General features: G+C 32.4%; 1 protein-coding gene and 1 long non-coding RNA gene across 6 annotated transcripts; one reads left to right on the top strand and one right to left on the bottom strand.

The window, feature by feature from the left end:
- Positions 1-5,454: 5,454 nt before the first annotated feature.
- LOC127706598 (membrane-associated guanylate kinase, WW and PDZ domain-containing protein 2-like) lies at positions 5,455-111,897 on the bottom strand. Of its 5 annotated transcripts, XM_052211256.1 has the most exons (26): positions 111,227-111,897; positions 105,046-105,159; positions 90,066-90,185; positions 84,813-85,080; positions 83,487-83,569; positions 82,632-82,649; positions 55,374-55,431; positions 54,336-54,394; positions 53,139-53,246; positions 52,494-52,532; positions 47,014-47,202; positions 41,501-42,160; positions 38,279-38,316; positions 36,001-36,085; positions 31,485-31,526; positions 29,459-30,462; positions 26,844-27,036; positions 26,290-26,418; positions 25,311-25,358; positions 22,033-22,200; positions 18,009-18,043; positions 16,415-16,479; positions 13,267-13,339; positions 10,867-11,022; positions 10,144-10,282; positions 5,455-9,550 (listed from the first exon to the last, which is right to left on the bottom strand). In XM_052211256.1, the coding sequence occupies exons 1-26, from the start codon at positions 111,588-111,590 to the stop codon at positions 9,396-9,398; spliced, it is 4,410 nt and encodes a 1,469-aa protein (XP_052067216.1). In that variant the 5' UTR covers positions 111,591-111,897; the 3' UTR covers positions 5,455-9,395. The 5 variants fall into 5 exon arrangements, with proteins under 5 accessions (XP_052067216.1, XP_052067231.1, XP_052067238.1 ...); XM_052211271.1 differs by lacking the exon at positions 25,311-25,358; XM_052211278.1 differs by lacking the exon at positions 25,311-25,358 and having other exon boundaries at positions 26,302-26,418.
- On the top strand, positions 66,240-66,610 carry LOC127707360 (uncharacterized). The gene is made up of 3 exons (XR_007984817.1): positions 66,240-66,375; positions 66,414-66,455; positions 66,574-66,610. It is a non-coding gene; the product is annotated as an uncharacterized LOC127707360 (long non-coding RNA).
- Positions 111,898-114,378: the final 2,481 nt, after the last annotated feature.

Here is a 114,378-nt window from a genome sequence, read left to right as displayed (position 1 = left end):
CTGGAAAAAACTGAAAATAAATGACTTTGCATAAGACAGGATGATTTACATGAAATTTAGTCATTGCAGCTATGGTCTGAACATGATATTCCAGCGGTAAAGATGGAGATAAAAAACGTCTGTAATTCAAAAACTTATTAAATTTTCAAATAAACAGAAATCCTAAGTCTCAACAATCCAGACAGTTCATAAAACAATTTTTATCATTACATGTATTTAAAGACACAGTTCATAAAACAAGTTTTATCTTTACATGTATTTAAAGACACAGTTCATAACACAAGTTTTATCATTACATGTATTTAAAGACACATAGATGATGTCTTTGTCTTGAATATAGTGCAGTAAACATTTATTTGGATTTAAAAAGTACACATTTAAATGGTTTTGTGAAACTTAACATTGACCAATAAACCGAAAATATTTAATGCTGAACAATCGCCTCCGGGCACGAGCCGACCGTGCGAGGGCTGTATAGCAAGTCAAGGTCGTTAATAACCACCATCATCATCACACCGCCACCTCCGGATTGTAATCCTTATCATAAGGCTTATGTCTCTCATTCTGCGACTTTTGTCCGGAGCAGGCCGAGGCGAGACAAAAACAACATTAGGTTATGTAGAAGAATTTATTGTTGTTCCTTTCAAATTTCATAACGAAGTCAAGAGGTAAACAGAACGTGAATGTAATTAATACAAAAATGAAATTATGTCATATCTAGTTAACAACTGTTCTTGGTGAATATGGCGGGACCAAATAAAATACTAACAGATAATTCTACTTATCACATCAAAAGTCATCATAAATGTATTTGTCACAAGGACATAAAATGTTCAAATTCAGAATCCTATTGTGTGAGGACATTTTGAACCACCCTGTGTCTCGACTGTCAATGTAAACGTGTAAAAAAGAAGACTGCCAAACATTAAGTCCATTTATCAGTAAAAATATTGCAATGTTTTTTTAAATCTATTTTTTTTCTTTTGATGCTTTTCTTGATCTTGCTAAATGCTTCTGTCCAAGTTTCATAACATTTTATAAAGGTTTAACTAAGTTATTGATGTATAATTGATTAATTTTTGGTTGCTTAATGTCCAGTGACAAATATTTCATGCATGTTCAGGATGATGTTGATGTATAAAAAAATCATCCTAGACTGTACGTAAATCATCCTAGACTGTACGTAAATTATCCTAGACTAATCATCCTAGAGTAGACTGTACGTAAATCATCCTAGACTGTACGTAAATTATCCTAGACTGTACGTAAATCATCCTAGACTGTACGTAAATCATCCTAACTGTATGTAAATTTTCCTAGACTGGCGGTAATCATCCTAGACTGTACGTAAATCATCCTAGACTGTACGTAAATCATCCTAACTGTATGTAAATCATCCTAGACTGTACGTAAATCATCCTAGACTGTACGTAAATTTCAATTATAAAACACTTATTATCAAAATAAGGAGATGTGGTATATGATTGCCAATGAGACAACACCCCAAAGTGGATGTAAGCAATTATAATCAACCACACGTCCTTCAGCAATAGTTCGCTATAAAAGGCACCGACATGAAAAATATCAAAAAATTCAATTTAGAAAACTAACAGCCTAATTTATTACATAACAATTTACGCAAAAACAAATATGACAAACACGAACAAAATTGTTAATTTGTTCTGAACATACATGAAGTATTTGCCACTGGACGCTAAGCAACCAATAAACAACTGATATATATAGAATCATGACACCTGAACGGTAATAGTGAAAATCATCGAACATGACCCCCATTTTGTCATCAGTAACAACATATTAAAATTTTAAAAGAATTGGTTGAGTGGTTCATAAGTAATTGCACGGAAACAGCATAAAATGCAATTTTCCAATAGATCAAGGACAATAACACCTGAACAGTAAAGTGAAAATCATCAGTATCGAACTTGACCTACGTCTTGTCATCAGTAACAACGTATTAAATTAGAAAAGTATTGGTTGAACGGTTCAAAGTTATTGCACGGAAACTGTTGGCAGCAGCCCACCCGTCGTACTTAAATTAAGCAAGCATTCTGTGAGTATTGCCTGGCAATACATAGTCCCGTACCGGTTAAAAATTCATTGTATTGGAACAAAATGCTAACTTTATCTATAACTTGTCATGATAAAAACTATATACCAATTATCAAATCAATATCTTCAAGCATGACGAAAAAAAGTGAGGAAAACTGATTATTTGAGTGAATTTGCGAAGTCCAAGGACCATAACTCTGCACAAAATCATAAGAACGGAACAAAATTTGAACTTGATCTGTAACTTGTCATGATAAAACTATATACCAAATATCAAATCATGACCAAAAAAACGTGCGGAAAACTGATTATTTGAGTGAACTTTTCTATAGTTCAAGGACCATAACTCTGCACAAAATCGTCAGACCGTAACAAAATTCGAACTTGAACTGTAATGATAAAACAATACACCAAATATCAAATCAATATCTTCAAGCAGTTAGCACGTAGAAAAAAAGTGTGGAAAACTGATTTGCCGGACTGACGGATGGACAGACAGACAGACAGACAGACGGACGGAGTGCGAACCAAAAGTCCCTTCGAGTTCGTCGGTAGGGGACTAATAACTTAATTTTTCCTTCAGATAACCAGGTTGAAAATATAATTATGAAATATTTTCAAAATTTGCCCTGGATACTTTATTTTGGTCATTAAAAAAGCTTCTATCCAAGTTTTACTAAATTCCATGAATGGTTTCACAAGGTTATTCATGTTTAAAATACCTTTAACCACAAACAGAATTTAAATATTGACCATGCAAACCAAATGTAATGTAAGATTGCTGTTTCCCTTCATCGACAAAATGTTGCAGCTCAACAAAAATTATGACATTCAACATTCAGTTATTTGTGGAGAATTGAAAAAGTCAAAAGTGTGCACAACCATAGTATATTGTGTACAACCGTGGTATACTGTGTACAACCGTAGTATACTGTGTACAAACATTTGCTTAATATGAAGTTCAAACTTGTAACCAATAGCAGGTAAGCAGGCAAACCCTACAGGCATAAGTTCACAAAAGAAAATACTGCTCCGGGGCCGTGCTTGATACAACACCAGAGGTCGAACCCTGAACAGTTGGGGCAAGTATGGACACTACATTCAAGCTTGATACAGCTCTGAATTTGGATTGTGATTAAATATTTGACACAGCATATGTTTCTGACACAGAATGAATGTGGCCAAAGAACAGAAAAGTTTGAAATATGAAATTCGACATTTACCTATTATGGTCCAATATCCAAAATCTAAATACCATATCCAAGTACACCAAGTCTTTAATTTATTTATCTATTAATGGACAATATTAGCTAAGTTTTTTAAATGTTCCATAAAGAGATTTAGTTCAAGCTGTAATTGGTAGGAAACCTTTTATCAAATTAATTAATATTTTTGGGGTGTTTGATATTGCTATAAGATTCAGCATATTCAAGTATACCAAGAATTTATTTCATATATTTGTTAATGGACAATATTAGCTAAGTTTTTAAAGGGATTCGTGTCATAAAAAATATTTTATTTTTAGCATTCTGAAATTAGTTAATACAGAATAACAAACAAACCAACCATAAGTTCTTCAAACAAATTTACAAAAAAAATGAAAAAAAAAAAAAAAAACAATTTCCTATAATATCATTCATCATTGATACAAGGGATTTAATTATTTTTCAAATTATCTAATAATGAACAGTAAATTTCAAACTGTATTTATACATAATTCTTCTCTAAAACTAGAATTTGATGCTGTATCTATTTTCAAACTATGAATCTACTTACAATTTCTAGTAATTGTGTGTAACAGCTCTGAATTTGGATTGTGATTAAATATTTGACATATCATAGGTTCCTGACACAGAATGAATGTGGTCTAAGAACTTAAAAATTTTAATTGGACATTTACCTATTATGGCCAATATCTAAAATCTAAATATATGGTTAGATACAGCATATCAAAGAACCTCAAGAATTCATTTTTTTATGAAATCAAACAAAGTTCAATTTAAAACCCTTTGGACATCAATGTGGGCCAAATTGATAATGAGACCCAAAATCCATAATCTAAATATACGGTTAGATTCAGCATATAAAAGAACCTCAAAAATTCAAAACTTTGAGTTAAACTCCATTGAAATTGGTCAAGAAATAAGCAATTTATACAAAGTATTTGAAAGGTATTGTTTTTGGACTCTTTTTCCTGAACAGTCAGGGCCATAACCCCAAAAATCAATCCCAACCTTCCTTTTTTGGAATGAAATCTTGTAGAACAATTTCCTAGAGATCCATACACTTATACACAAGTTATTGTCCTGAAACTAGAATAAACTGTTAACACAGAAATATGTCTCACCTTTTTGTAATTTTGATAATGCAAAAGTTGAAATTAAAATAGCAATACTTTAACATGTAAGATTCAAAGTCAATAAACCACGACTGACAGTAGATGGCTAAACAATCTCCATGGGAATGAGATGTGCAAAAGCCAATACAACTGCATACCAAATACCATTGAATTATCACAAGTCATTCCCTGTAAACAAACCTAAACACAAACATTAACTTGTAAACTATTTAAAAATTTCTCAGTCAATGAACCATGATGAGGTGGTGGGGCCAAATAATCTCCATGGAAACGAGACTTGCAAATGCCAATAAATTTGCATACCAAATATCAATGACTTAAAATTAGCGGTTCATCTTAAACTGACCTAATCACAAACTAATACATGTAAACTAAGCAAAAGTTTCAAAGTCAATAGACCATGACTGAGGGGGCAGGGTCAAATAATCTCCATGAGATGTGCCAATACAACTGCATACCAAATATCATTGACCTACCACTAGTGGAACACCATAAACTAGACCTAATCACAAACTAATACATTGTTGATGCCGTCGCCGGAAACAGCATACCTTTGTCTTGCTTTTTGACGCCGTCAAGGCGAGACAAAAATGCTTGTTTCTGGCCCCTTATTCCTAAACAGTTGGAACAATAACCCATAAAATCAATCCCTACCTTCCTTTTGTGGTAAGGAACCGTATGGTGCAATTTCATAGAGATCCATACACTTATACTCAAGTTAGTGTCTAGAAACCAAATGTCTTCAGATGAGGACGACATTGCCATACCTGACAAAGTTTAACATCCTATTAATAATTATGCATAGTATATGTACTACAACCCTGAATAATATAAAAGTCCTAGCTTAGTAATTGAAAGTGGAAAAAGGTTGACAAACAACCCTATGTCAGAAGCACCTTATGTGGGAAGGACAGATGAAAGAATTGATGATGGGCAAGGATAATTATATATGCCTCCAAACTTAAGGTAATAAAAGGGGGAGCTAAAATATCAGCATTTCAGGGAAGGAAGAAGAACAAATATCATTTTAAAACTGTTTTAATATCTTTCTCTGTACAATGTACAAAATTGATACTATACATGTTAATCATATATACAATATAATACACAATATAATACACAACTTCTAAAAGCTACTGGTTAAAACAGCTTTACCAGCAAACAAACTGAAGCAGAAGACAGTGTTGTACATAATGCTATTATAGGTGTTTCAGATCAGATTGTTCAACTTTTATTTTAAATGTTGTTAGAAAAATGAATTTGTGACAGTTAAAACAGAATGACTCAGGGTTATTCCTATATTTATTTGTACATAATGATTATATAGAGGAAGTATTAAATGCTCAGTATACAGCAAATGTAAATGAAACAGTCTGACAGATTGTCTGAGTCTGAAAAATATCATTTAATCCTCTAAAGGACTGAAACTTGAAAATGATCTCACTCCATCTGTTTTGTTCTCTTCTAAATGCAAACAGACAAACTAAACTGCTCTTCTTTCATCTTTACTTTTTTGTAAAATGGAAGGATTTTTCTTACACAGTGAGGAAATAGGCACTTAAATGTTTAAAGGACGGCACTAAGGTTTCAAGGTCAGGATATGTAGCATGTTGGCTAATGAACTGATGATTATGTCAAGACAGAAGACATTGCACAAATAATTGCTGCCAAACCAATGAACTAATTATTGGTGATGAAGAAGATTTAAGGATGTATCTTAATTTGGTTATAAATATTTATATGCCATAATTTTCTCAAAAGTATGTATAAAAAAATAAGCTTAAAGGTTCCAAACAGAATCTCAAATTGCTTTGGAAATAAATCTCAAGTCTGTATAAATAAGATGTTTTAAATTAACAATAATTTCTAAATGTTGTACAAATTTAAGAAAATTAGGGTTACATGACAATGAGACAGCACCCAACAAAAAAAAAAACAGAAAGGGTGTCAACCAACTTACAAACCGAAGTAAAAGGCACCTGTATGTTAAAAGAACAGATTTGCAAGAGTTTACCTCCCTTTGTGTTAAAGGATTGACTTACTAGAGTTATCTCCCCAGAAAAAAGGACTAACTAACAAGAATTCTCTCCCCTATTATGTATCCAAATTATATATAATGCATATCTTTTACTGGAGTCATTGAACTTGAAACAAGCAACCATCAATCTTAACCTAGACCTTTGTTTGAAACATTTTCTTAGGTATGTTGTCTTTTATAAGAATTGTCAAAAACAGTTACGTTATATAAATTTTGCTCCATATGCAATCTGATTATAAATGGTCAAATATATATATGTCTATCCTTAGTTACACCTACACTAATATTTCCTTTGGTATGTGTTCTAAATAAAACACATAATATTGACAACTATACACATGCATATAATTATTTGTTTTTTTCTGAACACATGATATTCTCCAAATTTTGATACAGTATCATAAACTATGGATTACAAGTTTTGGTATTGATAACTTTGAATAATTGAAACATTTTCTTCACACAACAGATATGTGGATCTGCTGTATTGTGTAAGTAGCAATGAAAGAGAACTGACATAATTGAAAAGAATTTAAAAATCTATACATTTATATCTAGTGCAAGAACAACTTATTGTGATTTCTATTTGAAGCAGACTATATCTATTCATCACAGTCAGATTTTGGCAAGATAGTATTTATTGTGGTAAGTAGTCAGATCTACAAATCTATCTAAATACCACTATATACTAGTAAATAGCTGGACCAACAAGTCTTTATAATTACCAACATGTATTGGTAGGTAGTCAGATCTACACAGTTTTCTGGAGAACATATATTTATATATAGTAAGATTTACAGGTTTGTCGAAAAGTAGTACAAATGATGTGACAAATTAAGCTGTTTTATCATTTCTATCAATGTTCATTTTGCTTCTCTTCTGTATTTAAAAATAATTATTTTCCTCTGAAAAAAACATCTACCGAATGAATGATACAAAAACTTTATTTTTGGTATTATCCCAAATCCAGACAGCAGATTTAAAAGATACAAAAACAAGAATGTATCTATAGTACACGGATGCCCCACTCGCACTATCAGTGGTCCGTGAATCTGGGGTCAAAACTCTAATTTGGCATTAAAATTAGAACGATCATATCATAGGGAACATGTGTACTAAGTTTCAAGTTGATTGGACTTCAACTTCATCAAAAACTACCTTGACCAAAAACTTTAATCTGAAGCGGGACAGATGGACAGACGGACAAACGAACGGAAGCACAGACCGAAAAACATAATGCCCCTCTACCATCAACAACCATAAATAGCTCCTTCCAATAAGCACAAAAGTTTTAAAAGAAAAACATCATATATACTAATATTATTGTAAGGACTGTTTCAAAGTTTATATGGTGGAGGAATGTGGGGGGGGTACTCAAATTAATAAAATATGGGTGGTTGCATTTTCCTTAGAATTTTGTAAAAGTGACAAGTAAAATGATTTTTTTTTTTTTTATTTTATTGGTGGTCATGGTCTTAAAAAGTGCCTCCCATGTGTTTAATTCTGGAACAGTCCTAATTCCCTCCCTCATTTATTATTTTAAACCATCATTTTCTGCTAATATAACATATATAGTATAATTGCTTTACACTGTAAATCCAACTGATACATATAAACATACAGGAGACATCCAGGGACAGAAATCATATCTAATGAAACCAGTACTCAGAAGGAAATACTTCTATTGTACGCCATTATCAGACTGATATCCCTGTGTATCATGTAAGTTTAAATGAACATCACTCAGTTCTCCTGAAAAATCAATATTATTATAAAGATGTTTCATACTTCCTGGTATAAAAGTCTGCTACATAATCATTTCTGGATATTCATTTTAATTGCTTGAATGAATTAATGAAATATATCTTAGTACAGATATTTTTTATAAATTTTTAACTCCCCTGTTCATATTAGTAAATCCTAAACCTCATACAATTATTACAGTAAATAAAAAACAAATATATATAAATTAACATTTGTTTTAAGAATAATAATAATAGATATGTATTTTTTTTCATGCATAGATCTGCATTATAAATATGCATATATATATGAAACTTTACAATGAAAAAATAAAATTTGTAAATGCAAAATGGTAAATAAACATGTTTTGATTATAACTATTTACTATATATTACAATTGTAGGGAAGAGCAATTGTGTATTGAAGAACAAGAATTTAAACAACGACTGTTATTGACTAAGTTATTAACAAAGAAAAATAATGACTTATAAAGGAACATCAGGACAAAATTTGGAATGCTATAGTTAAATGGCACACTAAAAGAAATAACAAATTTCACAATTTATTTGAATGCATTGTTTGAAACACAATTATGCTTTTTTTTTTATTATTATTTTTCAAGTTTATTTGAAATAAGTCAGTCATATATGAGTATCCAAATAAAAATTATAAAATATTTTGAAATAATTTGATGTAAAAACTATATTTGTCAACCTTATAGTATTTTTATTAAAACACAACCACAAGCAAATCTAATACAAAATAATAATCACAACTTGCATAGTCATTTGCATAAAAATAGCACTAACAGTTTCATTTAAAACCCTAACATTACACTCCCCCCACAAAATGCCTTAAGCTAGTTGTAAATGAACTAGATTTAAAAATTACAACCAAATTCCAAACAAGACTAGTTAAAAAATAACAGCCATTTAAATGATTAAAAATACTATAACATGAATGATAATCACTAAACAAAACATTGTAATATCATGACAAAATCATGTGATCTTGTATTAGTTTATCACATGACCTTGTAAATTGATGCATTAGTTGTGTAGACAATATACATTTAATGACTAAATCACATGATTTGTGTACAAAATGTCACATGACTGAATCACATGATGCAAACATGATTTATCACAGATTGTTATAATGTCCCCGTACTGACCCAGAGTATTAATAGTTATACTGTCGATTATAATTGTAGAATTGCTGTTCATCACGAGGGTCAAAAGTTCTGCGACCTAGATAAGGTGAACTTTGACCTATTGGTCCATTTGACATTGGTGCTGTCACTGAAGGTCCATAACGATTGCTGACAGGATTATTTTCTGAAAAACAAAATAACAAAACAATGTGTCTACAACCTCTACTATTTTTTTTATATGCTAGCTCACATGGTGACAGTCCCATGGAAGACATATAACCCTAGACAAACAAATCATTTTGACTACAACCTACAACTTCCCACACTTTAATGATCATTGGAAAGCTAATTATTAGATAAATGCAATGTATAGACAGTCTATTATAAGAGCCTATCTTTAACGTTGGGGGTGTCTTCTGATGTTGCCACACCTGTCCAGATACAGTTTACGTGACAATAATTTTCCATAATTTTGATACCAGTGTACCTTATTTATTCTATACCATGGGTTAAATTAGAAACACTTTTGCTTTATGATCCATGACATTGATATGATGAGCAAACTCTTAAGTTTTTTTCGCACAAAAAAAAACTTTTGTTGAGCATATTTAAAAGTTGCAGATTTTTGAGAGGTCATTTCACATTAATAAAAACTGTCGATACTTGAGGTTTTTGTCTTTAATATCAGAGATACATTTGGTGGTGGAATCAAAATAGAGGGGTAATACTGTATCTAAGAAAGAATTCTTGTTCTGATGAAAATCTTCCCATACTTACCAAAACTTGGAGGCAGTTTTCCTGTACGTTTAATCAGTAACCTAACATTTGTTCCTCCATTCTGTATAACATCTATAGCATCAGAATGACTCATATTGTCTGTTCTGAACCCGTTTATTTCTAAAATCTGATCTCCCACCTGAAATATCAATTGGTATTATATTGCACATTTCTTAAACATAAAATATCAATCTCCTTTAGATAATTTGTTTGTGAGCATAAAGGAAAGAGGGAATGGGAGGGTTGAATAATCATAAAACTATTTAACCCCTCCACATGATCATGTGTTTGGTCCATGTCTTGACCCTCATTAGTGATTGTCATTGTTTCTCATTGGTTTTATCACTTTTACGGAATGTGGTGTTGTTTGTCAATTTTTTTTTACGAATTCCTAGTTTGTCTAAACTCTGGATTATTTTGGAGTTTAGATATGGCATTAATGCTTGTCATTTATTATAAACTATATATATAAAGTGTAGGTTGATGTTTTTCTTAGTTTTATTATTGTTGGGTTGCTGTCTTAATGACATTTATGTATAATAATTTTGTAAAAATTTAAATGTACACTTCCCTTAGTAAAGATAATTAACATTACAAGATATGACATATATATTGTATATTGTTTTCCCCTCAAATATGGGATAACAATTCAGTAAAGAGGGAAAAAGTATATGGATTTTTTTTTTACCCCTACTCAAATTCAGACCCTATATAGTTTCTTACCCTTAGTCTGCCATCCATATCAGCAGAGCCATCTTCTGCTATCCGTAATACAAAAAGAGGCATACTGTTGAATTCTGTCCCTCCACGTATTGAAAAACCAAACCCTCTGGAGCCCCTCTGAAGTTCAACAACTAAATATTCCTCCTCATCTGAATGCTATAATTATAAACAAAAAATCAATCAAAATCAATTTGTATAGATGTAGACTATTTACCTTTTCTTGATTACCTTTTTTTGTGGTTCAATCATTTGCCCCTAACAAAGTTACAAAAAGGTCTATTTCTTCAAGAATTCAAATTTGTGGTTTTCCCTTCCCATGACAGTCTTGAAAATTAGTATTCCATCAAAATTAATAAATCCTCCAATCATGAAATACTGTTTAATATCCTAAAGTCTTGACACACTTTGTTTGATTAATTAAGTAATAATTAATTATTTACCTAATGACTTAAAATACTTAGTACAAGAAATATTATTTGATTACCTAAGTATGAGAAATACTGTTTATTTACCTGATGACTTGTCACACTTGGTTTGATTACCTCAGTATGGGAAATACTGTTTGATTACCTGATGACTTGTCACACTTGGTTTGATTACCTCAGTATGAGAAATACTGTTTATTTACCTGATGACTTGTCACACTTGGTTTGATTACCTCAGTATGAGAAACAGTATGGGAAATACTGTTTATTTACCTGATGACTTGTCACACTTGGTTTGATTACCTCAGTATGAGAAATACTGTTTATTTACCTGATGACTTGTCACACTTGGTTTGATTACCTCAGTATGAGAAATACTGTTTATTTACCTGATGACTTGTCACACTTGGTTTGATTACCTCAGTATGAGAAATACTGTTTATTTACCTGATGACTTGTCACACTTGGTTTGATTACCTCAGTATGGGAAATACTGTTTGATTACCCAAGTAAGGGAAATAATGTTTGATTACCTAAGTATGTGAGAAAGTGTTTGATTACCTAAGTATGAGAAATACTATTTGATTACCTAAATATGGAACATACTATTTGATTGCAATAAGTATGGCAAATACTGTATGATAACTAAAGTATGGGACATCGTGTTTGATAAACAAAGTATTGAAAATAGTGTTTGATTAATACTGTTTGATTATCTTAGTAAAAGAAATACTGTTTGATTACCTAAGTATGGGAAATACTGTTTGATCACCTAAGTAGAGGAAAACTTTTTGTTTACCTAAGTATGTGAAAGTATGGGAAATACTGTTTGATCACCTAAGTATAGGAAAACTTTTTGTTTACCTAAGTATGTGAAAGTATGTGAAATACTGTATGATTACCTAAGAATGTGAAATAGTGTTCAATTTGTCCGAGTACAAAGTTATCGTCCTTTGATTTTCGTTGTCCACGAATATAGTCCCTAGTGTGGACAGTGTGTTACTTGCTAATTTTTTTTATACCCCTTCCAAATTTATTTCTCCATGTTTTATGACTCAAATAGCAAGAAGGGTGGGGGGGGGGAAATGACACTGTAAAAAAATTTGGGTCATGAATTTTAAAGTAAAGTAGTGATTTGGTCCAGCTGAAAAATGTTAAAAATTAGCACTTCGGAAGCTGTCAAAAGATTTGAAGACCCCCTTAACATAAAATTGTCCATATTTTGAGTTAGAGCCGATGAAGTTTTCTATAATTTTTATATAATTTGTCCCAAAAGTAGTACAACACACTGTAAAAATATAATTGAGAAAGCGCAGGTGGGATTTTTTTAATTTTCATTTATTGTCTAAAAGAAATGCACTACGAAATAACTGTGTACTCGGACCAATTACCTAAGTTTGTGAAATAGAATGTGAATACCTAAGTATGTGAAATAGTGTTTGCTTACCTTAGTATGTGAAAATATGGGAAATACTGTTTGATTACCTAAGTATGTGAAATAGTGTTTGCTTACCAAAGTATGTGAAATAGTGTTCAATTACCTAAGTATGTGAAATAGTGTTCAATAACCTAAGTTTGTGAAATAGTGTTTGAGTACCTAAGTATAGGAATAGCATTTTGATACCCAAGTATGTGAAATACTATTTGATTAACTTAATATGGGAAATATAGTGTTAATTACATAAGTATGTGAAATACTGTTTGATTACCTAAGTATGGGAAATAGTGTTCATTACCCAAGTATGTGAAATAGCATGTGAATACCTAAGTATGTAAAATAGCTTTTGATTACCTTAGTTTGGGTTATAGTCTTTGATTACCTAATTATGGGAAATAGTGTTTTTTTTTACCTACGTATATGAAATAGTGTGTGAATACCTGAGTATGTGAAAGAGCGTTTGATTAACTTAGTATGGGAAATAGTGTTTGATTACCTGATGACTTAACATCTTAGGTCAATATATTACTTGATTACCTGATGATTAGACACACTACGCTGTCTATTGATTTCTTTCATTCTATCCCCTGGTAATGGCGGTGGTGGATACCTACAATAAACAACCGTAACATAACAATGCAATCTAAAATTAATATACTTTAATGTAATGAAATTATCCTTTTGTTTGGTGATGTCAATATTTTGGATGTTAAACGGATAGTAGCTACGATTTTCATTAAAATTATTTTTCTAATCTATATGCCGGATTTTGTACAAAAGGTTTATTTAGAATGAATAAAACCATCACTGTTTACCCCAATTAGCGTTTCGAAGCTTTTTAACATTTTACACCTGAATTTAATTTTTGTCAATAGACAAAAATTCGATGTTAAGCCAACCCTTATTCATATGACCTATGTTGACCTTAACTCCGCAGTTCCCAATGCGCAATCGCAAGTTGTCCCTCGAAGGGAAAATGTCGAACAGAGGAATGTTATCGCGGAAATGGAACGTGTGTTTACAGTTTCTGCGAGAAAAAGAAACAGTAAAGAGGTGCAGACAAGTTATTGTAAATTGAAAATAAATAACGGCGATGAGATCGGTCATTAGAATCATTTACAAACACCTGACACGCAGATAAAGTCATTATATAAGCAGTCGACATTACGACGGTTTGTGAAATGTAAAAAAACATTTCTGAACTTTTCGAATCCAGATCACATGAAAATAAATCGTGACGTGTTCAAATCATTATTGTCCAAAATATCTTTATAAATTTAAGAGCAGTGATCTCACAACTTAGAAGACATTAAAAATCAACTTCTTACAATTTAATATTATTCTTCCAGTGTACCCTGCATGAAGGCCCCAATTCAATTCACAAACACGTGTATACGTTATCGGCATTGGATTGTCATACAAATATAAAACAAGTGTATAATAATGCCATTGTTGGAGAACCTTGGGTTCGAATAATTTGCAGGCATTTGGTATATTTTGTTGTTTACATAATTTGATAAATGGTTTCAATCTAAAGAAATTGTCAAATACGTAAGAAAACAAAAGCACATGTTCATATTTATTTATATCTTGGTCATCTCACTCGCTGTGTCAGCAAAGTTCGGGAAGTAAACCCGATGCATAATTAATGAGATGAAAAGGCACGCTACACGATATTAATTATCAATTATTAACACTTCTGTACTTTACATAAACATTCCACCGATCTTATTGTTAATTTAAAGTACATATCTTTGATTTTAGCAGCTTTAAAACTTGGTCATAATTTTGTCAAAATCGTAGCTTCTATCCCTTTAAAGAAATGTTTCCATAATACATGCATGTTTAATTTTACAATTAATTGATGTATGGGGTGTCACAGAAGTTATCTTCACTACATAGTGACATTATATAAATTATATTCTTTTGTTCAATGGATTATAAGTTTCATATTTCAATTGCTGAGATAAAAAAAGTTCGTAATGGTTCCGTGGAACCCAGTGTCTCGCCTACTTTTGCTGCTAGTCACAGGCTCAACAAAAATGGGGAAAAAATTATTCAAAATTTTCTTATAGATACTATCTTTTGATTGTAAGAAGCTTCTGTCCAAGTTTGGTAAAAATCCAGAATGGTTTATGAATCTAAAAAATGTTTTAAAAACTTTAACTACAGACTGTATGTAATGTTAACTGGAAGAAAAACTAAGTCCATTTATAAGTAATATACGGAAAAACAGGAAATATATTTTTACAAAATTTCCTCTGGATACTATCTTTTGATCATAAAAAAGCTTCTGTCCAAGTTTGGTACAAATCCAGGATAGTTTAAGAAAGTTATTAAAATTTGAAAAACTTTAACCACAGAGTGAATGTAATGTTAACTGGCAGAAAAACTAAGTCCATTTATTAGTAAAATAAGGAAAAACAGGATTTTTTTTTTACAAAATTTACCTCTGGATACTATCTTATAATCATAAACAAGCTTCTGTCCATGTTTGGTAGAAATCCAGGATAGTTTAAGAAAGTTATTAAGAAGTCCAACCCTGAACAGTTGGGGCAAAAATGGGCACAATATTCAAGCTTGATACAGGCCTGAATTTGGATTGTAATTAAATATTTGACATATTATAGGTATCTGTATAAATGTAGTCAAAGAACTTGAAATTGGTTATATGAATTGATTTTATATTCAATTAAAGATTTCTTCCTGTTGTGCAATACACTATGCTGTTGCGCAATACTTAGTAAATCTGTTGTCAGACTATAAACAAATAAAATTTATAAAATTCTAAAGGGCGCTTACATCAATAGATATAATCAATTCACCAAAGTTTCATAAGAATTGCTGGAGCATTTTCGAGTTATTGTCTGAAAACTGGAAAATCCCCCCTTTTTAATGAACAAAACACCATAACTCTGAAATGTAAAATCTAAAATTTACAAAATTCTAAAGGGAGCTTACATCAATAGATATCAACAATTCACCAAAGTTTCATAAGAACTGCTGAAAGCAATTTTGAGTTATTGTCCGAAAACTGGAAAATCCCCCTTTTTTTATGAATAAAACCCCTAACTTGAAAAAACGAAAGAGAGCTCACGTCAATAGATATAAACAATTCATCAAAGTTTTATGCAAATTGGTTAAAGCATTTTTGAGTTAATGTCCGACATGTTGATGACAGACGGACAACGGTATAACATAATACGTCCCGTAAACGGGCGTATAAAAACTTGAACCACAGAGTGAATATTTGTGGACGCCGACGACGGAATGTAGGATCACTATGTCTCGCTTTTGCGACAAAAGTCGCAGGCTCGACAAAAATCAATTAACAAATGTGTAACAGTTTTATGTGATATATTACCTTTATATCTTATGCAGCTATTATTGTTTTAAAATAGTGAAAAGTTGAAATATTCTATACACATCCTGTCACTTGAATTTTAAAATTCTATTCTGTAAAGTGTAGCTATCATATTGAGAGTATGAGTAACTGTAGACCAAGACTTGGCAAAAAATCACCAAGTTTGAAAATGTACAGCAAAATGGGTGTTTTTATATATTTTTTTTACCACAAGGGAAACAATTACTTTTTAATTCATTAGTTTCTTCTTTATCTTTGTCAACATTGAAATCCAAGGTGGTGTTCATAATTAAACCTTATCACAAGGAATGATCTCCTTACCTTCTCATATTAGTATCATTAGAAGTGGGATAAGCCATTGCATTTACCATTGAGCCCTGAGAACCCTGAAATAAACATAAATATCTATCAATTAACAATATATTTCAAACTTATATTTCACACTTTTCCTTAAATAGCACAGAATTCTATATTTTTTGTTCGGTAGTTTTCCTTAGCCATTATATATTCTGCAGTAATGTTGCTGTACACTTACAACACTTGTATAGGGTTGAAGTCTGTATGTTAACCTCTAGGGTTGTAGTATTCCATAGCCATTATATATTCCGCAGTAATTGTTGCTGTACACTTACAACACTTGTATAGGTACGAAGTCTGTATGTTAACCTCTAGGGTTGTAGTATTCCATAGCCATTATATATTCTGCAGTAATTGTTGCTGTACACTTACAACACTTGTATAGGTACGAAGTCTGTATGTTAACCTCTAGGGTTGTAGTATTCCATAGCCATTATATATTCTGCAGAAATTGTTGCTGTACACTTACAACACTTGTATAGGTACGAAGTCTGTATGTTAACCTTTAGGGTTGTAGTATTCCATAGCCATTATATATTCTGCAGTAATTGTTGCTGTACACATACAACACTTGTATAGGTACGAAGTCTGTATGTTAACCTCTAGTGTTGTAGTATTCCATAGCCATTATATATTCTGCAGTAATGTTGCTGTACACTTACAACACTTGTATAGGGTTGAAGTCTGTATGTTAACCTCTAAGGTTGCAGTATTCCTTAGCCATTATATATTCTGCAGTAATAGTTGCTGTACACTTACAACACTTGTATAGGGTTGAAGTCTGTATGTTAACCTCTAAGGTTTTGTTGCACAAACTTCATAAACATTAAACCTGTTCTATTTGTTAATGAATTGAATTAATTTAAAATTCAAACATTACATTAAACGAGTCCAGAAGCCTTTTTTGTGTTGTAGGATTTAAGCCCCATTGACTGATACCACATATCTCCTTTCATTGTACATGTAAACACAGTTTACTTTATTAATTAACTATTGAATTACCTCCCTTTAACAATGTTTTTTTAATAAAATCACCTTTTTTTCTGATAAAATAAATCATGGTTTTATTACCACCTTCACATTGTTTTCATATACTGGTACTATTTACAACTTAGCTTTTTTGTTGTGATGATCCAGCATTTATTGAGAGAAGAACATGATTGTTGAGGAGGTCTTCCTCTTCGCCACACAAGGGAAGCATTTTCTCTATGGCAAACCGTAAACTAACCCATTTTTCATAGATACTTTATTTTGCATATAGCCCTTTCTAGCTGAATTCACTGATTTATTTTCACGATTTAAAAATTTCTTGATGTATCTATATGAAGGGAGATCTAAATTTTAAATATTTTCCACAATTTATATTCAATTGTTATGTTATTTTTAAATTCTCAAAATTTGCAAAATTAGGTTGCTCACAAAAATTAGTTGGTTATCAGTATATTCAATTGAAGAAATGGTGCTCTTAATGTTTCATAAGAAGGCAGGAAAGTCCAAGATAAAGAAAACACAATCAAACTTTGACATGGATCAACTGCATTTCTGATAACTATCTTACCTTTTGAGAATTTGATGTAGTACTTGAAGCATCATCTGAAAATGAAGAAAAAATAATCAGATTTATAGTCTGGTTAACTGTTTTGTTATCAACTTTTACACTGAAGTTGAATTGTCTTTGGTCAAGGACCATCCCCTTTCTGAAGTAAAATACAATGTCATGTAACATGAACTTCCAAAGTAAAATATAATGTCATGGAACAGCAACTTCCAAAGTAAAATGCCATGTCATGGAACATCAACTTACAAAGTAAAATGTCATGTCATGGAACATCAACTTACAATGTTAAATACAATGTCATGGAACATCAACATCCAAAGTAAAATACAATGTCATGGAACAGCAACTTCCAAAGTAAAATGCCATGTCATGGAACATCAACTTACAAGTAAAATGCCATGTCATGGAATATCAACTTACAATGTTAAATACAATGTCATGCAACATCAACATCCAAAGTAAAATACAATGTCATGGTACATCAACTTCCAAATTAAAGTAAAATACCGTGTCATGGAACATCAACTTCCAAATTAAAGTAAAATACCATGTCATGGAACATCAACTTCTAAAGTAAAATACAATGTCATGGAACATCATCTTCCAAAGTTAAATACAATGTCATGGAACATCAACTTCCAAAGTATAATACAATGTCATGGAACATCATCTTCTAAAGTTAAATACAATGTCATGGAACATTAACATCCAAAGTAAAATACAATGTCATTGAACATCAACTTCCAGAGTAAAATATAATGTCATGGAACAGCAACTTCCAAAGTATAATACAAAGTCATGGAACATCAACTTACAAAGTAAAATTCAATGTCATGGAACATCAACATCCAAAGTAAAATACAATGTCATGGAACATCAACTTCCATCATGTCCATAGTAAAATATAAAGTTGTGGAACAGTAACTTTAAAGGTAAAATACAATGTCATGGAATAGCAACTTCCAAAATAAAATACATTGTCATGGAACAGCAACTTCCAAAGTATAATAAAATCTCATGGAACAGCAACTTCCAAATTAAAATACAATGTCAAGGAACATTACTTACTAGAGTAAAATAAAATGTCATGAAACATCCCTTCATTAAATACAATGTCATAGAAAATTTGTTTCTAAAGTAAAATATAATGTTATGGAGCATCATAATTTTAAATACATTGTAATGGAAAATTACTTTCTAAAATACAATGTCATGGAACATAACATTCTTTAGTATATCATCTTGGAAAATATCTTCTAAATTAAAATCCAATGTTATGGATCATCACCCTTTTGTCATCAGTTAGTAGAGAAAATACCCAACCCAATGATAACTTTCCACTGTAAGGAAGCAGCAATTCCTGATAAATTATTCTTTGTAATCTTAATAATCAATATATGGGAGAAGCTTAACCTGTACATATCATGTATTTAACCATATTCTACCCTGGAGAATCCAAATGGTATGTGTATTGAAGTATCATTGTCCTGTATATTAAACTTATCATAGGGAAGCCCAATGGTATGTGTAATTAAGTATCATTGTCCTGTATTACAAACTTATCCTAGGGAACCCAATGGTATGTCTAATGAAGTATCATTGTCCTGTATATTAAACTTAACCTAGGAAATCCCAATGGTACATGTAATGAAGTATCATTGTCCTGTATATTAAACTTATCATAGGGAAGCCCAATGGTATGTGTAATTAAGTATCATTGTCCTGTATTACAAACTTATCCTAGGGAACCCAATGGTATGTGTAATGAAGTATCATTGTCCTGTATATTAAACTTAACCTAGGAAATCCCAATGGTACATGTAATGAAGTATCATTGTCCTGTATATTAAACTTAACCTAGGGAATCTCAATGGTATGTGTAATTAAGTATCATTGTCCTGTATATTAAACTTATCCTAGGGAATCCCAATGGTATGTGTAATTAAGTATCATTGTCCTGTATATTAAACTTATCCTGGGGAATCCCAATGGTATGTGTAATGAAGTTTGTTGTCCTGTATACTAATCTTATCCTGGGAATCTCAATGGTATGTGTAATTAAGTATCATTGTCCTGTATATTAAACTTATCCTAGGGAATCCCAATGGTATGTGTAATGAAGTATTGTTGTCCTGTATACTAAACTTATCCTGGGAATCTCAATGGTATGTGTAATTATTAGTATCATTGTCCTGTATACTAAACTTATCCTGGGTTTCAGTCTGTTTTAAAAATACTGGGATTTGATTGGACAATAAAAATTGACATGCAATGAAGTTAATGTTTATTGTCCAATCATATTCCATTATATAGTAAACAGACTGAAACAGAGTACCTACCTTTTGTTTACAAACATCCAAACAAACATAGCAAGCAAGTTGATCAAAGGTTTGCTTTGCATGCTTTTATAGAAGAGCTATAAACTTATCCTAGGGGATCCCTATGTTATGTGAAATGAAGTATCTTTGTCCTGTGTATCCAACTTAATCTAGGGAATCCCAATGGTATGTGTATTGAAGTACAATTGTCCTGTATATTAAAATATGGTCTAGGGAATCCTTATGATATGTGTAAAGAAGCATCATTGTCCTGTATATCCTGTATTTTCCATTAGGAATCCCAATGGTATGTGTAATGAAGTATTGTTGTCCTGTTTATTAAACTTATCCTAGGGAACCCCAATGGTATGTGTAATTAAGTATCCGTGTCCTGTGTATCAAACTTATCCTAGGGAATCACAATGGTATGTGTAATGAAGTATCATTGTCCTGTATATTAAACTTATCATAGGGAACCCCAATGGTATGTGTAATGAAGTATCATTGTCCTTTATATTAAACTTATCATAGGGAAGCACAATGGTATGTGAATTGAAGTATCATTGTCCTGTATATTAAACTTATCATAGGGAACCCCAATGGTATGTGAATTGAAGTATCATTGTCCTGTATATTAAACTTATCATAGGGAAGCCCAATGGTATGTGTAATGAAGTATCATTGTCCTGTATATTAAAATTATCCTAGGGAATCCCTATTGAATGTGTCATGAAGTATCATTGTCCTGTATATCAAACTTATCCTAGGGAAACCTTATTGAATGTGTAATGAAGTATCATTGTCCTGTATATTAAACTTATCCTAGGGCATCCCAATGGTATGTGCAATTAAGTATCTGTGTCCTTTGTATTAAACTTATCCTAGGGAATCCTAATGGTATGTGTAATGAAGTATCCTTGTCCTCTGTATTAAACTTATCCTAGGGAATCCCAATGGTATGTGTAATGAAGTATCCTTGTCCTGTGTATTAAACTTATCCTAGGGCATCCTAATGGTATGTGTAATGAAGTATCCTTGTCCTGTGTATTAAACTTATCCTAGGGAATCCCAATGGTATGTGTAATTTAGTATCTGTGTTCTGTGTATTAAACTTATCCTAGGGAATCCCAATGGTATGTGTAATTAAGTATCTGTGTCCTGTGTATTTAACTTATCCTAGGGAATCCCAATGGTATGTGTAATTTAGTATCTGTGTTCTGTGTATTAAACTTATCCTAGGGAATCCCAATGGTATGTGTAATTAAGTATCTGTGTCCTATGTATTAAACTTATCGTAGGGAATCCCAATGGTATGTGTAATTAAGTATCTGTGTCCTGTGTATTAAACTTACCCTGGGGAATCCCAATGGTATGTGTAATTCAGTATCTGTGTCCTGTGTATTAAACTTATCCTAGGGAATCCCAATGGTATGTGTAATTAAGTATCCATGTCCTGTGTATTAAACTTATCCTAGGGAATCCCAATGGTATGTGTAATTAAGTATCTGTGTCCTGTGTATTAAACTTACCCTGGGGAATCCCAATGGTATGTGTAATTAGGTATCCGTGTCCTGTGTATTAAACTTATCCTAGGGAATCCCAATGGTATGTGTAATTAAGTATCTGTGTCCTGTGTATTAAACTTATCCTATGGAATCCCAATGGTATGTGTAAATAAGTATCTGTGTCCTGTGTATTAAACTTACCCTGGGGAATCCCTATAGTCAGTGTTACAGAATATCCAGCTTCCTTAATCAGGTTAACTATTTCTTCATGGTGCATGCATGAGATATCAACTCCATTAACGGCCAGTATTCTGTCCCCTACATGCAGCCTCCCACACCTTTCTGCAGGACTGTTTTCTAAAATTCGACCTGAAATAAAAAGCTTCAGATTAGTGTAATTGCACAGTTATTGACTTAAACTTACAGATCCTGTTTCTATGTGTGCTTTAAAATATTCATTTTATTACAAATCAAATGTATTAGGCCGTATAAAAAATTTATATTATTTAATAAACTAAAACTTCTGGATAAAAAAATACAAAGACAAAATTGTAGTAGTATTTTTTAAACTACAAATTACATGTGTAAGCTCACTATAAAAATTAATATTATAAAGACTTAAACTACTGGATAAAAATTAATACAAAATGTAGCTTTTTTTTTCATGCAACAAAAAAGATTTAAATGTTTTCTTGTATTACAGGAATTGAGTGAATAATTAAATGGAAAAAGGCTAAAAATTGGTCAACAACAGAGCAAGCATAAAATTTAAAATAAAAATTTCCTCAAACAAGAGCAAAAATATCTAGGATAATACACTCACACAAAAATATTCTCTCTTTATAAGCAAACAGCACGGAGGGATATAAAATAATGGGTGTGTAAGTGAAATATAAATGGCAAACAATGTGAAGAAGAATATATCTTTTTAAAATCTGGAAAGGAATAAAAGATATGGAAATATTGACAATCCATGATTGAAGAATTTCATTCATGTTGTGATGTACCATACAAATTGACATGAACTGGCCTATTTTACATGCCAAGATCACACTGGTTCATACAAGATGTGAAAATAACTCAGAATGGAAAGAGCAAAAAAGGCCAACTTAAACTTTATAAAATCTTTGATTAATTTGCCCATGCTAAAAGGTAGATATTTGTAATAAAATAATGTGTGGTCAATTACCAATTAAATTAAGGGAGCTCAGCAGTACATTTTTTGAGTCAACTTGACCTCTGTTTGTTTTTTAAGGCACAAATTAAACATGATGCAACTTATATCCCATCTGAACTCATCACATGCAGACAAAACCATATTGATAAAACATATCTGCCTTCTTCATGTGGCTGTTCTTAGTCAGGAACCTCATCAGTATTTTACATCTTAATGTTTTTTGTTCTTTTGGAGAATTGGGTGTTGATGGCTGAACTTTAAAAGCTTTTGTTAGATTTATTGACACCTGTCTACTGTGTATGTTAACCTCTAGATATAATGTATAGACACCTGTCTACTGTGTATGTTAACCTCTAGATATAATGTATAGACACCTGTCTACTGTGCATGTTGACCTCCAGATTTTATGTATAGACACCTGTCTACTGTGTATGTTGACCTCAAGATTTTATGTATAGACACCTGTCTACTGTGCATGTTGACCTCCAGATTTAATGTATAGACACCTGTCTACTGTGTATGTTGACCTCTAGATTTTATGTATTGACACCTGTCTACTGTGTATGTTAACCTCTAGATTTTATGTATAGACACCTGTCTACTGTGTATGTTGACCTCTAGATTTTATGTATAGACATCTGTCTACTGTGTATGTTGACCTCTAGATTTTATGTATAGACACATGTTTACTGTGTATGTTGACCTCTAGATTTTATGTATAGACATGTGTCTACTGTGCATGTTAACCTCTAGATATAATGTATAGACACCTGTCTACTGTGTATGTTGACCTCTAGATTTTATGTATAGACACCTGTCTACTGTGTATGTTGACCTCTCGATTTTATGTATAGACACATGTCTACTGTGTATGTTGACCTCTAGATTTTATGTATAGACACATGTCTACTGTGTATGTTGACCTCTAGATTTTATGTATAGGCACCTGTCTACTGTGTATGTTGACCTCTAGATTTTATGTATAGACACATGTCTACTGTTCATGTTGACCTCTAGATATAATGTATAGACACCTGTCTACTGTGTATGTTCATCTCTAGATGTAATGTATAGACACCTGTCTACTGTGTATGTTGACCTCTAGATTTTATGTATTTACACCTATCTACTGTGTGTGTTGACCTGTGGATATAATGTATAGACACCTGTCTACTGTGCATGTTGACCTCTAGATATAATGTATAGACACCTGTCTACTGTGTATGTTGACCTCTAGATATAATGTATAGACACCTGTCTACTGTGTATGTTGACCTCTAGTTTTTATGTATAGACATTTGTCTACTGTGTATGTTGACCTCTAGATTTTATGCATTTGTGTCTTTGGGTTGCTGTCACATCTTTTTAATGAATTTAATGGTAAATCATATGAAAACTTCAGCCGTCTTTGGGTTGAAATCTACATATAAAATGAAACAGACCTGACAATTATTTTTGATATGAGGGACATTTTGTTTATGAATGGAGGACACCAGTGTGACCTTTGTTACAACAGAATATCCTATAAGCATGCATTCCTCAATTGATACATGCCACCACACATGACTACCATCTCTATACACATTTTATCAAATTGTCTGTATTATTAGTTACATGGTTTGTTAGTGACCTAATACGATATATATGGGGTCAGTAAATTCCATATGGAGTGAGAGCGAAGCTCGAATCCCCATATGGAATTTACTGACCCCATATATATCATATTAGGTCACTAGCACACCGTGTAACGAATTTATCTTACCGACTATCTTCACATGTGGTATTTAGACTAGCAGCCTATCAAAGTGATTAAGTCTTCAATACTTAGTATTAAGAACCTACTTCCATTTGTCTATACAAAAAACAAATGCCAACAATAACAACTGGTTAGCTTTAAATTTGTTTTATGAATTTATTTTCAATTTCTTGTCTGTTGAAACCTTTCAGATTTCTTTTTTGTTTTGAAGGGAAGTAACTCCTTACTAACCCCATATGGTAACTAACCCCATATTTTTTAGGACACCCTATATCAAATATATATAGTCACCATGTGTAGTCCTTTAACCAATCATATCCCCAGAAATCTATAGGAGGTAAGATAATTATAAATCTGATCAATCACATTTCACTACATTCAAACATGATGCATTTAAATCTAAAATGCTGGTTCAACATCTATTTACACCATTTAAGGGAGGCAATTTTACAAACCATTAAATGGAAACAAATTTACAAATAAGTATGCAACAATGCTATGGACTGATGTGAAGGGATGCAAAAAAATCACAGTGAAAAATCTCACCAATCCAAGGATAGAGATTTATCCTATCTAACCAATCACTGACACCGTCTGAAACAACCAATCATTTTTCTCTTTACAAAATAAATTAAATTTTTTCCCTTTACATATCTGAAAATCTTCTGCATTGTTTATTTTTGTAATTTTCCTCATATTTTATAATCCATCAATCTATAAATGTACTCCTGCTGTAACAGGTGTTCTATTACATAAAGGAATTAAGAATAAATTCTTTGTCAAATTAACTCTACAGAATTCTAAAACATAGAACAGATTATTATGTGTTTACAAGTGTGCTACCTTTTAAACCATGTAAACAGTGTAACCATCTTCTGATTATCAAGAATGGATTGCTTTCAGTGAAACAAACAACAGCTCCAGTGAGTGTAAAATAAAATCATAGTTATAAACAAACACTATAAATAAACTATCATCTTGATATCTAATCTTCAGCAATATTTCCTCTGTTCACTCAATATCATACCATCACTTCAAAATGATTTTTCTAGATAAGTTTGCTAAATTATAAATCATAGTCATGATAATATTGCTAAAAATTATGTTAAATTATAAAAACTTGGTATCTCAGATGCATATCTGTACATTTTTGGGAAATTATCAATTTCATAAGCCTACAATGAAAGTATATTTCAAAACTAAAAAGCTATCAGTATTTCAAAACTCGTGACTTAAAGCTTTGTAGAGGCTAGAGCACTTATTTTTTGTGGAAAGGAAAAATTGTTTTTTCTTGGAAACTTATTTTGTGGTTTTAACAAATTTTGCATACAAAAGCTACGAGGTTAATCTTAATCCATGAAATTCACAAAATTAGTACCCTACAACTGATAGCGAATCTACAGTATTAAGTACATGTATACAATTTGCCCCCCCCCCCCCTCAACCCTTACTGAGATACCAAATTTTTATCAGCTCTAAATGTGTAATCTATTCTCTATATAACCTTGCCTAAAGTGACACATACCGATGAACTCACCTATAACCGACCCAGATTTGGTTACAGAGGAGATGATGACAAAACCAAACCCTTCTGTCTCTCGTCGGTTCACTGTGATGTCATAAACCTCACTCATTCCATTGTATGACGTTTCTCCTGAAAATAATCAAAGTTCCAAAAGATAAATGTAACAAAAAGTTATCGATTATAAAGAAGATGAGCTGCAATAAATTCTTAAGTGGCAAATGTGTACTGTCTGAAAACAGAATCTGAAGTATCTTAGCAGAGCAGCCTTTGTGGCAAAGACCTGGAGAATGGGAAAAATAACTGAAATAAAACATTTGCAAATATAAACGAAATTCAAATTTACAAAAAAATGAATTAACTTGAGCGAAGAACTACATATATTTAGTGGTACTGTTCTAGTAATGAACCCTGTAGACCAGTTATTGTTTATCAACAGAATATGAATTTTCTACATAGCCTCTTCAGTAAGCTGTCAATGTGAAGGTATGTTTATAAATAATAAATACAAAGAATAATAATATGAATGTTGTTGTTTTTTACTAGGATATTCTTACCTGAGACTAAAATTCTGCGCCGAAGACCCAGCGTTACTCGACCTGTGGTTCCAGCATTTGTCATCAGCAGTACAACTCGCTGATGTGTAGAATTGAGCACTGAAATGCCATCGACATGAGTGATTTCGTCACCTGTTCTAATGCGTGTGTCTAAATCAGCAGCACCCCCAGGGACAATATGACCAACGGACACCTAAAACAGACAGTTGATAAAATATATAGTAATATGGCCTAAGATCACTTAAATCTATAGAATTTTTTATAATTTGCCAAAATGTAGTTTATATCATGCTTTTTTCAAAAATATAATAAAAGTATGGATTACAGAGCTTTTTTTCAAGCTATAGGTCAAGGAAAATTGTCAGAATTTGTATAGATTATACATGGAAAACCCAATTTAGTGTAAAAGAAAGAAAGCTAAATGATGAATTTTAAAGATAAAATATAACAAAATTGCTCTTATAATTTGCTTTCAGAAAATAACAAAATTGGGGCCGCGGTACTCATTTTCATGCTACAAACCAAAGTAGGCAAATTCATAACACATTCCTTTATAAAAGTTACATTATCTAAGCTTTATCCCCTTATATGGCTAAGTTGAAAAAAAAATTAATCAAAAACTATTCCGTATTTGTAATCAACAGTTGTAGAAATATTATAAAACACATATTATGGCTTGTATAGTCTGTGTTTTTTTTCTTCTCCAAAATTAATATTGCCAGGCAGGGGTACGGTTTATAGAGTAAGATAAGCATGCAATAAGAGAAAAAACTTGATTTCGCGAGGTTTGTTTACGTTCCGCCATGTTTGTTACTGAAAATATAGAGGCCGCCCTTATAATTTTCAAAACTAATAATTTACCTAATCCATATCAATATGCAATTTCAATTCAAAATCCAATATTAACTGATAAATATCAAAATTAAATGCTTCATTACAAATTACTTTTTTTATCATAGCATTGTATAACATAAACTGGAATCCACTTGTATTTACCAGAATGAAAAAAGTATATAAATCAGCCAGGAACCAGCTTATGCATTAGCTATTACAATGTAACAAGCATTCTTTGAGTATTGAATGGCAATACATAGTCCCCTACCAGTTAAAAATTCATTGTACTGGAACAAATTGCTAATTTGATCTACATGTATAACTTGTCATGGTGTAAACTATATAACAAATATCAAGTCAATATCTTCAAGCATGACAAAAAAAAATGTGGAATATTGATTATTTGAGTGAATTTTCAAAGTCCAAGGACCATAACTCTGCACAAAATCATCAGACCAGAACAAAATTCGAAATTTATCTGTCACTTGTCATGATAAATCTATATACCAATTATCAAATCAATATCTTCAAGCATGACGAAAAAAGTGAGGAAAACTGATTATTTGAGTGAATTTTTTTAAGTCCAAAGACCATAACTCTGCACAAAATTATTAGTCCGGAACAAAATTCGATCTTGATCTGTAATTTGTCATGATAAAACTATTTACCAATCATCAAATCAATATCTTCAAGCATGACAAAAAAAAGTGCGGAAAACTGATTATTTGAGTGAATTTTCCAAGTTCAAGGACCATAACTCTGCACAAAACTGTCAGACCGGAACAAAATTCGAACTTGATCTGTAACTTGTTATGATTAAACAATACACCAAATATCAAATCTATATCTTCAAGCACAAAGAAAAAAAGTGTGGAAAACTGATTTGCCGGACTGACGGATGGACAGACAGACGGACGGACGGAGTGCAAACCTAAAGTCCCCTTCGACTTCGTCAATAGGGCAGTAAAAACCACAAAATGTAATTGGTTATTTGTTCCTTATTGGTGTTTCATACTGACGCTTGCATTAAGTTTTAGCTGAAGATTATTCACAGTCACAAATAAGACATTAATGTTATTGATATATTTAATAGTATTTAACTAAAGAAAGGAACTGTTTTAGTTTCAGTCGTATTTTGGTAGTAACTATTTAGTACAGATTTTCTGCACACTCCCACGTAATTATTTTTGATGTACACACGTTTTACGAACTTCTGGTTAATGTGAAATACAACTTTCCCAATTCTTTCTTTGTGATTTTGACATATTTTAACACTTTTTGTGGAGTGTTCTAGAATCATTTACAAGCATTTTCAACTTCTACTTCATGATGAAAAACAGGTTTTTCCATGAAAATACCGCAAACGATCACACAGGATTTGAAATTACCAGAGATTCATTAAACGTTTTCAAGCAGTTTCAAAATTTTTTTTCCTGAATGCTTGTGGCGAAAAGGGAGGTGTGGACTATGTACCAGTGCGGACTTTGCAAGGCTGATAACTGTAAATTTTTTTCTCGTTTAGATGAAAAGTCTTACAAATAAATTACATTCTTCACTCAAAATTTGCACTATTCATTAAAGATCTAGACTATCGGTAATTGTTTAACAATCCAAGATAGTGGAAGACACCCGATTTACCTAAAACAGTAATTATGCCTAAAACACAATAATGAGAAGTAAAACATTTAGACATTCCCTGATGAAAAGTATTACACATGAAACACGGGAACATGTTTCATGACGAAGTTAATCCAACTATAGGACAAATGATATAAAATTACCTGTGATCCTTCTTCTGTTCCCCCTATGATTCTAAAACCGAATCCACTGTCCTGTCTACTTAAAGTCACAGAATATTCTGCCACACGAACTGCTTCCTCACGATTACTCATACGTGGAGGTAAACGAGGGGAACTTGAATACTGACTATTGAATGAAGAATTTGACTGAAGTGGTAAACGTTTTGGAACACGAGTTAAGTTACTAGGCGTAGGATTGACATCCTCAAATGAAGTACTTTGACGAGACGGATGTCCAGCACCCTTTTGTGAAAAAGTACTAAAATTATTTTTATAAGGATCCTGATAATCATCCCCACCCCTCCTTACTGTAGGAGGAGATCCGGGGTAGTTATTGAACCCCCACTGTCTCTGTTGTCCAAACCCTTGTCGTGAAGGTCCGTTCATACCAAATGTATTGTTTTGATATCCTCCTCTGTCACTGTAATTATAAGAAGATCCAGGTAAAGGTGTTTTACTCCTCATGTCCTGAGCTGTAGGAGTTTTAGGTCTCTGATGATCTCCTCTATAATCAGGCCCATGGCCCCGATGTAACATATCTGGACCAGGGGTTCTACTCCTGAACATCCCTGGCTTTGTTACTTCCCTTTCCCTATCATGAGAATTGAATTGTGCAGCACTATTACTCCTAGAAAATGTATCCGGTCTAAATGTTCGTTGCTCGTTACGATACTGGTCGTATCTAGGACCAGGAGGAGGCCTGGTATTAATGTCATAAAATTCTGATGATGACCTTGACTGATTTAAGTCCTGACCCTGACTTCCTAAATCTCGAATTTCATCATTATCTCTCCTTAAATCATTGTGAGTACTAAACATTTCCATGTGTCTATTGCCTAAAGGTGGTTTCCCATGATCTTCAATTAATGTCCGAGTTGGTGTTTTAGGTCTGTCTGTCGGTGTTTTTGGTCTAGAATCTGATTGGTTTGGAGTTTTAGGTCTGCTTGGTATTGCTGGCTTTGATCCATCGATCATGTCGTGATTTTCTGTAATAGAAATGTGTGAAAACATTTTTAGTCTATACTTTTCATTACATATTTATAGGTTTATAATCCACTCAGGACAACTAAAGACTAGAACATGATGGATATCTTTACTATATTGTTGAGTCTATATTAAATTAATCCAGACATGCAAGAGACAATATCAATAAGAACATCCCCATGACTGGAACATATTGTCATGGTCCCTTGGATGTTCAAGAAATGATTGAAACTCTAATGCAATTTTTATTTGGATTAACACAGGTTTGTTTTTCTTGTTTCCTTCTTTTTTGTTTTCAATGTGAAAAAATTTCAGAAAATAATAAATCCATTTCAAATCAATTAATCTGAAGATATTTAAATCCCAAAGCAGACTACTCCATGAGCATACAGTTTAATACAAAAATCTCATCATTACTAAGCACAAACAATCTTATTCTTCCCATGTTATACCTATCAATAAACTGTGTGAATTATAACAAGTTTTACACCAAATAATTGTTCTTTGTCAGCCTTGTGATTTAGCTTGCAATATCATCCTTGAATTAACTTACATGTCAGCCTTGCTATATGATCATTTTAACAACACAGCTTTCTTGTCTTAAGTATTGATTGATTAGGTGTTTCTTATACATAATTGAATCAGTCACTAGGCATTCCAAGTGCAAAATAACCTATATTAATTGTAGGAGATTTACACATGGCAATATATAGATATAAGAAGATGTGGTATATAGCAATTTAATAAACTTGTTAACAATTAACAATAAACAATTAGTTTTTCTTTAATAAAAATTGAAATCACATATATGTGCAGTTATATTGGAAATTGGATAGTTGAACAACAGGCTTTTATCTTCCAGAACTTTCAACACTGAAAAATCAAGCTCAGCTTTAACTCACAGAATTGACTTCCAATGTCAAGCAGGTCAACACCATTGAAAAAGCTTTATAAACTAGTAAACTTGACATGTTTACATGACCCCTGACCTGTTGTAATTATCAGTACATATAATGCTATTTACCTTTATTACTGTCAATTCCACCATTCATAAACCGATTATGGCCTGAAACATAATTAACTAGCATTTTATATTCCATCAATACTATTTCCAATCAAAGATTACTTAAGAAAAAGAAAATTTTAGAATTAATGTTTTTGTTGTTGTTTTAAAACAAACTCTTTGTTTTCATTTTTCATCATTTAACAGAATTCTATGTTTTGTATAATATATACCTGACAATCATCTCCAGGTAACAAGATCAAGTGAGTGAAACCACAATCATTTCCAGGTAACAAGATCAAGTGAGTGAAACCACAATCATTTCCAGGTAACAAGATCAAGTGAGTGAAACCACAATCATCTCCAGGTAACAAGATCAAGTGAGTGAAACCACAATCATTTCCAGGTAACAAGATCAAGTGAGTGAAACCACAATCATCTCCAGGTAACAAGATCAAGTGAGTGAAACCACAATCATCTCCAGGTAACAAGATCAAGTGAGTGAAACTAACTATTTTCTTAATTTCTTATAGCAACATTTCCAGGGTTTAACTATTGATTTTTGTGAAATACCAATGCAGTCTTGTGAACATAAACTCCTTACAAGGACAAGCTGTTTTGTGTTTATGTTCATTAGAATTCAGTTTCATGCAAACACTTTCCAAGTCTACATCTTTATGTATAATGAATGTATTATAAATAATCCTTATGAATAATGCTATATAGTTTCCAATCTATGGAATCTTAAGTGTTTTATAAAACCCAAAATGAATTAATCATAGTGTCAATATGAGTATAGGCCAATATGTATTTTTGATCTTATTGACAAAACATGTAGAAGCGTAGGCCAACATGTATTTTTGATCCTATTGGCAATACATGTACAAGTGTAGGCCAACATGTCTTTTTGATCCTATAGACAATACATGTACAAGTGTAGGCCACCATGTCTTTTTGATCCTATTGACAATACATGTACAAGTGTAGGCCACCATGTCTTTTTGATCCTATTGACAATACATGTACAAGTGTAGGCCAACATGTCTTTTTTATCCTATTGACAATACATGTACAAGTGTAGGCCAACATATATTTTTGATCCTATTGACAATACATGTACAAGTGTAGGCCACCATGTCTTTTTGATCCTATTGACAATACATGTACAAGTGTAGGCCAACATGTATTTTTGATCCTATTGACAATACATGTACAAGTGTAGGCCAACATGTCTTTTTGATCCTATAGACAATACATGTACAAGTGTAGGCCAACATGTCTTTTTGATCCTATAGACAATACATGTACAAGTGTAGGCCAACATGTCTTTTTGATCCTATAGACAATGCATGTACAAGCGCAGGCCAATATGTTTTTATGATCCTATCGACAATACATGTACAAGCGCAGGCCAATATGTTTTTTTTATCCTATTGACAATACATGTACAAGTGTAGGCCAACATGGCTTGTTGATCCTATTGACAATACATGTACAAGTGTAGGCCAACTTTTTTGAAAATATGAGTATAGGCCAACAGGTATTTATCCTTGTGACAATATGAGTATAAGCCAACATGTTTTTCTTCAGATGCTATTTCTTGTATTAAAATTAAAAGTTTCATATCATTCCATTTTAACCACAGACTGAGCCTAAGGCGAAATATTGATATAGCCCAACAACATCAACAATGGAATATAGGATGGAATACAAGATCGCTATGTCGCTAAGTAAATGTGAAATGATTCTAACACACTTCTGTAATTAATTATTTGAGGTATTTTTCTGAGGTGTGACCATTATCATTATAATTGTCTATAAACCACACTCTTTTATAACAGTATTTACACTTCTTTGCCAAATTATATTTCATATTGATGAAATATTAATTTCATGATCAAAGATTTTCCATTTGTTTTGTTATAAATTAGGCCCTTGGTTTTCTCATGTGAATTGTTTTACATTTTTCATGTCAGGGCCTTTTATAGCCAACTATAAGGTGTGGGTTTTTGTCATTGTTAAAGGCCATAGGGTTGCTTATAATTGCTTACATTCACTTCATTTGAACTCTGTTTGATAGTTGTCTCATTGGCAATCATACCAATGGACCACATCTCCTTATTTTATAATAGAAAAGTTTGAGTTATTTCCATTTCCCATAGCTCATCTCTGGCGTAATATATTTATTGCTATCTAAAATCAAGATTTATGAAAAAATGATTCCCTGCCATTTGTTTGAGTATGAATAGCATGGTATTGGTGACAAATTTTCCTGTTTCTAGTAATACTTTTCTTCAAGAGTGGACTTTAAACAAACAACAATCAAGCAATCAATCTTATAAGACCATGTCTGATTACTGATAACAATCTTATAAGACCATGTCAGATGACTGATAACAATCTTATATGACCATGTCTGATGACTGATAACAATCTTATAAGACCATGTCAGATGACTAATAACAATCTTATAAGACCATGTCTGATGACTGATAACAATCTTATAAGACCATGTCTGATGACTGATAACAATCTTATATGACCATGTCTGATGACTGATAACAATCTTATATGACCATGTCTGATGACTGATAACAATCTTATAAGACCATGTCTGATGACTGATAACAATCTTATAAGACCATGTCTGATGACTGATAACAATCTTATAAAACCATGTCTGACGACTGATAACAATCTTATGACCATGTCTGATGACTGATAACAATCTTATATGACCATGTCTGATGACTGATAAAAATCTTATAAGACCATGTCAGATGACTGATAACAATCTTATAAGACCATGTCTGAGGACTGATAACAATCTTATAAGACCATGTCTGATGACTGAAAACAATCTTATAAGGCCATGTCTGATGACTGATAACAATCTTATAAGACCATGTCTGATGATTGATAACAATCTTATAAGGCCATGTCTGATGACTTATAACAATCTTATAAGGCCATGTCTGATGACTGATAACAATCTTATAAGACCATGTCTGATGACTGATAACAATCTTATAAGGCCATGTCTGATGACTGATAACAATCTTATGACTATGTCTGATGATTGATAACAATCTTATGACTATGTCTGAGGACTGATAACAATCTTATGACCATGTCTGATGACTGATAACAATCTTATAAGACCATGTCTGAGTACTGATAACAATCTTATAAGACCATGTCTGAAGACTGATAACAATCTAATGACCATGTCTGATGACTGATAACAATCTTATAAGACCATGTCTGAAGACTGATAACAATCTTATATGACCATGTCTGAGGACTGATAACAATCTTATAAGACCATGTCTGAGGTCTGATAACAATCTTATAAGACCATGTCTGACGACTGATAACAATCTTATAAGACCATGTCTGACGACTGATAACAATCTTATGACCATGTCTGAGGACTGATAACAATCTTATAGGACCATGTCTGACGACTGATAAAAATCTATTAAGACCATGTCTGATGACTGATAACAATCTTATATGACCATGTCTGAGGACTGAAAACCATCTTATAAGACCATGTCTGAGGACTGATAACAATCTTTTAAGACCATGTCTGACGACTGATAACAATCTTATAAGACCATGTCTGACGACTGATAACAATCTTATAAGGCCATGTCTGAGGACTGATAACAATCTTATAAGACCAAATCTAAGAACTGATAACAATCTTATAAGACCATGTCTGATGACTGATAACAATCTTATAAGACCATGTCTGATGACTGATAACAATCTTATGACCATGTCTGATGACTGATAACAATCTTATAAGATCATGTCTGAAGACTGATAACAATCTTATAAGACCATGTCTGATGATTGATAACAATCTTATAAGGCCATGTCTGATGACTGATAACAATCTTATAAGACCATGTCTGATGACTGATAACAATCTTATAAGGCCATGTCTAATGACTGATAACAATCTTATAAGACCATGTCTGACGACTGATAACAATCTTATAAGACCATGTCTGAGGACTGATAACAATCTTATATGACCATGTCTGAGGACTGATAACAATCTTATAAGACAATGTCTGACGACTGATAACAATCTTATAAGACCATGTCTGACGACTGATAACAATCTTATGACCATGTCTGAGGACTGATAACAATCTTATAAGACCATGTCTGACGACTGATAACAATCTTATAAGACCATGTCTAAGGACTGATAACAATCTTATATGACCATGTCTGACGACTGATAACAATCTATTAAGACCATGTCTGACGACTGATAACAATCTTATATGACCATGTCTGATGACTGATAACAATCTTATAAACCATGTCTGATGACTGATAACAATCTTATAAACCATGTCTGATGACTGATAACAATCTTATAGGACTGATAACAACTAACATACTCAGATGTTGAAGTTAATAAGATCAAGGTTCACTGCTCATACAATACTAACCCCCTTTAATTAGACTGCCACACCCATGAGACCCTTCCCTCCTCATATAATATTAGTCCTACCTGATGTCTGTTTATCTTCATTAAAAAAGAAAGCACCTGGATTACTACTGAAGCTGGTATCAGATGTATTTCCTTCTGACTTTGTCTGAAATATAATCCATATCAGTAATTGTCTTAGCCCTGGAGTGTAATAAGAAAACAGAATAAAATATCAACATATCATATATCAGTCATAAATCCTAAAATAAACAAAAGAAACACAGTAATCTTATGGAAAAGATCTTTAAGCTGAGTCACAATGGTGTTCCAACAATCATGAAGGTTCTGTAGCAAGCACAAGTATCACTAAAATAATGTTCTCAATAATAAACTATCATACAACTTCTGCAGCAAAAAACCATGCTGCCTAACATTGTACTCAAACAACCTATCATCCTGGGTCATCACACTTGTACTCAAACAACCTATCATTCAGGGTCTGCACCGTCCAGAGTCATCACACTTGTACTCAAACAACCTATCACACAGGGTCTGCACCATCCTGAGTTGTCACACTTGTACTCAAACAACCTATCACTCAGGGTCTGCACTGTCCAGAGTCGTCACACTTGTACTCAAACAACCTATCACACAGGGTCTGAACCATCCTGAGTCGTCACACTTGTACTCAAACAACCTATAACACAGGGTCTGCACTGTCCTGAGTTGTCACACTTGCACTCAAAACAACCTATCACAGGGTCTGCACCATCCGGAGTTGTCACACTTGAACTCAAACAACCTATCACACAGGGTCTGCACCATCCTGAGTCATCACACTTGTACTCAAACAACCTATCACACAGGGTCAGTACTGTCCTGGGTTGTCACACTTGTACTCAAACAACCTATCACACAGGGTCTGCACCATCCTGAGTCGTCACACTTGTACTCAAACAACCTATCACACAGGGTCTGCACCGTCTGAGTCATCACATTTGTGCTCAAACAACCTATTACACAGGGTCTGCACCGTCCTGGGTCGTCACACTTGTACTCAAACAACCTATCATACAGGGTCTGCACCGTCCTGAGTCGTCACACTTGTACTCAAACAACCTATCACACAGGGTCTGCACCGTCCTGGGTCGTCACACTTGAACTCAAACAACCTATCATACAGGGTCTGCACCATTCTGAGTAGTCACACTTGTACTCAAACAACCTATCACACAGGGTCTGCACCATCCTGAGTTGTCACACTTATACTGATACATAAACTATCAAACAGTGTCTGCAGTAAGCACCATGATGAGTTACACTGGTGTTGAAAGAAAAACAATCAAATCAGGGTCTGCACCAAGCACCATTCTCTGTTACACTAAGGGGTAGGCAAAGAATTATCCCAGTTTTCCTAGGCTTGGTCATACCCCTAGAAATGGGTTATACTGGGTACAAAATGTAATATGATTTTTCAGCTTATTTATACACAGAATAGTTTAGACATATTGTCAGGACTAAGGTTGCATAGCTTTATTTCTAAATATGTATGTAATACAGATAAATATTAATAGTCATTTTCATTTCATCAAAATTGAGAATTTAAACAGCCATGGTACATTGTAGTTCACCATTCAATTTCTTCCTTCTGTTCCTTTAACATCTGTACAATTCAACTGATAATTATTTCACATCTTATCTTATTTGTTAACTTAACTAAAGCTTTTAGTGAGGTAACACCAGGTAAGTTTGAAGTTACTCAACTAAAGCTTTTAGTGAGGTAACACCAGGTAAGGTTGAAGTTACTCAACTGAAGCTTTTAGTGAGGTAACACCAGGTAAGTTTGAAGTTACTCAACTAAAGCTTTTAGTGAGGTAACACCAGGTAAGTTTGAAGTAACTCAACTAAAGCTTTTAGTGAGGTAACACCAGGTAAGTTTGAAGTTACTCAACTAAAGCTTTTAGTGAGGTAACACCAGGTAAGTTTGAAGTTACTCAACTAAAGCTTTTAGTGAGGTAACCCCAGGTTAGTTTGAAGTTACTCAACTAAAGCTTTTAGTGAGGTAACACCAGGTAAGTTTGAAGTTACTCAACTAAAGCTTTTAGTGAGGTAACACCAGGTTAGTTTGAAGTTACTCAACTAAAACTTTTAGTGAGGTAACACCAGGTTAGTTTGAAGTTACTCAACTAAAGTTTTTAGTGAGGTAACACCAGGTTAGTTTGAAGTTACTTCTGTATCACTGGAATCAAGCTGCCAACCAATCTCATTGTTATGGAGGAGTATACTTAAAACTTGTAGTTTTTATTTTTATATTTCATGATTTATCTATCACCCATAATTATAACTATCCAATACTCACCCCTTGGTTTGAAGGCTTTCTACTTCTTAGTGGAACACCTATAATAAAAGAAAAACTTATTATTTAAAGACAGAAGAAAATAACATCCTCTTTATTTTTCATGATAAAGAAATTCATCAGACAAAAATGACAAATGTTTATAAGCTATTAAATATTAATAGATTACATCAAAGGATCTACATAATAGAGTCATTCATGCATAAAATATAGGCTAAAGTGACTATTTTGTATTTAATGTAAGCTACTGACAAAATATCCTTCTTCTGAGACTTGTGGTGTTCTAATTTCAGACGTTATGAAACCCAAAGTACCTTTGAACACTGATAATATACACATGTTTGTACTTTTATACCATACAGCATGTAACTCTCCATACATATGTCTGACTAAACCTCATCCTAATATCTAAGCCTTTCAATTTTCTGCATTGTTCTTGTCCAGCAAAATGATGTTTAGTAAGTTAGATCTTAACTTTTAAACAAAACATTACAAGAAATAACAATATACAAAGGTACAGGATAATCAGATAAGACCAAAACAATTGAAATTTTTATTGGGTTTAAAGAAAGTTAGAAACACTATATATATCTGGACACCTTCCTTAAGAACCAAAAGCCATTAACAGGACCCTTATAGGTTACAATCAACCATTAAATATTATGCATGTTATGGGTGCAGCCATTTTATGAAGATAACATGGTATTCGAATTTAGAGTATGGCTAATCCTGATTGGGCGATATGTGCACCCGTTATTTTTGATTAGAGATTTCGTGCACTCTGCATTATACCAATGGCAAAATAATATATTTTCCTTAGCCCTAACAGAACTGAGATGTCTTTTCTACAATTAATTGTTTATTGCAATCTTAACTCATATCAGAACAACACTACTTTGACAACTACATGGCTGAATCACTAAGATTAAACACTGATCAGAGACAAGTGTCATCTATCTATTATTATTTGTGTTTAATCATATGTAGGTTAACCAGATAAGAAGGTACTATTATATATATAATAGGGTCAATTTGGACAGAAAACATCAACTGTTTTTCAAAATTTCTCAGAGTCATAAATATTACATCAATGTTCTTGACTAAAACAATCCAGTGTTAGCAATGATTAGTGTAAAATATTTCCTTATCATTGTCCATGTTTGCCATGTGACACATGTGTGATGACAGTGAATTCAGTTATATATTCTTTGTTGTTTGACACATGTTTGGTGAGAAGAAACATAAAGCATAACCCTCGCCAAAAAACACATTATCTTCTTATTTATATTATATATTCACACAGGAAGCATGTTTTATATTTATTTATTAGCTACCAAAACATTATTTTGGAAGAATATACGCTTATGAACAACATGTAATTTCACCGCTACTTAATATTTCATGCATAAAGTATAAAGAAATAAATTTGGAAAGTGTATGAATAAAAAGTGCAAGTTATACACTGTCCACACCTAGGGACTATATTTGTGATGAAGTTATGTTAATTTAGCCAAAGAAAAAAACAGAAAAGAAGAGAACAAGGGCTTGCATCATCACCATTTCCACATGTAGTGTTAACATGGTTTGTCTAAAATGGATACTTTCATAATCCTACTACATTTTCTTATTTCTTTATCAATGCCAGGAAAGATTCACCAAAGCCCACATTTGGCAATCAATTCCACTGCCTTGGCTATTTCTAAACAAATCTTTGCATGAACATCAGATAATTTTTCATATAAATCATGTAAATTGTGACTGACCTTTACCTTACAGTTATATTTTGGAATGAGTCCAAATGAATTAATTTCATTTACAATATCGATAAGGCAAATTTGATGAAATTATCAAGATTAAGAATTTTATTCCTTTCTAACCACTATGAATACAGGAATGTAGGAAATGTACATCTAATCAACTGATTGACAGTTATCCCCAGGTTATTTATTACAAGTAATTTATAAATAATAAGTTATACAGAGATGAACTACACCTATTTATACTTGTCTTATACAAGTACATTTAAAATGCACATTCAAGTTGTTTGCCTAGATTTCTTCACTCTTCTTTTTATAGACATGACAGGGTTGCCTTTTTCAAAGTTTTAACGGTTAATTTATAATGAGCAATTTTTTGCCTGCCTTGATAAGATACCATGGATATAAATCTTGTGTTCGCTCAATATATACAGATATATACTCAAAAGACATGTGTATAAATATAATAGTAAATACACATACACATTTGTAAAAGACTGAAAACACCAAACCAAAATTCTTTTTATAATTTAATAATTCAGGGCCAATGAAAGGCCCTTAAAAACCTGATTAAATTTAATACTTTCGATATTGGCCGTGCATGTAACCTTTATGATGTGAATGTATTATACATGTTATATGAGTAATGAAGTTTCCAAATTGGTTGAATGTCAGTCCATGGACCATATTTAAGTGAACTTTTGTCATCATGATAGTGCATCATGACTACATTTGGAAATTTCTCATCAGTTTATTTTGCTTATAGTATGTATGAAATGATTTTAATTTATCCTTTCAGACCTTTCAGCTGGTCCCAATGTACAGAGATTTACAATTCTTCTTGCTGATGATGCAATCCAGCCTACAGGAAATGCCATATACAGTAAATGTTTCCCACCCCCAAACCATAGTAAACTTCAAATAACCTTCTTTCTTTGGAACCCATATGAAAATAAAAACACTTCAAATTTTTGAAACCAGGATTAAATTGTCACAAAATAGTGGATTTTGGGGGAATTTGCAGTTTTGGAACTCTTGAAAGAATTTGAAAGATCTGGTGAGCTAGCATCCTTTTCAATGAAATAGTTATTTTATATCATATTAGCAGTGCTTTCATTACTTGGGGCCTTGGTGGTTGACTAGTTTTAGAAGTTTATCAACAGGGATTGCTAGTTTGTCAGTTCAAACTCAACTTTAGGAACCTTTTAGTTTTAAAACCTGAACGATTTGTGAGTGAATTATGTTGTTATTATATTTTTCTGACCTCCTCTCTGGATGACTATCTTAGTTTCCACCCCTTTAGGACATTCCTTTAGAACCTGAATGATTTGTGAGTGAATCATATGTTGTTATTATATTTTTCTAACCTCCTCTCTGGATGACTATCTTTGTTTCCACCCCTTTAGGACATTCCTTTAAAACCTGAACGATTTGTGAGTGAATCATGTTGTTATTATATTTGTCTTACCTCCTCTCTGGATGACTATCTTTGTTTCCACCCCTTTAGGACATTCCTTTAGAACCTGAACAATTTGTGAGTGAGACATGTTCTTGACATTGACACTATTTATTTCCTGTAGAATATCACTCTCCTGTAAATCCTTACATCGCGGTTTATCCAGAATCTGTTTCACTCTCTGTCCGAAAGCACTATCAGCAATCGTGAAACCAAAACCCATTTCACCGCGCACAATGTGCATCGTCAATGTTTCCACTTTGGAAGATGAAGAATCTAAAACGTCTGGTGCGTTATCGTTACGTATGCTGCCACCTCCACCACTGCCATGTAGAGAATTGTCTGAGTTTGATTTGACAGACCTAGTTAAATCAGGTAATGATTTAGGGTTATTTGCTGAGGTAAAATTCATACCTGAATTCGGGTGGTTTTCCTGATGAAATGCGTAACTTGGTGGTGCAAGCACAAATGGTGAGTCACCCGAAGGCAGCGACACAGCCACTGTCACTATTATTTCCGTGTTCGGATCATCGGGATCGAATGGTAATGAATAACCACGACACACAGAAAGGCTAACTCTTTGAAGAGGTTCAATAGTTTGAAATAAATTAACAATATCTTGGTGAGAATATCCTAACACACATTTATCATCCACATAAACCAATACATCGCCTGAAAATATAATAATATTCATTATCCTCTATACAATGTAATATTAGGCCAGACAAAACCACATGAGTGTTTCAGATTTCAGAGATGACAAACCAACAAGAAAGACATGCAGAAAATATTTTCCTTCTGTATACTTGGGTTCTTATGTTGATAAATAATCTTTTTTTGTATGTAACTATAACAAGCATTCTGAGAGTATTGCTTGGCTATGCATACATGACATAGTCCCCTACCCGTTAAAAACATTGTACTGGAACAAACTGCTAACTTGATCTGTAACTTGTCATGGTGTAAACTATATAACAAATATTAAAACAATATCTTCAAGCATGACGAAAAAAGTGTGGAAAACTGATTATTTGAGTGAATTTTCCAAGTCCAAGGACCATAATTCTGGACAAAATCATCAAACCGGAACAAAATTGGAGCTTGATCTGTAACTTGTCATGATAAAACTATATACCAAATATCAAATCAATGTCTTCAAGCATGAAGAAATAAATGTGGATAGTGTCCACATGTGGACACAGATGATGCCCCCGCTTGCATATCATATAGTTATAAAGGGACATAACTGAAGAACGGTAAAAGTGACGCTACCCAAATTTGAACTTGATCTGAGTTTTGTGGTAATAAGCATTGTGTGTAAGTCTCATAACATTTGGTTGAGGCTAACTTAAGTAGAGAACAGAAACTAAAAATTCAGCAATTTTTCTATTTGTAAACACGCATAACTCTAGAACGGTTGTGTATAAGTTTTACAACATTTGGTTGAGACAAACTAAAAAATTCAGCAATTTTTATGTTTATAAAGGGACATAACTCTAGAATGGTAAAAGTGTTGCCACCTAATTTCGTACTTAATCTGTATTATGTAGTAATAAGCATTGTGTATAAGTTTCATAACATTTGGTTGAGGCAAACTCAAGTTAGAGAACTGAAACAAAAAAATTGTACTTGATCCTTACTGAGTTTTGTGGTAATGAATATTGTGTATAGGTTTCATAATGTTTGGCTGGGGAAAACTTCAGTTACAGAATGGAAACTAAAATTTTGCAATCTTTCTATTTATAAAGGGGCATAACTCAATAATGGTTAAAGTGACACTACCCAAATTCAACTTGATCTGTGTTTTATCAGTGGAAGTCAAAATTAAACATTGCATTGTATAAAGCATTGATTGTAGTTGATTCAACTATAATCATGGTCAAAGGAAGATAACTCCAATTTTAAAAATATATTATATAAACTTGATATTTAGAAGAAAAATAAAAATTTTGCAATTTTTCCTTTTATAAAGGGGCATAACTCTAGATCGGTTAAAGTGACACCACCAAAATTCAAACTTGATCTGTGTTTTGTGGTAATAAGCATTGTGTATAAGTTTCATAACATTTGGTTGAGGCAAACTTAAGTTAGAGAACGGAAACTAAAAATTTTGCAATATTTCCTTTTATAAAGGGGCATAACTCTAGATCGGTTAAAGTGACGCCACCAAAATTCAAACTTGATCTGTGTTTTGTGGTAATAAGCATTGTGTATAAGTTTCATAACATTTGGTTGAGGCAAACTCAAGTTAGAGAACGGAAACCAATTTCGGGACGTACGTACAGACGGACAAGGGTAAAACTTAATGCCCCCTCCGCTACGGCGGGGGCATAAAAATAATCTGTTTCGCTGAGCGCAGCTGGATACGCCCGCAGAGGTCCAACCCTGAACAGTTGGGGCAAAAATGGACACAATATTCAAGCTTGATACAGGTCTAAATTTGGATTGTAATTCAATATTTGATATATTATAGGTTTCTGAATAAATGTAGTCAAAGAACTTGAAATTGGTTATATGAAAGATTTCTTGCTGGTGTGCAATACACTGTGCTATTGCGTAATACTTAGTAAATCTGTTGTCAGACTATAAACAAATAAAATCTTATAACTCTGAAACATAAAATTGAAAATTTATAAAAATCAAAAGGGAGCTTACAAAAAAAATAATTTACCAAAATTTCATAAAAAATGCTGAAAGCATTTTTGAGTTATTGTCCGAAAACTGGAAAATCCCCCTTTTTGTAATGATTAAAACCCCATAAATCAGATACGTATGGTCTGAAATTTATAAAAATCAAAAGGGAGCTCATGTCTATAGAAATAAACAATTCATCAAAGTTTCTTGCAAATTGGTGAAATTGTTTTTGAGTTATTGTCCAAAAACTGGAAACTCCCCCCTTTTCTAATGAATAAAACCCCAAAACTCGGAAACGGTAAATCCGAAATTTATAAAAAACGAAAGGGAGCTAACGTCAATAGATATGAAAAATTCACCAAAGTTTCTTGCAAATTGGTGAAATATTTTTTGAGTTATTGTCCAAAAACTGGAAAGACCCCCCTTTTCTAATGAATAAAACCCCAAAACTCGGAAACGGTAAATCCGAAATTTATAAAAAACGAAAGGGAGCTAACGTCAATAGATATGAAAAATTCACCAAAGTTTCTTGCAAATTGGTGAAATATTTTTTGAGTTATTGTCCAAAAACTGGAAAGACCCCCCTTTTCTAATGAATAAAACCCCAAAACTCGGAAATGGTAAATCCTACATTTATAAAAAATGAAAGGGAGCTCACGTCAATAGATATAAATAATTCACCAAAGTTTTATGCAAATTGGTAAAAGCGTTTTTGAGTTAATGTCCCACATGTTGACGACGGACGGACGGACAGACGGTCAACGGTATACCATAATTCTTCCCGTAAACGGGCGTATAAAAAAGTGTGGAAAACTGATTTGCCGGACTGACGGATGGACAGACAGACAGACAGACGGACGCAGTGCAAACCTAAAGTCCCCTTCGACCTCGTCGATAGGGAACTAAAAATGCTGAACATGGACGTTACACAAGAACCTGGATCATATAGTAAAACATCAAGTACCTAACCAATTCTATAATATGAAACTTCTTTCATAGTGGCTAATTAGCTGTATGGTATATGTTAATCAGATACCCAGTACAATTTACTCTCCTTAACTCACATCCATGACAAACCTGTTTATATAGACCCCTCAGTAACTGGAGCCTGTAGGATCTCTATCAACAGCAAATCTATTCTTCAACTTCAGACACCTTGCTCCGCATGGAGCTATAAGGATTAATATTAACAAATCAGTAAATAGACCACTCATAATTCAGCCACTTAGGACCAGTGGGATCTAGAAGGAATTAAATCATAAGCAAATCTGTTCATAAAAACTCCTTAGACAAAGCAATGATTTCCTAAGGGAAATCCAAAAATAAATGGGGAATGTGTCCATCATGTCCATGGGACACAGATGATGCCCCCGCTTGCATATCATATAAAGTTATAAAGGGACATAACTGAAGAACGGTAAAAGTGACACTACCCAAATTTGTACTTGATCTGAGTTTTGTGGTAATAAGTATTCTAATGCAATTGTTTTGTATCAATGGTTCTGATTGGATGACAATAAGCGTAAAATTTTCTATCTCCCTGTCTGTAAGTAAGGAAGCCGACATTTTGAATTCCGCAATGTATTGACATGTAATTTCTCCAATCATAAGCAAAAAAACTCCCATTTTGCACCTAGAAATCTACTTTTTATCAAATTTTATTACATTCTGAAGCGGACAACAAGCCAGAAAACGCCCAGTGTTTATAAAATTGAGAATGGAAATGGGGAATGTGTCAAAGAGACAACAACCCGACCATAGAACAGACAACAGCAGAAGGTCACCGTTTGATGCTGGAAGCATACTTATGACGTCACCTAGTTTAGGCGCAAAAGAAGATAACATCATTTCACGGAATTTTCATTAATGAAAATTTACACTAAAATAAAGACTAAAATTGAAAGATTTCTTTATTTTGCATTAGAATAGAGATAACTGTATTGTATTTGAAGCTTTGTGGACATCCATCGGTAGTTTTACAGGTACACAATGACATTACTTGGCAAGGGTCTGATAAAGTTTCTATAAGTTTGGATAAGGGGCTTAGGAGAAGATACAAATGTGTACTGTCATGACTGTATTGTGTGAGTATGACAAAGTCCATGTCATTTCAAAGTAAAACCCTATAACATGGATCAAGAAATGAAGTAGGTAGTGCAAAATTGAGATTCTCTAAAGTTTCACATAATTCTGTCAAGAGGTTCATATTGAAGGACAAATAAACAGACAAACAAACCAACAAACCAATAGACTAACTCCCTTAATACTATATACTGCCCACTTCAGAAAGCAGATAGTACATGAAAGAGGAAACAATGGTCAGTTATTCCAAGATGATGAAGACCTCATTTTCTGTTTACATAATAATAACAAAAACATATTAATCGCCTTTTGTAGTGACAGAATATGAATAATCAGCTATAGAAATGATAGCATTCCTGCTACTAGGTTATAAATTATTACTTTCTTATCATACAGAAGTTTCTTTTTATCTATATTTTTAGAAATGCAAACTATTTGAACAGAATATTTCATAGAATATATTGTACTGGTTTGCTCATCAGTTCTTTGTAAAATCTAAATGAGATATAAATTATACATGCACACATTGATTGTTTATTTTGTTTGAAATTTTTTCATCAACTTTTTAAGCTTATATTTCAATGTTCTTCACCACAGCAATGTGAAACAGAGCTGCCTATTTTACAGAATATTTGGCTCACACTTCCCAGAGGAAATGTCAATCTTTCTCTTCGGTAATAAACAGATTAATGATAGCTGCCAAGTATCAATGTAACGCCTGGCAGATTCTTATCCTACCTGTAAATAGATTAAGTTGGTTATGATTAATACATCATCATTGTTTACCTGTAATTAGATAATCAACCCACCTGTCTGAAGTACACCATCTAAGTATGCTGGGCCATTTTCTACAACTTTCTTAATCTGTAGAAATTCCTGGTCAGAATGATCTCCACCAATAATGGTAAAACCAAATCCTCTTATACTTTTAACTAGTGATGTATTGACTATTTGGCCTTTAAGTTCATCAGGAATCTTTGTGAAAACTCTCTTTGGATCTGTAAAAGATTTAATTGTCTCATTTCACAATGTTCCGAGCAGAAAGTAAAAATTTATATATCCTCTATAGAAATGTCTATATCGTGTACATGGAGGCTGGAAAAATGGTAATGGTTGATAAAACAGGTTAAAGAGATACATGTTAAATCATCTGAATAGATTAAAACATTAATAAATTACAATCGATTAACCAGTTTCCTTTCAACTTTTTATCAATAATACTCTGAGGCAATTACTCCTCCACAACTTGGGAAATTTCATCCTTTTATCTCTAAGGTTGACAACTATATATCCACTTTCCTAACCACAAAATGTCACTACCTTGGGATAATGAACAAACAAGCATAATAGCCAGTACCTGCATATATAAAAACATGTATAAGCTATGGACATGCAGTAATACATGTATCACCTGAATTTATCTATCCAATAATATCTATTTAATGGTAACAATTGATGTTCTTGTCAAATATAATGACAGGTGACATTTTGGTTTTATTTTTCATTGTACACTGAAGGCATAATTTCTACCATACTACTGTGGGTTAAAGGTTCAACCACAAAATCAATTATCAACGAAAACACAATTTTTAATCAATACACGAAAATTAAAACCTATGAAAATAAATGAATCCACAGTATTTCTAATCCTAAACATGTTTTTTGAAATATCTCTTTGCTAACATTTTTGTTTTAAAGATACAGAAACTGAACATAACTTAACTTATATATATAACATTATATTTTGTATGAACTAAATGCATTAAAAATGTTTTGATTGTGTACATTATACATTTCATTTTTTTAACTAAAGATACATCACCCAATGTAACCATTATATCAGGGTTTATTCCATTAGGCAATAATACAATTTTTCTTAGATACTCAAACCATCTTTTAATTATTTTTAAAAATTCATACCTTTCAAATAAAAAAGTAAAAATGTTCATTTTAAAACTTTTGTTTAATCTGGCTGTAAATTCTGAGGTCACCTGTGTGTTATACCAACAAAATGATTTGAGGAAATTTAAGACTTATCATACAGTGTCCAAACTTGTCTAGTGTTCAGAGTCATACGATGACCTCTACATGTCAATATTGGTTAAATAATATTGTTGGGTCAAGGTCTAATTGATGTTCGCCATTGGGCAAAACTTCCTTACTATTACTAAAGAGACATGTCAGTTCCTGCAAATGTAATAAAACAGCTCTCAATTTATCTCATAAAATCTTGCCATTGATATCCAGATTATCAAAGCTCAAATATATTACGTAAGACTAAAACATATCAGACCATGAAATGATTTTACAGTATAAACCTGAATGTATGCTGTAATATGATTCACATGTTCAAGGATTGATTTTTACACAGTTTGAACAGCCTGCTAAACACTGTCCCTAATGACAACGTAGAACAGAAGTCCTTTAATTTCTAGTGTATCACTTTCATCTGATTTAAATTAAAAGATATTCTCATTTTCACACTTATCTTTTTTAAATCATTTAAAATGTATATGACACACCATCCATTATATAGGTACCACCCCTTAAAACAATGAAGTAATGTTTCAGTAAGTAACTACGTATCAGCACCCTGTACATGTATTTAAGACTCACCATGTGTTATTCTCCAATTCTCATATCTAACATTGAATTTTTCTTCAAACATATGAAATCAAGGAATGTCAAAATATGAGGGAAATTCAAGACAAGATAATTACACAAAGACATTTTGTAGTAAGTTATTGTAATTATAGCATTATAGAGAAGGTATGAATGTACAGCCAATTTAAAAATAGCCTTGAACCCAATTTAGTCTTTCAAACAATATTTTTTGCACTTTTAAATCTTTAGAAAATATCTTGAGCAAAGGAAAATGTATACAGCTAGAATGTTGATCAATTTCACTTCAGATTGGAATGTAGATTGTAGATATGAATACATTTCCCATGACATGATTCTACTTTTGTATAAAATAAACTGTTGACACAGAGATATGTCTCGCCTATCGGCATAATATTCAGAAAAAGACAATCTGATGGACAGCAACATTGCTTATTAATTCAGTCACTGGACCATGATCTAGTGGGCAGGGCCTGAAAATGGTCGACAAACTAAGATGTACAGACAGTAATGTAACTTTATAGAAAATATCGTTGTTTATTGTAAATAGTTCCTATTAATATAACTTAAGCAGAAAAACTTAACATTGAAAATTGCTAATTAATTCAAAGTCACTGGACCATGACAAAGGGGACAGGGCATCGAAATAGTCATCAAATCGATAAGAACTGATAGTAATGCAACTTCATACAAACTATCATTGATCTATCACAAGTAGATCTAATCAAACTAACTAAAGTGGAATACTTAACATTGAAAATTGCTAATTAATTCAAAGTCACTTGACCATGTCCTAGAGGGCAGGGCCTCAAAAAAGTCGTCAAACTGATATGTACTGATTGTAATGCAACTTTATACAAAATATCATTGATTTATCACAAGCAGATCCTATCAAACTAACTTAAGCAGAAAACTTAACATTGAAAATTGCTAATTTACTGGACCATGTCCTAGGGGGCAGGGCCTCAAAATAGTCATCAAACTGATATGTACTGATAGTAATGCGACTTCATACAAAATATCATTAATCTATCACCAGTAGATCTTATCAAACTAAATTTAGCAGAAAACTTAACATTGAAAATTGCTAATTAATTCAAAATCACTGGACCATGTCCTAGGGGGCAAGGCAAGGCCTCAAAATAGTTGTCAAACTGATATGTCCTGATAGTAATGCAACTTCATACAATATACCATTGATCTATCACAAGTAGATCCTATCAAACTAACTTAAGCAGAAAACTTAACAATTGTTGACGCTGGAGCCGGAGCTGAAGCCGTAAAAGCAATCCCTATGTCTCGCTTTCCGTGACTTTTGTCGCCGAATGACAAAAATCCTTTAATTCATTCCCAATTTTATCTTATAATATAATAAGTATTATCAAACAGCAACTCTTAGTCATTGATATCAATAAAAGGAGGTTATACATTAATGAAACAGTAACCCAAAAACACAAATATTGAAATAACCAAATGACATTCATTTCCACACATATATGTATATCAATTGTAATGTAAATGTGGCAACAACTGGTCAACATAACACATCTTGTTTTACACAAAATGATAGACCACAATATCATCCCACAGTGTATTCATTGGCCAAGAAAAACATCATGGAATACACAATACTAATATTGTAGACCTACTTACTGGGTTACTATACTTACATTAACTGTCAAAAACTTTTAACACTTAAATAGGACAATTGAAAATTAAGCCATTAATATATATATATATATATATATAAACTCCTGTATTTTATCCAGCTTAATTTGTTTCACATGAGCATTTGTAAAAATTTGTTGAATTTTCCGTTTAAAATTTTTTCTTTATCTTTTATAGTTTTCAAGATAATAGCAAATAATACAAAAAATTTGTAAGGGTTCCGCGGAACCCAGTCTCTCGCCTACTTTTGGTGTTAATCACAGGCTCAGCGAAAATGAGGAAAAAAATTATTAAAAATATTCCTCTCTATACTATCTTTTGATTGTAAGTAGCTTCTGTCCAAGTTTGGTAAAAATCCAGGATAGTTTATGAATCTAATAAATGTTTTAAGAACTTAAACTGCAGACTGTATGTAATGTTAACTGGAAGAAAAACTAAGTCCATTTATAAGTAAAATACGGAAAAAATGGAATTATTTTTTTTACAAAATTTACTTCTGGATACTATCTTATGATCATAAACAAGCTTTTTTCCAAGTTTGGTATTTTCCAGGATAGTTTAAGAAAGTTATTAAAATTTCAAAAACTTTAACCACAGAGTGAATGTAATGTTTCCTGGCAGAAAAACTAAGTCCATTTATCAGTAAAATACGGAAAAAAGGTTGTTTTTTTTACAAAATTTACTTTTGAATATTATCTTATGATCATAAACAACCTTCTGTCCAAGTTTGGTAGACATCCAGGATAGTTTAAGAAAGTTATTAAAATTTTAAAAACTTTAACCACAGAGTGAATATTTGTGGACGCCGCCGACGACGGAATGTAGGATCGCTATGTCTCGAAGGCTCGACAAAAATGGTAAAAATTGTCATATAAGGGCAAAAACAACTATAAAAAGTCTTCTGACCATTTCAGTCAAAACGGCCAGTAGGTTGATCTTTACATTTAAACATTTCATCTGCCTCGTCATATTTTTTCTATCTGAAATGGTTTTCAAGATATATAAAGATTCCTTGCACTTTTCTATGTTTATTGACAGGGTAGATCATCAGATACATTTTTTAACTAGATATTCTAAAGATTATTGTTACTCAATTTTGTTTCAATTGGTCAAGAAGTTTCAGAGGAGAATTTTCTTAATAATGGTTAATTGCCAACAGATGCCAAGTGATGGCAATCAGCTGACACTTGTCTAGGTGAGTGAAATGTATATACAAAGCAATGATAAAAGGGATGTCAAGTGATAGCAATAAGCTGACACTGGTTTAGGTGTGTGTAATGTATATACAAAGCAATGATAAAAGGGATGTCAAGTGATAGCAATAAGCTGACACTGGTCTAGGTGTGTGTAATGTATATACAAAGCAATGATAAAAGGGATGTCAAGTGACAGCAATAAGCTGACACTGGTATAGGTGAGTGAAATGTATATACAAAGCAATGATAATAGAGATATGTCAAGTGATATCAATAAGCTGACACTGTTCTAGGTGAGTGAAATGTATATACAAAGCAATGATAATAGAGATATGTCAAGTGATAGCAATAAGCTGACACTGGTCTAGGTGTGTGTATTGTATATACAAAGCAATGATAAAAGGGATGTCAAGTGATAGCAATAGGATGACACTGGTCTAGGTATGTGTAATGTATATACAAAGCAATGATAAAAGGGATGTCAAGTGACAGCAATAAGCTGACACTGGTCTAGGTGAGTGAAATGTATATACAAAGCAATGATAAAAGGGATGTCAAGTGATAGCAATAAGCTGACACTGGTCTAGGTGTGTGTAATGTATATACAAAGCAATGATAAAAGGGATGTCAAGTGATAGCAATAAGCTGACACTGGTCTAGGTGAGTGAAATGTATATACAAATCAATGATAAAAGGTACTTTTTTTCCAGACAATATATACCAAGTAGTTTAGAAAATCAATTATTGATCACTACAGCAGAGTTATAATCCTTATACAGACAAAATATAAATTATTAACGAACCTTTGCGTCCCCTCAGAGCTTTTCCATGCTGACTGTAGTCTGTAAAAGGAACATGCAATCTTTGTTCTAGACATGCAATTCTCAAATCAATACAACATTTTACTTATATCTCAGAGAAAAAATCTCCTTAAATGGCTAGAAATTCAGGTAATTATAAAGGTTTCAGGTAACAAGATAAGAAGATAACTGTGCAACACATATAATAGCAGGGTAAATCTGGTATTAAGTTCATACATGGACATCTTTTAACCAGATTCACTAGTAATTAACCTAGCCTTTATCAAGACACTTACATAAATTAACACATACATATACTATAAATTCAGAAATTATTGCAAGCATTTATTTTTGCAATTTTGACATGTTCAACCAAAATTCAAGATATCAGAATATGAGTTCTTATTATTGCGATACTCAAACAGTCCCATTATTCACACTAATAAAATCCTCATCATTATTTCTGAATTTACAATACAATATATAGATATCTATATATATCAGAATTTCCAATTCATGTTTTAAATTGTGCTCTTTAAATCAAAATATAATTATTTCAAAAGCTGTCATCATACAGTTTTACAAGCAAGACATAAGCAATGTCAAAGACTCATAAACTTCAGCATCCACCACCTTAAAATAACATACCTGGAGGTGCTCCTCTATGGTGGTTCATCATATTGGAATCACTTGTAGAGCGTTTGGCAGAATCCTGACTTTTCTTTGTTCTAGGTAGAGTACTATTTAAATCATTTCCTGAAAATATAAACAAGCTACCATCAAGAAAGTTTACAGCAAAAACATTTCACACACAGTGATTTCACAATACTTAGATAAGATTTTCCTCTGATGCCCATGTTTCCACAATGAACACACATACCATAATAACACACTGCTTATTTGTGATCCAACTTACGCTGAACACACTATCTATCAGTAGATATCACACTAGTAAGTATAATAATTTATACATTATTTAAGACAGATACCTTGTTAAATTGAGGTCCCTTAATTTGTACCTTCTCACTGTTTTATGATGTAAGGGAATTGTAAAATGGATTGTCTCAGTTTGTATTTACTGATAGTTTTATGATGTAAGGGAGATAACTTTTCAAATTGTGTTGTCTAATGAGTTTGTACCTACTTATTGTTTCATAATGTACATGTAAGGGAGATAATTTTTAAAATTGAGTTCTCTTAGTTTGTATCTACTTATTGTGTTATAGTGTAAGGGAGGTAACTTGTTAAATTGAGTTCTCTTAGTTTGTACCTTCTGATCGTTTTACAGTGTGAGGGAGATAACTTGTTAAATTGAGTTGTCTTAGTTTGTTTCTACTTATTGTGTTATAGTGTAAGGGAGATAACTTGTTAAATTGAGTTCTCTTAGTTTGTATCTACTTATTGTGTTATAATGTAAGGGAGATAACTTGTTAAATTGAGTTCTCTTAGTAGTATCTACTTATTGTGTTATAGTGTAAGGGAGATAACTTGTTAAATTGAGTTCTCTTAGTTTGTATCTACTTATTGTGTTATAATGTAAGGGAGATAACTTGTTAAATTGAGTTCTCTTAGTTTGTACCTACGGATCGTTTTTATAATGCAAGGGAGATAGCTTGTTAAATTGAGTTCTCTTAGTTTATACCAACTGATCGTTTTATAATGTAAGGGAGATAACTTGCTAAATTGAGTTCTCTTAGTTAATACTTAATAACAGTTTTATTATGTAAGGGAGATAACTTGATTAACTAAGACTTTTGGCTAATGCTATTGGTTAATCAAAGTAACTGTTATCAAAGGAAAACAATCTGTTAACATTTAATTTTCTGTTGGCTTATGTAAAATTACCTTGAGTTCTCTTTGCTTGTGCTACAGGATTCTCATATTGTGTTCTTCGATTAACATGACTGTAATATATAAGTGTTGTAAGGGTTTTGTGTTGTAAATCATATATTACATGTAAACATTTCAAGTACAGATATTATATAAAAACATAAAGGACAAAACTAACCAATAATTGCCATTATAATGAAAAAAATGTTAAACACTCCAATTCTATATAATACAGTACTTCTTCTAATAAAGACAAAGGTCTCATCTCTTAAAAAAACCTGCATAAAAAAACTTAAACATGAAGAAAATGTACAAGGGGCTAGAAGGAGGGAAAACCAGAAAATTTGGCACCATAGGACTTTACAAAAAACATTTTATTCCATGGAAAGATGGAAGGGGAAAATGATATAAACAGTAAGTACCAACCATTATATAGTCATCAATGTAAATGGATATACATTCTTGTAGGTAGAAAAAAAACACAATTTAGTACAATGGAAAAAATATGTTCCTCTGAAGAAAACCAAAACAATAAAAATGTTCAGACCCAATAATCCTTGAAATAGCTCTTTTCCCCTCAGTATTACCGTTAAAATTATTGCCCATGAAAATAAACCTTAAAATTTCAGAAAGACATTTCTGGAAAACCCTTTAATAAAACTTCTCAAATCTATAGTTTGTCTTTACATAGAGGCTATGAATCTTACACAGATCCTCTATTTTGATTATGAATCAAGAGAACATTTCCATACAACATACAATATATTTTGTTAATTAATGTTAATTATTTTGAAGGAAGCAGCATGTTTATATACACTATGATTTTCTCAGTTGCATTATGCCATGACCTACATTTCTTAATCTCTGTTAGAAAAAACAAACTGTTTAAACTAACAAAGTATATTACTAACTAATCCATCAACATTCATATTAATGATATCCAACAAATCAGAAATTTTCTTTCAGAAGTCTTTAACTTTTACTCTAAAAACTAATTGTGTTTCAAAAAACGTAAGAATTATAAATGTATATCTCTGTTAGATGAGTACTCACTCGATGTAGTATGTTCCGTAATGTGGATCTTCTACTTTCTCCCAACCAAAGGGAAGTTCTGAAATATAAAGTACAAAACTTTCAGCCAATATGTCTATTCTAAATTGTTGTTTCCCTCAAACTGGGTACAATAAAAATAATATAACATTCTAACTAACCATTCTCACAAATAATAACTGAAAACAGGTGAAGAAAATAGAATTGGTGTTACCACTACTAAACTTTATCTGTCAATTAGCCTACTCAAAGTAAGCCCTCAGTCAGTTAAATGCATGCACAGTATCTAAATCATTTTTTTTATATCAAGTTCAGTCCTGAAATGTTTAGTTCCATTAAACTGTTCAAGACAAATCCCATAAACTTTAGAACTAATCTACTAACTTACCACTTGTTAAATAGTTTTATAACACAAAATTTTGAAAAGAGAAGTTTCTTATCATGGCTACAAAAAATCTGTGTTTTACACTTATAAATAGTTACAGCTGTGTTTATCATATTTACATCATCACACAAATACAGATGGTAAATCTATTACACAGTTTCCTGGAGACAAAGGAAGAAATTGTTTTACACAACATTTTTACTTTCTAAGTCTATGGGAAGTACAGGAGCCATTTAAATACTGATTATCATGAATCAACAAACACTAATTAAATACATGTACCAATATAAACAAACAAGGAATCATTATTTTTATTATTTCACAACAACAACAAATATTTTGAGTACTATTTCTGTATTCTAATTTCCAATGTCAATAATTCCAATGCTACAGATAAAGTACTGTTATCAACTAACGCATACATGTATTTTGTTAATTCCAAAAAGGATAAAATCTTACCCCAAGATGGTACTCAGATAAGAATCTTGAACGGCTTCTGATTGGATGATATAGGATTGGAATAACTTTTAATCGAAAACTTATCTAATTAGGTTTAAAAAATCTAGAAAATAAAATTCACATTTTACAAAGTATAGAAAATATCTTCCATTTCTGCACATCAGAGCCATTAAAAATATGCCTTTTTCATTAAGCAAAAAAAATAGACGATGTTGTTCAACTGCATTTTAAGTCAATTTTGCCGAATGACCATATATATTTTTTTTGGTTGTTATGCAACACTGGCATTTCTAGTAACAGGAACTCAGGTACCCGTTTTTTCCTAGTTAGTGTAGTCTTCGAGAAGTAAAATACGGAACACCACTGGTACCCTATGGAAAATGCATTGCAAATAATTGTGCTCCTGTAACCTGGTGGAGGTAGAGACTATAAATTTTGTTTTTAATAATCAGTACTTTTATTGCTGTCCTCCATCTTGACAATTGTTATGTTGAACATCAGATAAAACAATTTAAGTTCTATAAATAGTAACATAACAATTTCATTCAAACTTTAGGAGCAGTCAAAAACTTTTTGAATCTCCTTGCTATGTTCAGATTTCTAATGGCTAAATTTTGTTATCAGGGTTGACCTATTCATCATTTTAACAGTAATACCTTCTCAGACAAGACACATAACACAGGATGCCGCCAGTATCAGACAGGAATTCAGTAACATCTGGTACCCCTGTCAAAGAATTGCACTGATACTCATCACCCCAACTGTTGTAAATGTAAAAGTGACATTGGCTTCAAAGGTCAATCTTATTCCTAACACAGTATTTGATTCAAACCAATCAATTTTCTCACCAATCAAATCAAACCGTCTTGACATGTTTATTTATGGAACTTTTTTTCAGTTTAAAGGTTTTAAGACATTTCTATTTTAAGGTCAGTAAAAACAATTTTCCCTCAGATGGTTACCAAAGGTTCCCTATACATCATAACTATTTTTCTGTTTCACTATAGATAATCTGTTACAAATTACAATTAATGACAAAATTAATCTAATCAAAGAGCTGAAAGCTCTGAGGAAAAATGACGCCATTGTCTCTAATGTTGGGATATTTTTGATGCAAGTCTTGATTTTCACATAATTTACCTACTGAATCTTAGGAAACTTTTCAGTTCATGGTAGGTAGGCTGACTGACAATAGAATAGATATAAATTGTTTTCAATGTCTATGGCTTTTTCTATTTGTTTGTCAAGATATATATATATATATATTTTGTTAAAATTATTGACACTGAAGAAGGCTATTTGTTAAGCCGAAATATTTGTCAACACGATTTAATAACAACATCTTCGTATAATACCATCTTATATTAGTATCGTTGTGCAAATCTCTAGACTATATATATATACTTTTGGTATGATTTATTGGGCACTGCCTACTCCTTTCATAAAGTTTATGCATCTTTTAATTTTTTTTTAAAGTGAAAAAAATCAAGAAAGAAATAAAGACTTTTTGACAGGAAAAACTTCTGCCAATATCGCCATTTTGTTCTTTAATTGAACTAGCCCCTGCGATATTTGACCTATATTATGTCTGCAGCAGTAACAAATTGTAAACAAAATACATAGGCACCACGTGGATATAACCGTATTACTAATTTTCGCTTTTTTTAAAACTTCTTAAATTTTGATAAAGACCATTATCTTTCGTATGATTTCAAAATTTCGATTATTATTTTTTGAATGATTTTACAGTTCAGCTGACAAGGTTGACATTCTTTCAAGAACTGTTTTGTCTAGCGATAGCGATTTGTTATCATTGGTATGTAAAAAGTCCAAAACCATAACAATACGGATCTATTTATATTCTGATTTTTTTAAGGATTGTAAAGACATGCACATAAAAGCAAAAGCTCATATAAATATGAAAAATATACCAAAGGGATAGCTCAAAATACCATTTAATAACAATAAACATATGGACAGGTTAAGAATGAAATTCTGTACAGTACATAGGTATGTAAAATAAGGAACCGAGTTTGGAAGATGGCTTGGAAGCGATAAAATGACATCTGGTCAATGGTATAGTAAAATTGACGCTTTGACAGGGTCATTTTCCAAAAAATAAAGTTACAACTTGATGTTACCAAATGCTTAGTTGTTTCGTCTACACTTTTAACAAAATAAAATATACTTAAGAGGATCTTATCCTAATGAAATTTGGATATGAAATAGCAGATCTTTAATCTATTCCGTTGTTTCTAGAATTTTGTCTCATTGATGTATTCTTTATACCTTCTTTTATTCCTATTGTAGTTAAAAAAAAGTTAGATGTGGTATGTTTGCCAATGGTAAAACCATCCACTAGACTATTCAAGGGCATTGAGCAAAACATATACCATCTGCTTTTTTTTTAAGGCTTGTATTGTTGTTGGATGCTATCTCAGCGAAATGTTCCACATTTTCTTTCATTGATATTGTATCAAATGTCTAATGGTTTCTGTAACTGTTGTTAAGTTGCTGCCACATAAATGCCTGACATAAACCCCATTTTCTTTTATAAATGCTACAATGACTAACATAACAGTTTTATATTCATTTAACTTTCCACCTAATATTTAACTGACAGCATTTGTACAACCTTAAATATTCTAATTCAATGGTTGATATTATTTTTACTCTCCCATGAAATCAAGCTGAGATTTGTAATTACAAAATGTAAAATATAAACATCAAAGTTGCCTTTTATTTTTGCCATTTGAATGATAAGTTCTCTTGATAAATAGGGCGCAGCTTGATACGACCGCAGAGGTCGAACCCTGAACAGTTGGGGCAAGTATGGACACAACATTTAAGCTTGATACAGCTTTGCATTTGGATTGTGATTAAATATTTGACACAGCATAGGTTTCTGACACAGAATGAATGTGGTCTAAGAACTTAAAAAATTTAAAATTGGACATTCACCTATTATGGTCCAATATCCAAAATCTAAATACATGATTAGATTCAGCATATCAAAGAACCCCAAGAATTCAATTTTTGATGAAATCAAACAAAGTTTAATTTTGGACCCTTTTGACCTCAATGTGGACAAAGTTGATAACGGGGCCCAAAAATCAAAAATCTAAATACATGGTAAGATTCAGCATATCAAAGAACCCCATATATTCAATTTTTGTTGAAATCAAACAAAGTTTAATTTTGGACCAACTTGAAAACTGGGCCCATAATCAAAAATCTAAATACATGTTTAGATTCAGCATATCAAAGAACCCTAAGATTTCAATTTTTGTTAAAATCAAACTAAGTTTAATTTTGGACCCTTTGGACCTTAATGTAGAACAATTTGAAAACGGAACCAAAAATTAAGAATCTAAATACACGGTTAGATTCGGCATATCAATAAACCCCAATATTCAATTTTTGATGAAATCAAACAAAGTTTAATTTTGGACCCTTTGGACCGCAATGTGGACCAATTTAACACGGGGCCCAAAATCCAAAAACCTTATACACGGTTAGATTCAGCATATTAAAGAACCCCAAGAATTCAAGAATAAAACCCCATTGAAATTGGTCAAGAAATAAGCAATTTATACGAAGTATCTTCTTTTGCACAATACTGTGCAATTGAATATTTCTTGCTATTGCGCAATACTGTACAATTGACAATTTCTTGCTTTGTGCAATATTGTGCTATTGGATATTTCTTGCTATTGCGCAATACTGTGCAATTGAAGATTACTTGCTATTGTGCAATACTGTGCAATTGAAGATTTCTTGCTATTGTGCAATACTGTGCAATTGAAAATTTCTTGCTATTGCACAATACTTATTATATAAAAATTTACACATCCTGTTTGGTGTGTATCTCCTACCATATCATTATTATTTGCTTTTAAATATAAATCAGAAATAACCAACTTAAAATGGAAAATTTTAAAAGAAAAAAAAAAATCCCCCCCCCCAAAATTTTTTGAACCCCCTTATGATTCATCACCCCCAAACTCAATCCCAGCCTTCCCTTTGTGGTATGGTACCTTGCAGTACAATTTCAGAAAGATCCATACAGTTGAACACAAGTTATTGTCTGGAAACTAGAAAAATGCTTATTTTTGGCCCCTTTTTGCCCCCAATTCCTAAACGTTTCGGCAATTACCCCCAAACTCAATTCCAGCTTTCCCTTTGTGATATGGAACCTTGTAGTACAATTTCAGAAAGATCCATACACTTACACACAAGTTATTGTCATGAAACTAGAAAAATGTTTGTTTTTGCCCCTTTTTTGGCCCCTAATTCCTAAAATTTTGAGGCAATTACCCCCAAAATCAATCCCAGCATTCCTTTTGTGATATGGAACCTTGTGGTACAATGTCAGAGAGATCCATACACTAACACACAAGTTATGTCTGGAAGTTACAAAAATGCTTATTTTTGGCCCCTTTTGGCCCCTAATTCCTTTACTGTTGGTACCATAACCCCCAAAATCAATCCCAACCTTCCTTTTGTGGTATTGAACCTTGTGGTAAAATTTCACAGAGATCCATTCACTTAAACTAAAGTTAGAGTGCGAAAACCAATGTGTCTTCGGACGCTGACAACAACGACGACGACGACGCCGACGCCAACGTCATACCAATATACGACCACAAAAATTTTTTGGCGGTCGTATAAAAAGTAAACACAATTTTTTTGCCTGTGAAACTTTTAACTTCTAATGAAAAAAATGAACATATATATTAATATAGGTTACTTTATGTTGTTAATTAATACTAAAATTTCCCATTAAATAACAGATGACAGAAAGGCAATTATTACAAAATATTAACGTATGTTTTTATGATGTTCCACACTTAACCTGTTGTGATTTCTTGTATTATCTTTATGAGACCTAGCAAATCTTTATATATCCTGGATATTTTATCATGTACATTAAGCATTTCCTAAATTTTACATAAACAAAGCACAGTCATCATCAAATTTAAAAAAAACATCTATGCCCAACCATTCGCTATCACCTCCTCCCAAGTAACATGTGAACATGTCATAGATGATTACATGAAGTTTTAAATAACACACATCAAAACTTAGCTAAAGTTGCATGTACAGTTCTGGGATTTCTTTTCTTTTTTTTTAGTCTTGTTATTTGTATGGTAAATAATGTGAACATTGAGAACAACCATTTAAATCTAACTTATAGTTCATAAGAAGTGTTTGTGACAGGAGATCGATCCTATTTATGATCTATGATATGGCTAGAACTGTACAAATGTACTGGCTTGGCTTGAATTGTACAAATGTACTTGTTTGGCTTTACTTACTTGGAAAAACCCTGCTGAATCATGTGTGTAATTTTTCTCATACTTTGTTTTTGATACTGTACCTGCACAATTTTATTTAGCAAGAGTCTAATACAATGAATAAGTGAATAACTCACTTGTATATTATGAAAGCAAAAAAGCCTAGGAGGATCATGAACATCTGTTGGATTATCTTAAGATTTACACTAAAAACATAAGTTTTCCATTACTTAGAATGCCTTCTTCCTCATAGCACTATCTTTTTAATGATAGTTATTTATATCTATCTATTAATTAATCAATTTCTTCTCTTCAAACAGATTCACATTTCACATGCTATTTAATTATGTATACTTTAATGTAGTCTAAAATAATTTCACAATTAATACAATTATGTGTCAGAATTTCTAGTTCCATACAAAAACAGTGAGAATGAAATTGATATCTGATAGAAATTAATATACTGAAAGAACAACTGACCCATTTGCTTTCTTTTCAATTGCATTTTTCATAAAAACTATGTTTTCATTAACAAACATTATCACCAAAATTTCAACATAAAACAGTAGCACAAAGAGTTTTGATTTCTAACTGACCTTATTTGACTTCTGAATCTTTTCACAGATTTGTAAACATCCCAGATAGCACTCCTATCAGATTTCTACCAACTTGAAGAATGTATATTTCATGTATATTTCACTTCAGTCAAATGATGATGCGTTTTTATCATGAAGAGTATGCAGTGATTATGTGTATTGGGGGAAATAGAAGCTGGGTACACAATCAATGTTTAATTATCTCTAGCTTAAGTAGATGTGTGATGTAAGAGTGTGTCTCCTGGGGCTCCCTGTATCCACAGCACATTGGGTGGACAGATAATTTGTCCACTTCTTCATGTCTTTATCAGTTAATATCAATATCTTACTCTGAAACAGTTTATTTTTGTTGTCTTTGATTTCAGATGAAGCATGATAATTTACTTATCTTACAGAAATATTGAATCTGGGATGTGAAGTTTTGCACAGTCATGATGTAAATAGAATATCCATGTGAAATACTCCATCAAAATATATGTAGACTGTCTTATAATACCTATCTTTTATATGCCCTGAAACTCCTAGGTAAATACAGGTGATAAATCACTGTATCCTAATGTTTGGCTTGATTGATTGTTGGTGTTTGATGCCACTTTCAACACACTTGGATATATCAAGGCAGCCAATTTTTATAAGTGGTGGAAGCTGGAGTTCCCAGAGAGAACCACCAACATTCAGCAGGAATACTGACTATCCTACTAAATTAAGCTGAACTCACCTTGCAATGAGTGGGTTTGGAACTGACTACTTCAATGTTGACAGGCTAGAGATCCCTGTAGAAGAATTTCTTAGACCTCTCAGCCTTCGAGGCCCCTTTATGTTGACAGGCTAGAGATCCCTGTAGAAGAACTACTTAGACCTCTCAGCCTACCGAGGCCCTTTTAAGTTGACAGGCTAAAGATCCCTGTAGAAGAACTACTTAGACCTCTCAGCCTACCGAGGCCCCTTTAAGTTGACAGGCTAGAGATCCCTGTAGAAGAACTACTTAGACCTCTCAGTTTACCAATGCCCTTTTAAGTTGACAGGCTAGAGATCCCTGTAGAAGAACTACTTAGACCTCTCAGCCTACCGAGGCCCTTCTAAGTTGACAGGCTAGAGATCCCTGTAGAAGAACTACTTAGACCTCTCAGCCTACCGAGGCCCCTTTAAGTTGACAGGCTAGAGATCCCTGTAGAAGAACTACTTATACCTCTCAGTTTACCAAGGCCCTTTTAAGTTGACAGGCTAGAGAACTACTTAGACCTCTCAGCCTACCGAGGCCCCTTTAAGTTGACAGGCTAGTGATCCCTGTAGAAGAATTACTTAGACCTCTCAGTTTACCAAGGCCCTTTTAAGTTGACAGGCTAGAGATCCCTGTAGTAGAACTACTTAGACCTCTCAGCCTACCGAGGCCCTTTTAAGTTGACAGGCTAGAGATCCCTGTAGAAGAACTACTTAGACCTCTCAGCCTACCGAGGCCCCTTTAAGTTGACAGGCTAGAGATCCCTGTAGAAGAACTACTTAGAGCTCTCAGTTTACCAAGGCCCTTTTAAGTTGACAGGCTAGAGATCCCTGTAGAAGAACTACTTAGACCTCTCAGCCTACCGAGGCACCTTTAAGTTGACAGGCTAGAGATCCCTGTAGAAGAACTACTTAGACCTCTCAGTTTACCAAGGCCCTTTTAAGTTGACAGGCTAGAGATCCCTGTAGAAGAACTACTTAGACCTCTCAGTTTACCAAGGCCCTTTTAAGTTGACAGGCTAGAGATCCCTGTAGAAGTACTACTTAGATCTCTCAGCCTACCGAGGCCCCTTTAAGTTGACAGGCTAGAGATCCCTGTAGAAGTACTACTTAGACCTCTCAGCCTACCGAGGCCCCTTTAAGTTGACAGGTTAGAGATCCCTGTAGAAGAACTACTCAGACCTCTCAGCCTACTGAGGCCCTTTAAGTTTGAACACTTCAAAACTATGTCATTAGAAAAGAATATAACACCATAACATTGGTCAAAAGGTTACAGAGCTTTTGGCCCACAATGACCATACAGGAAAATTCTATCAAATCATCAAATTTTCTTTTTAACAGTCCATTAATCCTATAGTCAAATCATTGCTTGATTGTAATGTGTGAACAGATTTTGTCTGTCGCATGGCTATATATGTCTCCATGAATAAAATGTAATCTAGGAGTGATAGTCATTTACTTCAAGCAGCAAATATTTCATACATAACCAGGAAGACAATTCTTGGTTATATTTTGTAGTAACTCGAGTGTTTACTCATAGGAGAATATCTCATTTTCTTACCTCTTCTTCAATTTTCAATATCGGTAATGGTTTAGTAAACATTAGGGGCTATTTTTTTTTCTTATTCAGTTTGCAGTAGGCAAACCTGAAATGATATAGTATCAAGTGTGACCTCTTGTTGAAGCTCTCTGACTTCTTTATTGACATTTTCAGTACCAAAATTTGACAGTATCTACATTAACACTGATAATCAGTGATTAGGAAGGCCCTATACATTAAACATGCAATCTAAAAATATTTGTTTCTAGTAACAGATCCTTGTAAATAATAATTTTAGGCCATCTTATTTACCTTAAGATGGAAATTTTCTAGTGACCGTCAAAAAAAGAATCAGCAAAAAAACACTGTTTCTTGTTACTTCATAGGTGTTTGTGGCAGTGGGAGTAAATTGGCAATTGTACTATGTCAGTACTTTGTATATTAAATTATGTCAAGTATGAATTTTATTCTTGTTCTTAATTCAATAAATAAATCCATCTTTTAATATTATATGTCATTTGACATTCAAACAAAGGAAACATGGTGAGGTTATGTTTGTCCTTACATATGAACAAAGGTACATAACTCTTGTGGTTTTCAAAACAAATATAGTAAGGATAAGCAGAGTTATCTCTCTTATATCAACTATTTGAAGACTGTCATTTTTGTTATATCAGTAAGCATATACAATAGCATAACCATTCAATAAAAATGATTTCTAGATTATTTCAGTTGTAATTTCCATTAGTGAGTTGGCAGTCATTAAAATACAATTACCATACAGCTCTGTATAATGTGAAATTTCCAAGAGATTTAACAAAATTTATGTGTTTTGAACCTTTATATCAATCATAACCCATCTTTGATATGATCTGATCAATAATATATATGACATACAACATAAGTATATTAAGTTTATCCTCAGCATGTGACGTCAGTAATGTATCTTTATATGATTTCCCATGATAATATTTACTAATTATATTTCTAGAACTCTATACAATCCTTTTTATGACCAACTCATGTCAGATTGATCCTTTTTTTTAATGATGATAAGTTTTCAATTTTCCTAATAGGAGACGTACAATTTTTATATTCAGAAGTAGATAAACAGATATCAGATCAATTTAATTAGTAAGCGTTGTGTCTTTTTTCAGTATATATCTAATGCATATAATTATATATTAAAAGGGGGATTGGAATTTAAAGAAACTACTGTCATCCCACAAAATGTTCATGAGCCTGTCGCAAGTCAGAAACTACAAAAGTTGCTGTCTTTTAACATTAGAGCTGTGTTGGACAAATATCGACCTTATGCAAAGTCTGTAGCTGTTTGAAAATTGCATTGATATAAGAACCTTATAAAACAGACCAAAATTCTTCTTTTATTTCGTATTTGAATGTTCCAAAATCATTCAAAGTCTTGTACATGTACACATGCACTTGCATAAGGTGGATTTCTATCGGACACAGCTCTTAATGTTCTTATATAAGGTGGATTTCTATCAGACGCAGCTCTCAATGTTCTTATATAAGGTGGATTTCTATCAGACGCAGCTCTGTTCTTATATAAGGTGGATTTCTATCCAACACAGCTCTGTTCTTATATAAGGTGGATTTCTATCTGACCCAGCTCTGTTCTAATATAAGGTGGATTTCTCTCCGACGCAGCTCTGTTCTTATATAATGTGGATTTCTATCCAACACAGCTCTCAATGTTCTTATATAAGGTGGATTTCTATCAGACGCAGCTCTGTTCTTATATAAGGTGGATTTCTATCCGACACAGCTCTCAATGTTCTTATATAAGGTGGATTTCTATCCGACGCAGCTCTGTTCTTATATAAGGTGGATTTCTATCTGACCCAGCTCTGTTCTTATATAAGGTGGATTTCTATCCGACGCAGCTCTGTTCTTATATAAGGTGGATTTCTATCCAACACAGCTCTCAATGTTCTTATATAAGGTGGATTTCTATCCAACACAGCTCTCAATGTTCTTATATAAGGTGGATTTCTATCCGACGCAGCTCTGTTCTTATATAAGGTGGATTTCTATCCGACACAGCTCTCAATGTTCTTATATAAGGTGGATTTCTATCCGACGCAGCTCTGTTCTTATATAAGGTGGATTTCTATCCGACACTGCTCTGTTCTTATATAAGGTGGATTTCTATCCAACACAGCTCTCAATGTTCTAATATAAGGTGGATTTCTATCCGACACAGCTCTCAATGTTCTTATATAAGGTGGATTTCTATCCGACGCAGCCCCGTATCTTATATAAGGTGATTTAAGTGTTTATGGTATATCTTTGATAGTCTCTGTTTAATTATTCACAATTTTTCTAGACTTGGCAATTTAGAGCTGAACATGTTTAGATGTCAGTTGATTATTTGTGGTGTTGAGTTTCTATCTGTTCACCCTGAACCTCTTGTTATTCATAGAGGTGAAATGGATTCAAGTTGTATTTAAACACCATACAGTAATATTAAAACAAAATCAGAATTGTTTATAAAATATTGGATTAAATAAAGTGTCAATCACCTTGAGAAAATAACTGTAAGCTAGATTGACCAGTATCAATGGCAGAAAATGAGAGTATATTGGATAGGGACAGAATTTTAGCCTTGCAACAAAGCCACCTACAGACCCTTCAAAGAGTTGTTGCAAGGGTTCTTAACTTGCAGAGAGCGTTTGGCTGTCTTAACACATGGCATTGGCTTTATCATCCCTATTCTGACAGGATGTGGCTAAGAATTTATACACCCTGCATCCAAATGGACACTCCACTTTGGCAAGCATTTCACTGGCGCTCAGAAGACGACCAAATGATGACAATATTTCTATACCCAAGTAAATACTTTGAGTGCTGTAAGTTTGAGTATACCTGATACATGCTCAGAGTCAGATTGACAGTTAATGGTATATTACCATAATTATTCCACGTGAAAGAAAATGGAATAATATTATATATTTCATCTTCACTGTAACATATTTTTTGTCTACAATTTATGTCAAACAATAGGGGGGACAATTGCCAATATTTTAGGCTATTAATTACACCTTAACCTAGACCTGTCTTTAACCTAGTGACCAAAAATTTAAATTCCCCCCAAACTTTTAGTATGCGTATAATCCATATATGTACTGCGATCTTGACCTTGATCTTTAACCTGAATTAAAATTTCAGTTTAACAATAGCTGCTTTGACCTTGATCTTTGATCTATTGACCCCAAAATTAATAGGGGTCTTCTTCAACCCCTCATCGCATTGGCCATTATCAACCCAACCATGGTTTTGAAAGATATTCTTATGAATAAAAAGATATAGTCAGGAAACTGTAATATTTTAGATCTTACAGTATTGATGAATTGTAATTCCTTAGAAATCAATTGTTCATGGATTTCACTGGTTACATTTGAACCATAAATTTATATGTTCAACAAAGTGAAAGTTTTCTACAGTTTTTTAAGAAGACATTGGCAAAACGATGAAATCTAATTTTTTCTCAACCCATTAAAATTGGTATCTACGAAAATAAATGAATACACAGTATAAGGAGTTGACTGGTAATTTTGGTTGAAATACAAGATATGTAGGTCTTAATTAGCATTTATATTATCTTGTAACAACTGCCAGATCTTCTTTATTTGATACAATTTTTAAAATGTTATGCAAGTTATTACATACCCTCATGTTTTATTTCTAGCTGTGGTGACCATGTTGAAATATAATCTAGAGTGACATTCTAGACACCAAATGGATCACACATCGAGTTTGGTTTAATTTAAATCGTTTCAGTAGCTTGTGGGGAGATTAAGATCTTTGAAAAACAAACTACAGCCACCATGTGATTACAAAAGCTTGTGTGGTTCTTTTGGCAAGGTGAGCTAAAAAGTTATATAAGACAAACTGTACTTCTTCAAATGAATCAACTGAAGGCTAACAGGAAGGACCCTAAATGTTGGATATATCTTCAAAGTTTATACAATGTAGTCAAACCACTTCCAGAAAAATACTAGCTGAATACAAATCTGAACTAAGTCTAATTAACGACTGCTTGCAGTTAATTCAAATTTACACTTAATCAAATTTTGTTCTCAGTATGAAAGTTAATATTACAGTACATTCAACAAAACACTGCAATTTATCATAGTTTTCAAAAAAACACTTTACTACACAAAATACTGTTTAAAATCTTTTCTATTTCATTACTTTGTACTGAACTGTTGTAGCTTAAGTGACCTCAGTTTTCTGTCCATTGAGACAAAAGAAAATTATTTTTTGCAAAAAAAAAAACAACCCAACTTTTTCCAATTACAAACTTTTGATTCATTACAAAGATAAAATAGCAAAGAAAATTAAGCTATGACTTTCTGCCTATTGATAAGTTATCTACTGTCTACTTTACATCTGTACAAATGTTGTTTATTATTTTGTAGATTTCTTGACATTCTGATGCTTTTGCACTGACATTGGCTTTACACTGTAGATACATGATTACATCACAGACTGAGTCAGCTGTTGTCATTCTCATATTCTTTTTTCTCAAAAGTCTTGAAACATCAATATCAATGCCTTCATAACACCTGGATAAATAATCAGCACTAAACACATTACTTGTAATACATTAAACTGTGGTCATTTAGATGAATCAGTACCACCCATGTCATAATCATTTGAAAAGTAAAAATAATTTGGACACTTAAATAATTTAACAGGATTTGAACACTTGATGAATCATCAAAAATACAGCCATGATGAAGACCTAAAAGATGCAATTGTTAGAAGCAACAAAAATTCAGAAAAAGAAGGATTTTAGACTCTTAAAAAAATCTATAGAATAACAAAACATGGACAACCATGTGAAACAACAGATACTAAATTCATTTTTATCCAGCAAGTTCAAACCAAAGACTTTCAATTGGTTTTGCTTACTCTCCACTAAACAGGGAGTATTTTAAAATAGAGCAAAAATTGGTGGGCTTGTAATTGGTGTCAGAATAATGTGTCTGGGTAGGGTAACATGTCTTCCTGCAGTCAGCTGTTACCTTTTGAACTAGCAGTTGAAAATCTAAATTGTAATGTCAGTATTCTTCAAAGCAAGGATCATATTCACATCACTACAGCATGCTCTGCTCTAAATATGCTAATTAACATCTATTCATTCATAGCGTTTCTTTAAGGTAAAAATATAGTTTTTTTTGGAGATTTCAATTTCAAGTGTAAAGTACATTTAGTAGCATGTTAAAAAAGTTCTTATATTCAATATCTCTATAGAAATCCATTTTTAGAAATGCTTAACACAGTCACAACTCTCCATAATTTATTAACACTGAGATTGCTTGCATTGCAACGTTCAAACAAGAGTGCACATACAGAAATGTCAAGCCTGCTGTACTGACCATTGATTTTATGTTGAAAGTCTTAAAGATAAAGGTTTTACTACAAGTATCACATAAAATTAACATTTTTAAAGATCCATGACAATGAGGACAAGGTCAGATAAATCCTGCCAGACAGACATGTTCACCTTACAATTATTCCACATACAAAATATAAAGTTGACCCATTACTATAATATGGTAATTGAAAAACAGACCAAAACACAAAAACCTAACCAATGAACCATGAAAATGAGGTCACGGTCAGATGATACCTAACATACAGACATGTACACCTTACAATTATTCTGTACACCAAATATAGCTGACCTCTTGCTATAAGTATTTAAAAAACAGACCAAAACACAAAAAACTTAACACTGACCAATGAACCATGAAAATGATGTCAAGGTCAGATGAGACCTACAAGACAGACATGTACACCTTACAATCATTCCATACATCAAATATATTTGACTTATTGCTTATAGTACTTGAAAAAAACAGACCAAAACACTTAAACTTAACATTGACCAATGAACCATGAAAATTAGGTCAAGGTCAGATGAATCTTACCAGACTGACATGTACCCCTTACAATCATTCCATACACCACATATAGTAAACCTACTGCTTATAGTATCTGAGAAACAGACCTTATCACGTAACTTAAACCTTGATCACTGATCCATGAAATGAGGTGAAAGTCAGGTGAATCCTGTCTGACAGACAGGTAGACATTGCAAGGAACCCATATGCCATATATCCTATTACTCATAATAATAAGTGAGAAATTCACATGACAAAATTCTTTTTTTTTTCAAGCAATCACTGAACCATGAAAATGAGGTCAAGGACAATGGACATATGACAGACGGAAACTTCGTAAAATAAGGTATCTGCATACAAGGTATGAAGCATTCAGGTCTTCTACCTTCTGAAATATAAAGCTTTATACAAATACTTTAAACTGCCAGATAGTAATCACTATGTCAAGCATACTTTCGTCGCAGGCGAGACAAACATGAAAGTGATATTTAGATATGAACATAAATCTATGCATGTACAATGACAAAAATACATGTCTAAAACCTACAGATTGGACAAGAGGAAAATGGTGGAGTCTAAAAGAGACTGTGCTTTTAATTGAACTCTTGGGAGACCATTATATATAATGTGTCCTGGATTAGCTGGAAAAAACACCAAAGAGAAACCTGGAAATTTTAAATGAAAATATATATACCGGTATATATTATGCATAGGTATAAGAGACAGAACCCCAATCTCAGGCCAAACTGATTCTTTTTATATTGCTATGTTAATGCATTGGGTCTCAAAAGATTGATTTAGATCGATCTTGCTGGAATAAATGTAAATACGAACTGGTCTTTTTAAGATCGATTCAAATAAAAACCTGTTCAATTTTGTACAAGTCTAAACAGGGTCTTACACTTTAGGAAAATTTTCTTATTCTAATTCTCTGGTGTCCACTTTCTTCGGACAAATATATTACAGTCATGCTAAGGAAATTGATAAAAACAGTTTTTTGTCTTAGCACAGCTGCTTCTATTTTGTATGTCTATCAACACAGCCCAAACTAAATGGCAAATGTCACAATTCTTTTCTTAAGTATTATGTTTCAATTTTTACTATCCATCCCTTTTCCAAACATTATCTTTCAATCAGTTCTTTATCTTTCCCATTCTACACTATTTTATATTTTTTCAATCATTTCCAAACTCTATGATATTAAAATGTGGAAAAAAATGCAATACTCTATAATTCTTGTTTTCCAAACATGAGAGATGCAGTTCATGACCTCAAAACCAAAGAGCACAATACAACCTTAATGAAAACCAGCTATGATGATGATCTGAGTGCCAATTAAAATTCCTAGACTTTGACAACACAATGTAATTACCCCGACAATGTCTTCCATAACTAATACAAACAATCCATCCATCAATCCTTGCCTTACAACCATTCTTAGCATGTAATATTGCCTAATTCATTATACCTATGGTAAACCATTTATCATGCATAACTAATGTAGCAAGACCTCAGATGATTACTAAAAAAACATCAAAGATAATAATGGTCCATTTATACTCAGGTTCTGTGACAAGGTATCAAGCATGAAGAGTTCAGAGGGAAAACATTGTCAAAAGACAAAAACCCAGCTGAAAAAAGATATAAAGTTCTTCAAATATGTTGTACAAGAATGTCAATAAACAATGCTGATGTCATCATAATAAGAAACAGAGTCACAGGTCTGTGACATGTCAGTATGTCAAAAGACTGGGCTCAGAATGGAAGCAATCATAACAAAACATAACATATTTCAAATGAACAGAAACTAGAGGCTCCAAGAAACCTGTATGGTTCACCTTGTAATTTTGCATACATTGATACAATGCAACAAGAATATTTGTGAATGGAAATTGTATGGACCAAAATCTTGTCATGCTGATCATTTATGCTTGACCAAATTTCTGTATATCAATTACAAATTTTAGGGAGATTAACTCCAAAATGTGATATCCAATTTTTCTCATAATTTAAAGGAATTGACAGAAGATGATTCCCAGTGATTGTGGCAATACCTCACCTGACCCAACGGCCAGTTCAAGTTCAGTGCAGGTAAAAATAGATACTGACCAATAAAAAGTATTTTTTCAAAAGTTAATTGATTTAAAAAAATTGTGAGTAGTATAGTACTAAGGAAAACAAAAAAAAACAAAAATACCCCCTTCTTTTTCTCTATATCAAAAATCTCCTCTAACATATTGTTTAACTGGTTAGACTTTCAGATTTCAGTTTGTAGTTTTTAAAACCACTATTAAATATTGGACAGTTCTTAAAACTAATTTAACACTTGAACCCATGAAATCTAGTAACATGAATTGTATGCCAACTTATCAAAATATTTGCATCTTCTTCTTTTCTAGACTACATGTATTTGTACTTTAAATACAATCTAAATGAAACTGCATTAACCTGGTTTCAACTTTCATTATATCTCTTATCTAATCAAATCTATTTTTGATAATTTTTGCTGTCTTCAATAATAAACTGTAACTAAAGAATATATACTAAGAGATCAACATCTGACTAAGTAAAACGTATTATAGGTAACACTAGTTTATACAAAGGAGTTTGATATTCTAAATATATAACAGGTGAAAATGAAGAGATCAATTAAAATCTTATTAACCAACTTTCAAATTACAAAGTACTGGTATTTGTTTTTAATTCATTTTTGTTAATAAATGTAAAATTTATATGTGATAAATCAAATAATTCAACTTTATTGAAAAAAGGAACCCCCTCAGAGAGCCCCAATCTTAAACAATAATAATAATGATGTTAAGATATCTATATCAAAGAATATCAGAAGTTAAAATGGGCCATTTACATTAAATATTTTAAGTTCATGAACATTTAATTCTTATGTGTTACTTATGTAGGTACGTGGCTTAGAACCGTACAAACTGCAACTAACATTGAATCCATGTTATTCTTATATGTTTCTATCTAATCTAAAAAACCAGAAGGTTTATTGTAAAAAAAATTTAAATCCATGCACTGTTAACACAGATCATCATTGACTCTAAAGCTTAATCATAATGAAACTGATTAATAATCATTTTTAAGCCCGTAATATTTTGTCTTTTTTAGCCAAGGTCTATATGACAGTGGCATGCAAGCAGTATACAATCAACAAAGGACACCAGCAAACAATATGACGACTTTGATAAGAACTACACAATACTTGCCTTTACTAACTTTAAACACCACTTTACATCTACAATCTTCTCCTTTGCCATGTTTTGCACATTCAGTTAACGGAATGATATGTCCAGGCTTTGTCGGTATTGCTATACCATTTATCATAATGATACCAGAGTCACTGGTCCCACTACTGACACTTCTAGAGGGACTATTTTCCATGGCGATACCCGACTCACTGGTCCCACTACTAACACTTCTAGCAGGACTATTCACCATGGCGATTCCAGACTCACTGGTCCCACTACCAACACTTCTACTTGGACTATAAACCATGGTAATATCCGACTCGCTGGTCCCACTACTAACACTCCTAGTGAGACTATCAAGACTGTTTTTGGATACACTATCACTATTGTCAGAGAGACTTTTAGCCGGTCTCTCATCACCATCTATTACTCCAGAAACATTAGTAACATCAGATTTAATATCCATGTCTATAATACTGCTTTTTCCTCTCCCTCCACTAACTTTTTGTAAAAGAACCATAGTCCAATGTCAGTTTCAATCGATTAGTACCACAAATAACGATAAAACCAAAATTTGCAATCACTTTAATGAAGACACTTAAGTTATGCTTCCAAATTACAACGAAAATAAATATATCAATAGTTAAAGTCATTGGTTTGGAAACAGTTTATACTATGCCATCAATACAAATCACATGAAGACTTTGGTGTCGTCACCTCATATTTTTGAACCTCCATGTTTCCATCCATTATAGTCTTACACAAATAATAAGATAAAGCACTGACAAGATCCTGATGAATGGACTGTTCGGTAATTATCCTGTGGAGTTTTGACGAGTTTATAATTAATTGGTGATTACTAACTTGTGTGGTGCATAGGAAATCCCTGTCCAGTTCTAATAATTTTACAAAAACATTTTCTCCATAAAAAATATATACCTATATAAATATCTATACAAATCTGCACAAATCATGTCCAGTAGAATAGATATATATATATCCAACTCAATAGACCTGTCCCAATGTTTCTAATTACTAAAACAAGATAACAAGTATTCACAGTGTGTCTGTAGGATTTATATTTAATTGAAAATGAAACGGAACACCTCTAATTTAATTTAACTCCCTTTCAACAATTGTTCCTGGTGGGTGAATGTTTTTAATCATATAATCAACAGTATATCCAACAACAGTTTTCATTAAAGCATGATGAATATCATTTTGACCTAGTATCAGTGAATAATTCCCATTTAATCTGCACAAATACGAGTTGCATTAAATCAAGACAAACATTGAACACAAAAAATTATTTTCACTCTTTGATGATAATATGAATTGTAATTTGAACACATTTGTCTGTAATTTTAGCAAATTTTCCATAAACTCATTGCAGGTTCCATATGGATTTATATAGTTTTTTTTTTTTCCAAACTAAACACAAATGTGACATGTGCAATCTGTCAAAAAATCAGTTAAATATGTCAGAAGTAATTCACGATCCTTGGATCAAAGCTGTCCTTTCTGCATACCACAAGTGCAAAGATTTCAGATCTCCTTAGAATTTGTTTAACTACCTAGAGTTACATAAGATCTCCATCAAGTTCTAAGACAATGATAGGAGGAGATAAGGCCGGCCTCAGATAGACATGATGAATGTAAAACAAAGGTCTCCTATCATCAACAGTATTTCACTTTCAATCTACAAGTTCTAAGGTTTCAAATCGCCCACAGAATATAGATGTAAAAACTATGTGATAAATTTAAGTTTTAAACAAGTGTCATCAATATTACAATGTCTGAAATTCTTATTGAAGTCAATACTGTTTATCTGACTATTTCCAAAAAAAAAATTGCCAACTATCCTTCAACAGCATAGAAATATGCTATTCACTAATTGATGTGAAGATCCAGTGCGCTCATCATAAAGTGTGGCTTTACTGTAGTTAACACGTTATCTAATAACAAACAGGTTTCTAATAATTTGTATTTATTTAACATCAGATAATGAACACTATATTACTCCTCAGCATAAAATTCTTACAACTGATATTAGTATAACTTTCCAGTTTTGATCAGTTGTGCTTGATCATTGGAAAAAAATCTAAGGTCATGATCTATTCCACTGCTTACCCAATTAATCCTAAATTAACAAGGTGTTTGGTTTCCAGTTTAATTAAAACTTCATTTAATTTTCATGCTGCTGTCCGGAACGTTATTCATAATTAATGAATAAATCATTTAAACCCTAAAATTACACCAATTTCTAATATCTGTATTTCCTTTCTGTTCACCCTAGAAAATTTAAATACAGCAGCGAAAATGATAAAAAAGCAGGTGTTTTCTGTATTAAATTTTCACTTTTTTGTCAAATATTTTTGGTAAAACGAAGACCTTTATTTGTGTTTTGATGACCTCAGCTGTCGACAGGTAATCTTCAGGGTCGGTACATTAATTACTCCTCAGGAATATACAAGTATGGCTCCTGAAGTTTGATTTTATCTTCTACTAAAACTTTCAAGCTATTTCACAGATTTAAGAGATTATGAAACCAGTAAGTAGCTATATCTTTACTTTAAATGTGTCCTGGTATCACTGAACTTTTGTTGATCAGTAAATATTTGATCATGTACTCACAAAACCTTGATGCTTTATATCCCATTACAAACAACTTCACAGGTCTTATTCAACATGGTCAAAACTGCATCAGATATTCCCCTATCTAATGAACACAAAAACAAACTTGTATTGAATGGAAGTTTCCCTGACCACTTATCAGATGTTAAGATCTTCCCCAGTAATATGATGACCATCAATGACCATCCAAACTGAAGCTTCTATAAATCCCTGAAGAGACCAGTTTTATCAATCAGATTCAACTTAGCAGTACTGTAAGCAAGAATCTAAAAGTTCATACAGTTCCAGTAAAAAGTTTAAAATATCATTTCTTCATGTACATCTCAAATAATATTATAAAATTGATAAAAACTTCCTCTTCAATTCTTTTGTGAAACAGTTTTTGCACTAATGTATTTCCATCATCCCTCCATTTAAATATTTGACAGAACTGAGTACCGATATTTACTACTCAAAAAACATTTTGATCAACTTCCCTTTAGATCTGTCACCATTTTCTTCTATGTTTACACAATCAATGGCAACTTTATATTTTATAAAAGGTAGAATTGTATACATTTAAAACTTTGATCAATACCATCTGTTTCAGAAAAACATACAGAAGCTTAGGTCATCTTAGCCAGACTCCCATAAAGTCTTGGGTCTCCTAAAGTTATAAACAATTTATGTATATATCTAGACTTTCTAAACCTCCTTCAGACCTGAGTAATACTTCTGTCACAGTTTAATCTATTTTTATTTTTCTCATCACTTAGTCATTTATTATTGTTCTAACGGATATTTATCAATACACTAATATTGAATATTAATTTCTGATCACATTGACTCACAGTTTTCTTCCTTCATACCTTATAGGTAAGGTAGGAAAAGAGATTTTTTTTTGATAAATCTAAAAGAATCTACACAAGTTAACTGTGTCAAATAAATGTTCAATTATTTCCCAACTAACCTAAAGCTATCCCACAATGAACCATACAATCACACATTCTTATTGTCAATCAATTTGTCACTTTCAATAATCAATTACCTTTAAGATGAAACTGATAAGTATTGACAAAAACCCTTTTGTTTTAAATTAACTGCTCTCTAATTCAAAAATCTCAATCAAATTGCTTTCCCTTATAAAACACTTGGAATTTTTTAATGTCAAAAAGAGCAAAAGTTGGTTTACTTAAAAGATTAAACACTGAGATTAATCAAGGTATTATGGACTATAAAACAGCTGTTATGATGCAGTCACAAAGAGGCTTTAAGATCCAGGCGACGACTGTAACATTCCTATAAGGATTTTTTTACCTGTTGCAAACCAGTATTTAATTACACAAATCATATTGTATCCCCACTACAGTTATATCCAAGGTTTTCAATGATAAACATACTAACATCTGCCTTTTTTTTTGTTATCAGTATCGAGGACTTTTTAGTTGTTGTTAGATCTTTTTAACATAATATATTAGCGTTCTCTTGGTAGCCTGATGTTTGATGGATGATACTTATTGTTCCATACTGTAACAGCTTTTTTCATTTTCATTCAACTAATTTTGAAACCCAATTTCAATTGAACATTTTTTTATAATTTATACTGACCATCTGTTATATTTACAACCTTTTTAACTTTTTCTTTCCATATTTTGAGAAAGAAATATGATTTTGTAATGACAGAATACTGTGTAAGATACATTTTTAATGCCATGTTTATTAAACATGCATGGAGGTTTGTAAGGAACAAAACATCTTCTAAGAGAAAATAGCAATTCAATGCAGGTGATAAAATAAACCTGAAAACAATCCAAGATTGTATAGACTGTTGACACAACCTAGATAACAATTGTTTTTAGCCATTGATTGGACATTTTATATCAACAGTGTGAACTAAAATATCAAAATATTGTCAGGATCCTGGAACTTCTATAATACATTGTACATGACAGAAAATCTATTTGTGGAAGTGATTATTTCTCTTCTGACATCAGAAACTAAATTTAAAATGTCTGAATAAAATCTTATTGCTGTGAAGTTTACATTTATATAAAAAAAAAGAAGAAGATATTTGCTGTATTATGATTCAAACCTACAAAATTAACAGTACTATGACAATTCTATTCTTTTTTAGTTTTGTTACTACATGTTAGATTTGTTGAGTGAGAGATCTAATTAAGACCAAGGATTCAATGGCTGTCTAAAAGTGCATGATTCATGCAAACTTTTCAGCATCAATGGGTCATTTGAAAGATCTTGCAACCACATGAAACAGATTTATAAAACATATGTTTATTGATCTCCAAAAAGTCTTAAGAAATAAGTGTTCCCTAGAGGGCTGTTTTGTTAATTTAGGTCCCGTCCTTTAAAATCTTAATAAATTCCGTTTTGCACTCTATATAATCCCCAGATCTTTCAAAACCAATGACCATCCTTTCGGTCATAATCCCCAAAAAATTCCTAGAGAAAAAACTAATGAGGATATCAATCTTAGACAGGTTGTACTGGTAATAATATTGTTGCAGTTTCTGGTATTATTATATCTTGACACCTTTCAGATATATTATGCTTATTAATTCTTTCCCACACTAGAGTTGAACATGACAAGGAAATGGTGCACATTAAAAGAAGCAGTTAGCCCATTAACAGTATATTATCACCTGTTATATAACACAGATCCACACCATGTGTAGCTAACCATAACAATAGATATATAATAAGATAAGAATTTTATTAATCTAATCAAGAACCCATAAAGGGCATCATTTACAACAATATTAAGCACAATATGATTGGAAAAAAGAAAAACTATATCCTAATATAATACTATCATATATTGGACAGGATCAGAGCCTATAATATATAATGTCTTAAACTGATAATAAACAGTGTCAGACTCCAGACATGGTACTGCCCTCAAACTGACACTCAATTACCTCCCTTTGATAAACAACAAAGTTATCCTTACCCTGGTATAGCATCTCACCATCTGTGATTTCTGTGGTATGTTTTTTTTATGTAACTCTGGACCATTAATTTGTATAATTTCTAAAACATTGATTTACCCAAAACATTGATGTACCCAAAAGTATACCAAACATACTGGGTGCTATTGCTAGTGCTTTAAGGTATCTGAGATTTTCTGTTCTGTACTGTAACCTACGCAAATTTTATTATTTCATATTCATTGTGACTTCAATTGTACAGGCTGTTCAAAAACATGGTAAATATACTGAGGGATATTATTCAGTATTAACTTCAAACAATGGGACTGCCACTAGTATTAAGAACTCTAAACAATAGTTAAAACATTTCAACAAAAGAAACAAGAAGTTGCATGTGATGTCCTGCAAACTATACCCCACTTGTTATATTAGACATTGAAAAAATTCTTCACTCCATAAGAATAATAATATTCAAAGTACAATGAAACAGGAAGATATAATTCTATTTCACATTATTTACTATCATAGTAACTTTCAACAGAGCAAGCTGACCCTTCTCAAAGATCAGTAATGAAAATAAATCTTCATGTTATCATATACCCTTCTAAAAACTTCCTCCATCAAATGTATATTTGGTTATTTATGTATATCTCAACAGATATAAGTTACACCATGATTCATAAGGTGTTTTAGCTTACATCTGATCTCCAAACTGTTGTATCTCAAACTTTTGTAATTCTTGCTAATGATCATAATTTATCCAATAACAAATGATTAAATAAAACCGTGTGAATACAAGAATTTTTAATAATTCAATTCTATAAAATACTCCATTCTCCTTTTATTCATAATTTTTTGTCTGAACTCAAATTGCTTTTAAATACAAGAACTATATGTCCTAGAATCATTTTAAAGATCCTGAAGATATGGAAAACAAAATCATCAATAATTTATCCTGTAGTCATCTTTATTTCCAACAACCATTCACAAAATCCTGGTTAGAAATCAATAACCGAATAATTTTCTATTTAATTTGGCAATTAATAGGTCATAATCAGTAAATAAAAATTATTGAAATACATAAAAGGTCAACAGATTTAAGTGTAACTAAAATGTTTACCCTTAAACTAATCAATATAACGGTCATCCACTGTATAATTAAGTTGATGGTTTTTTTTTCATTTTCATTTTATATTTGCATCAAATTACTGCTGTTATTGAACAATCATACATTGTTGTTTATAATAATAGTTGAAATAATTATTGTAAAAAACATTGGATCATTGATTGACCTGCTAGTAAAAAAGTTTATTAATTGATTTCATAAATGTAATGTTAGGACACCTTCACTGCATTTTAGACATGAACTTATCAATGATGTCTATGAGGGGAGTTGTTTGAGGTCATGACTCTCTGACTTAAGTCAAACTACAATCTGAATCTTAACTTTAATATTAATAGCCTTTGATAGTATTTTTTTATTTTCAGGGAGTTTGAAACTCCCTGCTACAGATTTGATACTTGCATTTGACAGTCAACTCACAGTCAGCCAGTTAAAAACATTTTTAAACCAAACTGTTTAAGTGTTTTTTGTTAAGAGTTTTTAAGATGTTTTGGAGTACCATGTATTCGATGATATTTTTTTCACAAACTATTTGACTTTGTCCCTTTTGTGTTTATACTATTAAATTTCTATTGTCTCTAACTATCACAATTCTATGAAATATATTTTAGGTGTAAATATTGATAAATAAATAAAACCTATAATGTACACCAACTTATTTTTGCAGATATGTTTAATATATTAACTATTTTATAACCATGCTTTTGAATTCATATAAGTAAGGTTTATTTTGTGATCATTTATTATTTTAACATTATCTTTTTACTTGTAAAAGTCGTGTAAATAAATCACTTGTGAAAATTAGTTAGTTTACACTACAATTCAGAAATTAATGTGATACATGAACAGATTACCTCTTACTATCTAAAGCTTGCATTTTGTTTTGATCATATATATACTAGCAGAAAAAAGAACTGCATTTCCTAATATATGTTAAAATATTTCAAACATTAACTTTATATCAATAACGATAATATTATGAAATTGAACAAGGTTTATGCTTTGAGAATGTTAGACTGTGCACGATTCCTGTTTTAAAACTTGTCATGGTCCAAGAAAACCTGTAAGCCTGCTGTAAGGTTACATTTTCACACCATTTAAAAGAGTTCAAGAGAATTTTACATTTTTTCCAACAATTATTTAGATTTTTTAAACAGATTTAAGCGATATCATATTCGGTCCAAGTTGCAACCAGAAGTGCCTTTTTTTTGCATTCCATGAGATTTTTTAAATTTCTGGATTGATTTAACAAGATTTTGACACATTCTAATTGAAAACTTTAGGTTTTGAGAATTTTATAGTTTTTTCACGATGCAGTTTCTGTTTTCTGCTAATAATATTAATGCATTAATAAATTTCACTGTCATCAATGCACACATTAATTTCCAAACTTACAATATATTAACATATACACAATTGCTTTTTATGTACTCTATCAAAACTTGGGATTGCTGTAAAATAAAGCTAATAATATTATAAAAACATAAAAGAACACTATTTACATAATTTCTCCCATTTTAACCTATTGTCAACCGAGAGTTACAGAGTTATTGCCCTTGTAAACCTATCAGCCATGTCTGTTGATCTCTTATTCCACTTTATTGGCCTTCAGAATGAATTCTCAACTGATTCTAATATACAGGCAATAACTCAGTAACAATGATGACAACACAAAATAAGATAGGATAGTGCTAGGGAGTAAAGCATGCAAAGGGAGTGAACTCAACAACTAAAAGGAGCTAACTGCAATGACTAACAAGCTTCACCATCACTTCTATCAGGTTTACATTAAGGTGTATCTATGTATCTTTCGGATCAAGTAGATTTCTTGTTATTCCAAGTTAAAACAGCTGACAATTAATCCCTACTTTTCTATTTTTTTTACATGTGAAATTCTTAAAAATAAACATATATTGATTATCTTTTTTCAGAATGCACTTAAGAAGAAAGTTATATTAAAAAGGAAGATGTGGTATGATTGCTAAGGAGACAGAAACCTGAAACCCAGACAGATTCACTTGACTGGAAATCCCAGACAGATTCAGTCAGCTGGAACCATAAGAAAATTCCTTTTGCTAGAACACTAAGCACTGTCACTCGGTTTGAACCCCTAGACAAAAATCATTCCAACCCCAGACAAATTCACTCATCTGAAAACCGTGACAGATTCACTCAGGTCGAACCCAAAGAAAAATTTATTTTGCCTGATTCCCCATACAGATTTAGTTCTTGTACCAATTCAGGAATATTAGTCAATGCTGATAGTTTGATAATGAAGTTTCTACTGAAAGAAGCCAGTATGCATGAACACCGTTTTTTTTATATACACATCAAAATTATTCATATTGTTCTTATCTATTGAAAGAAGAAAGTGATGGTGATACATGGGTTCACAATAAAACAAGGAAACTATAAAAACAGGACAACAGAATTCTTACCTTCTAAATTAACACTTCCTATTGGCAGAGAAAGAAAAACTTAATACAGTAGGGAAGTCAAAGATATTATACAACCAATGAAGATTTGGTGTTGATATACAAAATTTGTATTTGTCCCCACCCCCTTTTTTGTTGGAGGGGGAAATTAATTAAGATAATTTTATTAAATTATATGTACATTATCAGAAAATATCAAATTTATTTGTGTGAGAGAGATACATGTATAGTAAAAGACAGAATAGCAAAGGTTGACACTGAAATCACATTTAATATTTCCAAAAATGTACATATCCTGTTTTTAATTCTCCACTTTAATAAAGCTTAGAGTACAAGGTTTTCCTCTTTAATTATAAGTTATTGGATAATTTTTGATGATCACATAACATGGAAATGTCAGTAAAATGAAGTATGAAAACAGCAGAGATTCATCAACTGTCGTCTATTCACAATAGATACAGACACTGGGACTGAATAAGTATACCAAAAAAGTTGATTGTATTATTTCCTAGTTAAATGATCCATTGCAGGATAATGACACTTCCTCTGAAATAGGGAACACCAAATGTTAACAGGTTGTATTTAAGATGCTGATCATTACTAAAAGCAGGTTAGAATATCATAACATTCTAGGGGAGCTACAACACATATATTACACACAAATGAACACTTTGTGCAATTGATCCCCCATTTTAACAGTCATTTTTATTTAAACATTTAATAAAGTAGAAGATTTTTCATTGGCTGCATAATAAAGAGAAATACTATGATGGTTCCATCATGATCCATTCTATTTCTTACAATTTGAAGTTTTCAATTTTTTAATGATTATGACTAACACATTATTTTAACACTTACCATCATCGTTACAATCCATAGCAGTCTGTTTCTGTAGATGTGATAATCGGGGATCTAACCAATGGGTTGTTTCTGTATCATGACTGAAATAAACAAATGTTTGATTAAATCATCTGGATTTGAATAATTTAGGTTTTATAAGGATTTTTCAAATTATATTATACAAGCATTTTCTGTAATTCATTAATTAATGGAATCTTCTCATTTTAGATTTACAAATGTACAATCAGAAAGAATTTTTTTAAAAGTGGTGTACCCACTTTTCTTCATAAGAAAATAAATAAATGTAATCAAAGGGGAATAACTCAATCATAATTTTTACATCAACAAAGTTGTTATAGGTCTTTTTCTTATATAATTATGACACTGCTGGATGCTTACAAACTTTAAACCCCAGATAGATTTCAATTTTCCTATTCTGAACTTAACAATTACATGTAACAATAGTTATCCAGCACCTAGACATTTGGTGTACATGGTATATATATCTCCTTGATATAATATACATCAATATACTATGGCACCTAATTAAAGGTATATGAATATGTCAATTATATGCCAGAGAAGATTTATATAGTCGATATCCTACTTTCATTTTGTTGTAATCAGAACCCCCCCCCTCCTTGTCCTTTCTTTATTGTTAAAATCACAATCCCCCTTTTTTACTGGTGTAATGACAATCCCTCCTCCTTTTTTCTTGTTGTAATCACACCCCTTCTCTTATGTTTGTGGTAGTCACAACCCCTCCTCCTTTCTTTTAAGTTGTAATCAATATCCCTCCTCCTTTCCCTAAAACTTGTTTTATCACAATCCCCCTTTTTTATAATGTCATCACAGTAATCAGTACAAGTGGCAGTGTTTTCCCTATAATTGTTTTGAAGGATGGGGAATTTACTGAAAGGATGGTGGTCCTGAATTTTGAAGGATCTGGGCTTATATAAAGTAATTGGGATTTTAAATTTTTTTAATTAATGCATGGGGGTACCATAATGCATAAAACCTCTAAGAAAAACACTGTAGTGGGACAGGAAACAGTCTCCAAAATCTTACACAGGTTAATTATTCTCCCTGAATATGCTTAAATAAAAATGGTGAATGTTATATGTGCAGTAGACATGGTAGACACAAGGTGGTGCAGTTAAAAATGGCGGTAAGAGTTCCATATGACACCCCCGCCATACTAAAAGAACACAATAATGTATTAGTTTATTCCGTGGGGGTGCCATATGGAACTCTTTCCTTCAGAGTGAATCACCCACGGCCTCTGTGAAATTTACAAGCAAGAGGAATTTTAAAGTGTATAACCTTGAGAGAAGGTTAACTTACTCTATAAAGTATGGGTGGCCATCATCAGTGTAAGCCATTTCCCAGTTTGGTGGCAGTGGACCTAAATCTGTAGAACTGTGAGCTCTTTCCAGCGACTTTTTTCTCGAAATTTCTTCATGGAATGGAATAGGGGATGACTTTGCTGATCCAGGATCTCCAATGCTCCTGGTTCTTTTCCTCTTATCTGCAACTTGACCGACAGATCCAGTTCTTCGTAAAAGAGGTCCTTTAGGTTCATGTGGAGGTTTAGGTGTCCCATAATGATTTCCTGAAACAAAATATACAGTTCATCTTTTTTCCTTAACAATCTTATATTAAATCATATTTTGAATTCCTTCTTGTACTATTTTTTGTCAATAACATCCTTTCTTTTTTATTGCAGATACTGTAAAGCCCAATATTACTATTCTAAAGGGAAACTACATCACATTTTATTGAAATCCATACACTGGCTTTTAATTGTAATGAGTTGCTCATATAAATATATAATTATGACGTCTTTATACTGAATCAGTTGGATTTGTACTGATTGATACTTTAGTCCAAATTGAATTGTATTACATTTTGTCTTGTCTTGGCCTTTTATAACTGGACTTTTGGTAATGAGTTTTGCTCATTGTTGAACATTGTACAGTGAACTATAGTTGCTTCCGTCCTCATCGTTTGGACTCTGGTGGATAGTTGTCTTACTGGAAACAATTCCACAACTTTTTATTTTTAAATTGATAAAAGGTATTGTGGATATTAATATGTATATATGGTATACCTCATTGAGACAGCAATCCAACAAAACAAAATCAAACAAAATATAAATCATCAAACCAAGATAACTTTGAATTTTTGCCAGACAATATCTTCAAATTTAAATATAGGGACAATTACTATTCTAATAAACAGTTAGCTTAATATAAATTATTATAAATCACTGTATAGTTTATAGATTTAGCTTCAATAACTAAACAGAAACTAAAAGTACATACCAACTAGATAAAACATCAGTGGCATCCTTCCTGTTGGAGACCCACCATGTGACAAACAATACAATATATATCAAAACAGTAGCTTTATTTAGAAGAACACATAAGGAGAATTGTATATCAGGGACTTGTTTCCTGGACATATGATACCCCATTTAAACAAACAACCAATGATAACCTGTGTATTGTTTATGGTGAACTTATTCAGCTGATCAGTTGTTTGAAGTATTATTTATTGACAAACGTTTTTTTATCTATTATCCCATGCCAACATCGGGAAGTCCTCAACCCAAGGATGACACAATTTGGGTCCTCTTCTCAAATATTGTTATCAATTTCAAGTTTAATGTAAAAGATGACTTGTACATTGTGATTATCAACTGTAAATGGTGTTCAGTGTTTTACTAAATGTAATCCATTTCTTTTTAACTAAAACATTAAAGTCTGTATGAATAATTGTTTTTTTTCTATTTGATTCAAATTTGTTTTATTTCAAAACAACTGCAAGTAGCAACACCCTACAGAAAAATAAAGATTTCTTTGTAAAGAGAAATGCAAAAAGTTTAAATGTGTACAAAATGCACATATTTTTTCTTCAAATTAAGACATGCACTCAGAAAGAATAAATGACCTAAGCTCTATCTTTGATCAACAAAAAGTATGCAGACAATCATAAGTTTGTGAATAAATCTACAGTATTAACAGACCAGGTGATGCTGTAAATACAGTATCTACAGACTAGGTGATGCTGTAAACCATGACTAAATCTACAGTATCTACAGACCAGGTGATGCTGTAGAACATGACTAAATCTACAGTATCAACAGACCAGGTGATGCTGTAAACCATGACTAAATCTACAGTATCAACAGACCGGGTGATGCTATAAACCATGACTAAATCTACAGTATCTACAGACCAGGTGATGCTGTAGAACATGACTAAATCTACAGTATCAACGGACCAGGTGATGCTGTAAACCATGACTAAATCCACAGTATCAACAGACCAGGTGATGCTGTAAAATATGACTAAATCTACAGTATCTACAGACCAGGTGATGCTGTAAAACATGACTAAATCTACAGTATCTACAGACCAGGTGATGCTGTAAACCATGACTAAATCTACAGTATCTACAGACTAGGTGATGCTGTAAACCATGACTAAATCTACAGTATCTACAGACCAGGTGATGCTGTAAACCATGACTTAATCTACAGTATCAACAGACCAGGTGATGCTGTAAACCATGACTAAATCTACAGTATCAACGAACCAGGTGATGCAGTACAACATGACTAAATCCACAGTATCAACAGACCAGGTGATGCTGTAAACCATTACAAAATCTGCAGTTTCAACAGACCAGGTGATGCTGTAAACCATGACTAAATCTACAGTATCTACAGACCAGGTGATGCTGTAAACCATAACTAAATCAAAAGTATCAACAGATCAGGTGATGCTGTAAACCATGACTAAATCTACAGTATCAACAGACCGGGTGATGCTGTAAACCATGACTTAATCTACAGTATCTACAGACCAGGTGATGCTGTAGAACATGACTAAATCTACAGTATCTACAGACCAGGTGATGCTGTAAACCATGACTAAATCTACAGTATCAACAGACCAGGTGATGCTGTAAACCATGACTAAATTTACAGTATCTACAGACTAGGTGATGCTGTAAAACATGACTAAATCTACAGTATCTACAGACCGGGTGATGCTGTAAAACATGACTAAATCTACAGTATCTACAGACCAGGTGATGCTGTAAACCATGACTTAATCTACAGTATCAACGGACCAGGTGATGCTGTACAACATGACTAAATCCACTGTATCAACAGACCAGGTGATGCTGTAAAACATGACTAAATCTACAGTATCTACAGACCGGGTGATGCTGTAAAACATGACTAAATCTACAGTATCTACAGACCGGGTGATGCTGTAAACCATGACTAAATCTACAGTATCTACAGACCGGGTGATGCTGTAAACCATGACTAAATCTGCAGTATCTACAGACCAGGTGATGCTACACACAACAACAATAACCTGAATTTTACATTGATCTCTTTTTAATTTGATATACCAATTACAACCAAAGAATCATTAGAGTGGAACCAAACAATTGTAACCGATTTAAATCTAAATCAACAGATACTATTCTGTATTATCATTTTATAAAGAAAAACAAATTTATGTAGCCCTGAAGATGGACCAGTTTTATCATAATAATTAGAAACTGAAAACATGAAAAGTTGCACATTCCAATGAAAAAAATTTAAACAGATTAATATATACTTTTCTTTTTTCAATCTCGCACAATCAACAATAGAAATACTTTTTGTAAATGAGTAAATGCAAAGGTAGATAACTCTTAAGATTCTTCAGTCTTGTAAATGGTGTTGTTCTTTGTTTGACATTTATCATGTAACCATCTAATTCTTTCTTTATATTTCTACCATAAGTACTATACAACAGTCATACAAGGATAGGGCTTCCAAATATTTTTTTTAAGAATGTCTGACTTTTTTAATTCTTTTTTAAACTCTTGTAACTATAGATAAAATGCTCCGCTGAGCGCAGCTTGATACCACCGCAGAGGGTGAACCCTGAACAGTTGGGGCAAGTATGGACACAAAGTTCAAGCTTGATACAGCACTGAATTTGGATTGTGATTAAATATTTGACACAGCAAAGGTTTCTGACACAGAATGAATGTGGTCTAAGAACTTAAAAATTTCTAATTTACTTATTCAAACCATATCATTATTATTTGCTTTTATATATAAATCAGAAATAACCAATTTAAAATGGAAAATTTTAAAGAAAAAAAAAGGAAAAAAAGGGTAAAAAAATCCCTCCCCCAAATTTTTTTGAACCCCCTTATGATTCATCACCCCCAAACTCAATCCCAGCCTTCCCTTTGTGGTATGGTACCTTGCAGTACAATTTCAGAGAGATCCATACACTTGAACACAAGTTTTTGTCTGGAAACTAGAAAAATGCTTGTTTTTAGGCCCCTTTTTGGCCCCAAATTCCTAAACGTTTAGGGCAATTACCCCTTAACTCAAACCCAGCTTTCCCTTTGTGATATGGAACCTTGTAGTACAATTCCATAAAGATCCATACACTTACACACAAGTTATTGTCCTGAAACTAGAAAAATGCTTGTTTTTTTCCCTTTTTAGCCCCTAATTCCTAAAATTTTGAGCCAATTACCCCCAAAATCAATCCCAGCCTTCCCTTTGAGGTATGGTACCTTGCAGTACAATTTCAGAGAGATCCATACACTTGAACACAAGTTATTGTCTGGAAACTAGAAAAATGCTTATATTTGGCCCCTTTCTGGCCCCTTATTCCTAAACATTTTGGGCAATTACCCCCAAACTCAATTCCAGCTTTCCCTTTGTGATATGGAACCTTGTAGTACAATTTCAGAAAGTTCCATACACTACACACAAGTTATTATCATGAAACTAGAAAAATGCTTGTTTTTTGCCCCTTTTTTGGCCCCTAATTCCTAAAATTTTGAGGCAATTACCCCCAAAATCAATCCCAGCATTCCCATTGTGATATGGAACCTTGTGGTACAATGTCAGAGAGATCCATACACTTACACACAAGTTATGTCTGAAAGTTACAAAAATGCTTATTTTTGGCCCCTCATTCCTTAACTGTTGGTACCATAATCCCCAAAATCAATCCCAACCTTCCTTTAGTGGTATTGAACCGTAAATTTTGCGGTCGTATAAAAATAACATGATTAGGGCAATGGCACGAAAACCAATGGCATTGATTTTTGAATCAAAAATGAAAATGAAAATTAAAATCAATTCCTCTTTAGGTATGCAGCAATACATAACAGGCTTTAGTTTGTTATATATATCAGTTATAATTGTGAATTTCAAAACATATTAAAATAGCTGATACTTACAAATATTTCAAAACATGTTTCTCTTAGTTTTTATATAATCATAATACTATTAAACTACAACAGGTCTTTACTATTTTGTGTAAAAATAAGCTTGAAAAATCATATTACCCAGTATTGCCCAGTATTACATTTGTACCTGTTTCTGGTAGTATTGCCCAACCCCAGAAAACCAGGTTTTCCCGCCCTGGTAAAACTTTGTCAACCCTGCATATTCTTGCAGCTATCATACACCTTTCTCTGAAAGGTTTGGTGCAAAAAAAACTGATCATATGACAAAGTAAAAATCTGTGTACATTGTATATTGTACATGTATCTTACCACCATAAACTCCACTCTCTAGCAGTTTTCCTTCTTTCTCCAGATGTAGAAATTCTTCCATTGACAAGAAGGTATAATCCACCCCATTTTTTTCTTTTGGTCGAGGCTTACGGGTTGTACCTATAAAAAGAAAATTCTGACAAGTCAAAATCATCAGGTAGATCTTTGCATAGTTAAAGTCATTTTTAAAGCAAAAAATTGTTGAATATTCAAAACTGACATTTCAACATATGGAAAACAGTTAAATATATATATACTATCATACACGTACACTGTTCATAGACTGAAGAACACATGTAATGTAAATCTTTTCAGGGATGATTCTACTATATAATTTAGGGACGTTTATATAAAAAAAAATTGTAAGGGTTCTGCGGAACCCAGTATCTCGCCTACTTTTGCTGTAAATCGCAGGCTCAACAAAAATGAGGAAAAAAATCAATAAAAATATTCCTTTAGATACTATCTTTTGATTGTAAGTAGCTTCTGTCAAAGTTTGGTATAAATCCAGGATAGTTTATGAATCTAATAAATGTTTTAAAAACTTTAACTGCAGACTGTATTTAACATGTTTAATGTTAACTGGAAAAAAAACTAAGTCCATTTAAAAGTAAAATACGGATAAACAGGTAACAAAATTTCCTTCTAGATACTAGCTTTTGATCATAAACAAGCTTCTGTCCAAGTTTGGTACAAATCCAGGATAGTTTAAGAAAGTCAATTAAATTTTTAAAAACTTTAACCACAGAGTGAATGTAATGTTTCCTGGCAGAAAAACTAAGTCCATTTATAAGTAAAATACAGAAAAAATGAAAAAAAAATTTTTAAAACATTTACTTCTGAATACTATTTTATGATCATAAACAAGCTTCTGTCCAAGTTTGGTACAAATCCAGGATAGTTTAAGAAAGTTATTAAAATTTTAAAAACTTTAACCACAGAGTGAATGTAATGTTTCCTGGCAGAAAAACTAAGTCCATTTATAAGTAAAATACGGAAAAAATGAAAAAAAAATTTTAACACATTTACTTCTGAATACTATTTCATGATCATAAACAAGCTTCTGTCCAAGTTTGGTACAAATCCAGGATAGTTTAAGAAAGTTATTAAAATTTTAAAAACTTTAACCACAGAGTGAATGTAATGTTTCCTGGCAGAAAAACTAAGTCCATTTACAAGTAAAATACGGAAAAACAGGAATTTTATTTTGACAAAATTTACTTCTGGATACTATCTTATGATCATAAACTAGCTTCTGTCCAAGTTTGTTAGAAATCCAGGATAGTTTTAAGAAAGTTATTAAAATTTCAAAAACTTTAACCACAGAGTGAATATTTGTGGACACCGTCGCCAACGACAACGACGACACTGACGGAATGTAGGATCGCTATGTCTCGCTTTTTCGACTAAAGTCGAAGGCTCGACAATAACGAGATGTGGTATGATTGCCAATGAGACAACTATCCACCAAAGTTCAAATGAAGTGGATGTAAGCAATTGAATATAAAAATTTGAATTAAGGACAAACAGACACCCTCATTACTATATTTTAGCACCCTCTTCATAATTTTGTGGGTACAAAAAATAATAAAATGCTCCGCAGGGCGCAGCTTGATACGACCGCAGAGGTCGAACCCTGAACAGTTGGGGCAAGTATGGACACAACATTCAAGCTTGATACAGCTTTGCATTTGGATTGTGATTAAATATTTGACACAGCATAGGTTTCTACATAGAATGAATGTGGTCTAAGAACTTAAAAATTTTAAATTGGACATTCACCTATTATGGTCCAATATCCAAAATCTAAATACATGGTTAGATTCAGCATATCAAAGAACCCCAAGAATTCAATTTTTGTTGAAATCAAACAAAGTTTAATTTTGGACCCTTTTGACCTCAATGTGGACAAAGTTGATAACGGGGCCCAAAAATAAAAAATCTAAATACATGGTTAGATTCAGCATATCAAAGAACCCCATATATTCAATTTTTGTTGAAATCAAACAAAGTTTAATTTTGGACCCCGATTTGGACCAACTTGAAAACTGGGCCCATAATCAAAAATCTAAATACATGTTTAGATTCAGCATATCAAAGAACCCGAAGAATTCAATTTTTGTTAAAATCAAACTAAGTTTAATTTTGGACCCTTTGGACCTTAATGTAGACCAATTTGAAAACGGAACCAAAAATTAAGAATCTAAATACACGGTTTGATTCGGCATATCAAAGAACCCCAATAATTCAATTTTTGATGAAATCAAACAAAGTTTAATTTTGGACCTTTGGACCTCAATGTGGACCAATTTAAAAACGGGGCCCAAAATCCAAAAATTTAATACACGGTATGATTCAGCATATTAAAAAACCCCAAGAATTCAAGAATAAAACCCCATTGAAATGGGTCAAGAAATAAGCAATTTATATGAAGTATCTTTTTTGCACAATACTGTGCTATTAAATATTTCTTGCTATTGCACAATACTGTACAATTGACAATTTCTTGCTATTGCGCAATATTGTGCTATTGGATATTTTTTGCTATTGCGCAATACTGTGCAATTGAAGATTTCTTGCTATTGCGCAATACTGTGCAATTGAAGATTTCTTGCTATTGTGCAATACTGTGCAATTGAAAATTTCTTGCTATTGCACAATACTTATTATATAATAATTTACACATCCTGTTTGGTGTGTATCTCCTACCATATCATTATTATTTGCTTTTAAATATAAATCAGAAATAACCAACTTAAAATGGAAAATTTTAAAAGAAAAAAAAAAGGAAAAAAAGAAAAAAAAGGAAAAAAAAAAAATCCCCCTCCCCAAATTTTTTGAACCCCCTTATGATTCATCACCCCCAAACTCAAACCCAGCTTTCCCTTTGAGATATGGAACCTTGTAGTACAATTTCAGAAAGATCCATACACTTACACACAAGTTATTGTCCTGAAACTAGAAAAATGCTTGTTTTTTGCCCCTTTTTGGCCCCTAATTCCTAAAATATTGAGGCAATTACCCCCATCATCAATCCCAGCCTTCCCTTTGTGGTATGGTACCTTGCAGTACAATTTCAGAGAGATCCATACACTTGAACACAAGTTATTGTCTGGAAACAAGAAAAATGCTTATTTTTGGCCCCTTTCTGGCCCCCAATTCTTAAACGTTTCGACAATTACCCCCAAACTCAATTCCAGCTTTCCCTTTGTGATATGGAACCTTGTAGTATAATTTCAGAAAGATCCATACACTTACACACAAGTTATTGTCATGAAACTAGAAAAATGCTTGTTTTTTGCCCCTTTTTTGGCCCCTAATTCCTAAAATTTTAAGGCAATTACCCCCAAAATCAATCCCAGCATTCCCTTTGTGATTTGGAACCTTGTGGTACAATGTCAGAGAGATACATACACTAACACACAAGTTACAATGTATGTCTGGAAGTTACAAAAATGCTTATTTTTGGCCCCTAATTCCTTTACTGTTGGTACTATAACCCCCAAAATCAATCCCAACCTTCCTTTTGTGGTATTGAACCTTGTGGTGAAATTTCATAGAGATCCATTCACTTAAACTAAAGTTAGAGTGCGAAAAACCAATGTGTCTTCGGACGACGCGGGACGACAACGACGACGCCAACGTCATACCAATATACATGTACGACCACAAAAAATTTTTTGCGGTCGTATAAAAACTGAAAAAATTCTTATTTGTGTATGGTATTGAAAAATAAATGTGGACACAGATGTACCCCGGCATGCATATCATTTAGTTATAAAGGGACATAACTGAAGAACAGTAAAAGTGACGCTACCCAAATTTGAACTTGATCTGAGTTTTGTGGAAATAAGCATTGTGTGTAAGTTTCATAACATTTGGTTGAGGCAAACTAAAGTTAGAAAAGGGAAACAAAAACTTTGTACTTGATCTTAGTTTTGTGGTAATGAATATTGTGTATAGGTTTCATAATGTTTGGTTGGGGCAAACTTAAGTTACAGAATGGAAACTAAAAATTTTGCAATCTTTCGATTTATAAAGGGGCATAACTCAATAATGGTTAAAGTGACACTACCCAAATTCAACTTGATCTGTGTTTTATCAGTGGAAGTCAAAATTAAACATTGCATTGTATAACGCATTGATTGTAGTTGATTCAACTATAATAATGGACAAAGGAAGATAACTCCAATTTTAATAAAATGCTTCGCTGGGGCGCAGCTTGATACGACAGCAGAGGTCAACCCTGAACAGTTGGGGCAAGTATGGACACAACATTCAAGCTTGATACAGCTCTGAATTTGGATTGTTATTAAATATTTGACACAGCATAGGTTTCTGACACAGAAAGAATGTGGTCTAAGAACTTGAATTTTTTTAATTTACCTATTATGGTCCAATGTCCAAAATCAAAATACATGGTTAGATTCAGCATATCAAAGAACCCCATATATTCAATTTTTGTTAAAATCAAACAAAGTTTAATTTTGGTCCCCAACTTGGACAAACTTGAAAACTGATATCAAAGAACCCCAAGAAATCAATTTTTGCTAAAATCATACTAAGTTTAATTTTGGACCCTTTAGACCTTAATGTAGACCAATTTAAAAAACAGGACTTAAAATTAAAAATATAAATACACGGTTAGATTTGGAATATCAAAGAACCCCAATAATTCAATTTTTGATGAAATCAAACAAAGTTTAATTTTGGACCCTTTTGACCTCAATATGAACCAATTTGATAGCGGGGCCCACAAATAAAAAATCTAAATTCATGGTTAGATTCAGCATATCAAAGAACCCCATATATTCAATTTTTGTTGAAATCAAAAAAAGTTTAATTTTGGACCCCAACTTGGACCAACTGGAAAACTGGGCCCATAATCAAAAATCTAAACACATGTTTAGATTCAGCATATCAAAGAACCCCAAGAATTAAATTTTTGTTAAAATCAAACTAAGTTTAATTTTGGACCCTTTGGACCTCAATGAAGACCAACTTAAAAAACGGGACCCAAATTAAACATCTAAAAACACGGTTAGATTTGGCATATCAAAGAACCCCAATAATTCAATTTTTGATGAAATCAAACAAAGTTTAATTTTGGACCCTTTTGACCTCAATATGAACAAATTTGATAGCGGGGCCTACAAATAAAAAATCTAAATACATGGTTAGATTCAGCATATCAAAGAACCTCATATATTCAATTTTTGTTGAAATCAAACAATTTGGACCAACTTGAAAACTGGGCCCATAATCAAAAATCTAAATACATGTTTAGATTCAGCATATGAAAGAACCCCATATATTCATTTTTTGTTAAAATCAAACAAAGTTTAAATACTGGACCCTATCTTGGACCAACTTGAAAACTGGGCCCATAATCAAAAATCTAAACACATGTTTAGATTCAGCATATCAAAGAACCCCAAGAATTCAATTTTTGTTAAAATCAAACTAAGTTTAATTTTGGACCCTTTGGACCTTAATGTAGACCAATTTAAAAAACAGGACCTAAAATTAAAAATCTAAATACACGGTTAGATTTGGAATATCAAAGAGCCCCAATAATTTAATTTTAGATGAAATCAAACAAAGTTTAATTTTGGACCCTTTTGACCTCAATATGAACCAATTTGATAACGGGGTCCACAAATAAAAAATCTAAATACATGGTTAGATTCAGCATATCAAAGAACCCCATATTTTCAATTTTTGTTGAAATCAAACAAAGTTTAATTTTGGACCCCAATTTGGACCAACTTGAAAACTGGGCCAAAAATCAAAAATCTAAATACATGTTTAGATTCAGCATATCAAAGAACCTCATATATTCAATTTTTGCTAAAATCAAACAAAGTTTAATTTTGGACCCTTTGGACCTTAATGTAGACTATTTTGAAAACTGGACCCAAAATTAAAAATCTAAATACACTGTTAGATTCGGCATAACAAATAAATAAATGTGATCAAAGATTTTACAAATCTAATGGGCCATACTGTGCAATTAAAGATTACTTCTTGAAATTTTTCAATATTTGAAATTTGAAAAAAAAATAATATTTGAAGAATAATTCTTTTTAATTTCTGAAATCTGAAATGAGAAAAAATTGACCCCCCACAATTTCTTTTTATCCCCCCCCCCCCCCTTTTTTCCCCAAAAAAATTCTTTCCCTCAAGATATGGTCATAATCTCAATTCAAATTTCCAATGGAGTTGGCAACCATAATTACCCATTTAATTTTACCATAGTGCTAACTTAATCTATTTTATAATAGAATTAAAAATATAGTGTCAAATCTTTCATATAGATTTTTTTGTAAAATAAAATGATGCAACATTTGCAGATATTTTTACTGGTCTTCCTTTATAAATATGCATTTCTTTAAACATAATTTAAAAGCAGTGTAAGGGAAGTAACCAAAACGTTGTATTTGGATTACCTCCCTTACACTGTTTTAAATTATCTTAATTCTTCATTAACCATTACTTTATACATAATTTAAAAGCAGTGTAAGGGAGATAATTTCAATGATGTATTTGATTTATCTCCCTTACACTGCTTTAAATTATGTTTTGTACTAAAGTATTTGTCCATTAACCAGGACAACCTTGTTTTTCCCCCTTTTTTGCCCCTAATTCCTAAACGGTTTGAGCCATAACCCCCCAAAGCAAATCCTAACCATCCCTTTGTGGTATGGAAACTTGTAGTATAATTTCAGAGAGATCCATACACTGTTCCACAGTTATTGTCTGGAAACTATAAAATGCTTATTTTTGGCCCCTTTTTGGCCCCTAATTCCTTAACTGTTGGTACCATAACCCCCAAAATCAATCCCAACCTTCCTTTTGTGGTATTTAACCTTATGGTAAAATTTCAAAAAGATCCATTCACTTAAACTAAAGTTAGAGTGCGAAAACCAATGTGTATTCGGACGACGACGCAGGACGACGACGACGACGACGCCAACGTCATACCAATATACGACCACAAAAATTTTTTTGCGGTCGTATAAAAATTACTTGATATTTAGAAGACAAATATTTTGCAATTTTTCCATTTATACAGGGGCATAACTCTAGAACGGTTAAAGTGACGCCACCAAAATTCAAACTTGATCTGTGTTTTGTGGTGATAAGCATTGTGTATAAGTTTCATAACATTTGGTTGAGGCAAACTTAAGTTAGAGAACGGAAACTAAAAATGTTGCAATTTTTCCATTTATAAAGGGGCATTTCTCTAAAACGGTTACAGTGACGCCACCAAAATTCAAACTTGATCTGTGTTTTGAGGTAATAAGCATTGTGTATAAGTTTCATAACATTTTGTTGAGGTAAACTCAAGTTAGAGAACGTAAACCAATTTTGGGTCGTACAGACGGACAAGGGTAAAACTTAATGCCCCCTCCACTAGGGCGGGGGCATAAAAAATAGAATTTATGATCTGGAGACAAATAAAAACAAGTAAATGCCATGCAGAACAATGTGTGTAAGTTTGGTGAAATAGCTGTTTACAAGGAGTTTCAGATTGACAAATTCTATTAGAAGGCTATGCAATAGCGATGTCAATGTTTTATTAAAGTTGAAAGAAACAAAAAATTGGTGGTAGATTTTATTATTCATGAAAAAGAGATGTGCTAATGGAAAAACAACTGCATACCAAATAGCATTGACTTACTAACCATTAGTGGATTCCCTTAAACAGACCTAATCACAAACTTAACCATGTAAATCTTTCGATTTATAAAGGGGCATAACTCAATAATGGTTAAAGTGACACTACCCAAATTCAACTTGATCTGTGTTTTATCAGTGGAAGTCAAAATTAAACATTGCATTGTATAACGCATTGATTGTAGTTGATTCAACTATAATAATGGACAAAGGAAGATAACTCCAATTTTAAAAATTACTTGATATTTAGAAGAAAAATATTTTGCAATTTTTCCATTTATACAGGGGCATAACTCTAGAACGGTTAAAGTGACGCCACCAAAATTCAAATTTGATCTGTGTTTTGTGGTGATAAGCATTGTGTATAAGTTTCATAACATTTGGTTGAGGCAAACTTAAGTTAGAGAACGGAAACTAAAAATTTTGCAATTTTTCCATTTATAAAGGGGCATTTCTCTAAAACGGTTACAGTGACGCCACCAAAATTCAAACTTGATCTGTGTTTTGAGGTAATAAGCATTGTGTATAAGTTTCATAACATTTTGTTGAGGTAAACTCAAGTTAGAGAACGTAAACTAATTTTGGGACGTACAGACGGACAAGGGTAAAACTTAATGCCCCAACCACTAGGGCGGGGGCATAAAAAATAGAATTTATGATCTGGAGACAAATAAAAACAAGTAAATGCCATGCAGAACAATGTGTGTAAGTTGGGTGAAATAGCTGTTTACAAGGAGTTTCAGATTGACAAATTCTATTAGAAGGCTATGCAATAGCGATGTCAATGTTTTATTAAAGTTGAAAGAAACAAAAAATTGGTGGTAGATTTTATTATTCATGAAAAAGAGATGTGCTAATGGAAAAACAACTGCATACCAAATAGCATTGACTTACTAACCATTAGTGGATTCCCTTAAACAGACCTAATCACAAACTTAACCATGTAAATCTTTCGATTTATAAAGGGGCATAACTCAATAATGGTTAAAGTGACACTACCCAAATTCAACTTGATCTGTGTTTTATCAGTGGAAGTCAAAATTAAACATTGCATTGTATAACGCATTGATTGTAGTTGATTCAACTATAATAATGGACAAAGGAAGATAACTCCAATTTTAAAAATTACTTGATATTTAGAAGAAAAATATTTTGCAATTTTTCCATTTACAAATGTATACAGGGGCATAACTCTAGAACGGTTAAAGTGACGCCACCAAAATTCAAACTTGATCTGTGTTTTGTGGTGATAAGCATTGTGTATAAGTTTCATAACATTTGGTTGAGGCAAACTTAAGTTAGAGAACGGAAACTAAAAATTTTGCAATTTTTCCATTTATAAAGGGGCATTTCTCTAAAACGGTTACAGTGACGCCACCAAAATTCAAACTTGATCTGTGTTTTGAGGTAATAAGCATTGTGTATAAGTTTCATAACATTTTGTTGAGGTAAACTCAAGTTAGAGAACATAAACCAATTTTGGGACGTACAGACGGACAAGGGTAAAACTTAATGCCCCCTCCACTAGGGCGGGGGCATAAAAAATAGAATTTATGATCTGGAGACAAATAAAAACAAGTAAATGCCATGCAGAACAATGTGTGTAAGTTTGGTGAAATAGCTGTTTACCAGGAGTTTCAGATTGACAAATTCTATTAGAAGGCTATGCAATAGCGATGTCAATGTTTTATTAAAGTTGAAAGAAACAAAAAATTGGTGGTAGATTTTATTATTCATGAAAAAGAGATGTGCTAATGGAAAAACAACTGCATACCAAATAGCATTGACTTACTAACCATTAGTGGATTCCCTTAAACAGACCTAATCACAAACTTAACCATGTAAATCTTTCGATTTATTCATTTTGTAAAGGGGCATAACTCAATAATGGTTAAAGTGACACTACCCAAATTCAACTTGATCTGTGTTTTATCAGTGGAAGTCAAAATTAAACATTGCATTGTATAACGCATTGATTGTAGTTGATTCAACTATAATAATGGACAAAGGAAGATAACTCCAATTTTAAAAATTACTTGATATTTAGAAGAAAAATATTTTGCAATTTTTCCATTTATACAGGGGCATAACTCTAGAACGGTTAAAGTGACGCCACCAAAATTCAAACTTGATCTGTGTTTTGTGGTGATAAGCATTGTGTATAAGTTTCATAACATTTGGTTGAGGCAAACTTAAGTTAGAGAACGGAAACTAAAAATTTTGCAATTTTTCCATTTATAAAGGGGCATTTCTCTAAAACGGTTACAGTGACGCCACCAAAATTCAAACTTGATCTGTGTTTTGAGGTAATAAGCATTGTGTATAAGTTTCATAACATTTTGTTGAGGTAAACTCAAGTTAGAGAACGTAAACTAATTTTGGGACGTACAGACGGACAAGGGTAAAACTTAATGCCCCAACCACTAGGGCGGGGGCATAAAAAATAGAATTTATGATCTGGAGACAAATAAAAACAAGTAAATGCCATGCAGAACAATGTGTGTAAGTTGGGTGAAATAGCTGTTTACAAGGAGTTTCAGATTGACAAATTCTATTAGAAGGCTATGCAATAGCGATGTCAATGTTTTATTAAAGTTGAAAGAAACAAAAAATTGGTGGTAGATTTTATTATTCATGAAAAAGAGATGTGCTAATGGAAAAACAACTGCATACCAAATAGCATTGACTTACTAACCATTAGTGGATTCCCTTAAACAGACCTAATCACAAACTTAACCATGTAAATCTTTCGATTTATAAAGGGGCATAACTCAATAATGGTTAAAGTGACACTACCCAAATTCAACTTGATCTGTGTTTTATCAGTGGAAGTCAAAATTAAACATTGCATTGTATAACGCATTGATTGTAGTTGATTCAACTATAATAATGGACAAAGGAAGATAACTCCAATTTTAAAAATTACTTGATATTTAGAAGAAAAATATTTTGCAATTTTTCCATTTACAAATGTATACAGGGGCATAACTCTAGAACGGTTAAAGTGACGCCACCAAAATTCAAACTTGATCTGTGTTTTATGATGATAAGCATTGTGTATAAGTTTCATAACATTTGGTTGAGGCAAACTTAAGTTAGAGAATGGAAACTAAAAATTTTGCAATTTTTCCATTTATAAAGGGGCATTTCTCTAAAACGGTTACAGTGACGCCACCAAAATTCAAACTTGATCTGTGTTTTGAGGTAATAAGCATTGTGTATAAGTTTCATAACATTTTGTTGAGGTAAACTCAAGTTAGAGAACGTAAACCAATTTTGGGACGTACAGACGGACAAGGGTAAAACTTAATGCCCCCTCCACTAGGGCGGGGGCATAAAAAATAGAATTTATGATCTGGAGACAAATAAAAACAAGTAAATGCCATGTAGAACAATGTGTGTAAGTTTGGTGAAATAGCTGTTTACCAGGAGTTTCAGATTGACAAATTCTATTAGAAGGCTATGCAATAGCGATGTCAATGTTTTATTAAAGTTGAAAGAAACAAAAAATTGGTGGTAGATTTTATTATTCATGAAAAAGAGATGTGCTAATGGAAAAACAACTGCATACCAAATAGCATTGACTTACTAACCATTAGTGGATTCCCTTAAACAGACCTAATCACAAACTTAACCATGTAAATCTTTCGATTTATTCATTTTGTAAAGGGGCATAACTCAATAATGGTTAAAGTGACACTACCCAAATTCAACTTGATCTGTGTTTTATCAGTGGAAGTCAAAATTAAACATTGCATTGTATAACGCATTGATTGTAGTTGATTCAACTATAATAATGGACAAAGGAAGATAACTCCAATTTTAAAAATTACTTGATATTTAGAAGAAAAATATTTTGCAATTTTTCCATTTATACAGGGGCATAACTCTAGAACGGTTAAAGTGACGCCACCAAAATTCAAACTTGATCTGTGTTTTGTGGTGATAAGCATTGTGTATAAATTTCATAACATTTGGTTGAGGCAAACTTAAGTTAGAGAACGGAAACTAAAAATTTTGCAATTTTTCCATTTATAAAGGGGCATTTCTCTAAAACGGTTACAGTGACGCCACCAAAATTCAAACTTGATCTGTGTTTTGAGGTAATAAGCATTGTGTATAAGTTTCATAACATTTTGTTGAGGTAAACTCAAGTTAGAGAACGTAAACCAATTTTGGGACGTACAGACGGACAAGGGTAAAACTTAATGCCCCCTCCACTAGGGCGGGGGCATAAAAAATAGAATTTATGATCTGGAGACAAATAAAAACAAGTAAATGCCATGCAGAACAATGTGTGTAAGTTGGGTGAAATAGCTGTTTACCAGGAGTTTCAGATTGACAAATTCTATTAGAAGGCTATGCAATAGCGATGTCAATGTTTTATTAAAGTTGAAAGAAACAAAAAATTGGTGGTAGATTTTATTATTCATGAAAAAGAGATGTGCTAATGGAAAAACAACTGCATACCAAATAGCATTGACTTACTAACCATTAGTGGATTCCCTTAAACAGACCTAATCACAAACTTAACCATGTAAATCTTTCGATTTATTCATTTTGTAAAGGGGCATAACTCAATAATGGTTAAAGTGACACTACCCAAATTCAACTTGATCTGTGTTTTATCAGTGGAAGTCAAAATTAAACATTGCATTGTATAACGCATTGATTGTAGTTGATTCAACTATAATAATGGACAAAGGAAGATAACTCCAATTTTAAAAATTACTTGATATTTAGAAGAAAAATATTTTGCAATTTTTCCATTTATACAGGGGCATAACTCTAGAACGGTTAAAGTGACGCCACCAAAATTCAAACTTGATCTGTGTTTTGTGATGATAAGCATTGTGTATAAATTTCATAACATTTGGTTGAGGCAAACTTAAGTTAGAGAACGGAAACTAAAAATTTTGCAATTTTTCCATTTATAAAGGGGCATTTCTCTAAAACGGTTACAGTGACGCCACCAAAATTCAAACTTGATCTGTGTTTTGAGGTAATAAGCATTGTGTATAAGTTTCATAACATTTTGTTGAGGTAAACTCAAGTTAGAGAACGTAAACCAATTTTGGGACGTACAGACGGACAAGGGTAAAACTTAATGCCCCCTCCACTAGGGCGGGGGCATAAAAAATAGAATTTATGATCTGGAGACAAATAAAAACAAGTAAATGCCATGCAGAACAATGTGTGTAAGTTGGGTGAAATAGCTGTTTACAAGGAGTTTCAGATTGACAAATTCTATTAGAAGGCTATGCAATAGCGATGTCAATGTTTTATTAAAGTTGAAAGAAACAAAAAATTGGTGGTAGATTTTATTATTCATGAAAAAGAGATGTGCTAATGGAAAAACAACTGCATACCAAATAGCATTGACTAACTAACCATTAGTGGATTCCCTTAAACAGACCTAATCACAAACTTAACCATGTAAATCTTTCGATTTATAAAGGGGCATAACTCAATAATGGTTAAAGTGACACTACCCAAATTCAACTTGATCTGTGTTTTATCAGTGGAAGTCAAAATTAAACATTGCATTGTATAACGCATTGATTGTAGTTGATTCAACTATAATAATGGACAAAGGAAGATAACTCCAATTTTAAAAATTACTTGATATTTAGAAGAAAAATATTTTGCAATTTTTCCATTTACAAATGTATACAGGGGCATAACTCTAGAACGGTTAAAGTGACGCCACCAAAATTCAAACTTGATCTGTGTTTTATGATGATAAGCATTGTGTATAAGTTTCATAACATTTGGTTGAGGCAAACTTAAGTTAGAGAATGGAAACTAAAAATTTTGCAATTTTTCCATTTATAAAGGGGCATTTCTCTAAAACGGTTACAGTGACGCCACCAAAATTCAAACTTGATCTGTGTTTTGAGGTAATAAGCATTGTGTATAAGTTTCATAACATTTTGTTGAGGTAAACTCAAGTTAGAGAACGTAAACCAATTTTGGGACGTACAGACGGACAAGGGTAAAACTTAATGCCCCCTCCACTAGGGCGGGGGCATAAAAAATAGAATTTATGATCTGGAGACAAATAAAAACAAGTAAATGCCATGCAGAACAATGTGTGTAAGTTTGGTGAAATAGCTGTTTACCAGGAGTTTCAGATTGACAAATTCTATTAGAAGGCTATGCAATAGCGATGTCAATGTTTTATTAAAGTTGAAAGAAACAAAAAATTGGTGGTAGATTTTATTATTCATGAAAAAGAGATGTGCTAATGGAAAAACAACTGCATACCAAATAGCATTGACTTACTAACCATTAGTGGATTCCCTTAAACAGACCTAATCACAAACTTAACCATGTAAACAAAAGGCAGAGCACCCCCCCCCCCTCCCTTATTACAAAGTACCCCTTCAAAAGTTGGATTGCCAGGGGGTCCCCGCTTTTTAAATCCTGGATATGCACTTGGTACTCTTAGATGGGTAATTTGTGCAAGATGCATTTATACATTGAGTGGTCTGATGTACATTGTACATGTAGAACATGGTCTATAGAACCTTGATGGAATACATATACACAGTAACACTGAGTGGTCTAATCATGTTAATGTAGAACATGATCTACAGAACCTTTCTGGAATACATATACACTGAGTGGTCTAATGTAGAACATGGCCTACATGTACAAATTGTACAGAACCTTTCTGGAATACATATACACTGAGTGGTCTAATGTATAACATGGCCCACATGTACAAATTGTACAGAACCTTTCTGGAATACATATACACTGAGTGGTCTAATGTATAACATGGCCTACATGTACAAATTGTACAGAACCTTTCTGGAATGCATATACACTGAGTGGTCTAATGTAGAACATGGCCTACATGTACAAATTGTACAGAACCTTTCTGGAATACATATACACTGAGTGGTCTAATGTTTAACATGGCCTATATGTACAAATTGTACAGAACCTTTCTGGAATACATATACACTGAGTGGTCTAGACTAATGTAGAACATGGCCTACATGTACAGAACCTTTCTGGAATACATGTACATATACACTGATGACTGGTCTTATGTAGAACATGGCCTACATGTACAAATTGTACAGAACCTTTCTGGAATACATATACACTGAGTGGTCTAATGTTTAACATGGCCTATATGTACAAATTGTACAGAACCTTTCTGGAATACATATACACTGAGTGGTTTAATGTAAAACATGGTCTACATGTACAGAACCTTTCTAGAATACATATACACTGACTGGTCTTATGTAGAACATGGCCTACAGAACTTTTTTGGAATACTTACAAGGAACTGTTCTTAAATACAAGTTATCTCTTATGGTCTGCTGTAAATCATGGTCAACTGAACCTTTCTGGAATCTGGCTGCTAAGTATTGCTTTAAATCTCTTGGTAAAAGACCTAAAATGTATGGGTATTTTGTAATATGTGTTTATAATGTATAACTTGATGTACAAGTACATGTATACAATATAAATGTTTAATAAACTGTTAAGTGTTATACCTGTGTAACTGATCGCAAACTTTAATACCTGTTTAAGTGGCTGACAAAATATAAAAGTACATCCTTTAATAATCTATTTTTCTTACTCCAAACTTCAACTGACCTGACTGATGTTCATGTACAGGTTTGATTATAATTACATGTTTTAAGATACATGTTTATTCAAAATAACCAAAACTGATTGAAAAAAAATGATTGCCACTGTCATGACTCTAGGACTTCCACAATTAGCAAAACCCATACATTTGTGTACCAAAAAGTCAGCTTTTAAAGGTCCCATGCATACAATCTGTACAGTTTGGGACTAAAAAAATCAATGGTAGACAAACAAAAACAGAATAATATCTAGTGAATATTTGTCTCATTGGCATTCATACCACATCTCCTTATTATTATATAACGGTATATGTACATTGTAACAACATGACTGCAGAAGATTTGAATACCCTTACAGTCAATAGAAAGGAATACCCTAACAGTCAATAGAAAGGAATACCCTAACAGTCAATAGAAAGGAATACCCTAACAGTCAATAGAAAGGAAAACCACTAACATTTTCCATCTAGGACCCAACCTGCAATAACACAAAAGATAAAGATAACCACTAGTACTATGGACTTTCAGCTTAAATATAGGGTGCAGCCCAAATTTTATTAGCCTCGGCTACCGGACGCTATATTTATACCTTTCCTGCCGTTCTTACCCCTGTGAACATAACAATATAACATGTCAGAGTACATGTACTAATGTATTAAATAGTTTAGTCAAGAATTATGCTACTAATATTCCCAATTCTAAATTTAGAAAGGTAAATATTCCTTCAGTATAGTTGTCATTATTGTAAAATGAACAAAAGTTACTTTAAATGTACACTGTACATGTATCTCTTGCTTCAAAAATCCCTATTGGTGACAAAAGACCACACCTTTTTTGAACAAATAATATTTGTCTATATTGAGTGAAGTCATCATTTTTCTCTGTATAAATAAGCCGATCACAGGTGATGATTAATTAACAGTTAATCAGTAATCAATCAATGATTCAGGTAATACTGATTTGTCACCTTTTAAAAATGTTTTACTCTAGCAATAACAAAAATCTTTTATATAGATATTCTTATATAAATAATGTACTAATGATGATGGAAAAACTGTATAATGACTCGTCTCTTCACCATACATTGTAGTTTAAACTGGACTCATATAATTACTAATTAATAATGGGCCAATTAGTTGCTACATGTAGTTCCAAAGAACTTGCATTTGCAAGAACATCAACTACATGTACATGTACAACTGAGCATATATGTACAATGCACAAAATGTTTATACATTTACATGTGTACATTGGATACAATGTATAAAATGTATATAAATTAATCATGTTAATGTATTAAATAATTGCAATCATTCAAGCTTAGAAAATAATGTGTATATAAAAATAAGAAGATGTGGTATGATGGCCAATAAGACAACTCTCCACCAGAGACCAAATTACCTAGAAGTAAGCAACTATACATGTAGGTCACAATACGGCCTTCAACAATGAGCAAAACCCAAAAAGCTATAAAAGCCCTCATACATGTATGTACATTTGTAAAATGTAAAACAATTCAAACGAGAAAACTAACAGCCTGATTTTTGTACAAAACAATAGACGAAAAAACAAATATGATATACATGCATTGAAGACCCATTGGTGGCCTTTGGCTGTTGTCTGCTCTATGGTCGGGTTGTTGTCTCTTTGACACATTCCCCATAATTTCAATTCTCAATTTTATTTTATGCATGTACATGTAAATTATAACAAATGACAACCATTGAATTACAGGTTTCTGACATAGGACAGGAGCATACGAAATGTGACGGGGTTAAACATGTTAGGGGGTACCCAACCCCCCTACCTAACCAGCTAACCTAGGAGAGTGATGCAACATTACAACACAAGAACAATTTACAAAACAATAAACAGAAAACAAATCTGATAACCGACAACCACTCAATTATAATTTGGGACAGGCACATATAGAATGAAGTTGGGTAAAACATGCTAGTGGGCACCCAACCCCCTTCCCCTCCCCTAACCTGGTACAGTGGTGTTACTGCACAATATAAGAATAACTATAAAAATCAGTTAAAAAGGACTTACAAATGTAACTCAACAGATGGATACAAATCACAAACAAGACTAACAAAGTATGGATCTGAGAGTACTCACAGTTACTGAAAGCTAGTTCAGTGGGATATCCAGTAAACGAAAACAAAAGAAAATTCATTCTTCTTATGATAAGAGTCGAGAAAGTCAATAATAAAACAATACTGGTGACGATACTGATCAAAAGTTATTTCTAAATAATAATTGTACATGTACATTTTAAAGAAATTATTTATTAATCTGTGTTATTAGAAATATACAAATGTACATGCAAATACACAATGTTTTATGTTCAGTATTTATCGAGATAATTAATGCTTTAGAAGCTTGTGAAACTGAAATTTAACAAGAGTGCACAGTTGAAATGTCTAGCCTTCATTACTAATCATTGATATTATGTTGATAGTCCTAAATATAAAGCTTTATTACAACTGTCACATAAACTTAACATTAACCAAGTAAACTAAACATTGACCAATGAACCATGAAAATAAGGTCAAAGTCAGATGAACCGTGCTAGGCAGGCATGTACAGCTAACAATTCTTCTATACAACACAGTGTTCTCCCCAGATATTTCATTTAGCATCCTGGTAAACAGGGGAAATTGAAATATCATCTTGTTTCTAAAAATTATAGCATCACATCCATAACAGTTACACAATCTATAAGAAAATCAATTCAGATAGCATCACATTCAAGAAATATAGCATCACATTACCATGATGCTAAAAGGCCCTGGGGAGAACACTGCAACAAATATAGTTGACCTATTGCTTATAGTTTAAGAAAAACAGACGTAAACACAATAAAATGCTTCACTGGGCGCAGCTTGATACGACCGCAGAGGTCGAACCCTGAACAGTTGGGGCAAGTATGGACACAACATTCAAGCTTGATACAGCTCTGAATTTGGATTGTGATTAAATAGTTGACACAGCATAGGTTTCTGACACAGATAGAATGTGGTCTAAGAACTTGAATTTTTTTAATTTACCTATTATGGTCCAATGTCCAAAATAAAAATACATTGTTAGATTCAGCATATCAAAGAACCCCAAGAATTCAATTTTTGTTAAAATCAAACTAAGTTTAATTTTGGACCCTTTGGACCTTAATGTAGACCAATTTGAATAAAATGCTCCGCTGGGGCCCAGCTTGATACGACCGCAGAGGTCGAACCCTGAACAGTTGGGGCAAGTATATATGGACACAACATTCAAGCTTGATACAGCACTGAATTTGGATTGTAAATAAATATTTGCAATTAATTACCTATATGTACTGTTTATTTAAAAAAAAACACAATACTGGTACAATACTGGAATCCAATACTGGTACAAAATTTTTATAACAGTATTGATACCAGTATTGCGATCACCAACTACAGGAGATCCCATTGATTTAGAGCACATTCATATATCTGATTACAGAAAAGTAACCTTTTGAAGCTACAATGTAAAGCAGTACAAGTCAAAGCGGCACCTGGTCAAATCGGCACCCATAGAAAAAGTCAAATCGGCACCTGATCAAATTGGCATCTAGTCAAATCGGCACCTATTTAAAGTCAATTCGGCATCCAATAATATTTTAAAAATAAATTTAAAAATTTATTGTTTAAAGTTTTCTCAACATTCTATGACTGATTTTTTTATTAGTTTTCTTTTCAATTAATTTATTAATAACTTTTATCAATTACATAATTAACATGTTTGTTGTTTTAACTCTACCTGTGTATACAGGTAGTTATTGCTGTTTTTTCTTCAAAAACTTAATAATAAACAATAAAGCCATTACCCAAGCTGTTGTTTAATTATGAGAAAATTAGATGCAATAAAAGGGAAAACTATGAGTTCCTTTCATTACTATCACTAATCAAACTTGCATGCAAAATAATTAGCAATTAAGGTGGTTTTTCAGGAAACTTTAAACAGCATTAAACCAACAATCATGCAAAATGCTCAACTAGTTAAAATATGCATAAAAAATATCCAATACCTTGAATACACATTAAGTTGAACGAAAAAAAAAATACATACAGATATCCCCCAAAAATGTAAATAAGTCAATACTTGTTTAACTCCTTCTTTATTTTAATCTTTTTGCTTAAAATACTGAAAAAAACATACATTAAACATATCTAACATGGGTGCCGAAATGACTCCATCGGGTGCCGATTTAACCAGGTGCCAAATTGACTAGGTGCCGATTTGACTTTACCGGGTACCAAGGTGTCGATTTAACCAGGTGCCGATTTGACTAGAATTCAATGTAGCCCCTGCCTCAAATTATTTATAGTTATAATGGGTCATAATATCATATCGCAATACTATTGGCAGTCTTCTAAATCAGTGTTCCCGCCTGCCCTAAATAGAAGGGTGGCCCGCCCTTGGTGCCCTTACCCCCGCCCTTCTGCCCTCAAAAGTAAAAGAATGCACCCCACTGCCTTTTCAAAAAAATAAAATTTCAAAATTTTATGCCTACCGGCGTTTCCGGTAAAATTGTTACCTGATTGTGTAACACTAATTAACTGACAATGGGATTAAGTTAAATACCTAATGCTTTGGCAGTTTTATCACCTTTGTTAATGATTGTTTACTGCTAATTAGTGGATTTAAGATAATTGAACAAATACTAGATATTTAATACAGAATGAAATGTCCACATGTTATCCATTTGTAATGTTTATGTACAGCATGTACACCTGAAAAAATTTATTTCAGAAGGCATAACATAAAAAATAAAATCTTAAACAATTTTAAATGCATACATAGTTTTGACTTAATTGGTAAAAAATGTTTTGTTTCATAACCATGAGTATGAAATTTAAAGAGGAATCAAAGAAATTTGTACTTTGAACATAACAAGATTCACTTCCTGTTTTTAATACTTCTTGTATTTTATAATCCTCCTGACATGGAGCACTCAACAAATTTATTTTTAACAATGATGGAGAAAAAAGGTAACTGTTTATACTTTCTGCAATATATTATTGCATCAATATAAATATGATCCTCTCCTGTCTCACCTGTTATATTTATAAAACTCCTTACTGAGGAGCACTTTGGTGTGCACTTAAAAATACTTTTTTGTAACAATTTAAAAGATAATAAATAACTCTCAATAACATATATACTATATGTTTGAACAAGTAATTTAAATGTAGATAATTTAATTACATTCAACATTCAATTTTGCATGTATAACTCCATCTTTCAAAACTACTTCTTTATTTTGGTATAAGTTATAAAACATTGAAATTTCTGATGATTATTTTCCATACCAAATGTACAAGTTTGTTTAGATTAACATCAGAATGATATGCTTTGCTTCATGGTATGATAATTTGATGAAAAAAAATTCTTACTGGAACCAACATCAAGAACACATTAATTTCTGAATATGGTTTAAATACAACTAATGTTCTCCAGCTGAGCCTAGCAATATTCAAGGTAATTTATACACTGTCCAACATTGCCCTTAAAATCTGGGTTATAACGCTAAAGTGCCCTTTCAGACAACTAGCACCCTTCTGCCCTGAGATTCAAGCTGGAACACTGTAAATGGTTAATTGGATGGCTATTAATTTTCAAATAAGCATAAATTTTGAAACTTTATTGCTATTTCATGCATATAGTTTATTGTTTCATATGTGAATTTTTTTACTTTTGTAATTCTGGTAAATAGTTTAGTATATATATATATGCATGTTATAAAATCAATTAAAGCGTTTTAGTGAATTCTGTGGGGTGATAATGAATTTGGAAGCAAATGACCCTTTTATGCTACATGTTCTCATTAGTTGTACTCACCTATTTTAACAGTTTTCACCATAATTGGTGCTCCATTTTGACCAACTTGCTTTAACCATATTGTAGCATCTCTGAGAGTATATCCAGCAATTTTCTGTCCTTGAATTTCAAGAATAATATCATCAACATATAATTTTCCATTATGGAAAGTTAACTGTGATAATTTAAGTTCAGATATATAACAGAACTGTCCATTATCTGCTCCGCCTTTAAGATGTATTCCAAATTCTCCTTCAGGTAGAGCTGAAACAACCGTTTCCTGTATTCTTTGACTCCAATGTTTTTGTTGATTATGATCCTTTTGGGGCTTAGGAGGGGGTGCAACCGGTGGCTGTCGTACAATATCTTGTTTATTGTGTGACATTATATGATAGTGATTGGTACAGTATAAGACTTAACCGCATCTGATGATTTTAACCGATGCAAAACACATAAAAATGACATTTGAGGACACTGACCAACGCGATCCACTAGGAAAGTTGTCGGAGTTTTCGTTATTATTGCGTCCGATCTGGACATCTCCGCACTTGACTGTTCATGCCATTGTATAGTTTATTGATGTTTCTGAACTCTTGCATGTGTTTCTAATGTATAATATGCAAAACAATGGTAAATAATCTTATAAAAACATTCACATTCCGCCCTATTTTCAAACACAGTCGATGATGCATTCGTTATACGCATGCGCCAAAGGTTGACACGCCATAAATCGTTCTAATTGTCATTTAGTGTCGTAAAACGAAAGGTAGAATAATATTCGGTACAATTCCGATTCCTATTGCATGCGTATTTGGTGATTGATTAAAGAGCATTCAAGTTTGGATTAATACATGATACCATCTCATTCTATCAGTCAAAGGAAAGGGGGGAGGTAATGTTAAAGCACTAGACTCTAACCCTTCGACTAAAAATTTCAGTACTGAAAAAAAAAATTAAGAATAAAATATCAGATTTTTTAGAAGATCATCCTGGATAGTTTCCAGTCCCGTTAGAACAATAGTCCCAGGTAGATCTCACTGGATCTATCGTTTTCTTGTTGTCTTTCTTTTCAATTATCTCTGGATGTTGTGATGTTATACCTCTGATCCGTCTCATCAAGCACAAGTAGGGCTAATATGCTTTATACCTGCAAGTACCTGGAAAATTTTCAAAACAATTTTCTCGCCGCTTCACTGGTGTATTATCAAAGTTTACATCTGCTTCTAACATGTCTAAAATGTAAATTCCCAATCTATATTTAAGCACAGACTAGTGTTATGGTAAATTTGTCATAAGCACTAAAATTAAGTACATATGGCAAAATCAAAGGTACTTTATTTAAATCATTTGCACCACGTGACTTTGTCCCTTTTGATCAAATTACTTCCCTTAGCTTTAGATTGAAAATATAATTTATTATAGATTTGCGGATAATCCAGTCCTTTTCCGTCATGTATCTAAGACTAATGTATCTCTAAAAACTTCCTTTGGCGGATAGTTACAAAAATGCTGTGTAATTCTGAGGGAAAATGCTTAAAATTTGACTTTTTACGAAATGGGAAGGTTAAAATCATCATGTTTTTAAAAGAATTTGGCCGAAAACTTAAGAAAGCAGGTAAGTTAAAAGTTATTTAACTTTAAAATTCAACCTTCAAGGTGTTTCCCTATATGAGAACAAATCATGAACAATATCTTCTTGCATGTGTATTTCTGTTTTGAATCTTGCTATTTTACGATTTTACGTCATTTTATTTGATCTTATATAGCAATTACACAATGGTTACGCTTCCGATTTTTAAACTAAAAAGGCCGAAAGATTTCAGAGTACAAAATGTCCATTTGTACACGGACAGAAGCCTAAAAACATGTACAATTCACCTATATGCGAACAAATTGTTCATTCGACATAAGTATGATAAGGCAAAATGGCCGCTATGCAAATTAGCAAATTACCCCAAATTTTGCCATATTCACATATAGCTCCTCAATATTTTGGAATAAACTACCAAATGAAATAAAACTATGTGAAAATCCTAGTACTTTTAAAAGAAAATGTGTAGATTTTTCAACTATAAATGATATGTAACTACTCTCTAACTCTAGCATGTCTTTTTAATGTTTGTGTATAATGTATAATTTTGTTTTTCTTGTTCTACAGACAATCATTTAGCGTGAAAGTTTAATTATATGTCAGGGCTCGACAATAACGCTTGTCCGATTGTCCGGTACCAGAGGAAAAAAAGGTCGGACAAGTAAAAACCATAGTAAGCTTGTCCGACGGGACAAGTAAAATTATTCTTCAGAAAATAAATTAAATCCAACTTTGATGATCAAAGTAATTATTAACAAAAAAACAAGAAAAGAAGATAAAAACAAATATTAATTTGACATGTTTACTTGCAGTCGATAATTTAAAACTGGTTCTTTGTTAGATAAAACGCATACTATTCTTGGAAACCAGTCTTACTGATCGGAATCAGCGATGCACTTTGTAGATGAGGTAACGTTACAAGACAGTTCGGCACCAGCACGGAAACGATTCGGCTCCATGTTTAATAGATAGTTTGGCACCGTAGAAGACATTTTTAATAGACATGTTTAATAGACAGTTTGGCACATAGGAGACATTTCGGGACAAAGACAAACCAGTACCTCGTTTCCCTACCTTATTCTGTTGCTTTATAATATTAAAGCACCATAATTTTTTTTTCACAAAATTATTTTTTAAATAAAAATGAAGAAATTATTAAATTATTGACCATAAAATTCTTAGAATCATATTTGATCATATGTAGACGGTGCCTCATGTGCTTAGTCTGATGAGACTTTGGCATTGATGAAAACTAGAACCTAAGTCCCGTGACATGACTAGATTCAGTTGTTCCTGACTCATATTTTTGAAAAGGATTTCAAGAGATATAAATCAAATTATGTTCTTTTGTTTTAATTCATTTTGTTTGGTGAATCAAATTAAAATGCAAAAAAGGTTGATATTAGGATTTTTTTCGGACAAGTTACAATTCCATTCGGACAAGTAAGTTTTGGTAGGTACTTGTCCTATTGGACAAGTTGAAAAAAAAGTTATTGTAGAGGCCTGTATGTTCAAAAATTGTAATATTTTTTCTGTATGCTTTTTTGTGAGGGTCTCAAGGTAGATTCAGGATTCAATATTT

This window comes from Mytilus californianus, unplaced genomic scaffold (genome assembly GCF_021869535.1).
Source record: "Mytilus californianus isolate M0D057914Y unplaced genomic scaffold, xbMytCali1.0.p SCAF_1, whole genome shotgun sequence".
Taxonomy (NCBI): Eukaryota; Metazoa; Mollusca; class Bivalvia; order Mytilida; family Mytilidae; genus Mytilus; species Mytilus californianus.
This window is presented reverse-complemented; position numbering and strand designations above follow the sequence as displayed.

Bases quoted from the DNA above. Each gene is read 5' to 3' on its own strand.
- LOC127706598 (XM_052211256.1), bottom strand. From the start codon at position 111,590: ATGTCACACAATAAACAAGATATTGTACGACAGCCACCGGTTGCACCC. The intron at 52,533-53,138 runs GTATGTTATTTT...TTCCTTTTACAG, and splicing joins CCATAGAGGAGCACCTCCAG to ACTACAGTCAGCATGGAAAA. The intron at 16,480-18,008 runs GTAAGATAGTTA...TGTTTATTTCAG, and splicing joins CTACATCAAATTCTCAAAAG to GGTTCTCAGGGCTCAATGGT.